Genomic DNA, 141178 nt, shown 5'->3' with positions numbered 1-141178 from the left:
TTGGGACTGGAAAGAGGAGCCTTTGACTCCTGAGCTGTTCTCAGCAGTTAGCACCAAGCAGCCACTGAGTGCAATCCAGAAGTCAAGATTGCCTGGTGTCAGGTAAGTCTCTCACCAGTGCGTGATGGAGTTGCGCTCCTTTGATGTTTCACTTTGGTCCCTTGAACATTTAAATGGAGAAGCTTCAGCAGAGTATACTGAGAGTTACTGTGCTCCAGGAAGACTCCACAGGCTAGGGCAGTGTGGATGCTGGGGTTCAGATCCTTCTGGGCAACCCCAGGACTTCCACTCAAGGCTGTCCTGTCTTGTAGCTGTAGCCATGCAACTGCTGGAGGAAAGGTGCTGCCCGCTTGATTTTATAGGGTGCTTCATCTCTTAGGTAATAGATAAGCTCGTCAGGAAACGTAGGCAGAAGCTTCTGCGTTCTGGGTTATGGGAAGGATTAGGTATGAGGCAGTTCTGCCGATATGGTTAATGCTGTCACCATTTCTGTGAGCAAGTGGGTGCCCAGGGAATTTTAATGCAAAAAATGTCAGATCCTCTAGGATTAGGTGTCAACTGACTGATGATTTTGAGGACTTCAGTTTTGAATTTGGCACCTAAAAATAGCAATTGCGTAGGACTTTGTCACTGATCTCCTTTGAATATCAACTCTTTTCTGCGAACTTTAACTTTGGGATTCTGTTGGCATTCAATTCTAGTATGTAAATACTCATTCACCAAATCTCAGTCTTTTGCACTCTAACCCCTGTGCCTCCCTGTAGCGTGTACTGAGTAGCTTCAGCTAATGGGGATGACAACAGGTTACATGATGCATAGCATGGTGAGGAGTGTAAGGCCTAAACTGCACACGGCTAGCAACGTGTTTGTACTGTGATAATCACAAGGTAGCAGCTGTCTTGCTCTCTCTTTTTATTTTTCTTTTTGAAGCCCACTCCACTTGTTTTATAATTGCTTGGGCTCATCAAGAAGGCAAAAATAACTTCTCTATTTAAAGAAAACAGATGGTTTTTCTAATGGTTTTTCCTTAACGTTGAATGAATTGTGGTTGAGTCAGAAACTGCCAGCCCAGAAACGTATGTTTTCGATAGAGAAATACTTGATTAGGTTAATTGAGTGTGATTCAATGTCATGTACGTTTGGCCAACTTAAAAGCTTTCCAACTTTGTCTTGGATGGAGACAACAGTATCTCAGCATTTACAGTTTGATCAATAGTTTCCAAAAACTTTGCCTAAGGAGTAACAAAACATTGAGGGGACTCTAGTGAATTAGTGGAGGGAATGTAGGTTTTTTTTGGGAAAAAAAAATATCCCCAAACCAAAACCACAAAGCAACACCCACCACCCCCCAATTTTTTTTTTAGAATGATGAGAGTGATACAATCAGGGAATGTATACTTAAGTCATATCCCGGCGTAAAACTTGCACTGGTTTAATTATGTTAATGTTGCATAACACAACATGTTATGCAAGGTGTGTGGCTTCCCAAAGAGCACACACCTGTATGTCATTGTGATGGGTCTGAGAACAGAGGTGAGATTTAGTGGGAGATTAAAGCAACGTGAAGGTGTGTGGTAGGCATCTGAGCTCCCATTGCATTACTGGACATCTAGTCGGGAGAGTGCATGAAGCCTGGAAAGTGATTCAGCTCACTTTGAAGTAGACTCATAATGAGTGCCCAGCTGAGTAGTGTCTGAAGCTCCCTGGGCTGTCCTGAGTAGTGATCCACTGGTGGAAGCTGGGATGCCTGGTGCACGCCTGCCTACAGGAGACTAGGTTTTGGTGTCTTCATTTTGAACTGAGGCTCACCCTTGCTGTAACATCTGTGTGGCAGCTGTGTGTCTGTAGCTCCAAGGAGCTGCTGCTGGAAAGACAAAATTAGGCATGTCCAGATATCTGTGAGGACAGAGGGCCAGGAAAGAGGGTGCAGGTGAAGATGGATAAGCCAAAAGAACATAACAATTTCAGAAGGATTGGGAAGCATTTAACACACCAGGATATGTTTGTCCACTCACACCTTGTTCCTGACAGCGAGGTTTTTGCTATCATTACTGAACAGCAACCCCCTTCCCATTTCCATCTAAAAGGTTCTGAAGAACAAGTCGAGTTCAAACCCAAACCAAGAGACAGGTAAAGTCAGTCATGGGGACCCAGCCTGGAGGAGAGAGGAAGAGAGAATAAATTGTAGAGTAAGTTTGCCTTTGGGAAGTCCCTGTGTCATGTGATAGAGCAGGAATTTGGTTACACTAAGCCTTGCTAAGCTAAAGACTTCAAGGTTGCATCTGTGATATCCAGGATATCTGCCTTGTACCAGACGAGTCATCTTTTCTGACTTTAATAGAAAAGGTGATAGAATATACCCTGGACAGCCCCAGGTGTCATGCAAGGTGCTTTAGTTAGGCCATGGAATGAATTTAATGTGCTGTAGTTGCTATGCGAGCTCAAGTCTTGCAGAACAGGGTGCAGCAGAGATGATGGTGGAGCTTGGGAAAACAGGCAAACTTCAGGGAACAACCCTAAAGCCCTAGCTTCTTGACTCTTTTATGATGTTTGCTGGAGCCTAAGGAATCATGATGTCTCCTGGAGATCTCTTTACTCTTCCAGATGCTAGAATGTAGCCAAAAGGAATTCCAAAAACTGTGTTCTGTGCCCCTGTTCTCTGTGCCTAGAAGTGGCACACACAAAATGCAGTCCTTGATGTTCCTACCTGTCATCCAGCAGTTGGTCTGGGCAGTGTCCAGGACCATCTTCTAGTGATGCTTCATTTCCCGTGGCTGCGTAAAACTTAATATATAACTTCAAGCTCTTTGACAGAGGTCCTGACAGTCCTGGCTTTGTAATTTGCAGCATGTCTTTTACCAACTGGGCAGTCTTTTTTTTCTTTTCCTCCAGAGCTCCTTACTCCTGCTTCCTTTCTCCCATCTGGTTCAGGAGGCTGAGGCCACCTTCTCCAGACCTGAACTCACTATTACTGCTGTGATGCAGAGGTGACATGCCAGCTGATAATGGACAGCAGGAGGCTGGCTCAGCCATGTATCTGTGTTCTTTCAAGGGTACTTTGTGTGTACCTTCAGGCATGTATCTATTACATATTTGAAATGAATCATCTCCCACTGTTGGGGTCTGCAGCAGGTGTGCAGACCCCAGTATCCCACAGCATTTGTGCAATTTGATGTGGACAGTGACAAATCCAACAAAATGGGTTCTGTTCTTAGTTCATATCCTTTTTGTTCCTTCTTTAGGCTCCAAGTGATTTTGAGGGTGTAAATCATCTCTTACTGGGAGCCTATCAGGGAATCCTGAAATCAGCTACAGCCTTTGAGCACTGTTCAAGTACGAAGAATATATTTTTGTATTTCAAAACAGAAAGGCAGATGTCACCTGTTGGGACAGTATATGGGCTGCTCAGATGCATAACTAGTAGGGGTGAAGCAAGAAGTCTGAAATGATGTGAGAAGATGCTTTACCAATCCCAGTGCAGAAGGACAAAATTTATGTAGACCACCTCCTGCTACAAGGGCAATGCAAACGTGTGCATGTGGTTGTTAGGACGTCGTATCAGTGGAAGATACTTGATGTAGTGATATGCTAGTGTTAAGGTGTGTTTTGTCCTCTCCTTGCCTGCTTATGAATGGAAAAAATTGATGGTGGTTAACTGCATGCAGGTGGATATAAATGTATAGCAGCAAGATGTGTTGGGAAATCTTCCATTATGAATTTGAGAGAAAGAAACTGAAACTAGTTTAAAATCAAAACAAAGCACTCACAGGAGCAAGATCCATCTTTCTGTAGCACTGCACAGAATTTGAACACAGCAGGTCTGAGCGCAGCAATTTTCCATCTTGAAAGGAGCCAGGTAGAGTCTTTGACCTGTAATCTGAGTTACAGGAATAGTTGTGGCTTCTGGGAAGGGAGCAAGTGAAGAAAAAAAAAACCCAGTATTTTTTTAAGTCTTTGTTAAAATCTTTATTTCTGTAGGATGTAGAGATAGTGATATCAAAAATTCTTCCTAAAATGCAATGCCTTGGTTTATAGATATGCCTTTCTAAATAGAGGTGGGTGAGTGGGGAAGATATTGTCCAAAATAACACTGAGAGCTACTCGAGGAGTCTGAATCTGACCTCTTGTCTTAGTTATTGGCAGTGCTTCATATCTGGTAGACAGCACTCCCCTCTGTGATGTCTTTGGAGCCAGTTTTGTAAGAATTTGCGTCTGGATGCTGGAAAGAGAAAGTGACAGAGACTCTAGAGGGCAGTGCCGCAGCATCCCTGTGACAGGAGCACTGCCAGGGCTTTTTCATAGTAATCTTACTCTGCAGGGTAAGTGCTTAAAATGGTTAAAAATAATATAGAATTAAGGAAAAGGGTTTTTTCATTATTATTATTTCACAGAAAGTTTTGATTAATGAAAATTTTTGTACCAGGAAGACTTGACCTCCTTTTTTGGGGGAACCTTGAACTGGCTGTACTCATGTTGAAAAGGTTTTATTCTCTTGAAAAAAACCTTGTAGGATATTTGTGTATGATTTAAAGAAACAAACAAACCAAAACTCATCCTTCCTGTGCATCTAGCAGAGTCCACAAAATAACTATTTGTTTTCACATTGCTTTCCCCCTCCTTCAGGACAGTCTCATAATCTAACATATCCCTTTTGACTGGAGGTGCTCTCTGTTTTCGTTGTGGAGAGATAAATCAATAAATCATCGTGTCAGCAGAGCACAGCTTGAAGCAAAATTTCCCTGTGCTGGAAGGTTTTGAATTAATTTTAGGTGGGAGCTCAGATGTGCCATACACACATGTCTACAGATAATATTACAAGGCTGCATTCAAAATGACAGGGTGTTGATTCAGTATGTCAAGCTGCTCTTAAGGATGTTGAGCCACAACCTCTAGGCTGCTTATGCTGTCAGAAGGGGTCGGTAGCTCCTTGCTACCCAATAAACAGTTTGTGTGCAGCTGGCTGATTATCTAATGAGCATTTGGCAGGAATTTTTGCTTTATGAGAGAGTTCACATCTCCAGCCTGTGACCTTATATGTCTCTGCAAAGTGAACTGAAATCCAGATCTTGCAGCACATGAGACCTGCGGGGCCTGTCATCCTCTGAGCGCTTGCTTGCTGTGAGTTTAATTGGGGAATCACACTCAGATGCCTCCACTTCTCTTTGGAAAGGTGCACGTGCATGTGTGCCCATGTGCACACACTTATCTTGAAGGATGTTTTGGAGCGTGTGCTTGGCTTATATGGCCCTTGTCCCTGATAGCTCTGAAGCAAATGAAAGGCACATACAGTAACAACTGCTGTTTTATAACCATCAGCAAGAGTTGTTGCTTTGCCTTCACTGTCCTTCCAGAGGTGCCACAGGCTGTCTTTCACGGCAGGTGTGTGCAGCACCTGCACGCTGCTCGCGCAGGTGCACGTACTGGGGATGTGCATGGAGTCAGGGCACAGTTCACATTGCAGGTACCTTCCGTGATGGGCATTGAGGACTCAGTGCTGAAATCCAGCAGACAGGTGCTTCAACAAGGATTGTGCCACCAGCATCGCTCCCTAAGTCAGTGGATGATAGATTTCTGTTAACTTTCACAGTAGCAATGCTTCTGCCAAATTGAAGTTGACTGCATTTCACAGCAGGAAAGAGAAGGTTATCCCAAGTAGTTGCTCTGAGTGCATACAAAAATCTGTGTGTGGGCTCAGCACTAAGACTCTCCTTTGCATCTCGACATCATTTCTGTTTAGGGACTCTTTCTTCCAATAATGTAATGAAATACAGCTGATACCTTATATATGGTGTGGAAATCACATAGCGCACATCCCTGTGCAGAGTGTTTTTTACTCCTTGATAATTTCAAAATACATATTTGTTTGTTGGTTTTCTAGGTAGAATGCACCTTGTTCATCTGTGGAAATTAGAGATGATGATAGGAAAAGGAGAGCTGTGGATAACAGAAACAGGACTTTACACGACTGAACTGAACAGGAAGCAGCAACGTGCTCTGATTTCAACCTGAGGGAGGAAAATTGCTTATACATGCTTCCAGAATAATAATTAAAGGAAGAGTAGTATTTTCCCTCTCAATTCTATCTGCTTTCTTTTTCTTCAGTTCTGCCTTTAAAGAGAAGGTGTATGAGACCTATAAATGCCACACTTCTGGCTATGTCTTGCTTCTCTTGTTGCAGCAATACCTATCTGCCCTCTCTCCAGCCTTTGGAAGCTAATAGTGGCCTAAGGCTGGAGACAACATCTTGTCGCAAAAGGGGGCTGTTATAGTGAAGGGATCACAGGCTATTCAAGGGGACTGTCCTGCTCCTCTGCTCTCCACAAGGCCATGCATTGTCAACAGAGAGTGGCCAGAGCAGAAGACTTGGCTCCAGCCACTGTATGATGTGGCTCAGGCCCTCAGCTCTTGGCTGTGAAGTGCAGGAGTGTCCTGGCCAGCCTCCTGTAGGGAAGACGGTGTAGTTGGGAAGGATGACTGCAGACTGGTGATGGAACAGCACGATGATACCAAGGATATGTTGTGCTGCAGAAAGTACCTGTGCTTTGTCAGTGTATATGCAATATGGTTACATTTTTGTTTGATATGGTGTAGAGGAATGAAGACAGAGGGTTGATCAGCATTGATAACATGCAGCTGTGGCCTTGCCTCAGCGGCAGTGGGTTGATTGCCATGGATGATGTGCAGCTGTAGCTCGTTCCAGCTAAGTGGTTAAATAGCCCTGAGGAGGGTGGAAGGGGGGGATTGGATGGGTGAGGAGCAGTGTGGTCTGGTCTCTGAAGGAAGGAGAAACAGCATGGATGGTAGAATCTGACTGATGGTAAAGCCTTGTTGCAGCCTGGTAGCTTGCTTGTGCAGTGACAATGTGGTCTCTTCCATACTGCTACAAGTGCACTGCCTTCTTTCATTTTCTTCCCCTCAGATGTTGTCCTTGGTCTTCTCTGAGCCCAGTGGACTTTCCCCACTATATTTCCTTCCCTCACCTTCCAGGTCTGCCTAAGTCTGAAGTCAGGGACAGGTATTGCAACAGGGCAGGTATGCATCAGTCCGATTCCCCCTCAAGGAAGCGCAGGGTGCTTTTCAGGGCTGGTGGTGGTGTTGGTTGGTTCAGCTGGCCAGGTGAATCGAACAAACAGCCTGTCCCACCACCCTCTTTTTCCAACACTGAAACGTGCTGTTGTCAAGTAGGAGACCTATTGGTAAGAATCTTCTTGAATCTGATTGACTACTGCTTGATGAGTGTTGCATAGATATTGCGTAGAGATTACTGTTAATTTATGTTTGAACCAATTAATTTCTTTATGTGTTTTCTAATTAACTAAGGTGTGACTGTAAAGTGGATTAACAGAATAATGCCAAATCCCTGTCTACACAGTCTCCTTCTGAATGAAAGTTGTTATTTCCTTTATGGTTTAAAACAGAGCCATGTGTGCTGTCTTGATTGAGATTAAAGAGTATAAAATCAGCTTAATTTTATACTGTTATTATTTAAGACTGCTTTGATTTTTTGCAGAAGAGAGATAGCCAAAGGGCTTAATACCATTGAACTGATACGCAGCAAGTTCTTGTCTTTAGCATTTCTTTTGTGTGCATGTCTCTGCCAACGCCTTCAGAATAAGGAACCTTTTCTCTGCTCCTGCTTCTACCTTCAGTTATCTGTTTGCCGTTCTCACACCGTTCCTTTGACAGCCTGATGGTCCAGGTGTTCAAAGTGAATGAAAGGGAAGGTGTCCCTGCCTATGGCAGGGGGCTTGGAGCCAGATGATCTATAAGGTCCCTTCCAACCCAAACCTTTCTGTGATTCTATGAATAGTGGGGGTGGGGGTAAATAATTTTTTCCCTAAAATATGAGAGTCAAAGTGTGGTTGTCAGTTTTTAAACACAGTGGGGCTTTCTATTGCCTTTTTACCCCAAGTGATTTGGTCTTTTGTTAATGGGGGCAATCTGCAGTGAACTTGGCTGAGTTCTGCCTGTTTTGACAACAAAGGATAAAACCTCCAACTTCCTCAGAGGAAAAATTCAAAAACTTAAAAATGATTCAATATAAGCAGTTTGGTTATGAATAAATAAATCTCTCATGCAGTGCTTGGAACTGGTATCTACCGGACACACAAAGTTAATTGTTCTACTAATGAGAGAGAGTTCTGCCTCACTCAGCTGGGTCAGTTGGGATCTTAGAGAATTAAGCATGATGACTCTGGGCCCTAAAGCTTGTGATGGTCTCACTGCCTGTATAATTCTTGCTTTTGCAACCAGCAGAGAGAGTGATGACCACTGGGTGTTTAATATTCCTTCTTTATATACTGTTATTAAAAATGTGCTCATGGCTTACAGGCAGGATCTGATGTAATCATCACAGCTGCCTGACTTCACTGGCATTAGCCTTCTACACCACAAGATCTTACCAAACGTTTAAAATGAAATGCATTTCTCTTGAGCTAGTTGTGAAGGCTGTTCCTCACCTGCTGGGGCTACACGCGTGTGTCAACTTCAGATAAAATCTGAACAAACACCTGAAATGGAAAGGCTAAGCTGACAGTAGTGTTAGGGAAGGTACAGCACTCTCCTGCACGATCTTGTTCAACATACTTGTTTCTCAAATACTGCTGCTTGTTTTAGTGCTGAGGGAAACACTTTCCTGTCTAATGTATGAGGAAGCAAGCATCAGGTCATGTGGTGGTGGGGCCCATCCATGTGTTGGTCATAGGGTGGCAGGAAACCTTCTCATTGCTGAGCTAGTGACATGGGAGAGAGAGAGTGTGATGCTGAGGCCGGGGAGACTGCACCTCCTGGGAGATGTTTTGATGGTGGGTCCTTTCCAGGGAGCACAGACTCATCGGTGCTTTGCTAGGAGGGTGTGAATTGCTGCTGCTAGAAGAAGAAAGTGCAAGACAGGGACTGGTGGGCGACGCGAGCATAAACTACTCGGAGACTTGACAAGTCTGTTGCAGTTTTGCTAAGATAAAAGGGCTGGTTCCTGGCTCATCCCATGAACCTGTCTTGCCAGTAGCGCGGAATGGGGGAGCCATCCAGGCATGCTCTGTACTTTTGTGCCCAATGTCCCAATTGCATCCAGGAAGGATTGCAGCATTATTCAAGAGAAGGAAGTGGCCAGGTGAAAAGAGCATGGTATGCTCTAGACAGTTACTGTAACAGGAGCTTGCAGGTACTTCAGTGTGTGTCTGCCCTGGGCTTTAAATATAGTTGTTGCCAGCCCAGTGTGTAGGAGCAGGAAGAGACAGAAGGATCAGCCTGGCACACTGGCAGAGGGAGGGTGCAGGGCCCATCCTTGAAGCATTGGGAAACGTGGAGAGAGAATGAAATTTTCCAGTCTGCCCCTGGGCTGTGGAGGGAAGCATGGCTGCAGCAGTTAGAAGAAAGGTCTGTTTAGCCGGCTTCTTGTCTCTGACAGCAAGCGATGTCTGGCAGGAGCACAGGAGTGGGCTGACATGAGATCTACTCCTTTTGTGATTTCTCCCGGCTTTCACAGTTTACAGTTCAGGTGCTCCCTGGGCTAGGGATGGCTATCTCTGCTGCAAGCTCCCACCGCGTTGCTTCACCGGGTTGGAGAGATACAAACTTCAGGCAGGCAAGGTCACACTGCTTTCCTGTAAATGGCCGGCATGTGCAAAGTGTAATGGATAATTCCATGATGTCAACGACCAAAAGCAAACATCTTGTAGGGTGTAATTGGTTTTTCTATAGTGTCAAGAGCTTTTATGTGTTCAGCATAAATATCTTTGCATTGATTGGGAGAAGGAGATAAAAATCGATGATTTACAGTGCAGAAGTGCTTAGAACATGACATTAAAATGACTCTGGAAGACTTAGCTCATAGGGGACATAGTAAATACTCAAGAGGTACAGGAAATGAAGAGACTCTTCCCAAGTCCTGAAACCAAGCAATAAATTTAAGGGTCTGTGTTTCTCTGCTAATGGATTTCAATACTGACTTTCCTTTTGTAGAATTGCTTTCTTTTTTGTTGTTTAGTTGTGGTTATATTTTACTCTTTTTTTTTTTTTTTTTTCCCTCTTCCTTTGGATGTTTAGGACCCAAGGCTAAATGGAGACATTACTGTTTTGTGAGGAAACTCTCTAGCTTGAACAAAATGGGAACCAAATGGTATTTTGGCTGGCTTTGTACACTAATCAGCAGGGGGGTATCTTGACCCATGAGTGCTGACGAGCACAGATAATCATAGAAAACAAAGCTGGAAAGGACCACAGGTCCATTCCCTTGTCCCACATCCAGATAACCTGTCAGGAGTAAGTTAGATTCAGTTTATCTTGCTGCAATTTAAGCACTATATCTAATAGATACAGAGATCAGATAACCCCCCTTTGATCCATGGTGATTTTTTTATCCCCATCCCCCCCTTCAGCCTAAATGGTCCCTCTTTCTTTGTCTCCTTGTGTGCCACGTTTTCCACAACCTTTCTTTTTTGTATTTTTTTTAAGAGGCATTTAAATTGTCCTTTACTGTCCTCAGTATGCTACCAGACCTAGATGCAATATGCAACAGTGCTGAGAAACGAGGAAGAGCTGCTTCTCGTGCCTTATGCAGGGATGGTGACAGCTCCATGCTGCCAAAGGCAGCCAGCCACATGGGGTGACCCCATGCCAAATTTCACCCCAGTGGAAGAGCAAGAATGTGTAGCCCAGTGGAGTCAGCGGGATGTAGTGCTGGTGTCTCTTGGCTGTAAGTGCACTGTAGTTGCAGGGGACTTTCTATACGTGAAAGAGCTATATCCTGGAGAAGCTTACCAGCTTTTCTGTGTCTGTCCTGCAAACTAATCCTTGGCAGGATCAATTAGCTGTGCATTTCTGCCAGGGCTAGACTGTCTCCACTACTTGTGCAAACTAGCTTGAAGCTGGCTGAAATCTCTGCTGCATTGTCTAATGCAATGCCACGTATGAAGCAGACAGCAAACCAATCTCTTGATCCTCTTTTGCAGAGACTGTTCCATGTCAGGCCAGAGGTGCCTTGCCAGGGCTCTGCGGTGGCAGAAGTTTTTTGCCGAGAAGAGTGTTTGATTGCCAGTACTGCCCCAAGACTAACGTGTTCCCTTTGCGTAAGAGTTTCCCAAACTTTTTGCAAGTATGATCATCTTGGGGCTCATCTGGATGTTTTTGGTGACCCTTTCACTTCCATCTTTTTATCGTATGAGAGTGTTTGATTCCTCTAGGACTGGAGAATGAGACACAATTGTAATGGTTTTTGCTGGAGGTATTTATATACATTTTTATATTAATAAGGAAAATCCCAACTGCCTTTCTTTGCTGGCAGCAACTTCTGTGATGAGCTGTTCCCTGGAGAGGAGAAATGCTTTGAGCTTCCTGAGGACTTTCAACCCTTTGTCTGAGAATCTCATCTTGAGTTTGGGCTTTAAAGTAGAAGGAAAAATTGCAACTTAGGGACGAAGGATCCCAGATATGACTGGTGCAGGAGGCCACTTGCTGAAGTATGCAAGTGGATTGCTTTGTTTAGCTGGAAGTCAGATGTTGGGTGCTTGCATTTATAGTGAGGGGTACAAAGCAGATGTCCCTGAAGTACTCTGCTGGCATTGTGCATCAATATTAGCAGAAGACAGCATAAAGCTTTACTCTTTTCTTGAAATATCTGTAAGTAACAAGGGCACCAAATAATCTGAAGGGAATTGTCAATGATATTTTTGAGAATTTGCACAATAATTGCATGTGGCTACCTGCAGACACAAGGTAAAATGTCACCTAGATCTAGTGTTTCTTTCTGTCTTCCTCAAACCTACACTGAGGAAGGGAAAACTGCTCAGGACTTTCTGCCTCTTCAGCGCACAGGTCTAGTTTGATTTTGGCTGCCTGGTTTAATTGCTGTTTAATGTGAAAGCTGTAAAAAAGCCTGTGGAACAACCAATAAATCAGTAATATATATATATATAAAAATATAAATGAAAAAAGCATGTGAGTTCCTGAAGTGATACAAGAACAACAGGGGATATGATATTCTGAGATCTTCTGACCTTTTTTCCCCAAAAAGCTCTGAGGGACCGCCTGTTTTTTTCACCTGGCTGTTGTCAGAATTGATGATTTGTGCCTCACCATCTCCCCAGCCGTGAGCTGCCTTTGAATCCCGTCCAGCCCAGCTCCTCTGCCAGGCAGACTGGTGTGGGTGGTGCTGACTGTACACTTTATCTAGCACTGCCAGTAAACTGCTGCCCTAGGGTGAGACTAGGAATACTTTTATTGTTGAGTCTTTAAGGAACAAGTCAAGGCTACTGCTGAACTGAGGATAGAAACAAGCTGTGAGCTGAAATAATTAACACTGCTTTGATCACAGAAATATGGATTGCTTTGTCTATGGCTATAGAAGTATTGCAGAATTACAGGAAAGAGTGAAAGGTGTTAATGATACCTCTTCATTAACCTAATCCTTCATACTGGCATTTTGGGTGTTGGGTCTGGGTTTCTGTCCCTGCCATCAGTGTTGGTGGTGGTCTGTGTTGTACCCCTTCCCCATTGTGCCCGTAAGCTCTCCAGTGCACAGGCAGAGCAAGGTGCTATATGGACGCTCCGTACAGCACCCTGAACTGTGGCGTCTCAGTCCTAGTTGACACCTTGAAAGTGCTAATGCAATGCAAGTTATCACTATCAAAACTGGGTTTATTAAAGTATTGGCATTCATTTGTCACAGAACTCCAGATAAATTAAGCAAGTCTGTCTGTGGGAAGGCAGGCTGTCACCACTGTGCCTGCAAGGGACCTTGGCTTTTTGGCTACCTGTTTCTCACCGAGGGATGCCTGTACTGTTGTGGGAGCTCTGGTTTCTGGATTACTTCTGCAGGCAGGATGACTGGATTAGCTGTGTTGACTTGTTTATATCTGCAAAACCATGAAAGATGCAAGGTTGCCTTCTGTTTGGTTCTTTGGCAAACAGCAATTCTGAACAAAGAGTTGGTGATGCCTTTTTTTAAGTGATTTTTTTTTTTTCCCCTCCTTAGTGCTGCTCCTCTTTCTGTGCCTTTCCCGTTGCTTCTCCTTACCTTTGTGGTCTGATAAAGAGCGATGCTGGATCACTGGGTGGAATAAATTTATGGCAGTTTGAAGCACATTTTAGGTGGTCTGGCCATGGGGTTGTCACTGCTGAAGTAAAATCAGGCAAGAGTGACCTTGTGCTGGATGAGCATCTGGCGTGCCATGTGTTATCCCAGCCTGCTCTGTCTAGCCATTGCTTGTTTTACATTTGGATTGCCAAATGCCAGCCCAGCTCATGAATATCTGTGCTGAGTCCACATGTTAATTATCATGCCAAGGGATGATCACAGAAGACCATGGAGGAGATGGGTTGCAAGTGTCATCTGAAAGCAGCTGAATCCCATGTTCTCTCTACTCCCACCCCAGCCAAGACTGGGAAGGTGGTAGCTGCGTACACAGCTGGAAGGTCATGTTGACTACTAGGAAAGCTGTAGACATGTGATGCTGGCAAGGGACGTGCAGAGACTTTCTGCCCACTGTCCAGGCACAGATCCTTGGCAGGAGGAGCGGTGTGGGCTCTACAGTGTTCTGCTCTGGAAAGGTGCAGACCTGCTGACCCTCGCACAGGACCTGCTGATGTTAGCAGAGTTGCTGTATGTGCCACCATTTCCCCTTGGCAAGCCTACCTGTGCTGTGCTGCCCTGGCCTGGGAGACAATTCATGCCTTATGTGACTGGTAATCTGGTGTGCAGCTGCTGCAGCAGCTCCTGGGTGCCAGTGAGAAGCTTTTGGCTTTCTGGAGGGGAGCAAGAGGGGACATACTGGTTCCCCTTCTCTGTTCCCCAAGGGAGCTGGAAGACCCATGCCTGTGGATGCTTTTGCCATTTTATGGAGCAGTGTGTGTATTTGATTTGGTCTGAAAAGAAAGAAGAAATCCTTCTTTATTCTGTACTCCGTTTTTATTCTTGCCTGCCTGTCATCACCTGCAGCTTGCTCCTCCCATCTTTTGCAAGCTGTGGGTGGCCAGGCTGGGACAAACTACAAGTTCCATAGTGTTTTCCCTTCTTTGTCTCCTTCATGTCCTTGTCAGAGCCCTAGAGAGGGAGAACCACTGTGTCAACACACAGCAGTGACTGGGAACATCTGTTCAAGCCAAAGAATAAGCAGAAGTAGGACTTGTTGCAAAGCTGCTGAAGGTTTAGGATGAGCAGGAGTGACAGATGAGGACCTTGCTGTCCAAGACTTAGTGGTGGGCTGTGTGCGGTGGCATGCCTTGGGGTGTCCTGCTGCCAGTTGTTGCTGCCCAGGCAGAGCAGCCCCAGCAGCAGGGAAGGCAGGCAGCGTTCCCTGGGTGTCGGGGCAGCTCTCCTGGCTGTCTTTGCAGACCTGTCGCTGGAAAGGGGAGGAGGCAAGCAGAACCAGTGTCTGCCCTGGTTGCCTGCCAGCACCTGCAGAGGCAGCACAGATGCAGCTGGTTGAGGGCATCTGCCTTGGAAGGGCATAGTGATCCTGTGCAGGAGTCAGCATCCACTGAGCCTGTCTGGAAGGCTTTGGCTGGAGGAAGCGAGGTTAGCAGAAGCAGAAGTTTTAACAGCATGCCTACCAAGTGGTGGCTCAAGTTGGCCCAGGATGCTGGAAACCACTTTTTAGCCTGGGCACTTCTCCATCTACATCCAATCTGTGCAGCAACCAGACATGCTAAAGAGCAGGGCTGTGACTCTCCCTAGGCCTGTCTTGTAGAAGATAAAGCACCGTATGGCTGCTGATGGCTCAACTTGACTGCTAAAGATATCTGAAGACAGAGAGGAAACACAGGGCCCACACCTTTACAGATAAAGAAGTGGGCATGGTGCATTTCCTCAGCAAATGAAGCTGTTGCAGTGTCTGATCTACCCGTGGTTTCAGTCTTCAGTAACATTTCTGCTAAGGGGACCATTGGGAAGAACTTTTGCTCCATAGTAAACTTTCAGGGGAGATCAGATTTGAGACCAGAATGTGATTTTTTTTTTCCTGTTTAGTTTGTATTTTCCCATTAAATGCTGATTTTTTTCAGGTTTGATATTTTTGATTTTGTCCATGAGAGTTCTGCTTTGAACTCTGATGGCAGTACATTCCTGATATGTCCTTGGGATTTTATTTTTTAATTTTCATCACTTTGTCGTCTTTCCTGCCTATTTTTTTTATTGTAATCCCCCCTCCTATTTTAGGTCCCCTCCTTTTTTCAGAATTTAAGCACTGGAATTTTTCACTGCTGGACCCAAGCATTATTTGTGCTACAGGGCCTTTTTTTTAATACCCTGGTAGGTGCTTAGTCCCAGATTTCTAGACATCTGTCTTATTTGCAGTACCTAAATTTGGTGCTTTTTCAACTCTGCTTCCTAATGTAGAAAGTTTTCTGCAGGCAGAAACCCATGGAAAGTATGGGCACATAGCACTTAGGAAAATTGAATACCTTGGTTCTTGAGGTGGATAGACAGTAATTAAAGTGCTTTTAAGTCTGGAGAAATTTTGAAAAATGTTTCCTGCCTCCGTAGCTATCTTCTTAAGATCTGCAAGACTGGGGTAATTGTGCTGTGGAAGGTAGTTGTGAACGTAGTGAATAGGTGGTCAGTTTTTGTACTCTTGCAATTCAGAATGACAATCCACATCATTAAAACTCAGTGCATGTGTACTTGATATTAAACAAATTGGATAGCTCTGAGATTGCTTATTTCTTCCAGAGATACAAGGATGAATTCAGCCAAAGCAGTTTGCAGCCTGGCGTGTTTCAGCTCAAGGCTGCTAATGACGCATCCTAGAAACACAGAGCATCAGCAAGTCCTTTGTACTTCGCTAATATTTTTCCTGCAGTAACATGAGAGCAATTAGAGCTTGGAAGGATGGGAGCTGGACGGCTGGAGGAGATGGAAAAATTCAGAGGAAAACAGGATTTCAAGAAGTGAAGGCAGGGGGTGTATATGGGTGGGTGAGGGAGCAAGCATCTGTAAATAGTTGGCACTGACAGCTGCTTTTGAAATACATAGGCATTTGGAAAGACAGAGGTAGAACAGCTGCAAGTGCGTGTATGTTTTATGGAAAGAGAAGGAGAGTGATGTGCAGTTTGTAAGGGAAGGAGTGAAAGTTCAGAGCTAGGCAGGAATCCGTGGAAGGGGGTGAGAGGAAGTGGCGCAAAATGGGTATAAACTGTAGTGCAGCTGATGTAAAAGTCACTGTCTTGCTAGTGACCACTAGGAAGGGGAAAACTGCTGTTGCCACCTGCCTGCTGTTCCAGCCTGTCCTCCCTCCCCCTGCTTTGTCTTTTGATTTATAGTAATAAGAAATCGACCTTCCTAAGAGCAGGTCATGCGACTCGGCTGAGGGATTAAAGCTGAGAGTCTCTGACCTCCGAGCATATTGTAATGCTTGTGAGTCATTGGCTCATCCTCTGTATTGGCAGGTTGATGGATTCCTAACGAGGTTGTTAGTGGCATCTCAGTGTTGCTGCCTGAGATGTACCTTCTGTGTTTAAACTCTGACTTGGAGAAACAAGTTCATTTCAGGCTCTTTGTGTTTCTCTCCTCCTCCTTTTCTCAGCTTTTACTTCTTTAAATGTAGACGTCTTTTGACAGATCATCTCCATGGTAACTAACAGGACCGGGCTGCCTACAGAAATTGTAGTAATAAAGTGGTTGGCTTTTACACATGATGAAAAGATGATGAAGCACAATGATAGGTGATAAAGACACAGGTAATTGCTCTAGAATAATATTGCTGCCAAGAAGATGACTGAACTCCCACACAGAAGATGAACAGATGGTGTATTTATTGAAATTCATAGGCTGAGAGAAGAAAAATGTAATTGATGGCTGTGTAGGTTTTGTTTCAGTTTACTATGTGCTGAGCAGAGCCAGGAGAGCGGTGTGCCGGAAGATGGAGCCCGTATGCAGAGCCACCACGTTTTCTCACTGGAGAACTGGCTTATGCCTGAGACCAGAATTCCAATCAGAGCCATAAAAGCAACAGAGCCACTAATTGCTCTGATGCATTTCACTGCTTTAGATCTGTCACATAGCCCTGTTTTATTTTAGAAAGGGTGTAACACTTTTTTGTAAGAACAGTGGTGGTAAATTATACTAGCATACTGGGAACAGTGAAGTAGAAAGTGGAAAAGTGAATACTTTCAAAACTTGTGCTTGGTACAGGTTTTCCAAGACCAGGTGTGTGTGTTAGTAAATGGCACCTGTAGCTTGTTTGCTAACCTGGTTGTTGGAGACTGTCTTCTAGTATGGCAGCTCTGCTGTGCAGAGTCCATGGGAAAGCAAAAGCAGGGGGGTTTCTTCTGGTTGCTCTCTCTGCGCTTTAAAGTATAAGAAAACTGGTCAATTTGCTGTTGAGGCTCTTGTGAAAATGTTGTCTCTCTGTGTGCGGCAGTGCTATGGATCTGGTTTGAACGGCTATGTTGCTGCTTTGTGGTGTGGTGCAGTGGCCTTAAGTGTGGAGTGCTGTGGCATCCCCTGCCACAGGGCTCGGTGCCTTCAAGTTTTCAAAAAGAGTACTTCAGTGCTGCCAGAAGAACATAAAGGTCCCAGGAATCACGGTCTGAAAGGTCTTTCTCTGAGGGTACAAATAACCCTGCTTACAACAAGGAGTGCTGGCTCTGGAGTGTAAAGATTTTTCTCCCTGTGTAACAAATGCTAGCTGTTGAGGGAAATAACTGCTGGGAGGATCTTGCTGAGCTGAAGTGCTGGTGGCAGACTGCTGCCTTCCCTGCAGCTCCTCTGTTCTCAGCAGCTTTAGCACCCCTGTTGTGCCTCTAACTCCCATGGTCCCATGATTTACTGGTGATAACGTCTGGGTGCTGTTTAGTACATCATGTGATTCTCTCTTTCCCTACAGCTACTTTATTGATTATATAACTCATTTTCTTATGAAGTTCAGTAAGGAAACCACTTCCCACTTGGGTTTATATCCAGCTGCACCTACTCACATATTGACTGCATTTATAGGACTTGCACGCAAGGGGCTTTGAGAAGGTGGATAAATAGAAGAAGAAACATGTTCTTTGTCTTGCAATGGTAGTATTAATGAGAATGAAAATAAATATGCAGGTAGTACAGTAGAGACTCTCTCTCCAGGGCACTGCCTTAGGGAAGAAACTAAAAGTTGCAGGTTCATCACTTGACAGTGTTTGTGTCAAACTCACCCTTCTTTTTATTTCTTCTCCCCAGATTGGCAGGGCCCTCACATCTTCTGTGGCACCTGAAAAAATCTAATTTGCATGCAAATCGCTCCTGTTTAGTTTAAAACATTCCTGTCATTCTTTTTTCAAACTTCTTTCCTTTTTCCTGCAGAAAAGGAGGGGTAGAAAAAGTTACTTAAGTGATACACCTCCATCTCCACAAGATTAAACAGAATTGTGCTGGAAGTGGAAAGATTTGCTTTTTTGAGACCTGTCAGCCAGCCAACTAGCAGAGCGTTAAGTTAGAGATGCCAGAGAGATGTACTATATTAATGTGAGAGAGAATAGGAAAGGAACGGCAGAGCATGAATCTGAGCACTGAAAGGAGACTGGCCTACCAGCTATATCCGAGTGGTTACTCGAGTGCATGAAGCATGGTTGGAGTCACATTAACCCAGCTTGGTGACTGTCATTGTGGTGACTGGTTCATAAAGAGCCTCCTGATTTATTTTCAGTGCCAGCCATCCCTGTTGCTAGATCCAGGCACCTGAGAGGCCCTGTGGACCTCACCATAGGAGCTGGCAGGGTCCAGGGGACCTAGACAGCCTGGTGGGGTTCTCTGGAGAAGATGGTACAGGGCATCCTTCGAAGGATAACCTTTTCTGGAGATAAGGGGCTTGGATGTGTTAGCTTGAACACAGATTTGTCAGGTGCTTGGTGGCCTGGGTACTGCCAGCTTCTTTCTGTCAGGGTGGCTTTATTTACTGCCAGCTGCTGGCCTCTTTCCAAATGCCACCCCACCCCTCAGCCCTTCACCTCTAAGTGAGTGTTTCAGGCAAAGCTGATCAAAACAGTTTTATTCAAAACTTATTTTTCTGGCAGAAGCTAAGCTTGGTGTCATCAAAGAAAAAGGTAAATAAAAAAGGTACTGTCATTTTTCTGGAAGAAATTATCATTTTCAAATTCAGAAGCTGAACTGTTGTCACCCAGTTGGGGGGAGGGACCTTTCCAATTGCTTTTTCCTTTTCTACTTTACCTTCTCTCCCTTCTTTCCATCTCTGTTCCCCATCTCTTTTTTTCCTTGCTTGGAGGTGTAAAATCTGCCAGAAAGGTCAAGGGAATCTAGGCTAATGTAAAGACTTCCTCTCCAACTGGGTATTTTTCATTCAAAAAATTGGATGTTTTTCAGTCTTACCACACCCCCCCCCCCCCCCCAAAGTAATGGTTATTCTTGGACTAGTTTCTGCCTCAGGTTGGCTAAGGCTTCTCTAGTTTCCTTGCGCATCAGGGCAAGTAACAGCCAGTGGGCAGAGCTGGGCTGGCACTCTGTGCACTGATTCCCAGAGCTCTCCAGTAGGCAGCAAAACCTGTCCATGAAACTATCTGTGGCTCTCGAGTATCCCACTGGTCGCATGCACGTGGCTGAGGCTGAATGAATGGCTGTTTGGCCATTGCTGGAATGATGTTACCTGGCCAAGAGAAATACCGCTTGTAAGTGTTTATCCTTGGGGCAGAGGAGACTCCAGGCTGGAGGAGATCATGGGTTCCTTACCAGAGTGGTGACTTTTCCCTGTGCAGCTTGTAATAAATAGAGAGTACCTTAGTAAAATGAGCATGGATAAAGATAAGGGTCCAGATTAATGCCTCAGCCTAGTTTAAGGGAAAGCTGTGGTCACAGTATCTGTGATAATTTTGTACAATGGAGTTGCAGAACCAGGGAACTGGTATTGACTGGTGTGTATATAGCACACCGGTTGGGCTGGGGTGCTGTGCTGTTAGTTGCTGGGTGATTAGCAGTGTGAATTAGCTTTAAGTACCATTTCTGCTGGCACTGCTGCCCCTGAGCTTAAACCAAATGATCAGAAAAGTTTATTTGACTGAGAAAGCTACTGGGGTAAGGTTTCTGATGTCCCAAGTGAAAGTGGCAAACCACGCAGTTAATTTTTCATCTTTTGTTAATAGTTTGCAATCTTATGAGTTCAGATTATTTTTAAATTTTAAAATGATTTAAAAAGTTGAATAAAAAAAGCAATCTGTGGTGCACTGCCAGAAGAATGGTTGCGCTGTGTCAAAACAAAGATCCCTGATGCTGGCTGGTGGCAAGTACCTGGGGAGGATGTGGAAGAACAGAGTTTGGCTATGTGTTCCCAGCTTCTGACAGTCACCGGTTCGGGGTCTTTCTAACCCAGAGGCTTCAGTATGGCTTTTAAGTTTGATAGCCCATGAAGAACCCATACTCTATTTATCTGTTTGCTTTTTGAACCCGTTTATGCTTCCAGCCCCGCAGCAGTGAGTTCCATAGTCTTGTGTTGCATTAAACATTGTTTCTGGGCCTTGTGTTTTTTGCCTGATACCTTCTCATTTTGTTGTGTGCTCTCTAGCTGCTTTCTAAGAAAGGAGTAGTTAAATTTCATTCCTTATTTGCTGCCTCCATACAACTTACCATTTTATTACCCCTCCATCCCTGCTTTGATCCCATAATTACCTCTTTCTCTATCTGAAAAAGCCAAGTTTTTTACTTGAGTAGAAGCTATCTCAGACCCCTCATTATCCAAGTTGCCTTTCTCTGTGTGATTCTATTATAAATCTTTTCAAGGCTTCTGCACTGTAGTGAAGAATGGGAGTGCAGTATGGATTTGTAGTGGCAATACTGTTTTTGTAGTCTTATTCACTAGTTTTCATAATATTTCTTTATTTGCCTTGTTACTGAACACTGAGCTATTTTCAAAGAACTATTTGGACAATCACAGAGATCCCTTTTCTGAGTGAAAATAGCTGAATTATCTCCTTCAGCTTCTCTGCAGGTAACACTGGTACAAAATTTGGCTTTTCTACTCTAGGCCTATCATCATGAACATTCCTTGTACACCTTCATAATTTCTGACCCCACTAGCTCTCAGGAAAGGCATCCTATTTCTGCAACACTCGAAAAAAGAGTTGTAATTAAATTTTTATGCTGTTAGGAAGTTGCTTACCATAGTTGTTCTTTGGTCTGCCCTCCTATGATTCCACATTTAACTTAGCAGAAGTTCACCATCTTTTTTTTTTCTTCTTCTGAATATGATAATCACATTCTGAAAGATATTCTTTTTTCCCCCCTTTTTGTCTTTACTGTCAGTAATTGCCTTAATGTGCAAAAGTTCAATCTCAAACAAAATTGATTTTTTGGGTCCCTTTAAAGTGTTTCAAATTAATGATATAAGTATCCTGATGCTTTCCTATAGTACCTGTATGTGGTCTCCTGGAAGTATTTCCACCTTTCCAGCTACTTCTTTTGACTGCCACGCTGATTTTCATTAGTTCTCCTTTTTCAAATCCAAGTCTATTGCTTAGATTTCTGTGAGGTTTTTTTCCTTGTTGAAGGATAGCCATTCTCATGTGTTGCTGGGAACTAGCTGCTTTTCTATTACAGGTTTTTAACTAGTTATTTATAATGTCTAAAAATACAGTGTTTTCATCACCCTGTCAAGATAGTTTCCCAGTCTGTGTGGAGTAACTGTAGTTTCAAATCGTTCCTGTTTTCTGTCTACATACTCAGCCTCCTGTAGCCCTGTGGACAATGTCACAATCTGGTTGGTTTAAAACTAATCTTACTCTGTGCTTTTTTTTTTTTAACACGTCGCACCATTTCCCCGTTGTCCTCGCTCGCTCTGATGTTCTCCTGCTTCTCCTATTTGGGGAGTTACAGCTTCCCCCTGGGTTTTGTCTCCCTTTGGGCCCAATCTTTCTGTGTTCCCCATAGACGAGTCCCTCCTGTCCTTCAGCAGCACAGGGCTTGCCCGTTGGGAGGTGGGACCATGGGGGATGCAGCCCATGTCTCTGCACTCTTTGGCACAGGGCTTTGTGTCTCTGAAGATGGGGAATGGCCTGGTCTTGTAAGCAAGCTGTCCTTTACCGTAGGAAATGCCGCTGTGCTGTTGTGTAAACCTAGAGTTTACCTTGAGTACTGTGTGTGGTTTTGGCCCCCTTGTTTCCAAAGGGATATAGCAGAACTGGAAGAGGTCCTGCATAGTGGCTGGGTTAGCAGTGTGGATGTTTCTAGTACTGGGCGTAACTGGTTGACAAAGACTCATAAACTGGGAAAAAGAGATTAACTTTGGGGGATCATCAGCGGCATAGGCTTCTGTGAGTAGTAACAGAGGTGGGCAGGGGGTGCTTGCTCACTGCCTCACGAGGCCTGAGGGGTATCAAAGGGAGCTGGACCTTCATGCAGCAGGTGGTAGATCCGCAGAGATCACTGTTGAAAGGTGTATAGGGTGCAAAAAGTTTACTTGGGCTCAGTGTGTGGCTGGTGAAGTACTTGGAAGAAAACAAGCCATGTCAGGCTCAAAAAATCCTTGAGATGAACGTGGTTGGAAGGTTACTCAGGAGAAGGCACTTGTGTGTGTCCCACTTTTGCTCTTTCCTCAGCTTCCACTTACAGCTGCGGTTGGAGAGCAGGCTGCCTGGGGGAGAGGGGTTCTTGCAGGGAAGAACTGCTGCTGGTACGTTCCCACCTTGTGCTGAAGCTTGTGCTGTAGGTTTTGATTTATGTCTCTGATCTCCATCAGACCTTCACCTAATTGAGTAGATTGACCCTGGCTCTTACACAGCAGGCAATTAATCACGGACTGACTAATCAGCTCTCTCAATGGCTGGCACCTTGCAGAAAGGCTGGGAATCACTCACGTGCTACCTCCACAAACCAGTTTTATGCTCTGAGATTTATAGCCAGTTAATTCTATTGAATTCTGTGGATTTACTGTAAACTTCAATTATTATAAACTCTGGAACATAATATAAGTTACTTTACTTAGCTACCTTAAGTGGGAATTTAAAAACTAAGCTCTGTAGATGCTTTAACTAATTACACTCAGTAGTTTTACTGCACTATTGAAATTTAGCTGAAATCTGTCATCTCTCCCTGAAATTAAATACCTTGAAAACTAGCTGGCTGAGCAATAGGGTCTAAACTTATTCTTTAGGGTTTAAAAGTAGTTTTATTCAACGGTCTTAATTTTCATCTGGATAACTCCCAAAATTAACATTTGACACTGCTGAAATCTAGGATTTGACTTCTGAGCTAAGCTTCTCATTTACCAAGCTGCAGTAGTTAATGACCATTCAGTGATGTTAACTGCCATCTATTAGGAGTTTTAAATTGAAGATGCGCTGTGAAATAAGATAAAATTAAACAAAGCAGAATAAATGTGTACAAACACTTAGTCTTCCTGCACCGCCAAACTCATTTATGCTAGTGTGGTCTGTGCCAGGGCTGAGGCAAAGTGCAGCAAAGGGATCCCATTGGGGGCTGGGGGACTGTCCTGAGGGGAGGAAGCTGCTGCTGATATCCTTGTCAAGGATGACATGAGGGTTATTTTTTTTTATTTTTATTTTTTTTTCCCCCAGCCAGGCCTACGTACAAGCTCCTGGATGGTGTTCTGAGCCCCCTGCTGACTCCGTTTTTCTGCAGGAAGGGGGTAACTGTATATACTTTGCTTGTTTTGTGGATCCTGAGTTTTGCTATAGCACTCCATAAAATCACATCTATACCCTTACTGGTAACAAATGTTCAAATCTCTGATTTACCAGCATTAATACACTTAATTAAATAAACTAACTTGCCATGGGCAATTGTGTAGGCTGTTTCTTAATATACCACAACTGTCTTTTTGTTTATCTTCTCACCTGAACCCTAGAGAGCCTCCACTGACTTTTTCCATTGCTTCCTGCAACTGATTGACAAGTGGACCCCAGACACACTCATCTCTGCTATGTTGTTTGTGGTCCTTGGTGCCTGTATTGTAGAAGCTGCTTGCTTCACTTGGCTTTCTCTTAATGACTTTTGTGTCCTTTTTGTCACTTCTATGACCTAAAGCATGTTGCTGTCACTGAAAGCACTCTCTGGTTTTGGCCTCCAGCCAAATCCCAGGCTGGACTACCCTTGCAACTATGTCTTCACTGATGGTGAATCCCTTCTGTACATTTTACTTGCACTGTTAGTCTGGTGTCTGTCTCTTCACTGTTTGATTTTATTTTTGTTACTGGTAGATAACTATGTTGCATTCAAGTGGAGTTGCACAGAGTCTGGAAGCATAGTTGATCTGCTTGCAGTGTGGATTCCTTGCATGTTCTGGGGCATGGACATTCCCCAGTGCATTTGAGTTTCTCTTCAGAGTTACTGAAAGTTTTTGAGGATCATTGGTTTGATATCTGTTGTTGAAGTATTCATTTCCCCCCCCTTCCTATCTACATGCAGACAAATCTTTGTTTTGGAGCATCGCTGGAGCTGGGCTGGGTTGGCAGCATGGCCCTGGCATCCTCCTTTCCCCTGCTTGTGGTGGTGTGTTCCAGGCAGATCCCTGGCTGTCACTCACATATGCTGAGCATGGACAGATGACAGTGCTTGTGCATATCAAGTGCTGTGAAGGTTTTGTGATAACATTCCTGGTGTTTGGGGCTCCTTATTGGCCACCTGCATTTGCTCATGCATCTCCAAATGGTTTTATTGTGTACCAAGAGCAGCCGGTCCTTTTCCTTCAGTCTGGTGCTTATCAGTGTCACTGGGGTTAGATTGTAGTGTTTGTATGTGGCAAGTGTTTGAATTAGCTAAAGCCACTCTGGAGGCATCTTCCTCTTATTTGGCAGTGCTCTCAATCAGTGCATGTGTTGCTATTTGTGGATTTTATTTTTTTCTTTTTTTTTTTTCTTCTTCTTCCTGGAGTATTTGATTCTGTCTTGCTCATCTCTGTCAAGATAGCTGTTAGGGTGTGTATTCTACTCTTTGCTTCTCATACCACTTTCCATGGTAGAGTGGTTGCTACTGCCTGTATTTCAGATCTGTTTGTCTCATCTGTCCAGCTACATTGGTTTAATCTATGTGCTGACTTGGTATTTATGTTCTTGGTTTGGCTCCTTCCCTGGACAGAGTTGTTGCCTGTGGCACTCTGCTTGCATTTTTGGAGGTTTAGATCTGCGCTTCTTCATACTTCTGCTTGCAGGCTAGACTCATGTAACCCACAAGCTCTCTGTTTAGTTTGATGTTTCCAAAGTGGTGTGTGGACTTAGTTACAAGGTGAAGAACACCAATCACCTGTTTCTTGATTTCTGATCAAAACATGCAGTTTTTCCAGGGAATTCCTGTCTCCCTTCATCTCATCTGCAATTGTGATAGTTTTGGTTGTATTTCTGGCGACAATTTGGTTGTATTTCAATGCTGGAATATTATTTAAAAAACAAAACAAAACGCCCACCCACCTTTAATTAGAAAAATAAAATCCTTGCCATTGATTTTAAGGTCTCCAAATAGACTTGAACCACCCTTGCATACATAGATTTTTCTTTGGAAATCCATCTCTTGTGGCGTTTGAGTTGGCCTGTCTGCTTGCTTTGTTTCTAGGGTTTTTTGCCTGCCAGTTTGTCTTTGCTGGGAATCCCACTGGACTGACACGGCTCCAGGCTTTCCTTCCTCCCACATTGACTGTCACGGTAGAAGAAATCTGGGTTGCAACAGACACCAGAGACCGTGGGTTCCTCTGAAACTTCTGCAGATTTCTGTGAACTGGACCACTCATACCCACTTCAGATACTATTAAATCAGTGGGAAACTTTTTCACTGGAATAAGAGAGCCCCAGAGGCCAAGCTTGGGATAGAAGTCATGGCTGGATCTGAAAACCCATCTGTAAAGTGTGCAGGTACACAGGATTGTAGCAAGCCCAGCCGTCAGGCAGCACATTCTGGAATAGCTACAGGTAAACTGATCAAATTACTGCTTGCTTAATAATCTAAATAGGCACAATTTCTCTCTTCGCATACTTTGGCAAACCAGGTCAGATTTCTCTGCTACAGGTTTAGTGGGCAGAAGGATTTTCTTCATATTTTGGACTACAGATGAAGCTAACATTTTTGTTTGCTTACAGTCTCATTTCAGTTAGTATTCAAGTGTGGTTTCAGGTAAACAAGGCTGTGCATTTGGTCTGTGCCACTTCATAGAAAATTTTGTGAGGAAATGCCGCGGACTCCAGGCATGTGTTTAATGGAAACACTACTTCTGCTAAGACAGCTTCCTCCTCTTGAGTTCGGCACCTTGTCACCTCTACCTGTTAGTCATATTCACCTGCTGTATGCTTAGGCAGGAATGTGTTGTGTAAATATTTCTGACTTCATGCTTACCTAGCACAGACATCCTCCTGCCAGCGTAGTCTGCTGCTGTACTGTGTTAGCCCAGAGGAGTGGAGTACTGGGCAGACGCTGAATGAGGTCAATGAGATGTGCCAGAGATGTTTTACTCATATATTCATGCTTTGGTAAGAGGAGTGAGAAGTGCACTGACCTGAAGTTCTTTATATACTGTTTTCCAGTTTTGGGTCTCTTGACTCAGAGGCCTGACATTGTTGTATGCAGTTCTCTCTTTTGTCTTCTGTTTATTTTTAATAAGACTTGGGGCAGAGGGGGAAGAGCAAGTTTACTTTGGGCCCAAGAAGTGGAAGTTGTATTTGGTTTTACTACCAGACCTAGGGAATGTTGAGGAAGGCTTAATGTAGTGCTGCTTCTGTGCAGTTTTATTGTTATCCTGCTCTTTCTGCACATGGATGTATTTGTTCAGCCAAGTTTACCTCTAGTAAATGCTGTGTGTAGTGATAATTATTTTGCAAAGGAACTAAAATGAGTGGTGCATGTTAAATACTGGTGGAGTGTTGTGGCAGGTATCCCATGGTCCCATGGCTACTGCCCTCTGAAGGAATGAAATCAGCCATGCCAGTGTAAAGCCTCTTCTTCCTGGCATAACTGGGCTGTGCTGGGGTTGATCTCTCTCTCACCTGGGCTCTGGGTGTTGATGCTGTCAGGGTCCCCATGAATCCTTTGCTCTCCAGTGAGGTGTGCAGGGATGTGGGGCCTGGAGATGGATGAGGGGCTGTCAGGGCCACCAGCGGTAGGAGTGCAGCTCTCGGGAGCCTTGGGATACCCCCTGGCCTCCCCCCTCCTCCTCCCAGGAGTTGCAAAGCCTCCTCTATCCCCTTCCCTCACCACTTGATAATGGGTCTGGGTCAGTGCAGGTGTCACCCTGTGGGGTGGCTTTGCCCATCGTGAGCCTCGTTAATTAATTACAGGGAGAGATGACATTTCCTGGTTGGGAGGTGACTATTGGGCACATGCTGGCCTAGTTTTTACTCCAGGTTTGTTACAGCGTGACGTGCTTTATTATCCACATCAGGGTGGTGGGGCGGGGGTTGAAAGATACTCTGCTCAGTTTGGCTCAGCGCAGTGAGCGGCTGCCTGCCTCAGGAGGAAGAGCGTGGCGTGTGAAGGCAGTGAGGACTTTATGTGACTTTAAATTTAAAAAGGCAAATTCAGATCAATGAAAAAGCGGGGATGAAATACCCTCTCCCCCTCCCTGAGAGCTGTGAGCCTGGTGCACCTTGAAAAAGAAGAATTAGAAATCAATTTATGAGGGGTTCTGTCAGAGGCGCCTTGGCAAAAGGCTTTCAGTGGAGCTTTGAAGAAGAGCGTGGCCAGCTGGGCGCCGCTTCAGCAGCGGATGCCTGAAAGGGATCTTGCTGCTTGGCCGAGCTGGAAGCACATCGCGTTGCTGGGGGAACCAGCCATGCTGTGGCTCCCAGGTGAAAGGATGTTTGATCTTTAAAATAATGGTGTAAAGGTTTATGTGAAATACATTGTCCGGGTTTTAAAAATATCATCTTGACATTTAGCGGGACATAAAGGGAATATTTCCGCAGTTTAGCTGATGGCTGGAAAATAATAATAAAAACTGACTACATCTGAAAATTGTATCTCAATTTCTGCCAATTGTGCTCTAGCTCTTTTAGCACAATGGTTCTGGGGAAGAAAAAAAAAAAGTCATAAAACCCACAGAAAAAAGGCAGTGTCAAGTTGACAAGGGCAAGAGTTTATTCTCCTAATGTTATTGTGACATTATTTCAGGATTACTTTTCCCATTGAAACTTTGTAAATGATGGAATCAAGAGTAAAGTTTAGAGTAAGAACTTAACATGGGAGAGCAAGGAAAGCAGCTGAGGGTGAGGAAGTCAGAGTGGAAGTCTTAAATAGTCTCCTGTTTTCTTTCATAAATATGATAGTCCTGATGAATTCCAGAGAAATTTGAATAAAGGTGAGTAAACATCATATTACCACAGAAAATATGTTAGGGGTAATAAGTAAGGGAATAACAGAATAATCAATGGTGAGAAGTTTGGAGTAAGCAATTTCTTTGGTGCAGGGGTAACCTGGGGCAGTGGCATGGATGGAGGATGGTGCTAGGTAAGCTGTGTTGAACCTGAGACCTTCATCTTTGGCAAATCATTTCACTGCCTCCTTTCTGGAGCTGCTACTCAGACATTTATTTTCAATCATGCAGCTTTGGGGCTAAATGTACTTACAGGGAATGGGGCACCTACAGATCTGCATGCTAAACTGCCCTGGCCCCTTCCTGGTAGCCCATCTCCTTAAATCTTCAAGGGATTGGTGCTTGCTTCTAAATTAGCAGGCTTAGCAGATGAGGGAAGTCTCCTGAGCAATGGATTAAACTTGCTCAATCAGTTGGCTTCAGTGACTACTCTGACCTAACTAGACTTTGTCTGTCCCTTGTTGCTCTGCTGCACCCTTGCATATTTTTAGCACTGTGCCATGGCCGCAGCATCCTGCTCTGGGACCTCGTATGGCTGATCAGCGCGATTGCTCAGCCATGCCTGATGTTGGCATCACGGAGACAGGGGAGAGGCTGCAAGTCTGGAAAGAGCCCTGCTGAAGGGCACATATTCCCAGCATGTCCCTGTGCCCACCCTGCGCCTTTTGCCTGCAGCCATCTCGCAGCCCAGGGACCCAGACACCCTCTGCAGTTGCCTGATCTACCCGGGAATCTGGTGCAGCAAGACTCACAAGTCAAGGGGCTTGATGTCTGCTTTAATAAGGACTTCTTTCCTGCTCTTGAGCTCTTTCTGAGTAGCTTTTATTTTGAAGATGCCAGTCTGGACTACTCTTCTGGGATCTGCCAGGCAGCAGCTTTTATAAACAAGATCATCAGAATGCCTTTTTTTTTTTTGAGGGGGGGGGGGGGAGAGTTGCATTAGGAACACCTGCAGAAAATTGCCTCAGGGAGTAGTTTACCTTAGAGAGGCAAGGTACTGCTGATGGCTGATTAGAGCCAACTTACAAATTGCTGCAGGCAATGGGGCCAGAAGCCCTTTAGTTATGAGTATGCAAGCCCCTGCTGAGTGGTGAGTGTAGTCCCTCCTGTTTTTCTGTCCACCTTCCCCCACTCCCTGTTTTGAGCATTGTGAGTAGCTGGGTTCAGATGTGTGATCTTATTTTACAGCCTTTCCATGCTGCTTTTGAGGAGCACCAAATATTCTAGAAGCTGGAAACAAAATCTTACACCAATTAATACGTTGCTGGGAAGAGCTCCAGTTTCACTGTAGAGACACCTTTTGAAGGCAGAAGCAGTGGGGATGGATTTGCCCTGAATGCCAGGGAAAAAACAATCCTTCTACTGGGAGTGAAATCTACATCCAAAATGCACGTTCAAAGCAGCAGTTGTGTGGATAGGGAAAACAGGATGTGATCTCACAGTAAGTATCACAAAACCTTCCTTAAAATATACATTAAGGTTAAAAAAAGGAAAATAAAAAAAAACCACCCAGGAGTTGAAGTCCATTCTATACCTTACCCCCCCCCTTTTTTTTTTTTTTTTTTTTTGCTATGAAGTGTGACTTTACAAGAGACAGTCCCCAGGATGAAGCCTCTAACTGTTTTGGGGTGTGTAGCAGGTATATGACCTGGTATGCGTTAGGGTGGGTGCTGGTGCTCTGAGAGCACCTCTGTGCATAGTGGCCCCATCAGCAAGCACAGAGCTGGTGCAGCTTTGCGTTTCCAGCCTGGGAGCCCACGGTGATGGAGCAGGGCCCGGGCAGAGCCCTTCAGGGAAGCAATGGCTGGCTGAGGCCTGGCAAGTGCCAGGCATGGGCTGCTCCCTGGAGAGGAAACACTTTGTTTTAGACTAAATGCTTACTGTGATCCTTCCTTAACTTTTTCACCGCAAATCTGCGGGAATCCAGGATTGAAAAGGTACGTTTCTAAAATAGATCCCAAGTATTTATGATCAGAGTGTCAGTTTAAGCTGAGTAATAAATTGCATCTCTACACAGGGGAGAAATATCACTTAAAATTTCATGATAAATGAATGGCAAATTTTTTTAGGTAAATTTGTCAGCAGGATAATTGTTTGAGTAAAGACCTAGCACTCATAAGATGAGAGTAGTAGGAAAGCTACAGCTGAGGCAGTAGTTTTTAAACAAACCCCTTTGGAGGTGGTACAAGCTGCTTTATCTTGTTTCTCTGGCTAGCATTCCTTTGGTGGCTGTCACATGTTTACCAACCAGTAGGCTTCCTTCTTCCTTGGGACATTAAATCCACAAGCACGTGCAGAGAAAAGAGCTTGAGCACTGCTGCTGTTTCTGAAACTCAGGATTGTGCCTCTCTTCAGCTTTGCCCAGCTGATATGAACACCACAGATCCTGAGGATTTAGCAACCTGTCCCAAGAAGAAAGCTTTGAAATGTTTTATTTGTGAGAAAAGTGTTCTTGGGAAATTTCATTGCTGGTTTGACTTGTTTTGCTGCTTTATGTAAGTGTGATTAGGTAAGTCTCATGTTTTGAATGATTTGTGGCTATTTCTTGGTGAGCGGACAACTTTCCTAGTTTGTTACTTTGGCGGCAATTACAGTTTGAAAAACAACTGTGTTACCAACACTTGTTACTTACATGTGTCTTTGGTTTTCTTGATGTACAAAGGTCTTGGAAATTGCATGTAATGAAACAGGATTTAGCCTTTTCTTCTGCCTTCTGCTTTGACAGCGTGCCGTTTCCTGCTGTCACTTCAGATTTTACTGTAAAGCAGTACTAAGGCCATAATTCTAGATGACTAACACAAGTGCAGAGTATTCGCATTCCTGTTAAGCAAAAGGCACAGCTGATCACTGTGCAAAGGAAGCCATGGATAATTGCAGGTATTTGTGACTGAGGTATGTTAAAAAAGGGGCCTAAATGTAGCGTGATGGCTGTGGAAGAAAACAGTTGAAGGAATCCAAATAAAGTAGTAAGTAGACTCCATAGCTTGGCTTAGGGTATTTGAAAACATCCAAGGAACATGCTGCACTTCTTATTCTTTGTCCTTTATGTCAAATGTTTTGCAGAATGTGTGTGTGGATATTTGCTCCTCTGGGATGGACTGGAGCATCAGAACTGCAGAAGCCCTTGAAATACATGGAATCTATTTTAGTCTGTCTCCATTGTGTCTGTTTTGGCTAACAGTAGCCTCTATCTGCCTCCCCCCTTCTCACTCTTCTGACTCTGAAGTGGCATGGCTCTCCATTTATCCCTGAGAATGGTCTGACGTCACAGCTTTTGCTTGAAAGAAACTCCACGCAGATGCTTTGAAACTTGTTAACACAAATGAATCCTCAGGGACAGCATTGTGGTTGTTTTCATCAGGAGGGGGCCCTTCTCAGGTTTTGTAGTGCTGGGATCCTGCCTGCACGTTGCTTTTACAAAGAAATTATGGAGAGTGTCTTGCATCATTGACATTTGTTTTCTCTGAGATCATTCCTGCTCCCCATTAGATCAGTGAGAGCTCTGTTTTTGATTCTCCATGCCCTGTAGAGACAGATGTTTTGGGCATAAATCCAGAATCCATCTTTGGTTCAGTTTGTCTGAACTGAGACTAAGCAAGGCTGAGTGCCTGGAGTAGGAAGAAGGTATGATATAGGAAAGAATAAGGTGGGGAACAACATATAGGGAGCCAGCTGTTCTGGCCGTTACAACCAGCTGTGGTTCCCTCTTCCTTATGCCTGTGGGATTTCATTGCCTTTCCCTTATCACAGAACACTTGGTTAGCTGAGTGACGACTTCAGTTCATGCCCTTTTCCATGCAGCCCTAGTAACAAGTTAACTGGTTAGTTAATACTAACATGGATAGAGTAATGTTCATGGTGACATGCTAGAAGGTGGCAGTACTTGCTAAGCTCTTAACTCCATTAAATACATGACTCTAGAAACCACTGGCATTTTTTTCCCCCAAGCATTTGTTTTAGTGGCTTTTGTTATTGTTAGAACATATTTTCCCAGGGCATAGGTCACTTGGTCGATACCAGAGGCCTAGAAATCTTCCACACAATGTGCTCTTTCCTTGAAACCACACCCTGCTTTGTAAGCAGCCTTCTTCCGCTTCAGGGCTCCCTTTTAAATGCCAACAATTCCTCCACCCGTTCCTCAAGAGCTGGAGCCTGAGCTCCATAGCTAGCCCAGGTGCTGGGGAGCTGTGTGGTGGGGCACCCTCTCCTGCGCAGATGTTCTCCAAGCCAGGACAAAAAACATCTCAGGGTCCCCTGCACCACTTGTGGCAATACCGTGAGTTAATCTGGCAGCAAACTGCATGTGTGGAATCAAATTCAGCGTAGGGCCTGTGGCTTTTGGGTTCAGAGAGTGGTGGGTTAGTGTCCTCTGAGATGCAGTAAAGAATGACCCAGGAGGGAAAGGAGAGCCTGAATGCCAGGGTTGAGTCAGCTCTTCAAATGCCCCTATTCCCTTTGGCAGTTGCATGGAAAGGCCCTAGTCAGGGCTGTCTTAGGTGATGTAGTGCTGAGGGTTGTTAGGTGGTAGTTGGTGGCTTTTGACGGACATGAATTTCATCACCACCAAACAGAATTTCTTGTCTCAGCAGAAGCGTGACTGTGGAAAATTCCTCTCCCACCTGCTGTTCATGCCTCTCTTTGTGGCCCCCTGGTTGTGCTAAATGGCAGAGTGATCGTCTGTCTCTGTGGCTGGGCTTAAATTCAGGGGCTGGAAACCTTTAGTGGAGCTGTAGGAAGGTTGGTCTTATTTCTACTTTGGAAAAAAAAATATTACTGATTGTGCTTTCAAGGCAAAATTAGCCACCAAAGCTGCCCTTTTAGCATTGCCAATTAGAAGCTTTGGAATAAAGCAGGTGTTCTGCAGTGCAGCTTGACAGCAGGCCCCCATCTAGGAAGGCTGAGAGATACAGGGTTGTCCCACTTCTTCTTTTTGGTCAGCAGTTTGCTGCTGCTGTTACCTGGATGTGTTTAATGGGAGCTGAAAAAGGGACAGCGTGGATTGCAAAGGCTCAAAACATACAGCACGGGGCCTGTAGGGAGTGTATATTATGAATATTGGAAAATGTATTTTTCTTTTGAAGGCCAGGGGCTGCGGCGTGGGCGCTGTGAGGGTCCTGCCCCTGAGGGCAGCCCTTGGTGGGCAGCCGGTCTCCTCTGCCAGGCTGGTGCTGAGCACAGGCACGGAGCTGCCGTGCAGAGCGAGCACGCTGTGGCCTCCTGCCGCTGCCTCATCTCCTCCGGTAGCTGTCAGAAGGTGTCCGTGGCCTAAGGAGCCAACAAATAACAGGTCAAGGAGGAGCCAGGGCTGTGTTCGGAGGGTGCCGGGCTTTCTGCAGGCATGTGGCCTGCTCTCTGCAGATGGGAAATTGTCTAAGTATTAAGAGGTTTGGTTTGATTAGCTGAAATCTCCTGTTGGCAGCACATTTCCAGTCCCTGGAGCAATGGAGATCAGACAGGTTGCCAAGGCAACGCACAGCCTTCAGCGAGAGGTTTACTGCTGCATCGTCCTTGGTCAGTTGATGGAGTAGGGTTTATTTAGGTCTTTGGGAAAGAAAAAAACCTTGCTGTCTGGCCTTTTGCTGTGGTGAGTCATTCTGCCTTGGGTCAAATGGGTGGAACCAAGAACAAGGTTTTGTGGATGAGAAAAATAAGTACATGACAGCATAAAGATCCCAATTAGATTCCTCTTTGAAGAGGTGAGAGCACTTCAGTTCTGAGTGGAGACAACTTATTATTTGTTATCCCCCGGCACCTAAGAGAAGCAGCAACAGAGATCCTACTTTCTCCTCCCTCTCCTCCCCTTTTCCCTCTCTCCCAAATGTAAAATGGTTGGGTTTGTTTGCTAGAGGACTCTGTGCTCACTGTTGAATGCTTGACCCGTACCAGAGAACCTTCCAGTTTGACCTTCTGTCACCACTTTACTTGCTCTCTGCTCTTTCCTTTGTTGCAGAAGCCTCGATAAATTCAGCTTATGTAAGTTTTCATTTCATTACATTGTTCCTCCTTTTGCACCCCCTGGGAGATGAAATGCTTATCATGTCACCACTGTGAACATCACTGCAGCAGTGGTGGTGTGTTGGAAGTCATAGTGCTGTTGTTACCTGTTTGTTGATCTGGACTTAAAGTCAGGAAGCGTGTGGGGACATGGGCATGTGTCACCGTGACTGTTTCCTGGTCTTCCTGAGGTAACAGGGTTGCACCAGCACTGTGCAGATCTGTCTCTGAAATTCTGGAAGGGACCTGATGCAGTGTTCTCATACGCACGGTCAAGGAGGGAAATGCTATTGTGCTGAGTGCAAGGCCTTGCTTTGCTAAGTTGATAAAGGTTTCTTTAAAGTAATTCTGGCAGTGATAGGGAAGACATGCTACAAGGCTAACCCCACCACACCTAGTGAGTTGAAGTTGCTATATGGGAGATACCTTGAAAGTGCCTTTTTTGTTTCCCTTACTGTTGAGATAAATGTGGGTTGTGCTCAGCAGTAGATACCTTGTGTCCTGGTTTCGGCTGGGATAGAGTTAATTTTCTTCCTAGTAGCTGGTAAAATGCTGTGGTTTGAATTTAGTATGAGAATAATGTTCATAACACACTGATGTTTTAGTTGTTGCTAAGTAATGCTTACTCTAAATCAAGGACTTTTCAAGTTTCCCATCCTCTGCTAGTGAGGAGGTGCACGAGAAGCTGGGAGGGAGCAGAGCCAGGACAGCTGGCCCGAACTGGCCAAAGGGATATTCCATACCACAGAACCATCACGCTCGGAATATAAACTGGGGGGAGTTGGCTGGGGCCTGCAGATGGCTGTGCGGGGACTGGCTGGGCATCGGTCAGAAGGGGGTGAGCAACTGTATTGTGCATCACTTCTTTGTTTTGGTTTTTTTCCCCTTTGGGTTTTATTCCTCTCTCCTCCTCTCTCCTTTTCATTACAGTTGTTGTTGTTGTTATTATTATTATTCTATTTTATTTTATTTCAATTATTAAATTGTTCTCATCTCAACCTGTGAGTTTTACCTTTTTCCTGATTCTTCTTCCCATCCTGCTAGGGCTGGCGTGGGAGCTGCCTGGTACTTAGTTGCCAGCTGGGGTTAAACCACAACACCTTGTACAATGGTTTCTTCCTGAACTAACAAGCAAGAATTATGAAGCAGGCACCGCATGGTTTAACATGGGGAGCCAGGCTGGTATTTTCTGAACATGCAGGTGCTTCTGTTCTCTTGTGAGTTGGAGTGTGTGTCTCAGCTGGTGTTATGTAGCATGGGGAGAAGAGAAGGAATTAAAAAATAAACCTAGACACTGCTTGCTGAGAGACAAATTGTGGCCTTCCCTGTCAAAAAAACAAGGCATGACCTTTGTAGACATGTGTATATGAGAGGGGAAAAATTAACAAGGATGGAGGAGCCTTTAAGGTCTATATTGGCATCCTTACTTATTTACGCTTTTTGAGAGGATGGCAGTTGATAGATGTGTCACTGTGATGATGCACAGTTATCTTCTTTCTCTGTCTCAAAATACTGCATTAGTGATACCATAGCAACAAAGAAGTTGTCTTCAAGAAAAAGCAGAAAAAAAAAGCGTGACTTCAGTGTTCAAGAAAAGTGGCAGACTGACAGCCCTAGTCTTCTCTTTCTACCAGTAAGGCAGTGGTGGTGTCAGCTATGACAAAATGTATCCGATTATGAACTCTGTGTTGTACTATGACTGAAAACAAGCCTGGGACATGATCAAAGACAAACCTACTACAGTAAGAGTGGGCTGAGAATCTTCTGAGAAAATGTGCTTTTGTCGGACAATGAAATTCTGTTTAAATTGTAACTTTTTCTAAGGAATGCCTCATCTTGAAAAAGACTTTTGTAGTTCCAAGTTGTGTCCTTATTCAGGATGGAATTCCTCTCTGAGCAGAGCATGGTGATGGTGAGAGAAACCAGCTGTCCCTTGCCACTGCAGTAGGTTTTCTGGAGGTCAGACAGTCAAAGGACATGTGGAAGGAGCAAATTCAAGTCTGTCCTGCTTGATTCAGACTTGCATTTGAGTACAGGTCTTGCGTCTAATGTGAGAGCCCTAAGCAGCAGGAGACTGGCTTTTAGGGGCTAGCTTCTTTCTCCCATTTTATCTAAGCCAGGTAGTGTAGTTACTTATCACTACAGCCTTTTTCTTGCTTTCCTACAATTTAGGTGAAAGCTTTGCTCGCTAAGTTAGTCCCCCACTGCTTTGTGTGATGGCTGTTTTTACAATGCCAAATAGTTCCAGCATGCAAAACAGAATCTGAGCATAACTTGGAGATTAGGGTGAATATTGAGGCAGAGAATAAATCACAGAGCAAAGGCTTGAGTGTACTTTCCTAGTCCACAATCTGTGATTCCATTAATTTTATACCCAGTTTTTTCTTCACTGGGATGGAGAAAGACTGAGGCAAACAGCTGTGAAGGTTTGCAGTTTTTTCACTTTATCTCAACTGCTGACCAAACTCTGAGAACAATCCTGGCAGAGACTGGTGGTGGTAGAGGAGAACCAAGGTGTGGATGGGTCCCACAAGGTTCCTTGTGCTGTCCCTGTCAAACCTCTTCAGCCCTGACATGGAGGGGACCAGCTTTTAGTTCGTGGCTGGCAGTTCAAATGCTGCACTGCTCACATTCTCAGTCACCCTGGTCCTGTTAACTTCGGTGAATTTTAAATACCGTGATGAATTGGAGCCTTTTCTAAGATTATTACTAAGATTGACAATTAGTCTCTGAATCACCCTTCAGAGGCCTAGGTTGTTACTTGAGTCACCTCTGTTAGTGTGCATGGCCTCCTGTCTGTTAGGACACACTTCTGTTCCCATGTTCCATCCGTATTTGTGTGTGTGCTTACAGACAGAGGGATGGTGTGAGGGCCAGGACTCTTCTGGATGCAGAACGTCAGGCACCATCATTTGAAAACACTGTGTACTTGCTGTGGACTTGAACTAGTGCTTCACAGCTGTTTGAAACACATTCAGCAAAACAAATACTTCATCTTTTGTAACTGGAAAATGCCTTTTGTTGAAGGCAGAATATTTCACAGAACCGTATACCTGTTTGGTTGCAAACATAGTCAGGAGTGCTGCTCAAGGCAAGGGTAGGATTGCTGCTGCTGGGAAGACAGTGCTGCCACCGGGTTGTATGTAGCAAGATATACAGTAGCCTTTGTAAGGTGGAAGATCTGGCCTCAGGGAGAGCCTTCTGGAACTTGGGCCACCTTGTTGCTGGCTTTACGGCTCTCACAGGAGAGCTGCTGGATGCTCTCAGGTTTGCCCTCCCAGTGTTTGTGCCTTGGTCATTTATCTATAGCAGGTTCTCAGTGAAGTCCAGACTCAGTCTTGAGAACCCAAGTCTGGGGCTGCCCTTTCTGAACCTCGGTGAGCAGGTTATAAAAAAGAGGTGTGCCAGTGCTGGCCCTACTGCTGGCCCCCGAACAGGCTGCACAGTGAGCCCAGCTGGAAGGATAGAGGGTGCCCTCCTCTAGTCATGTACCTGGGACACATGGTGCTGGGAAAAGAAGTTGGGGGTTTAAGGGAGACTTTATCTCAGGCTTTCCATTTCTTTGGTGAGTGCCCTTGCTTAATGCCACCTCTTCCATGTCTCCTGTTGTGCCGGATGAACTCGGCGTTCCTTGAACTCAGCATTGCCAGGAGGTGTCAGGCACCTCTCCTGCATTGTGTCCATAAAAAGAATCAGGCTTTGGTGGAAGAAATGCCAGTCCTGTGGCTTTCAGGTGACTCAGGGTGATGGAGGAGATGCCTGGAGGCCCACGGCTGTTGCTGTGGTGTTAACTCTAGGAAGGTGCTATGGAAGTTCTGTTTGGGAGCCTCAGCCTTGGGGCGAAACGTGAGGTATTTCTAGACACTGAACTGCCTGCATAGGTGGATGGGACTTTTCTTGATTGTTCTTTTGGGTCTAACTTCCGCCGTTTGGGGTTGTGTTTGTGGCTTGGCTCCCCTTCTGTGGAGCAGTTTTGTTAGCATTTCCCTGCTTTGCAGGGTTGCTGCGGGGATAAACGCATTGAAGCCTGCAAGGTATTTGGGTACTGTGGTTATGTGGGTTGTATAAGAAAGGAGATGAAGTTGCTTTACTGTCTCTGAGACCTTTGAAATTGCATGCCTATGTCATAGGCCATAAGGGCAGCTTAAATCTTTAAAGGTGACCTGCAAATACCTCAGCAGCAGCTATGAATGGGACCATTCTTCCACTCTTTGATAGTCAAATTTCGCAGTCAAAGTTAATAGAAGTATAGTCAGATCAAAAGTGCTTTTTAGTCCTTCATATTCCTCGTATAAAAGGACTGGAGAACTTCCTCATTCTTGCTATCTGTAGATCAACACATAAAAATGAAGTGTGTGAACTGAGCCTTGATGCAGGGCAAGTCCTGCCTTGGGTGGGAATTTCACCCTTCTGCTACAGTGCTGAATGTGGTCTGATTGCCTTTCTGATAATGTATTTGTGGATCACCTTGAGGAGAAGAGGAGGAGTTATACAACTGTTCGCTCACAGTGCTGTTAGGAAGGGTCGGGCTTTGTCTCCTTTGAAATAGACATCAGGAGAGAGCTGCAGTCCTGTGAAAGCACACATTTATTTCTGAAGTGTTTGTGTATTGTGTGTGTGGTGCACATGAATAGAATTGCCACCTGTCCGAGGCTGATAACGATGATCTGGGGAGCAGTGGTCACGCGCTCCTGTTTCTAGCAGTTTGCTCTAGGAAGAATTGGTGCCTACGGCTTCCCTTGGTCTGAATTCGTGAGATGCTGCATGCAGTGAGTGGCTTTACCCTTTGTGGCACTTCCTAAGCTTGCATAGATACAGATTTGTTAGAGGTTTTGCTGTAATGGAAACTGTCTTAGCTGTGGCTCATGAAAACTCTTTACCTTTTTTCTGTCTTGCTTTCTCAGAAAGGTCCCATTGGTTATAGTGTTCCTTTAGGAATCCACATATGGCGCTATTTTCCTTCATAATCTTGGCCTTGGCTTGTGAGTGGGCCAAGTGACAAGATCCTGATACCCACGTGCTTTGGGCACCAAGTGGTGACTGAGAAACCTTCTTGGTGTTTCCATTGCATGCAGCAGGGAACTTGTCCTTGCAGTGGGGCTACTGTTACTGTTTTACCCCACACAACTCTCCTTTGGTAGTTTGTGAGCCTTGCTAGGCATGGGGCTTCTTATAGATGGACTCCTGTGCCTTGTTGCACTGTGAAACTGCTGATAGGGATGAGGATATGTAGGTATGCAAGTAGGTGGAAACTTTCTAATGCATCATAATAGTAATAATAATAACGTGCACTTCTACTGCCTTGCAGCTTTCGCTAGATCTTCTGCCCACGCATCAGCCTACTTGGTTCACAATGCAGTGTGCACGCTAGACAATTAGTGGTTGATAATGAAAAATGTCATGGGAACCAGCAGGAAAATCATAGCCTACTCCAAATATATAATGAAATGTAATTAGCACAGACAGTAAAACAGACAATTTATGGGTTTTTTTGTAATTAAAAAGTACCAGTAAACATTCCTTTTGCAGGAAGCTTGGTATCAAATGGAATTAAAGAGCTATTGTCTGGAATAGGATTTTTTGCAAAGTTTAACCCTTGCAAAACTGAATGGATTAAGGTTTTCATAGTTGCAGACTCTCCAAGTGACTCTATTGTGGCACTTCTTGCATTCATTCTCCTGGTCCTGGTCTGTCTGGAGGGGCCAAGTCTGCAAACTCAGAATTGCTGTAAAATGTGCTACAAGCCAAATACCCAGCTGGATTCAATGTGTGTAGTGGAGTGGCCAATACTTCTCTCCTGTTCTTCCAGGCAGATTCTCCTCTGAAATCATCTTGTAATGTGGAGGTAGCTTTGAGTGAGAGATTGGAGCAGGAACAGCATTGTAATGTCTTGTGCTCTTGTGTCTTCTGTCAGAAGTCCTCTGTTGATCTCACTTCCATCTTTGATCTCCTCTTTCCTAGAATGGGGCCCTTCACACTGCACCTCTTTGTTTGTTCTTAAGCAGTGTATGCAAAGGAGGGTGTGCAGTTATGCATGCCCTCAACTTGCCAGGAGTGCCAGCACAGTTTCTTGGCTTGTGGTCTCACCTGGGGCAACAGAATTTGTGGACCCACTGGGTTGATACACAAAGGCATCTATGGCATTAATTTCTTATCTTAAAAATGTGTGAGTGGGAGAGAGACCTGACTGAATGGACTGTTTGTGTCCTAGAGCACGTGGTGGCTAGCTTCTTCCCTCGACCTGGGTACCCAGGGCTTGAAGCAACAGTTGAATGCCTGCCTATGTCTCCTTGCCCTCAGGTACAATTTGTCATCTACTGCTGTAGGGCTGGATGTTTTACCTGTGTGAGAAGCTCTGACACAGTTCAGCAATGCTGTAACACAAGTGACATGTATGCATTTTTGCTGCCCTTCCTCAATACCCTCCCAGGCCCAGACACTGCACAACAAGCCAGAACAGAGCTCTACTCCAAATCAGTTTTACAATAATTTCTGAGAGGTAGTCTTAGCCTAGAGTTTCAAGTCTGAAGAAGCCCTTCAGCTGAGAGTTGAGAGGAGAGCTGGGCCACTTGGTCAGGACCAGGTGCAGCATGTTTTCCTTGTGATGATGGAGGAACAGAGAGCTAGCATGTCTCCCATCGCAGAGGGATATTGAGCTTCTAGGTGGAGCCAGGTGCACAGACTGTAACATTTCTGCCCAGGTATGTGAGACAGTGATCAGGTGCAAAATCACAGCCTTCCCTCAGAGAGACTGGCACAGACCTCTGTCTGGCATGGATAATGTGGAGGGGAGAAGAGGAGATGTCTGCTTAAAGCTGTGGGACAGGATGCACAAGCTTGTGCTGCAGAAGTCTCATCCACCTTGTTGCAGTTGGGCAGACCATCTTTAGGAGAGGGACTCTGTGGTTTGCTGCAGGAACCATCTGTGCAGGAGGTATCTGTTCCTGCCAGTGCTGTGGTCGTCCTTCTGGGGGCCCTTTCCTCTTTGCTTGGTGCCTGCAGTGAAGGGAGGTGTGGTGCAAGGATCTCAGTCCTTGTTGGTGGCTGGCTGATAGTCTTTGCTGTTCAGGATGTATGGGGAGGGGTCTCTGCAGTCCCTTCTTACCGATGCCTCTGTGTGGACACAGTTATTAGTGTTCAGTTAGTTGAAAGCTTCCTCCTAGATGTTGCTGCTGGACTTCTTGTGAGCTCTGACAGGAGGAGCCTTTTACATCTCTGCCCCAAGGAGTAGGGGAAGCCTGAAGAGTTGTCCCCAGTATTACACCACTGCACTACTACTTTCTTGTTCCTCTGCATCTGACCAGGAAACAAGACTAGACGAGCAACAATGCTGTTGTGCCAGTCTGAGATCGTTTAGAGCAAGTGGATAGCAGCTGATAATTTGTCTCCAAACTTTTTGTGATGCCTGGTCTAGTTAAGGGTCTACTTTTTGCTCTGGGATTTTGCAAGGTACCGTGCAGGTCTGTTGGAGAAAGGAGCACTTTGAGCATTTCTGCAGCTGGGGTTTGTGTAGCATAGCAGAGCATGTGTTGGACAATTTACATTTAAAAATACCGGTGGCTTGCTTATGCCCTCTCTGAGAAGGGGAAACCCTGGAATTTCCTTGGGCTCAGAGCTGAGATTTTATAGAAGGGCTTCGTAACTTCATAAATAGTAACAGTGGTGTCTTTGCCACCCATCTACATCACACTCTCTGCTATGAAATCACTCACATAGAGCATTCAAAATAGGATTGTCAGTTTGCTACCTACTTGCTCCAACTTTGCACACACACACATGTGCATGAGCTTGTGGACACACATGTGCATGCATGTGTGCACACACTCTTGTGTGCTGTGATGTGGTGATCCCAAGTGTTTTATATGTAAGGTATAAATCCTTCCTGCCTATGCCATGCTCAAGAAAAGCAGTTGTCAGTGATGGAACCCAGCCATGTATATTCTGGGGTTATGGCTACTTTGATTTAAATTCAGCTCCTTTGGTTTATACTTGGCTCCAGCCGCCACTTCATGGTGACTTCAGCAGCTGAAAATAGCCAGAATAGACGTATCATTCAGCCACATTAATGTCCCAGCCTTGTTCAGTGGGTGGAGGTGTGAGGGGAAGATGGGTCTGGTGTGTGCCTGCCAAATTATCCAGGGAAGCTTTGGCACCAAATTTCAGCGCTGGCAGGGAGACCTTCATCTTCATGGCCCCTACTCGGTGCTGGGGTGGCACAAGGGGGACACAGAATTGCCAGAGAAATGATTGTGCCCATGCAGAAAAGAGCAATGGAAATGTAGACTTGGTCTTGTCGTTTAAGCTGCTGTAATGCAGTGCCTATTTCTGTTCCTTCCTTAGGCTGGAGTGAGCAGGGTCAGAGCCACCTCCGTAGTTTGTGTAACCCATATTCCTCTGGGTTCGTTTCTGTCTGTTTTGCACAGGTCTCCTGCTGTGCATTGGTGATTTTTGTTTCCATTTGAGGCACATTGGCTTGTATTAATTTAAGTTATTTTAATCCCCTAGATCGTAGTCCTAACTGTGCACTATTAAAATTGTAACTGGAGATATTGTAGCTCTTCTAGTCTAAGTCTTTTGCTGAGTCAAGTCTTATAAACTCCCAGTAGGATGTTTCACAGGCAGGGCTGGCTCTGTTTACATCCTTGCCTCCTACTCATCTCATCTGTGAGCTGCAGCTTTGCAATCACAGTCATCCCTGGTGTGCCACTGATGCTGCTGATGTTTCATTTTTATGGGGTCTTTGACTTGAATTGAACAACTGAACTTCACCCCTTCCTGGTGAAGTAATTACCAGAATAACAAGACAATTTTTTTTTTTTTTTTTTTTTTTTTGCAGATAGCACTTACAGTTTTTGACGTGTGTGCCCTTGCTGTCCACATCAGATGATGTATGTAGTGTTTGTCCCTTGTTTTGGCATTTTGATATGTGTGAGAGAGGTGAAATGGCTTTAAAAGCTTTTTGCTGGCGCCTGTGGTTTGTTGCAGACCCAGTGGTACAGGCAGAATGAGATAAATTGAAATAAGGCAGTTTCTCTGCAGTTTGACATCTGGATGCTGACGTATAGTACTAGTCATCAGCTGGTACAAAACCACTGTGCTCATTACATGTGGCCAAACCTGACAGCAAGGAAGCTGGACTGAATTACCTGAGCTGGAGGCTGGTCTTTTGCAGCAAAGAAGGGTAATTCTGTAGTACAGTAATACGCTTCTTACTTCAGGGTAAAGTAACAGTTGAATGAGGATCATAGGCTGTACATTAACCTGGTTCTTAGTAAGCGTAATGGAGTTGGTACCATTATGGTGTAATCTGATGCTGTAGAGAGAATACACACATTGCAAAGGAGGTGTTGGGGCCATCTGTGTCCTCACCTAATCCTCTCCGCAGCCTCCCCTGAGAATTTACCGCAAGCTGTGCGGAAATGGTTTATAACCAACTGCCCTTTCTTGGCTGGATCCTTGTTGCAGTATGGATTGAGAGTGTCTCTCTTCAAGCTGGTAGAATGCTGCATTGATACGAGAGTTTATTAAAATCAGATTCTTTCCTGTGTTGGAGTTCAACATGTGGCAGAAACAAAGACCTTAATTGGAAATGAGCTTGGTGTGTAATACACCTTGTTGTCAATGTCCTCAGTAGACTGGCCCAACATGGATGTTGTACCCATTTAACACAAGTCCAGGTTCTGCTGAATTTCATTGCTATTTCTTCTGGGGAGAGGATGGGGAAACAGAGCCATGGATACAGATGTGGTTAAACCACATCTTCCTCTAGGCAGTTTTTCCTACTTGGGCTGATATTTTCTTTCTGACTTTCTGTTCCTAGTTATTCCTGAGGCTGCTGGGTATTTTGTCTGCAGCTGGAGTCTTCACTATTCTTCCTGCAGTCCTCTTCCGCTTCATCAACAAGAAGGTCTGCTTTGAAAAGAGAGGTGGACTTCCATACCTGGAACGACAAGGAAGAAGAAAACACTACAAAGAAAAGTCCAGAGTTCATGAGGACCTTGGTAAGTATCACAATATTATACCACCCTTAATGTAGAGATTCTTCTTGAAGGCTTTGACTGCTGGGAGGACAGAGATAGACCCATTTGCTGAGTCTGGGGTTATTTGTGTGGAAACAGCAGGGTTCTGGATAGACTATAGTAACCTCCAAAACCTGACCAAACGGATACGCAGTTGCTACCATGCTCCCATTATCTTTGTTGTCTGTAGTAATCTGTTGAAAAAGGGAAGGCAACACTGGAGAAAAAACATGCTCCCCACTCTGTCTGTTGTGGGAGTGTTTTGTTAATCCAGTGAAGAGCAAATTGTGAACAATTCTGAATAATGACACTGCCTTTCTACTCACAAAGGATATGCCTGTCCTGGTTTTCTTGTAGCAGCTATTACACGCTCTTTCATGCATTTGTCCTTGTCTGGAAACATGTCTTGGGTAAACCCATGGGTCCTGGAGTCTAAATAACTGGGAATTTTACTGTGGTATAAAAATAAGATTTTAATGTTTCTCGGCCATCAAAAAAACATCCATTCTGGTAATGGTGGTAACTGAGAAGTTGCTAATTTCATCATACATTTGTTTGAAAATTTGCTTTTCGTAAGTGTATAATCATTGAAATAATCAGCCAAGAAGAGGTCTCGGAAGCCTCCCAATTAAAAGGTCTGCTTCTCAGTGGTTCAGTTTTAAAGCTAATTATAGAAGGGCACAATTGCAAAGCATGGAGCCCCTGGCGGTCTTTTTGTTGTACATTTTGCCTTGTACGCAGAATTCAGCATGTCTGTTGCAAAAGGCATGATCTAGTCATACCTTAAGAGTCCAGGATTTATGGACAGTTGAAGGCTTAGATGCCACATGTGATAGGAAGTCATTGGGACTGACTGCTTCTAACTAAATGCATTAACGAGCCAGGGACAGGCACCAAAAAGTTTAAAGTACAAATACTTGAAATTATTCCCATCCATTGAAAGTCCTAACTTTAATGTTTTCAAACAAAGGCTATGTTGTTTTTTTTAATAAGTTTCCTTGGTTGACATTATTTTTAAGTCTTTCTTCCCTTCTCTTTGCCTCCCATCAAGTGGTGTAAAAATGTGGCTTTTATTTTGGTTTTTAAGTTGACACATCTCCCAGGAGTGTGTGGGCGTTGACATTCTATGGAGCTGTCACAGGCCATCATGTAAACATGTATTTGCAATGGTTTTTAAAATGTGAATTATTAATAATAAGGGTGGCTTGCTTTTTTGTAATTTTTTCCTTCCAAATTTTGAAGGACAAAAAATTGCTTCCCAGCTGACACACTCGATGGCAATTTTCATTTCAGACTAAATCTTATGTGTCTGAGTAATAAACCTTTGAAAACATGGGTTTATAATGGAAACACTAATTCAACTTTAACTACAGCTGTGCCATACAAGCAAAATACCACACACATTAATGAGGTGCTAAATCTGATACGGCAGAGGAATATGTTGTAATCATTAATTACAATGGAAACTTAAAGTTGGAACCTGCTTTTTCCATTCAAACAAAATCAGCTTGGTGAGCTGGAGCGAAGAGCTATTTAAAAATATCATCTCTATATTTAGTTTAAATTTCACCACAGCATTTTGATACTTGTAAGGCCAATATGGAATATGTGTGTAGGAAATGCTAATGCTTTTAAAGGACAGCAGTGTGAGAGAATAGATTAAACCCTGGTATAACACAGTGTGTCATATGGCGAATGTAAAAACCAGGACCCTGAGCCTGGGCTGGGAAGCCAGGAAAGGCTGTTCCTAGCATGGCAGTTGCCTGGTGAGGGAGTTCTCCCAAGAGGAGTGTTGACAAGCAAGAGTTTGCTTCAGATTTGGAATCTGACTTTACTGGGTAGAAAGGAGTGGGACGGGAGTGTTTCTGACGTGTAACTTACTGGTTAACATTCACTCTTCCTCTTCTCAACTTCTGGTGAGCTGTGTTTGTGACAAGGAGATCCTGACTCTAAAGACTCTGCTGTTCTTTAACATGTAGGCCACTAATGATTGTTCTTCCCAGTTCTAAGCTTTCAAACTGTGGGAATCATTTTGCATCTCCACATCTGGAATTAGAAGTGGTTAGAACATACCTGTCTGCTATGACTATCAGCTTTTTTAACTGTCTAAATAGGAGAGAAGGCATTTTGCATTTTGATCCCTCTGGTATGACTATAACATCTGCAATAGGATAAACCCCAGTTTGCAACAACATAGGTAAATGAAGGCTGTAGCTGAGGAGGTGTGTATGGGTTCTGTGTATGAGATGCTTCTCTCATCTAGTTGAGTTTTGAGTTCTCTACTGATAAAAAGGAGAGAGTTAGTATAGAAACATAACATAAGCAAATCTGTCAACTTTGCACTTTGCAGGTGCACAGGCTGACATTCAGAAAATGTGCTGTAAAGTGTCAAAGTCTTTTTTGTTGTTGTTTTTGCTTTTCTGTATAAAGCCTGACCTTGGAACAAGGCAAGTGACAGAATGAAATAGATGTTTCCACCATCATGGCTGTAGGATACATCTGGCTGATTTGTTCCTAATTTGATTTTAATTGCACAGTTTGTGTCCTTATGAAAGCAACAAGATAAGGGAAAGATCTTTGTGAAAATGAAGAATTAATTGAAAACCTTTCAGGAGACACCAGGACAAAGCCTCTTAATTACTAGGATACAATGAATAACGTTTCTGATACTTGAGGCTTTTGTGGATCCTATTCTTGACTGATTCATTGACCTTAGTGATGAGCCCATCTCTTGAGCAAGGATGTGCTGCCCTGATTGCCTCTTGCTCAGCTGCCAGAGCCCATTCACTGCAGGGGCTGGAGCTCATTTGGACGCAGCCAGCCTGTATTTAGGATGGACTTGGCACTGCAAAGGAGAGCCCAGAGTAGGCTGCGAAGCTTGACAGAGAAGCCAGTAAACATGTAACTGATAGGAGGGTAGCACAGAGTTAACTTCAGGCATATCAAGCTTGCTTGGCTATGCCCAGGCATGTGCGGAAGGAAGTGGTGGTGGCATGAAGCAGTTGTGAGTTGACCAGAGTGATGTATGCTTTTGATGTAGGTCATGTGCAGAATACCTTAGTGAGGGAAAAATTAAACACTACACCTTTGGCCTTAATGGAGCCAGCTGGAATGGTTCCTCACAGCATTGGTGGTCTTTCAGGTGGTAGGGGAGTATGTGTGGGGATGAAATTTCCCCTTGGAGCATCCCCGCACACAGGGAAGGAGGATCTTCCCTTGAACAGAGGCCTGACAGATGTCTGTGGGGTCTTGTGTGAGATCTTTTGATGCTGTGATGGTTTGATGTCCCTTCCTGTAGTGTGAATTTCAGGACCAAGAGGTGGTAATGTGTTCTTATGTATTCTGATGGTGTTTATAGTATTGCTGAGCCCTTTGCTTCAGAAATTCATGGGTGAAATACAAATACCTACAAAAACCTGAAGGGCTGGTGCCAAGAGGACGGGGCTGGGCTCTTTTCAGTGGTGCCCAGAGGCAGGACAAGGGGCAATGGGCACAAACTGCAACAAGAACAAACAGCAAGAAGTTCCACCTGAGTATGAGGAAGAACTTCTTTACCTTGAGGGTGACTGAGCACTGGCACAGGCTGCCCAGAGAGGCTGTGGGGTCTCCTCTGGAGACATTCAAAACCCAACTGGAGATGGCTCTGTGCAGCCTGCTGTAGGTGACCCTGCTTTAGCAGGGGGTTGGGCTGGGTGACCTCCAGAGGTCCCTTCCAACCCCGACCATGCTGGGATTCAGTGAAATGAACTTCACAGAAACATGTGACAGTGCTGGGTAAACCCTTGTGTGAAGAGCTGTATCTAACAGTGTACTTCAGTGCTGTGACTTGATGAAGAAAAGGGCCCTCTTTGTTCTATACTGTAATCTTTTAATAATGATGTGTCCTGAGACCAGGAAAGAAATTGTAGTTTCCTGACTGTGCTTTATACAAAAGTATTCCAGATATGTCTTGCCTTGAACACTTGTTGTGATGTTAAGGATGTACTCCTGATATGTGAAATCAACTTAAACATCATGAGGTTTGAACAAACTTTTCCCCCCCACACTTTTCCCTTCTGTCTTAGCCTTGAGAGCACTTTCAGTTCATGTTCTCAAGCTGTTCTGCACAGCCACTGCTCTAGCCTCTGGGGCTAGCAGCACACTTAAATAAATGGAGACGCAGTTCTTATATAAACCACTCCTCTCCTGTAGCTGAGGCTTTAAGGAAAGTATCAACACCTATAACACCCAACAAAGGCAGGAATGTTAGCAGCACTATCTAGATGTCGACCTTACTTTGTGGTTGGTCTTTGTAACCCTGATGCTGAGTATCCAGTAGCTCCCTTGTCCTTGGCAAGGTGCAGATTGAAAATGAGTCTGGCGTCATTTGTGTCACCTAGTTGAGGTACGTAGCTCAGCCAGATGTTAGGTTCCTTGTCCAGCCAGCAGCAGGAGGGAGAGGAGCTCTTGAAAGGCAAGCATCTCCGTGTTCAAATGAAGCTGCTCTTCTGTATTGCTTTTTCTCTCAGTTGCTTCTATAGGGGCTCATGGGAAGAGTGGCTGGACAGGGGAGAGTGTGCCTGTTGCCACTGATGCCTGCCCTAGACATGAGAGCCTGGTTTGTAACAAGGCTGGATTAAATGAAGGGTAGAAGTAGCCATGGGAGCAGTTCCTAAGTTGGTAGGGACAACTCTCTGCTCAGATCCGTGGCTCTGAATTCTTTTAAAAAATTTGAAACTAGGTCTGGTTTGCCCAGTGACCCCCCTCAGCCTCCCAGCGTGTCTGGCTGGACTGGTGGTTGACTTAGCAGGAGTGGATGGAGATGGGAGCTACGGACTTAGCCATGTGCACACACAAGGATGGATAACCAGGAATCATCCACTGCATTTGCCACTCAGGGCTGTGGTTCCCAAGCAGCACTGTCTGCATAGCTCTATGGTGGTCCATAGGGAGCAGCTTCCATAGGCTCTGTAAGGATGGAGTGTGGGTGGGGGAAGAAAGAGTAACAGTAACTGGGTGACTCCTCAAAATGTTTCTAAAATATCTTCATTGTGTTAAACAGCTAGACACGCTCTCCCACTTCTCCTTTCCATGCAAGTAATTGCTCTGATTGACCCTGGCGTGTTACAGTCGCTGCAGACTGGGTAGCGTGATTACAGGCAGGATTGAGACTCTGTGTATAGGGTCTGCTCTGGGCAACAGCTTGCCAGCACAGGTAGGTGGGTTCAAGTGGTGGTGTAAATTGGTGTTTCTCCAGCTTTTTGAACTTGCAATTTCCTTTTGGCTCCTCTGTCTTCATGCAAACCAAAGAATGACGGCAGCTCAATAACAGAATGCACTGTAATTTCTGACTGCAGGTTTCTTCTTTCATTCCTCTAATCCAGTAATTACAGATGTTTCTCATTCCTGTGCCTTGAAAGAGCACAATTTGCACTACTAACACCACTTTTCTAATACTCCAGTGATCTGTGACTTTCTTTTATGCCCTTTTTGTAACCCTCGGTTTGAGTATAAACAATTAAAGTTATTCATTGTTGCTTTTTGTACTACTGCTTGGCACAGAACTTAGTTTTTGTGCATACGGTGACAAGTGGCTCTTCAAAGGCGCTTTTTTTGATTTGGAGGATGTGACTGGCTCCAGTGGAGTGACTCTGGACTTTACTAGTGCTGAGGCAGAATCTGGCTCTGCTGGATGTCTGGGCCAAATATGGTCAAGGACGGTGTTTCCATTTTCTCCCTCCTGAAAATTCCTTCAAGTTTTGTGGTAATATTTTGGTGGCAATAGAGCTATCTGTGCAGTTACAGGTTCCCTGTTTTGTAAGTGCAGTGGACTTAGGTGAAATGAACACACTTCTGAGTTCAGGAGGTCTGAAGGGTCTAAGCAAAACCAAAGGTGTGAAGTGGTCAGCACAGGAAATTGCCATCATCTCCTCTGCCCTGATGCTGATGGAGCTTCTGAGCATAATATTTGGATGCTGGTCTTCCAGCAGCACTTTTTTGCCTGGATTTATCACCATATACTCTATTTAGTGGAGAGACCTGGGTTTTTAGAAAAAGGCCCCACAGTTTTGAACAGTTAATGTCACATTTGCATAATTCCTTTTTTCTTATATTCCTTTACTCTTCTCCCCATCCCACTGAGACTGTGAAGATCAGTAATTGTTCCTGTTGTTTTTGACAAAAGGAGAACATGCATCGGAGGGGTGGGAAGAAAGGAGACACCATGGGGTGAAATATCCTGATCAAAACCACTTCTCTCCTTTGGGTATCAATTTTTACAACTAATTTGGCACAGCATCGCTAGTAGCGAGCTGCCTGGAAAGACATGAGATGATTTGGGAGTGAGGAATAAGTCTGCAGGCTCCCTGTGCAGAGGCAAAACTCCGTGCAGCAGGGTGCATTGCTGTCTGTCTGATCTCGTCTTTGCTTTCCCTTCACCCTTTTGCGGCTTGCAGGACTGATGTGTTGCACCAGCGGATTTATTGCCATGTTGATTTGTAACCCATGAATGTTTCCAATGAGAGGTGTGTAACTTATTGACATAAACTATTAGATCTTCCTTGAATGCCCTGGAGTTTCTGAATCACCAGCTGAAAAGTATTATTACAGAGCACATAATCACTTGGAAAGCGCCTGGCTTCTCTTTTCTTTGCATTAAATTCAGCTACATAAATAGCATTTTTATAGCATGTGGGCCAAAGAGGTACCAAAATGTTCTGTATTTCTGTTTTATTTTACCTTGGGGAAACTTGATCAGCAGTGACGCTCACAGTTGATGTGAACCTTGGGCACTGCCTGTGTACTTTCCTCGTAACACTTCTGCAAGAGGCTCCAATCAACTGTACAGCTTCAAATGGCCAGGCTGGTTTTGGCACATTTTGGTGACAGTTTTAACTGGAAATACAGTTTCGTTGTAGCAGTGTTTGGTTATCCTTCACTGTGAGGATGGAAGGGCTTTGAGCATCTTGTTAAATTTGATTTGGGCCACTACACGAGCAAAAAGTCCAGATTGTTCCCAGAACTAGGGTAGAGGATTTCTTGGCCCAGGGCTGCTGCTGCCTGCCTTCAGCAGGGTACGTTTCTAATCTCCCCTCGGCTATGGTATGTGTGTGCTAATTGGGCTCCAGTCTGAAAGGAGTGTCTGGCTCATTATGGTTTTCAATAGCTGAAAAAGGATTATTACACCATCTTACGCCTCCAAGCCTTCCTTACCTCCTCCTTTTATGAACAGCAAAACGGCCTTGTGTTTTCCACAGGTCCGTGATGTTCTGGGCGTTGGCTTAAGTCACACCTTGGTTTAGGTCTGTTCTCCTAAGCTTGAAGAAGGGCTTCACGGTGGGTCTGTAACACTGCTTTTCCTAGATGTCCACACAACTGTCCATGGATATGATCCATGGCATGCCAGGTGGGCGTGAGGTGAGCGTGCTGTCTGTATGAGATCAGGAAATAAAAGTCAGTGATTATCAGTGTCTTAATTAAAATTTCTGGGAAATGGGGAAGGCAGGAATTGTTCCCCTGGGTACCTGTAGTGTGGCTGTCTAAATCCGTGACCCGGCACGGTGCTCAGTTCCAGTCATGGACAGATGGATTCAGCAACTTGCCCAAAATGCTGAAAGAGCTTCTTGGTACAATTTTCTTGGCAGTGGCAAAAAGTGCATCTTTCTAGAACGGTGACGTGACAAAGATGTCTTCTGATCTTTGGAAGCTGGGAGCTGATTTCTTCTTGTGTCTCTATATGGGATGGTACCTTCCCAGGCAGAGAGGTGAGGCTGTGGATTTCCTCCTGATCTAGCGTTCCAGGAAAAAAACGTTCACTTGAAAATTGTTCAGTTACTATATGCTGAAACACATGTTGGGAGGCTTGTAGACAACGGGTTGAAAACAAGGGAGGAGTTTGGTAGAAAACTTGCAAGGGCCAACAAAAGGTGACTGAAGAAAAGGAGGATTGTGCCTATGCGCTGCAACAGCTCGAATAAGGGAAATAGTTGTAAGAAACACACATCTGATGGCAATTTTTTTTGGAGCCTGCATATCAAGAAGATTGAAAGACATTTTGCTAATATTACAAACCTTTATATTGCGGTAGTGTTTTAAATTCTGCTAATAGTCTTTTTTTAGCCATACAGTAATTGCAGCTCTCAATGGGAACTCTACTCAGGAATAATGATCCTATCAAGACAAGGGAATATAGATTGTAGTAAAGGTTATGATGGCTTCTGTGAAATGCTTAACATTGATCATTTTAGCTATCTGATTTTTTCCAAGAGGAAAAAAACCAAAACCCAACTTTGAGTTAAGCAGGCGATTCAGTGTGAAAATTCTTGTGGCTAGTTTTAGAAGACGGAACCTGAAGTGAATTTGCTAAACTGTTTTTTTTTTTCTTGCTTTCTTTTTTGATGAATGCTTTTAAAAAGAAATGGATTTTTGTCCCACACATTTTAAATGCTCAGTTGTTTTTTTTAATGCAAGTCAAAATTGTTAGAGAATTCAAAAGTAAAAATCCATTATGTTGAAAAGGCCGTGTTGTGAAACACATCATAAACACCCCGTTAGAGCAGTGCCTGCTAATTAAGGGAGAGAGCTCCTGGGAAACAGTAAGCCTGTGACAGAGCTCAGCCCCCTTTGATCCTCTGAGTTTGTAAAAACGTTGCCCACCTAAACTTGTCTGCAGCTTGTTACATGTTTTATCCATCTGCTGCAAGACCAAAAATAAGTGATTTATAATTCAGTTGAACTCCAGTTGTTCAGCATATCATTGACTGTGGGGTTTTCAGTAAGAGGGAGAGAACGAGAGGAAGAGCCAAACAAAGGCTAAACAGTCTCAGGCACCCTGGAAATTGCATTGCTTTTGCCTGTAGGGATGATGTAGGCACTGGTTTGGAGGTTGTACAAGCGTGTTGCAGGTTTTAATGCAATGCAGTTCAGATTTTTTGGGTGAAATATACTTCAGTGTCTATCCGTTGTCTGTAAATGGAAATAAAACCATTTGTTGGGGTTCTCTGCCTTTAATCCAGACAAATTTCCTGGTCTTGGGTAGAATCGTGGGTGTGTATATGTGTGTGTACACATCATGTTTGCCCTCAGCCTACTTATAGGAAGGTGATCAGGGCAACTACTTGAGATATGAAAGATGTGTCTTCAAGTCTTACCTGCCTCTTCAGGTGACTGGGTGACCATATTCAAGCTCTGCAGCTGACTGTAGATCACTACTTTAATTCCCTGACAAAAGTCAAATCTTGCTTTGAAAAGTTCCTTCTGTCTTTATGGTTGTGATACTAACCTCCCTAATGCGGAGTCTCTTGTGCAGTGCTGCAATGTTTGCCCGAGCCACGGTGCCATCAGCCACAGCATCTGGGAGAAGTGGGATCCTGTGTTGGGTCATTTGGGTGTTAGCTCTGAAATCTAATAACAAGAGGAGCTAATTAATCCCTGCGCAAATATTGCAAGTCTATGTTCTGTTGACTTTTGGAACAGATCAGTGCTTCATTTTAGCACCCATATGTTTTATCTGCATTGGTTAGCTATCACTCCTGGATGCCTGCATCCATCCAAGGGCTACTGTTGTCATGCTGAGGTGGAGGCAGAGCGTTAGGAAGTTCTCCTTTCATCAGAAATCAGATTCAATTGCCCTTGCCTGTAAGTAAATGACAGGTTAAAAACATATCCACCATCTAGTACTTGCCACCCAAATTTATCTCCTTCCATGCCTGAGAGAATCTCACTGTTACAAGTAAGCTGTCCTCCCAGTGGCTTCTCTGGTGCTGGGACTTACCAGTAACAAATCTGCGTTATGCTGAAATTGTGTTCTGTGGAGTTTGTCATCAATTTAGGTCTATGAGAAAATAAGTTGCACAAAGCAGAGAGGCTTCACCAAGGGCAGGGTTGGAAAGAGGAGAGTCAATGAAGGGAACAGCTCACCTGGGAGGTTATACCATGACATTATCTGTTCTTTGCCAAAGATTTAATCTGTGGCAGGGAACCTTACCAGGGTCCCAGTGGCTGAGCCAGAGGCCAACGGGTGACGGGTGGATACTGGAACAGCATGTGCCCTGAGCCTGGAAAGTTTGTAGCAGCCATCAGCTTTTAAAATGGCTTTAGTAACCTACATTCACTTGCTGCCCTTGTTAGGACTGTAATTCTTAGTACCTACTGAAGCTGATGGTAAACTTGTTCAAAGTGTCTGCAGTGTAATTCAACATCACTGAACAGTTATTTGGCACAGGTGTTTCAAAAGGTAAAGGCCTCTTAAGTCACTAATCTCATCTGTGGAAAAAAAAAAAAAGCTGCTCACCAAGCAAGATGGGCTCTCCTTGGTCAATGCTCCATTTAAAAATCAAAACACTGGGATTCCCACTACATTTCTCTGAAGACTGTTTCACAGGGTAATCCACATTGCTGCTGAGCTTATTTTCTTGCTGCTTATACTGTATTGACCCTTTCGTAATCTGATTGTCCCTACACCCCTAAATTCAGCAAGACACCGGAAATAATTTTTGAAGCTTCTTTTTAGTTGTCTTTTAGCCTAAAATCTGCAACTGTTTAATCCTTTCTTCCTAAACCCATCATCTTATTTGTAGGTTTCTCCTTCTCAGAGTTCCTAAAAGAATATCTGTCTTGTGATAATGTGGGAAGATGTATATTGGGTAAAAAGGCACCTTAACTTTCTGCAAGTTATGCTTTTGTTAACTTGCTTCTGTTCCCAGTGATTTCATTCCTATAATATTCCACCTCCTGTGTTGGGGTGGTTTTGTGTTTTTTTGGTGTGTGGTTGGTTGTGGGTTTTTTTGGTGTGTTGTTGGGTTTTTTTTCCTCATTTCTCTGAAGGGAAAAATGACTCTGGGTTGTGTTACTCTGTGGGCAGAGAGGGTTTCTTCAGAGCCTTTCTGGAGCAAAGCATTTGAGACAGTTGTCTGCCATGGGCTGATCCTGCACACTTTAGGCCTGTCACTTTAATAAATCAAAACATAATTCTCCCCAGATTCTCCACCCTTCAGTTTTTCCATCTGGACATGCTAAGGCTAAGGATGTGGTTGAAGTCGGGGCCAGGAGATTATCTGAGATTTTTGACTGCAGATTGTTTTGTACTTTTTTTTACCGGGTCTGTGGACAGCTGTAACCAGAATGTGTGCACTTCAGAAAAGGTACTTCTGTTCCAGTGTTCCAGGTTTAAATTTTTATGTAAGGTTTAGCAATTGAATTAAGGCTTTCCAGATCTCTGCAGGAAAATCTGTTATTTTTCCGTAACTTCTGGATTTCTAGTGGTATTCTCAGTGAGTAGAAGTGCTTTTTCCATTTCTCCTTTCAGTTCTAGACCTCTTACGTAGATGATGTGTCAACAGGTGTTGTCGGAAATAAATTTACAGTAATCTCTTACGGTGCTTATTCTGCAGCTCCCTGAACTGTAAGTGACATGCTGGCAAAACTGAACAACTGATCACCAGATACTGGCATAGTGTCAAACATGGCTTCTGAGGCTGCTCAGAATTTCCTTCAGCCACTGTCGTCTTGGATGTCTCAAATATATGAAGCTATCCAACAAGCAGGAGACTCTATATCGGCTTCACTGCTGAATTTGAGTGGAGCAAGTCGTAAGACAGAAGAAGAGAGGAACCGGGACTTGGAGAATAATGGAGGGGTTTATGAGGATTATTCTGAGGAATCGGATGATGAACAACACCTGGACCTCTGGGATGAGGAATACTTATATCCTAGAGAAGATGGTCATGTTGGTGGTCCTGATCTTGCTTCACAAGACCTCCCATGTGGCTCTGACGATGGCCCGCAGAGGCAAAAACGGGTTAAAAATACTAGCAGTGTACCAGAGCAGTGCGTTGAAAGCGTCGTGTCTTTGACAGCCAATGGATCCTACTGGATGCGTGAAGATCTCCAGCTGCCTGATCGCCTTCCTACCATCACTGAAGAAGAAGGTGAGCTCTCTGTGAGGATGGGACATCACAAGCACAACCTCAGCTTGGGTGGCTCCTTAACAAGTAATAATGGCAAGGCAGGTTTTGCAGGTAAGCAGCTAGCATGCACCCTGACAGTATTACCCAGACCTCTCTTTTCTGGTCTTGATTTGATTTAGTTGCTAATCTGCTCATTATGTTCTGTGTTGTCTCTGTTTCCCACAGCTAAAATAGAACTTCCCAAATCCCAAAGAAAAAAATCTAACCTTTCCTCGTTTGTTTCCAATTCTTCTCCTGTTCGTGAGACTAATCTCATTGAAACAAGTGGAAAACTCCAGGGTGAGATGCTGTGTATTAGAAGGCAGTCAGGCCCTGTTGCTGTAGCAAAAAGTATTTTGCTCCCTCCATGTTTTGTTTCTGGTAGCAGGACCCTTCAAAGGGAGTGTTTAGCCTTAAGCCTTCGCTTTGAGAACCATCTGCCTTTGCATCGTTGCTATTAAAGATATATATAATCTCAAACCTTGTTTCTTTGTGCCAGGAATCTCAAGATGTTACTGTGCCATGTGTTGTGAAATGCTGTACTAAAAAGCCAGCCATATCTCATGATTTTATGGATGAAAGGCTCCCAAATCACTTTCCACCCCTCCCACCACCCCCACAGGCTTTTCAAATAAGACTGAAGAAGATAACAGGCAGGAGATTTTGTGAAGAACTGGATTTGATATTTTCATTTTTAAATTGGCCTAACTATGACTTCTGATCATTAAGTGACATGAACAGCTTTTCAGGTGATTGTATTTGGGACTGAATTTCAGCCATGTGACTCGTACTCACTCAATGCTGCCGCAGACGTGGCTGGACGTTACCTGGGTCACAGAGGACTGACAGATATGTACATCCCAACCAGAAGCAGGAAAGCTGCGGTCCTGCTGGCACCATCCTTGGGTCTTGCTGGGTTAAAGCCACCCTTTACCAACATCCTAGGAAGAAGGATAAGAGAGGAAAGGGGGGAGTGGGGAGTGGGTTTACAATATGGAGCTGATGATGTACTTGAGACTCACTGAGGGTCCTCAGTATTTGTCTTCCAATGTCTAAATTCTCTTTTTTTTTTTTTTTGAAGCAGGCAGTAAATGCTTTTGAAAATGTTTGTTTTATAATGACCAAGAGCTTTGCATCACTCTTGGCTTCTAAGGAAGTCTTACATATTTAGCCTTTTCTGTGCAGACTGTGGAAGATCAGCCCGTTTGTTTTCTATTTAATAGGAATATCAGACCGACAGGGTATAAACCTTAACGGTGTTCTTTAATGAATGTAAAATTAGCTCTTTTCTTTATTACTATTCCTCACACTGTTATGGCCAGGGAGTAAATAATTAAAAAGAGCTTTTGGTCTAGCTGTTCTGTCTCCCAAACTGGGCCCGCTTGTTTCATATTCCAATGGACAGTTGCCAGTTCTCAGGTTCAGCACCCCAGAGCCTCTAACCTGTGTAGATCCCCTACCTTCTGGTACCCCTATATGTTGCCTGTGTGATATCCTGCCCACAGGGTTTGTTCATAGGCAAGTCAATGCTTTAGGGCTGGAATTACTCTGTGTGCTTGGATTGTGTCTGGTGTGAGCATAGACAGAACAGGGCACGTAGTGTCCTTCCAGGGAGTTCTGCAGCCACGGATCCTCCTGGACAAGTGCTATTCAGGGCACAACCTTGTCTCCTGCAGATGGGCTGCTAGAGCGATTCACGGCAAATCCTGGGGTTTCTCAGAATAGGCTGGGGAGCAGCCATGTGCCAAATGCATTGTTTCAGTGGTGGCCTCCACATCTTTGTCCTGTCTCTGGTCTGCATCCTTGCTTACAGTGGATGGGAGAAATGGTGGTGAGGTCTCAGGGAAATGGAGGCCAGGAATGGGCTGCTGTCGCTGTCAGAGCAGTTTCTCTGCATTGTCTGCAGAGACGTCTGAGAGAGAGGGTCCTTTAGGAACGTGCGATGGAGCAGATGGATTTTCCTAGATGAATTTTCTGTGAGTTTTCGTAGAGTGACAGACAGATGCCAGAGTAACCCATCACGGCAGCTAAGGGGGAGGGTCGCTCTGAACCTCTCTCCCAGCTGAGAGCCGGTGCTGATCAAGTTGCTGTTGGACTGTCTCTTAGTATTTAGTGGCTTTCCTCCTCAGCAAACTGTCTGCAGCCATTGTGGATGGGAAGGCTGGCCTTACAGAGCTCCCCAGCACCTACATAGCTGCTGCCTAGAGCGCTCTGTTCCCACACGAAGCACTTTAGGGGGGCATTGCATAGCTTTTTGCACCAGAGGGAATGTCACTCCAAATGCTCTCAAATAGTCTTTCATCTTTTTATCTCCGCAATGCATGGCACAAAGGGCCACCCAATGGTCTCAAGACTTCATAGTCATAAAGCTGGCCATTTGAGGGTTGGAGGGCTGGGAGCTGATGCCTTTTTTCTCAGAACTAAGTTGTATAATGGGAGAGAAAGTGCTGAACTGTGATTTGAAAATGTCTTCCACAAGGTCTTTGATGTGGAAGAACTCGTTTTGCTCTAAGTGACCCTTCGCTTCCAAAACACACACATACTCTTTGTATTTTATTTTTTCAACTCTTTATTTCCTCTTTTTCCTTTAGATTCATTCTCTAACATCAAGAGTGTGAACTCTTCTGATGGTAACCTAGACATGCAGAGAGACTGTAATACTCTGGCAACTTAAAATTTCAGTCATGGATTAAAATGATCAAGAGAAGATGTTTGAGGTATCCTTATTTCTGTTAGCTTTGTTACCTAACCCTAAGTGACAATGTAAGCGAGCATATGGACTTGCTGACATTCAGCAAAGGCATTCAGTAGCATCAATATTAGCTTTGAACATTTTTCCTTCCATTTGGCATTTTTTCCCCATTTCTGCAAAATACATGTTTCCTGTTTATCCTTATATTCTTTTCAGAACATTGCATCTTGACTTTATTTCATTTAATGTACCATATTTCTCTTCACAATGGAATATTTTAAAGCTAAATTGGCACAAAACAGTAGCAATGCTGAATGCTTTTTTGTTGCCATGGAAATATTTCTGGGCACTTACTGAAGACCTGGTTGCCAATAGTAATGTAACAGAGAAAATAGATACGCTTCATTTAGCAGCCACTGGTGATTAAAGAGCCTCAGAAACTCATTACAAGGTCATTCCAATATATAGTTCATTGGGTTTAGGGGGGAAAAAAACCCACTCCTAGATGAAAATGATTTTGTTTTAAAAAAGATGTAAAACAAAATCCCATATTTGTTCCCCTTCCTTAAACTTACAGCATGCTTCTGAGATGGAATAAAATAACATTGCAGTTAAAACCCATCATTACCCCTTCTCACTTCTCCTTTTTATCAAATATGCTTTTGATCACATTTTTGCCTCCTAGTAAATGTTTCCTAGCTCCCAGAGTAGCTTTTCTCAGGCCCCAAAGCAGCACACACATTAGTGAAAACCATTCTTAGGCTTAGGGATCTAATAAAGTGTTTGAGTAATGAAATTCTTGAATTTTTAAGTCAAATGTCTGTTAGACACTGTGAGGCATGCTAATCGGCAGGGTGCATGTTTGGCTGCTGCTGAGTCCTGGTCTGTACTTAAATGATGCTAGTAATGTTGTGCCAAGTTTTCAAGCAAATGCAGGGAAAAGTTTTTCACTTTGGATGCTTTTGATTTACACTTTAAAAAGAAGGAGGTATTTTAGCAGGAAATACTGCAATGCTAGGTTTTGGTTTAAGAGGTTAGTGATGAGAAGGCAGACCCTTCCGTGCATGCAGATCCCAGCCACCATTTGCAAGTCATGTAGTTGTAAATTTTGCAAATACATACGAACTTGCTCTCGCATCTTCCTTGAGACCCTCCTTCACTGAGTCTAACCTCAATGGTTCTGACAAAGAAACAGTGTCCCATCACAGAATGGGGAGAGAGGAGCCTTTGCATCCCCTTGCAGCTAAGATGCTGCTGCTCAGCTGACTGGGGGTGGCTGGCAAGAGCGTGGCTGCCAAATCCGTCATTGCACATTTGGCTTAAGAACTGAGAAAAAGCAGTGGAGCAATAAGCCACTTATAGCAGTAGTGTGCTGCAAGCAGCGGGGCAGAGCTGGCCAGTCTGTCTGCTTCCCAGGCTGAATCTATAGAGGGGAAAAAAAGTAATAATGAAAAAGGTGAAAAGCAGCAATAATTGTGCCATGAATGCAATGGCTTTAGCCCACTTCTTCCTCAGGGCCCATGTGCTTTACAAACAAAAAGTCAAAGTGGCCATTAAGTTAGCAGTTTCAGCAGACACCGCTCTGAAAAGGCATGGGGCCAGACACACCAGCAGAGCTGAACTATTTTTGCACAGTGAGCTCTGTGATTGAAGAGTCTCCCGAGCTGTCTGACACTGTTCATAACACCAGTGTAATATATAGGTGAGCACTACACTTAAGCTACATGTAGTCCTTGGAGATTTTTTTCCCATCAATTAGACAATCTCAATGCTAGCTAAAGATTGCATTTCAGTTGGACTAAAATACATTTTTTTTGACCTTGGAATGCTAGGAAGTTTGAGGTCCTAATAGGAATCTTGTCTAGAGGGCTAGATAGTTATCCTCAATACATGTGTAAGGGGAGGAACGCCTCTGAGGCTCTGGGAGTTTTTAAAACTGGAAAGCGCTATTGCATTTACTTACCTTGGCCTCCAGCTCAACAGTGGTCATTGATTTTTGCCAGTAATTGCTGTAGCAGAGGAAATTATTCTTTCTGCTCTATAGGAGCACTCCTGACCTCTGTTTAAGACCCTTCATACGGCCAGGAATTCCTAGCAAGAAGTGAGTTTTCATTAGGTCCTATAAACCTATATAGCAGACTATATCCATAACAAGAAGATGCTGCTTGTGTGATAAATAAAACTTCTGCTTGAACCAGAGACTAAAATAGATAGATGGCCAGTCTCCATGTAAGGATCCTAAGTATTCGTGGATTTTATCACCTGTCTGGCTATGGAGCCAGCTAGTGTTCTAGCCATAACATAGCCCTATAAAAATTAGTGCCTGTACTGAAAGCAGGACGTTTAATGAGGCTACACTGAATCAATAGCACCGCTAGGACTGAGTAAAGAAAAGCAAAGACAGACAGTGGACAAAAGCACTTCACAGAAAATGTACCTGGCTGCTCGAGTGGGAGAAAGCTCTAACGTGACTGAGGATATGCATCTGGTCTCTGAAGAATGCAGTATGAGCCCACAGCTTTCTGAAATGAAGCGCAGATGTGAGTTTGCATTGAATGCTTTGTCTCTGGGAATTAGAGAACCACTCAGAAAATGTTTGTGCACAGACTTCTGTCCTTGTGAAAGTGGTACCATGTTCCTTTTTATATTTAAAGTACTCCTTTGCAGTTCTGTCTCTCTAAAGTTTCAGATTACAAGGGATCTTCATCTATGATGCCAAAAGTAAGTGCTGATCAGAGTACACAACAGTCCCAAAAGGAGGATAGATTGTGGTATGTCGGCTTTACAGCTGGGGGAAGGAAGCCAAGGAGTGGTTCTGAATTTTCAAAGGTGCTACCATTGTGGACTCTGTCTTGGGCCTGTCAACATTGCTGTTCATTTTCAGTTGGTGATTTTAGACACAGTGTCTTTCTAAGCCCACAGCAGATCAGTAATTTGGGATGTCACCCAGTTCCATGTCTGGTGGGCAGAGCTTCCTTGTGTTTAGCTCCCTGTGGGGCATGAGGAAGGATGTTCTGTTCAGGAGCACTTGTCATCTGCTCTAGCCATCTAGAAGGTTGTATAAGCTGTATGAAGAAGGATGTATTTGAGACGAAGAAATGCTGTTCAGTGCAGTTACAGAACAAACAGTGTGTGTGAGTGTGCGTGTTGTGCATGTATTTTCTGATCCACTTTAGCTTAGTGGCATCCTCTTCCCACTCCCCATATGGCAGTTGCGACTCTATCTTCCTCTGGGAAGGTTGTTTAGGACTCAAGAGGCTTCATTTACCAATAAACAGCATCTTGGCAGCATCTGGGAAGTGCTGCCTTTCTCCTAGAAACTCTGCCTCCTCACCTTCCATCTCCTACTACAGGCAAGGCAGGTGTGAATGATCTCATTGTGTTGTGGTGGAGGTTACGTGCAGGCGTACTAGCAGCACTCTGTGCAGAGCTGGAACATAGTATTTCTGTGTGCTGATACAAACGGTAGTACTTTTTTTTCTTTTTTCTTCTATTTTTTTTTTTCCCCTCCCTATTGCTGCTAGCTTGGCTGGCTTTGTAGAAGGCTACTTATGCAAACCCATGATGGCAGGCAAATGCAGAAGGGAATGACCATAAGGACTTAGGGAAGTGTGGATAATCCACCTGTTTCCTCCTAGCCTCTTTCATGGTTTAACAGCACAAAAACCAGTAATGTAAGCTTATAGGAGGTGGGATTGCTCTGCCAAAAGGTGAACTGGTGTTGGTCCTCACCTCTTGCTAGATAGGTGTGTGGATATGACTTACTTGCGCTTAGTTCTTTTTTGGCTGTTGTAATGACCTTTTGGCAGCAGCCATCATTTGGAGTGGCTGAAACAGTTATAGTAACCAAGGGAAAAGACTGGAATGAAAGAAAAGAGGGAAATTACAGTCATGGAGGAAAAAATGTGCACTTTTATAGACAGTGAATGATATTGTTGGGCTGTGTGGGTCTTCCAGGTAATGAGGAAGGTGTGGCTGGGCTGTACCTCTGCACATGCTGTTTGCATAATTCTCATGCGGTTTCCTCAGATTGAGTTAGGGAGGCTTCATCAGTATCTATTTGTAGACCAACACGAATGACTTAGTTTGAATCTTAAACCAATCCATAGCAAAATCTGTAGAAAATTTCTCTAGTGACTGTGAAAATAGCTGATGCTCTCATGGCTTCATCACCCTACCAAAAAGTTCCCTGATGTTCAGGCAGGTGATTAGAGAGCTCCGTATCCGTGTGAGGCGAAGCATTCCAGGAGGGACTCATTGCACTGGCTGTGAGGGCTTACCCGCACAAGCTGGACACTTGGAAGCATTTCCCTCCTCAGGCTGAGAGATCCAAGCCCATATGGTCTATACATAGCAGCGTAATCTGTGTGGGTGTATTTTCCAGCAAATAGTGTGAGAGTTGTGGTGCTGAAGAGAAAGCCCTGAATTCGGATTAATGAGAGCACTGAGGTTTGCTGAAGCTCTGTGTCACAGGGTCAATTTTGGGGTCTAGACTTACTGTCATAAATAATGTAGCTATAAAACCTTTGGGCCTGAGGGTGCAGTTTTGCAGTTGTCAGTAGCCGATGTAAAACTGCAGCTGGGATGTATCATCCTTCCCCGACCACGTAGTTGTGCAACTTTCCATACCTGGCCTCATGAGCATGCCACTGTGGGTTACCTGGGCCAGCCTGTTGCTTCAGCTGAGAGTTACCGGCTGCTTCCCTGTTCCTTTTGAATCAGGTAAGTAGGTCACATGATGGCTAAAACTGAATCAAGGGGAAGAGAACTGGGACAGGATTGTCCCTTTTGGGTGACAGCTTTGGTCCTGAACACATATGAGTCTTGTTGTACCACATCCTCACCCACTGCTGTTGCTGGAGTCTGTGATTTTTCCCAGGAGTGCCATGGAAACGGTGGTGTTACAGCGGAGGTAAGGGGGGGGGGGCTGTGGTGAATCAGCCCTCTGGTAGCAAACAGAAAGTTTCAATTAGAAAAATCAGTGGGAAAATAAATATCTGCCTTGTTGCAATGCAGTTGTTATGCGTAGCCACCTCAAACACACATCTTTCCGAGGGAGTTGATTTCCACCCTGTTAATCAGCAAACAAAGACTTGTGGGTGTGAAGTGAATGGTTACAGCCTTGGGTGCTGTGAATGGTACGTAATTGGTGTGCGTATGCTGGGTCTTGCAGGTTGTGAGCGTGGTGTGGTGAAACCAGTTTCAAGAGAAACAAGAGTCAGTGTTCTGGCTTTCCTGAGCATTTCCTTGGCCAGTTTGATTTCTGCTGGGTGCCATTTTCGTGCCAATTCAGATGAATTTCCTTAAATGTAGTGGAGAGAGTTTACAACGTGACCTCCTTGCATTGGAAGGAGAAGTGCATATCCAAGCCAAGCAAACAAGTAGGAGAGGTGACTGATGGGGAACCTGGAGAAAACCAACCCATTGTGGTACAAAAGCTACCAGGAAAACTGTCACAAAAATAACGCTTATAAAGTGAAAGTTATTTTTTTTGTTAGAAGGACAGGACGGTGTTTTCTAACTTGTCGACTGTTGGGATCCAGCAGTTTATTTAGTTTCCGAGTCCATGAGCATTTACAGCCCGACAGCCCAGAGCGTACACAGCTACACCTGCGCCCTGCAGTGTCCCCAGCGTAGGTGCAGCATCTGCTGACAGAAGCTGCTTTTCTGCCTCTGCAGCTGCGTGTTTTCTTCAAACAACCTAACTGGGGCTGGCAGAGGGGTGTAGGCTGACTCATGGATGTAACTGCATCCACACCAGGGGCTTTCCTGGCTTAGCAGTGTCTCCTACAGTGTGTAATCTCTCTTTTTTTTTTTTTTTTTTTTCTTCTTCTTCTCTGCAAATCCTGGGCCTGTGCTAATAAAACCCAGTAGCATAAATGAAGCCTGACTCATGCTTACTCCACACGTAAAATGTAAAGTAGGTGATTGGGAAAATCAGGGATGATTGTGCTTCTGCTTCTTGGCTGCCATTTCCTTTAGCTGTGGAAGAACCTTAGGCAGCAACGTGAGAGTCAGTCTGAAGCTGAATCTCATGTTCCTATTTTTAAAATCCAAATTTGGGAGTAGGAAAAAAGCAACAGGAAAATATGTTGATTTTCATGCTGTTTTCTGTGGGCAGTTCTCTATTTCTTTGCACAGCAGTGTGCAGGATTGGAGTTTATTGCTCTGACTGCTGTATTGTGCAGCTATAGAGGTGCTTGATGGTCAGAGCCAAATAATGTTTTGTTTCTGATTACTCTGGTTGTGGGTTTTTTTGTTTGCTTTTTTTTTTTTCTTTTTGTTGGAAATGTCGCCTGGTATGAAAGCTGCCGAGTTGTGATTCTTTCTGCCTGCATTACAAACAGCCAAATGTGTTCACCTCCGAGAGCTTCTGTGTGGGTTTGGTCATGGGGTGAGGACAGATGTAGAGGTAGAGATCGATGTGTTGTGAAAGCAGGACACTGTCACTTGACACTCAGAAAAGACGTGGGGACCTTACCTTTAACTGGGCACCCAATGGCTCCTGGGTCAGTATACCTACCAGAAGGGGACAAAACGACATAGGTCTGGGTGTGAGGAGAAAGCCCAGCTGAAGGCTGCCTTCTGTTCGTTAACAAATGAGCAGTCAGTGTTAGTCAGTGGTGCACTGTCACCGTGCACAACCTCTTCATCCATAATGGCATGTGTAGAAGCATGGATTTACTGTATCACAGCACATTCTCCATCAGTTTTAAATTCATTTGAGGTCTAGGTGGATGTTGTGGATTATGTTTCTGTTTTATAACAGAAGACTCTTTTGTGATCAGGTTGTATCCCCAGATCGTTTTGCACATAAATGAAGCTATGAGATGCTCTCCTCCTTAGTCAAGCCCATAAATCAGGTAGTTGTGTTACTCTGTACTTCTTTTTGAACTCCCAGGTCAAATGGTTGACAGCAAGAGCAAGACGAAGACAGTGCAAATCAGAGCTGTAGTTGCACAGGAATTGGTAGTAGCGACTCCTCGTGTGTTGCTGCATGTTCCCTTTACAAAATGTTCCTTCTCTTTTCCAAGAAGGTTTAACAAATCCCTTGTTTGCAGCAACCTTTCCTTTCTGTGTGCAATTCAGGGTTTTGCTGAGTTAGGAGCTGTTGCAGATCACTCTTTCTCTATGTCATCGTGATCATGAAAATTTTAATGCCAGGCCTGTGTGACTGCTTCTGTAATAGCAAGGAACGTGGCACAGAGCGCTCCTGGGGTCCTGCGAGTGTATGCATTATGCATAGATGCACTGATATTGTCTTTGGTTGTATGATCAAATAAATTTTTTTTTATGTAGTACTTCTGCTTCCTTCAGGGCTTGGGGATGCTCCCACTGAAACTCTCACTGACTTCTGTAAAGCAGAATCAAAATCTTTAAGAAGAAAGTGGACAGACAAGGGCAGCATTAAATATATAGGAAAGCAGACATTTTACATTCTCAAACTTTTCATTGTTTGGCCAGAATGATTGTTGTTTGTTGTTGGGTTTTTTAACATGCAGGCAGACAGGATGCATACAGTACATCTATATTTTACACCTACACTACCTATTTTATTCTGTTGTTGCTTTTTTTTTTCTTGGATAGGCTTTGAGCAAGTGATAAGTTATTCTTATACTCAGTAACACTGCAGAGAATTCTTGAATTATTTATTTCATGCATTTTAGCTTAGTGTATTTGGATGCCTGTAAGCTAACTTTGTAACTGATTGGGTGTTTGAAATTTCTGAATAAATAGTGGTAGTTTGAAATACCTTGCCAGAAAAAGAGGTTACCCTCCTTCCTCCCCCACTGTCTCCTCTGGGGAAAAAAATTTAAAAAAATTAAAAAAAAAAAATCCTGCATCATGCCTCTTTATGAGTGGTGGGAAGCTGATTTGTAAAACAGATGCTGCATAGAAGTAATTGAGTTGAAGCTGCTAGAAATATGTATATGCTATGCAACATCTGCAGATCTCAAGATGTATTCATTATCATTCCAGAATTTAGATTGTAATTATGGGTCCTTTATTTAAGTTTCCATGGTGATACAGAAAATGTTTCCCCCTTGTCCTTTCCTAATCAGGACACTTGTATATTTGAATGGTGAACATTTTTCTCTCCCCTGAGTAAAGTTAGTTTTATTAATACAGAGATATTAAGTTGACACGGAGCTGTCTGCTGCTCAGGCAGAGAAGCAGCAGCAGACATATCAAGCGTTTGCTACAGATTCCCCAGTGCCACTGTTTAATTAGTCTGTATGCTTCCAAATGCTAGTAAGAAATAGCATCCAGTGTCATAATAAGTGATGCAGTCATGCTTTGGGGATTGGTAGAGTTTGAAGTCAAAGTCACGTGGCCAATAATATATCAAACTGGGCCAAAGTCCTCCCCTCCACCCCTTCACCGTTTCCCTTCTGCCTTAGAAAAAGGGCTCTGCTCTGTTTTGCAGGGAGTTGCATGCAGGTCACCCAGGGAGTGCCCTTACACTCCCTGGTGTAAGTGGTCCAGGAGTGCTGCATCCACATATCCTTTACAAAATGTCTCGTGACACCCAGAATTGTACACTGCATTAATGCACATTTATTTAAGTATACAGCTTTGTGCCCATGGGTTAATGTTACAGTGGTTTAGAAGATGTGGCTTTATTACTGAAGATGATATTTTACTCAGGATTTTTGGCAAGCTGTTCGAGTGAAAAGTGGACTACTGTTTAAACCAGAGTAATTTTTATTTATCCTAAAAATCCAAAAGATTTACACGTATAAATAGAACTTATCCACATTTGCCGAACATTTAAATTAAATTTGTACAGGTTGCAGGAGCTGCAGGCTCATGCAGCAGTTGACTGAAAAGGAATGTTTAGTTTTACGTATTTTGATTATTTGAATAGAACAAGGCACATTTAGGCCATAGGATTGTTACAGCTTGAAATAGTTTTTATTTTAAAAAATTTCAAAGAAACTTGGGTTTAATGGCTTACATAAAAATATTTTTAGTGAGACATGGCCAGTGACAATTTACAAGCTAATATCTACAACTATTTTCATTTTTATCAGAATAGGAACACCTAACTTTTTCCTCCCAATTGAGAGCAGTTTTCTAGAAGGAACAGCAGGCTTTTTGTCAAACTGTGGCAAATCAGACCAGAGGGTCAACTCTAGCGGCATGTCAGTGTGGAAGAAGCCAGCTTCTGCTGGGCTGCTGGTGGGAGCAGTTTGCTTTGGCCCTGCTAGCTTCCTTGCTCTGCCCTCTCTGCCTGAGGATTTGAGTGCTGTCTTCTGTGCAGCAGCAGGTAAATTTATGGAGCAGTGACAGCAGTTGTCGTTACGTTTATACTGCAGATTTTTAATAGACCTAACACAGTGTATAAAAGCAGGATCCAGTTTCCCTACTTGCAGCTGTGTGGTTGGCATGAGATTTGAGGTGGAAAAAGGTGCTTTCCCTCCCAAACCAGGCAGTGTCACTGAGCAAGCTGCCCTCCACCCGTTTGCCTGCGATACCCATTTGTTCAGCTGCTCGGGTTTGCCGTGGTGATTATCAAAGTGAGTCTTGGCAACCATATCGTATACTTCATGCTCAAGAACAAGCAGCAGACCGACCACACTTGACAGCCGGCTTGTTCACACGTGTGTACACAAACGTGCACGTACGCACTGCCTGCCTGTCCTGCCCACTGCTCCCTTCTCTGTGCACGCAGGTGGGTCAAAACATCCTGCTGTTGTGCTTCGTTGGTGCTGATGGCAGGGAGATCAGCAAAATGCCTCTGCGTTTTCATCCTGACAAAGCAAGGCCAAGTATATATAGTATGTATTGAACCCTCCTTTCCCCATCTGGCGGATATTTTCACACTAATGAGGGTGCAGTCATCTCATATTCGAAGCATGTGTTGGTAGCAGGAGGGGAAGGGCACTCACAGGAACGTGCTCAAATGCCTATCTTCACTTTTAAAGGTTACAATTTGCATTGGTCTCCCGAGTTTCTCTGCTACTGGCAGATGGAGTCAGCAGTGCCTGTTAGCCACGTGCCACATTTATGTGTTCATGGTATTACCCAGAGCAGGTTACATCTGAGTTGCTTTTTCTGCACAAAAGAAGTTCCCTCTCCACCTTAGCAGGAGCTGCAGGGGAATGGAAGCATGAAAAACTTTTCAGTCCCTTTGCTTACTACTTTGGTTTTGCACATGCTAATGATTTTACAAGTGGTTCTCTATGTGTTTTGTGTCTTCCTTTGTGTTCTGCTCTGTTAAATATCTTCATTTTCTTTAAAAAAAGGGTAATGTGCAGAGCTGGGCGAAGTCTAGTGGTATGTAAGTGTTGCTGATAGAATATGACATTCACAAGCTTCCCAGAGGTTTGAAGAAGCAGATAATTCTTGAGTTTGTTCCCCAGTCCTCCCTAGACTCTTGGTCCCCTTTTTCTCGCCAGAAGGTCCATCAGATTGCTAGAAGCATGCTGTGTCATGTGGCTTCTTGGCCAAGGGCAGCAGGCTGTCTAAAGCCCAAGTTGTGTTTTTCTCCTAGTAAACAGTTTCTGGGAGGATGAAGGACAGACAGTCTCTTCAGGCAGCGACAGTGAGGTGATTAAGCAGTTTGAGATCTCTGTTGTGGTCACAAAGTTTTCAATCGGAAGTATCTGAAAAAGCAACACCAGCATGTGTGGAACATAGACCCAGATACAGCCCTTTGCTCTCCAGCCATGAGGGGGACAGTACAGAGGTACCCGGATGACACGATACTGTTTGCGTGGAGTAAGATGAAAGAAGTTGGAGTCTAAGATCTGTAGCTTCAACAGGGAAAGGTTCTTTTGTTGTGGAGAGCAAGTCCTGAATCTTGCTTTCTGTCTTACTAAACTTGGTTTCTGTATTGGTTACCTGCAGCTCATTAACTATATATGGCTCTTGAATTCTGGCTCATAATCCACAGGGATTTTCGTGGGTTTAATTGCCAGTTTTGCCAGAGTAAAGACTGCAGGACTTTTTTCTAATTATTTTTGATCTGTGCCATGTAAGTAATTTCTTTAGCAAGCCTTTTAGCAGAAGTTGAATGTCTTCTTTTGTAACAGCTTTGCAAACACAAGGTGAACAGCAAATGAATTATGCTATATCGTTTGCCAGCACATACGCCAAATGTCAGGCAATGACAGAAACTAAACATTTATGGCACAGAAGGGAAGAATTCTGTGATCTTCTGTGGACTAATGTAATGACTCTTTTATACAAACAGAGATGCAATGCATTTGAAAATGTAGCTACTTAGAAAATTGGCCCGAACACATTCTAAAATCTGAAAAAGTTCATTAGAGCCATGAAAGTGCCCCTTATTTTTAGTTCCATAGAATGTTTTAATTTTGAAATACAATTGCTTGATTTTAACGTGCCCTCTGATTAGAGTGATCATTTCAAGATATGGCTCTCCATTGAACTCTTCTGGCACAACACGGTGCAGAGTTGCTCTTACTTTTCAGAGGTATTGCTTAAATAGCTGTTCAGAAACTAGATGAAACCACATGTCAAAACCTGCTTTCTCTAAGACGTTTGGTTCTCAGCCCTGTTCCTCACTAAGCTCAAGATTAGACCTTTCGTTATGAGTAAATGCCTATAAACTAATTTTTGGGTATGTCAGGCCTCCTTCAAACCCAGAGGGGGGTTCTGAGGCATGTAGAGCTGCTTTTACTGGGTGTACGGCAATAGTTGCACACACACATGGCTCCTGATAAAAGGTGTTTATTTGGGAGAAGAGCTGAGCAGTTGGGGTAAATCCTACATAACCCCACACCCTGCTGGTCAGAGAACTCCATGTGCATGAGAGTCCATTTTGGCCCCTAGGTGCTGCAGTGATCACGGAAAGGTTTGGGGGTGTAAAGCCATCACTGTGCCCCGAGGGTGTATCAAACCCTGTTTCAGCTGGGTGGGAGGGATGAAGGATCTTTGGAAGTGCTGAGCCCAGATCGGGATCATGGCACTCTCAGACCTTCTTTAGTCTCTGCCCGAGACTTCTCTTCTCCTTGTGTTCTCTTAGCGGACCTTTTACTCATACGGCTGGTAGTTTTCTTACAGAATCAGAAGTCTGTAGCAAACTTAGCCACACAGAGAAACTGAGCATCCCAGAGAGCCCTGAATAGCTTCTCTCCCACTCAGCCTTGACATACGGCAAAGTCTTCTCACATCATTTTCTTACGTGAGATTTTCCTTGACCCTCTGTTTCTGTTGTCACTGCTATGACAATCTGCACTTTGGACTCATTTAGCTTTAACTTTTCACCTGTTAAAAATCTTCATAGTAACCTGAATAGGGCTTGGAAAGAGGAGCCACACCGCAGGAAGGAAGTGTTTGGAGGATGCTCTGGGGAGCTGCATGGCTTGAATGCCAGCTCTGCCCACAGCCTCTCTGCAAATCACCCTGTTAATAAAGAGCCTATTTTAGTTCTGGAAACATGGAGTCTTCTCAGGCTATTACCCAGCATGTGGTAAATTAAACAATCTTGGCCTGATTGCATAATGTCACTTGAAATTTAAGATCCTCTTTCTTTTTAACCCCTAAAATTTACAAACCATTTTTGTTTAGATTTATTGCAATTAGATAATGATTCTGCTCCTTTGAGGATCTTCTAGGAAGTTTTGTAGCAGTTTTTGATGGCTAATCTCAAAATAACTGGTGGCAGGAGCAGTGCTTAGTGTCCCTGCATCTGGTTTGGTTCAGTACGAGGGAGCACGTGGTGCCAGGCTACTGCAGGGTGATTTGAAACTGGGACTATAGCAAGGGCCAGGCAAGAGGATTACTGCTGTATGAGGAGAAATATGCCTCAGTCCCACTAACTTGTATTTCTGCTGCTGTTACTGTATTTCAGGAAGAGGAGTTTGAAAATCACTGCTAGTAGCTAGGAGGATTTCAAGTCCAAAAGGTACCTAGATCCATACCAAAATCCTTTCCTTCTCCGGACCATGTTTAAAGAGGTTCTTAACTTTCAGCATGTGTTAGTGTACAGTCTAGAAGAAGGGATCAAATTTCTTTCATTTTGGAAAAATCACCAAAAGACATGCTTTTTCTTGTAAAAGCCTGGTGACCCGTTGCAGTCCACAGAGCATCCATTGCCATGGTCACCACAGGTAACAGGTACACATTAAACTCTTCATCTCAGTGTTTCTTGCTGGTCAGTGAATGATGTGATGTTAATTTAGCAAGATCTACTAGGCCTCATCTTTGAACTCTGACAGTGTGTTTTAGGAAGTGATGAGGCTTCTCAGGTCATCTCTTTGGCACATTGTAATACTTCGTAGAACTGATTGTGTATCATTGAAAAAGAAGATAGATACTTAACCAAGGTCGTTTACCTGCCAGTGTAAGGGGAGTCTTCACAGTCCTTTCCAGCCTGATTTTCAGTGTTGGATGTGCTATGTGTTGAGCTTTCCCTGTATCCTTGGAGAGATGATTCCGTAGCCGAGTGCCTGTTAGAGTTCTGTTTGGAGGTGATGCTCATCCTTCTGTCTGACAAAACTCACGGTTTCTTCATAGTCAGTTCTCCAACTTTGAATATAGATTATCCAGATCTATTGGTGATTTCTGTTCCTCAGTATTTCCCTTGCCTCCTTCCTGGCTTGTGGATACATGTGACACAACAGTGAAAGGTTGGGGGACAGAACTGAAAAAAAAACCCAAAAACCAAAACCAAAACCCTCACGCTCTTTTAGTGTACAATACTATCTGCCCTTAATTTTAGAACTGCTATTTCTCTGCAGGGATTCCTGGCTAATTAAAGTTCAGATAGTTGGATAATGCTGTCTCAGTGTGTATCCCTGATGCTGTGCTGTTTATTCATGTCAGGTATTCATAAGACAGTTGACATTTTCTTCCTTAAAGATCTCTCAGGTAAATTACAGGCGTTTTACTGTTCTGACCTTTCCCTTTACATGAACAACTTCTGTTTTCACCATTTTTTTGGTGACTATAATGTTACAATAGATGTAGTTGGAGAGGTGTAGTTGTTCTAGTCTGTATAGCTGGGCTATTACCTGTAATGATCTTCTAATACTGGTATTTATAAATGATTATCTCTTACCAAACTACTTTAAAGAAAAAGCCAGACTGTTTCACTGAATGGTTTTAGTGAATCACCTTTTCCTTTCCCTTCCTTTCCCTGAATACTACACTTGCTCTCCTAACACATTCATTTTGTGCCTGAGTCTTAGGGAGATGGCTTGCTCTATTAATACATTTCTGGAGTTCTCCTGTTATGAATAGCCTTTTATGGCTTTAATGTAGTTTTTGAAAATTCCTCTATTATTGATCTAGATATTATCCCAGCAGGAGTCAAAACCACAAGACAATTGTGTGAGGATAATTTCTTACTACAGTAGCATTTTATTCTGAAAGCCTGCTGTGTGGTGTGTGCTTTGATGGATGACCCACTGTTTAAAATGTGTATTAGACATTGGCTTGCTAATTAAATGCCTTAAGGAGCGACTGTATCCATCCTGTTCTCACTAAATTTGTGGAATTTCTGTTATTTTATTTCTTATGTTCTTATGTTTATTTCTTTCTGGTTTTTGACTTTGTAGAGAAGACTGGGAGTAATGGTAAAAAATCAAATTACTTTCTACCCTTACTCAAGAGTTTTCAGCTCAGGGCGAAGGTGAGACAATGAGGGCTCTTCGTTTCAGGACCTAGGTCTGCCAGATGGGAGGATGAGGAGGAGGAGAGGTGGGATTTGCATTTCCAGAAGTGAGTCAGAAGAGCTCTCACCTGGAATTTGAGAGATCTGAGTTTGGATTCCTCTTTCCTCCTGAAGGGCCATCTCCCATACCTCAGAATAGGACCATAATTACAGAGCTGTGAGGTGCTCTTAGACTTCTCTGTTGAAGTGCTGGTGCTTGAAGTATTTTACGGGGGGGAGGGGGGGTGTGAATGTGAGACCATTCATAGTTGAAGAAAGGGGGTAAAGTTATTCTCCTAATCTCTGAGCTGTTAAATTGAAAGAGCAGCCAAGGAGAGAGACAGGGACTTCTGCACCCCTCCAGGAACTGTTTCCTGAGTATAATCCCTGTTACCCTTGCTGGATTTTGGTTTCTTTTGTTGGTTGAGTGGCTGTGAATCAGAAACAGCATGTTTGCTGCTAAGATCAAACACAGAATTTCTTCTACTTGGAAAGATTTGAGCTTTTTGTTCTAGACAGAGGGATATATAGAGAACCATAGAATGGCTTGGGTTGGAAAGGACTTTTAAAAATCTAGTCCAAACCCTCCACTGTGATTAGGTTGCTCAAAGCCCCACCCAGCCTGACTTTGAACAGTTCCAATGATGGGGCATCTTCAGTTTCTCTGGACAACCTGTTCCAGTGTCTCATGACCCTCACAGTAAAGAATTTCTTCTTTATATCCAATCTAAATCTGCCCTCTTTAAAGATTGCCCCTTGTCCTATCACTGTAGGCCCTGGTAAAAAGTCTCTCTCCATCTTATATGCCCCCTTTTAAGCATTGAAAAGCGGCAATAAGATCTCGCCCACACATCTTCACCAGGCTGAACAACCCAAATTCTCTCAGTCTCTCTTCATAGAAAAGGGGTTTCAGCCCTCTGACAGTTTTTGTGGCCCTCCTTTGAACATGCTCTAACATGTCCATGTCTTTCTTGTGCTGGGGTCCCCCAGAGCTGGCTGCAGTACTCCAGGTGGGGTCTCGTCAGAGCAGAGTAGAAGGGCAGAATCACCTCCCTTGACCTGCTGGCCATGCTTCTTTTTACACGGCCCAGGATACGGTTGGCCTTCTGGGCTGTGAGCACATAATTACTGGCTCCTGTCCAATTTTTCATCCACCAGCATCCCCAAGTCCTTTTCTGCAGGGCTGCTCTCAAACAGTTTATCCCCCAGTTTGTACTGATAGATTAGGGATTGCCCTCACCTAGTGCAGGGCCTTGCACTTGCCCTTGTTGAACTTCATGAGGTACACGTTAGCCCGCTTCTCGAGCCTGTTAGAGTCCCTCTGGATGGCATCCCTTCCCTCAAGTGTGTCAACTCCACCACTCAGCTTGATGTCATCTGCAGGCTTGCTGAGGGTACACTCACTCCCAGTGTCTATGTCGTTAATAAGGATATTGAACAGTACCAGTCTCAGTACGGACCCCTGAGGGACACTGCTTGTTACTGATCTCCATTCGGACATTCAGCCATTGAGTGCAACCCTTTGTATGAGGCCTTGCAGCCAAGTCATCCATCAGATATAGTCCATCCATCAAATTCATATCACTCCAATTTAGAGACAAGAATGTTGTGTGGGGCCATGTCAGAGGCTTACAGAAGTCAAGTGAGATGACATCTGTTGCTCTTCCCTTATCCACCAATGCGGTTCCTGCCTCGCAGGCAGCCACCAGATTAGTCAGACAGGGTTTGCCCTTTGTGAAGCCATATTGACTGTGTCTAATCACCTTCCTGTCATCCATACGCCTTGGTGTATCCTCCAGAAAGATCTGTTCCATGATCTTACTGGGCACAGAGGTGAGTCTGACTGATTGGTAGTACCCAGGGTCCTCATTTTTGCCCTTTTAAAGAGTGGGTGTGAAGTTCCTCTTTTTCCAGTCACTGGGAGCTTTGCCTGGCTGCCGTGACTTTTCAGGTGTGATGGAGAATGGCTTAGCAACTACATCAGCCAGTTCCCTCAGGACCTTGGGATGCATCTCATCAGGCCCTACGGACTTGTGTGTGTTCGGGTCCCTTGGAGGGTCTCAAACCTGATCTTCTCCTGCAGTGTGTGGGACTTTGTTCCTCCAGTATCTGCCTTGAGATTCAGGGACTCAAGAGATGTGGGACGAGCAATTGCCACTGGAAACTGAATCAAAAAACATTGTTGGGTACCTCTGCCTTCTTCATGTCAATTGGTTCCTTCTCTCATGTATCAGGTGGGGAATGAAAACATTGGTTCATTTAAACCAAAGCAAACAAATTGTTTTCCATTAAACAGAGTAATTAACATTTTTTAAAGGTTTGAGTTGGAGAACAAAATTGAAAAAAATGATGGTTCTATAGTAATCACCTACTTGGGACCAAACAAGCAGGGGGCCTTGCTTGGGCAGTGTGTGTGGGCAGGATGACCTTCAGAGGTCCCTTCCAACCTCAGCCATTCTGTGAAACCTTTAAGTGCCAAATAGCTGTGTTTGCAAAGGAGGTAATTCTGTTTTCATTACTGTCATCAGCTGTCTGGAAGCACAACTTGTTTTCTTTCACTGTAACTGCTTCTTGCTTTTTTGAAAGAGATGGAAGCAGAATCTAGCACTCTGTGTTTCTAAAGCAAGGCCTGGCATCCAGGTGCATTAGGAGGAGAAAGGCCCCTCATTTTCTTCTGAAAGTTCTTGCAGAGCACATTCAAGGCTGAGTCATGATGTTATTTTCATCTGTGTCCCTGCACATGTAATTGTCTGTGTTGTTCCATCCAGGGAGCTCTCACTGATGCCTTCAAGTAAAGTGCCATGTGTTCAAAGTAGAGACCTCAGTGGTGCAGAGAAAGAATCTGTGGTCTGAGCCAGAGAAGATAATTTTATTCTCATTAATGAACCTTACTTTAGCCCATGAAGTAAGTGTGTAGGATCAGATGAATTAAAACTAATAAAAGCAGGCAGGAAATTAGGGAACACATCTCCCCTCGGTTGCCCTTGGGATAATTTAGCCCAGACATGGGATTTGGAGATTCCTAGTTGGCTTGTGGGTCTGGTTATGCACACCCAGGCTCTCAGGGATGGGTGATAGGGCTGTGGTGGTAACTCTGTTATCTCTGTGAAACTCCTTTCCTCACCAGCACCATCCTCTTGAGGATAACGCTAACTCCTGTCCTCCTCTTCCTCCTCCCCCTGCACAGAAGGAAATTGCTGATACCTGTTCATCAGACCTACGCTGTGCTTTTCTGTAATTTGTCTGACCTGTGCTTTCATGGAAGCAATTGCTTTGGGGTTGCAAAACAGCCCCAAGGCACTTGAATATCCCAAACACTCCGTTGGTAATTGTGTTTGGTACTTAACTTCTTCAAGTAAAGGCAGCCAGTTTCTCAGGTCAGAGTGGGGTAAGAAACAGCCGTGTCCGCTCTATCAAATGCTGATTTATACGGGACTTGTAAGTTCAGTGCTTCGGTACTCAGAGGTAGAAACTGTCTCTTGCATATATACTGGAGATGGGGGGTGGGGGGAAAAGAAAGAAGAGAAGAGAAAGGCACATTTGTGGAGACAGAGGATCAGGAAGTTATTCTAATCCCTCTGAAATTATTTTCTTGCTGAAAATTGTTAGATCTGGATGGACTAAGCCAACTGAGCTACCAAGACAACCTATCCTATCGTGAAGATGACCACGTATCTGTTGATTCAAGAACAACTGAGAGCGGGGGCACTAGGCTGGAGTCCAGCATTGGTGATGGTGTTAGCCAGCAAGGCGTGGAAGGACGTTTGGAAATGGAGGCAGCATTCACCAACCAGGGATTTGAAGTCAATGATGCTACTGACAGCTCATCGCCTTGGAGCCCTGAGGTATGGCGAATTGTCATCCATTACACACAGTGTAAGCTTTCGAAGGACGTTGGGGGCCAAAAAATGTTAGAGGAGAAATGAAGTGAAAAATTGATCAGCACAGCACAAGATAATGGTACTCCTGTGTGTGTGTGTGCGCGAACATACACCCCTCTCTATGTGTTTCCCCTTTTTCTGGTATTTTACCTCTTGCTACTAACATTCAGAGAAGCTGTTTTATTGGGTGATTTCTGACTGCAATCTCTGAACTGAAATTGGAGCCATTAGCTGCCTGAAAGCATTTAAGTGCCCTCTGTGGTGGCCCAGAGCTTTGTTGCTGGCTGTATGTGCAGGGCGTCTGGGGACATGGTGTGTGGTCACTGAGTCCAAACTGTGCCTCTTTTTCCATGTGGTTTCTATGGCTTAGACAATGGGAAGCATCTGGAAAGCTGGAGGCAGCTGGTGGGGGTGGCCCGTGACTTGGCCAAGTGACCATCAGTCTAGTCCGCACTGGTACCAGGCACCCTTCCAGGGAAGGAGACTGCCTGGGGTTGGAGCTCCTCTGCTTTCCCTTGGCTCTGCACCTTTATTTTGAAACCTCAAGAAAACTTTACAGATTTTAAGGTATTGTAAACACCTGATGACTTAGCATCCCCCTTTTCTCTCGTAATCTCTGTCCGTAATGTGTTGGTTTTCGTTACTATTTTACCACAAGATTAAATTTCTGAAAAAATATCAGCCTGCATCAGATGTATTGAAAGAACAGCACATCTTCTGCCTGAATTAAGAGACTGTTCTTCAGCTGTGGAAATTAATACCTCCATCACACTGAGCAACAAGGCTTTGAGGGAAAAGTTCTTTTCCTCAGAGCACGCTGCCTGCAGCCAGTTAAAGAGATGGAAAGCATCTCCTCAGGGCATCTGCTCCAGCCCTAAGGGGTGTTTTGAACAGCATTTTGGTTTGCTGCACAATCCAGCCCCACAAAATATTACACAAGACATGGGAACTCCACGCAGCGGCAGTCCTGCCCTCTCTTTGCTGTGTGCCTCTGACACAGGCTGCTTGTCTGCCCACGAGGCTCATTTCTCCTTTCCACATCTGCGGTACATTGCTGTGCTTCACATGTGCCACAATGTCTCCAGTGTCCTCGTGTATTTCTTTGGAATACATCTCTTGTTCTGCTCCTGATACGTACATTTTTAAAAATGCAAAGAATGGTTATAGCATTAGGGGGTAGATATGCCCAAGTCCCCGTTTATCTGCTACAAGCAGCTTCTCATCCAAAGGTATTATGTGGATTAATGAAAGACTTTTTATTGCAGGAACTAAATGTTCTGACATGCCAGAAATGTCCAAGCGCTATTATGCTTTACTCAGAGGACCTCTCTTTAGAGACAAAAATGGTAATTTTATGCCCCTGCAGTGGAACCACAAGTACCGTTTCAAGCCATGTCCATAATTAGCTGCTCTTTCAGGTTTCTCTGGCAGAAATGGACTTATTTTACCTAGTAAAGAGGATATTGGCTGTCCTGAATGACCGGGTTAGACATACAGAATCAATTGCTGTGGTTGGCTTGACCTCTCAACAACTGTGCTGGAAAGAGGGAAAGAAAGAAATTCAGAAGAAATACCCAAAACCTGCACTTTCCTTGGATTCTGGTTTAAGTGGCTGTATAACCAGTATATTCACAATAGACTCATAGCCCAAGCTGAGGGGAGTTCTGTCAACGACTTCAACAGAAAGAAAACTGAGCGTCCGTAAGCTTTGTGTGCTGAAAACCTGTTCAAGGGTGAGTCCCAGATAGCACAGTGCTCTCTGAAAGGGCCAGCCCATGACGTCTCGAAAGTTTGGTTGCCCACAGAAAGGTCATTGCCATGGAGTTTGGCATTTCTCTTTCCCTCTCTGCCTCTGGTTCATGCAGTTTTCTCTGCAGTGGATGTGGCCACAGCTATAATGGCACAATTTGAGATCTCCTGAAATCCAGATCGTCTCTAGCTCTTCGGTCAAAAACCAGATAGCTGACCTTCAGTTGCCCCTACACGCTGCCAGAAGATGAGATATTCAGCCCCGTTGGGGCAGGAAAGTGCCTCTTGGATCTTCATACTTGTGGGTTTGTGATGATGCACAGGAGTTTTTCTCCAGCTCAGGCATGTAAATGAAAGCAAAGTTAAGCCACAAGCACAGTTGTCTCCACACTGTAGCAGTAGTTCTTAAATGTGCCTTGATTTCTTCTCAACAGCAAATTCACAGATGAAAGTGGGGAGGGATGAACATGTGGAGGGAAACATGAATCAAGCCCAATCCCATTCCTTCTTAAATATTATTTCATCAGCCAGACAAGAATAACTTGACAGCTACACCGCAGCACTTTGCATTTGCATAACATCATGTTCTCTCCAGGCAACCTGGCCTGCCTTGCTTTTTTGTCTTTGCAGCCTGCTGTTCATACAGAAAGGCATTTTTATGGCCAACCAAGTCATTTTGCGTGCTGTCCAAGCAGTGATTTTTCTCCCTTTGACATTCCTTCTGCAAGATGTATGACAGTGGGTCTCCATCACTCATGTGCACGCATGGACTTCTGTATTCACGTGCACGAATTTCAAACACTTATGAAAATATGAAAAGCTGGAGCTCTGCTCATCATGGCAGCTGAATATGAGCGCTTGAAAAGTAGATTGACAGAAAGTAGATATATATTCTGAGATTTGTCTGAAGTCTTGTTTGAGACACGTACCACCCTAGACACTTGTGTAGGGAGTTGCATTAGAAGTCCCATGGCCCATCATCCATACTCTAAACAATAAGATTCCTGTTGAAAAGAAGTGTTACTTGAAATGCGAAAGAAGATAAATGTTTGAGGAGGAGGGTGACTCAGACTGCTAGTGACAGGCCTTAATTCACCTTCTGGCTATTAACTGAAAATCTTTCCCTAGTACAGTGTATACTCATGTTTAAATACAAATCATTGATCACTATAGCAACCCCTTTATCACACGAAGCATATTCTAGCTTAAAGATAAAAAAGCACTTTTGAACAGAAATGCACACGCCCACTCATCAAAAGGTAAGGTGAGCTTCCATGTTGTTTTATCTTGTTTTATCAAGATGATTTTTGTTTTAAAAGTGCATAAAAGATTGTGTGTGAATGGGTCTGCCCCTGTTTTGGTTGTTTATTTTGAATTTTTATTCTGAATGTATTAGTATCCAAACTGAACAGAAGGAACCGATGCCGCTCTTGGGAGATTTAAAAAGAGAATAAAGAATCGATATGCATTTAATCAGACTGTTTTTCTTGATTATCATTGCTTTAGCTGTAGGAAAAGTATTGAATTATAGAGTAGTATTTGGAAATGCAATTTTCATTCTGCAAGAAATTCTGACATGATTTCCCCTCCCATCAAACTGAACGTAGTGCTTAATGTTTTTTTAACTTCCAGCAGAACAAAATATCCAAAAAGTTAGCAGGTTTTGACTGAATTGTTTGATTTCAGTAAAGTAAAAAAGTCCATTTTGAAAAAAATTTGGTGTATATTCAAAGTAATAGGTTAAATTGTTCTTTTTAACCAAATGAAACCAAAATGTTTTATTAATACCTCAAAACTGACATGAATGAAATTTTAAAAAAGCCTTTGTTTAGTTTTTCCTACATGAAATTTTTGCCAAATTACCAGTCTCCTGCAAAACATTTAAATATTGATGATACTTTTTGTTGGAAATGTTTCAGCAAGTGCTGTTGTTTAGTAGATTATATGGGGAATTTTACACAAAATGAGGCAATTAACTATCATTGGCCTTTCAAGAAACACTGGGATCCTTATTTTGCAGAGCAACTGCCTACACTTGCAAGCACAAGTGAGGAGAACAATTTTTTTTTTTTAAATAGAGGTGAGATCATAGAGGCAATTTTGTACTCCAATGCAGGTTTTCCTCCTTCCTTCTCTTTACAGGAACATAATGAAGTGAACAGTGCACCAGCTCATCACGGTGCTCATGAGCCCATCTGTAAATGTGGTGACCTAGATGTCATCTTCAACTATAAAGCCTCAAGTCAAAAGCTACTAGTTACTGTCCTGGAGGCCAAGGATATCCCGGACAAAGACCGAAGTGGTGTGAACACCTGGCAAGTGCACACAGTCCTGATGCCTAGCAAGAAACAGAGGGGTAAGACAAGTGTTCAGAGAGGACCCATCCCCGTGTTCAAGGATAAAATTACCTTCAGTAAGCTGGAGCCAGAGGAGTTAAGCAGCCATGCCGTTCGTTTCCGCCTCTACGCAGTACACAAGATGTTTGGAGAGAAGATGATGGGAGAGCAGTTGTTTTACCTGAGCAACATCGGCCGGGAAGGGGAAGTGAAGGTGACATTGGTCTTGGAGCCAAGGAGTAACTTGAGTGTAAGTTTGGTGAAATAACTATGGAGTTCATAAAATTGTTCATCTGGTGAATGGGGACCAGCTGTACCTCATATCTTTCATGCAGAGCTGTTAGGATGCAACTGGTGGTCACTTAAAAAGTTACCAGTTAGGGGAAGCCTGGGGCATGTCTTCCTGACACAAAGCCATGCCTTATAAACAGTGGCTCAGCTAGCAAACTTACATAAAGTCATGTAGATGTACTACGTCTACACAAGTCATGAAATGCTGTGCCATGCAGAAACAGTAAGTTGGGCCTGGGACCACCAAGGCTAATTACGCCTTCATTTCAACAGGGACAGTAGTTCTCGTGCACCATTATGTTGGTGGACCTGTACTACTGCCAGTGTAAGAGCTACCTCGTTTGGCACTAGCTACGAGCTTGTGGATCTCTGTGTAGTGCAGTTTCCATGTTACCAGAAATGCTTGGTAATGTTCCTTTTCATGACAGATGGAAGTGGAGAGGTGGGTGATGTGAGGAGGAACTGGCTGTGCTGCTTTCATAATCTTCCATGCGCATCACAGTTGTATACAGCTCTGGCTATGCCAATCAATTTGTGTAGATGAGCTCTGTCAAGATTCATTGTCTACAAAAAGCTCAGTGAGAGCTTGTGCACACAAAATGAATAAAACATCATACTCTGGGTGAGGAGGGGGTAGAGAGAGCATCATGGTAGCAAGGAAAGAAAGTAAGAAAATGCAGAGTACATGACACACACACACACACACACACACCCCAACTGCAAAATATCTTCCATCCAAATCATTGTCAAGGAGATGTACTGTGCATTTGATGTAGTAGTATCTGTACTTATCTCAGAGTCTTTGATTTACACTGGTGGTAACACATTACGCAGAGTTCCTCATCTTTATAGAGAAAGTTCAGAGATGTGTTCTTGTAAAAGTGATGCTCTGATTCTTCTGGTGCCCCATTGTAATTCATTCTTAGTCATTGTCATTTGTTAAGAGAGATCTTACTAAACAAGGCTACGAGATCTGAATTAAGGGAGGGTGGTGGTGAATGTCCTGATGAGACTTTCAGTGCTCTTTCCCTGCAGAGTGCAGACTCTCAGCTTAGTCTGTCAGCAATCTCTCACAGTGATAGCGCTTCTTCAACACAGTCCCTGTCGCATGGAGGGTTGCCAGAGCTGCTTGTGGGATTGTCATACAATGCCACTACGGGGCGGCTGTCAGTGGAGATGATCAAAGGCAGTCATTTCCGAAACCTCGCAATTAATAGGCCACCTGGTAAGTACTTCACTGCTGTTAAATAACACTATTGAGTCAAAATTTGCTTTTTATTTTCTTCCTCAAGATATTCAATTATGTCATTTTTGAGCTGGGTTTCCTTGCAGAGTATCTGATTGAAAATTAAAAGCATCATTTCAAATACGTGTGCTGGTAAATTTTACAGTGTAATTGGAGGCAATCGTATGAAGACACAGCCGATGGGACAGTAACACCTGCATGTCTCTTTTATTGCATATACCTTTACAACATTTGATTATGGAAAAAGTGCTATTGTACCCAAAGCACAGAGTAATTCTTAGCAGATCCGTAAAATGAAAGAAGTGCTTTTCAAGTGATTATATGTTACCACGTGATCTAGAGAGGTCCTGCGTAGCACCATTAAGTGTTTCCCAGGGCTATACTTTGTTTAGTCCCCTTGCTGTGCTGTTGAGCACTAGGTGACCTGGTGCTTTGGGCCCTTTTAGGGGATCCTGCTGCTGTGAATTCTCCACTGCTGCACAAGAAAATCTGCTGCAGAAAGAAGATTTGAAAGTTATTCTTCTGGGTCACAGCAGTTGAGCTCCCTTTTCCCAGTACCTAAAGGAAAAAAATTGAAATTGCCTTACAGTGGGTTTTGTTGGTGTCTGAGCTGTAGTTAGCCCTTGAGAAGGATAGTGGTGCTAATGTCCATGGTATAGATGGGGTCGTGCAGCCACAGTGTGTGGTGTATCTGCTTTGCTGCCAGCGTGCCTCGGTCAGGGGTTGAGTGGCAGTGCAGTATTCAGCTCATGTTGTCCTTTCGCCTCCTGTCTGAAACCAGCAGCTAATGGCAACGTGAAATAACATTTTTTTGGTTGTTTGTGTTTGCTTTTTGTGATGTGGTTCTCTGCCTGTCAGAGGTAATAACCTTTGACAGTTCCTTGCCTTCACTGGGTTTGACATAGTATCTGTGGCTTGCAAAATGCTAAGATTGCTTTTGCAAAATGCTGTGCTCTTTGGCCCAGAGCTAGCAAAATATTTATGTAATATTTCAGCATATGGAGGTGAAAACTTAAGTTTCCCCTAAACTATACTTGAACAAATTACAGAAATAATCCATGTCATCAGTCAGTCCCTCGAGAATTAAGGGCAGGTCTATGCAACAGTAAAACACATGGCCCCAGTCTGTGTAGCCCTAGCTAGTCTTGTATTAGCTGTGGCAACATAGGTCTCCATGTGAGTTATATGTTCCTGTTTGCATGTATATGTTTTATTAAAAGGTTTCAAGCTGGGACCTTTTTAGTAATTTAAAGCAAAGGTAGACTAAGACAAGAGTCTTACCACAGGCACTAGCAAGCAAGCTCACCTGTGTTTATACTGCGATATAGGTACATCCTGAAGTTTTATTCTCAGAAATGAAATTGAAGTAGTGCCAATATAGGTCCAAGTTAATTGCTGCAGTTTTTTCTGGCCTGTTTTCATGTATCTGCTTGTATTGGAGTTTTTTCTCTTACCTGCCTGAAGATGTGGATTATGCAACACTTCTGTTCTTAAATCAGGCCCTGCACAAGTTGTCTTGCACCTGGCTGGGTCAGGCATGTGTAATGCCCGCTTTTTTCCTATAAATGAAATGTTTTCACTGCACAGAACTCAAATAATTGCCTTCCTGCTTACTACCTGCAATATCATGACCAAATTACTGATGGTTTTGGTATCCTTCTAACAAATGTCCTTCTGGGTGCATGTTGTATAGCTCTGTGGGTTGCAGTAAGCTGAGCAACCCTCTAACTCTGTCTGTGAGTGCTGGGGAGCTGTGTCTGTCCTGGGCCTCTGGTGGGATGGGGTTTGGCAGGTTAGCCATGTGTGCACGGGTGAACTTTCAGCGTGAGATATTTTAGCTGCAATGATTGAATGTCCCATTCAGCTTTTTAGCTGGTGAGCGCACAGGAGTGCAGTAGCTTGGTTGGAAGCATCTTTAAACCTGAGAAGTATTTTGTGTGTGTTTGATAAGAACAGGAGCAGGATATGGGACAAAGAAGCATTCCTTGAGGGACCTTTCATTTTAAATTCTGCCTGATTTTTTCCATTTCTGTGTTTGCAGGGCTTCAGATAGACCTAGTTTAGTCAGTCTGATGAAGTGGCCAAAGTCTTCTGTCAGCTACCCAAGCTAATAGTCCTGAAATTGTTGCACAGCAGTTCTTCCATCTTTGCTATTCAGGTGATCTTGAGCTGTTTCTTCACATCCTTTTTGTATCTGGATCAATTTTAGCACTGTCAGACCAGTATCTCTCAATGTTAGATCAGTTTTTAGTTGAAACATGGGAATTCATAAACGATTACAGGCAAATTCTGAACCTGTCACAATCTGCTCCTTTTATTCCCAGTCACATTGTTGCTTCTGCATTCTGCATTGTTGTTCTGCACCTACAGTTCCCAGTAGTGTGGTGAGAAAAGGAAAACCCAGTGAAGCAGAAACTGAAAGAAGTTGAAAAGAAGGAAGAAAACCAGCACTTGTCTCAGGTGCTGGAGTAGCATTTCACTGATAGCTCCTGCAGACACTGCAGAAGAGTGCTGTGAGGTCCGATCGTTACTGTCTGAAACATGCTGGTGGCTGAATGAGATGCTCGATAAGTCTTTCACTAGGTGAAAACTAAAACTGCTAGCTCCCTTTCTGGAGTGTGAGCAAATAGCCCTTGTGTTTTCTCAAATATGTCCTATCTGCAGTTCTGTTGTTTGAAGCTCAGAGGGAGTGATTTATTTCTTTAAAGTATCATGGGGATTTCAGATATAATAGCACTTCAGGGCACTTAAATACCAAGCCCAATCTGCTATTCAGGACAGCCATTTGTGGTGAGACGGAGAGAAGTCAATGGGCAGAATCCATCTGCATTCCTGGCCCTGCATGCACAGAACCTATACAGTACCCATATGTGGTCCTGTTGCAGCCCAGTGGCTTTAGCATCACCTGCTGCTGACAGCTGCGGTTATGGGGAATGACAGGAGAGTCTTACACAACAGCAAGGTCTCCAGCTGTGCTTTTTGCCCACCTTGACCCTCTTCTCTGCTACCTGCAGTCCTGCCCAGGTGAGCTCAGCATCTCCTACAGCGTGCGTGCTCCCTCCTTGGCATCCTTGCACAGAGATTTCACTGTGTGCAGAATAAGGAACTGGACTGGGACATTGGTGATTTTAGGCATTAAAGGCCGCAGACGCTAAACCAGATGGTTTTCTGGAGAGGGAAAGGAAGAATGCGCATGTCTCGGTTTTTCCTGGGCACATCATCTGCTTCGCGTAAACCTTTAAACTGAGTGAGGTAAATATTAAAGTCGTGGGTTCTTACATGGGTAATAACTGGGTTAGAAAACATCTGGACAGCTTACAGAGACTTAAATCTCACAGGCAGCGTCTTCTCTTGAGGTCACATTTGTGGGATTTAAGAACAGTTTGGTCAAGGATAAGTGTTCAGGTATTGTCCTGGGGAGCATGCCGAGTTACAGGCCTGTGTCTGCAATCCCTGATCACGCAAATAGGTCCATTATCACTCGGAGCACTTAAGAGCACTCAAAAGTATGGCTGCAGCATTGGGCTGTAATTTATCAGTGTGTGCCAAAAAGCCTCAGGCAGAAAAGCATCTACAGTTTTGTCAGATGTAGACACCCTCAGTATTAGAGTGCTAATGGCTTGTGTGCAGTGCACCTCAGTCTTTTTGCTTCTTGTAAAAATCATTAACCTGTGTTAGTGTTTTGTGGGTGTTCGTATTTTGGTCTGTGGTATTGTATTTTCTTAGAACAAAACACAGTGTGTTTGTTTAAAGGATGTTTATTATAGAAAAAGTAACAAGAGAAGCCTACACCACTGGCAGACACCTCTTTAAGAATTTATAACCAGTTACATACCATGTGCATGGTAGTAGTACCTTGGGATTGTAGTGATGGCAGGAATCATTTGTGCCAGTTGGCGTATAAACATGCAACAGAGACATGGTCTCTGCCCACATGATGCTTAACCTTCACCAGCTACTCTGCTGGGTGCAGTTCTCTTTTCAATAATCCAGCCCTTGTTTTTTTCCCCTTCTGCCTTTTTTGGGGGGGGTTGTACGTCTGTGTAATGCAATTTGAGAAGGACTATTGTAAAGATATTCCCTCGCCTAAGAAAAGTCCTCCAAGCTTTTCAGCAGCTGCAGAATTAATCACACATAATAATTACATCCGTACGTGATTGTTATTATACAAGCAGCATATTAACCCCATTAAACAAATACAATAGCATTAATGTTGGAAAAGACAGGGGGGAGAGAACAAGCTATCAGGATTTCTGTTGGGAACAGGAGAAATTCTTGGAGTGAAGACTTGTCTGAAAACAAACATATGAGCCACAGATAACAATGCCAGTAAGTGCAGAAGATGCTCCCATAGAGGAATTAGGATCCTTGCACGGTATTTGTTGCTCTGGTATCAGAGTGCTTGAAAGCCATTAGTGGCTTTTATTTTATCAGCTTGTGAGGGAAGGAAAGTTGTTATCCCTGTTTCATTCCTGGAAGACTAAGGCACAGGTGAATTTCTCCCAATCAACCAGGGAGCTGAATAAGGAACTTAACTTCTAACCTGCGCATCTTGCTCTGAACAGGGAATTTGCTTGAGTTCCTAAAGCTTTGTAATTCATGCTTTCATCTCATCCGTAGCAGAAGGGTGATCTGTACTAGGGTGAGCTGGGGTGGATTCAGACGTCCAGAGAGCTTGGTTATTAACAGAGCAGTAGAGGTGCTGGGCAGCTACTTGCTGCTTGCTACTTGCCAATTGGTCACAGTAGGCTTGTACAGGACCACCACTCCCACAGATTTTCGTTGCCCATCCTTGAATATAGCTTGAATAAACTTACAGTAAAGGTCAGTTTTGTTTGAGAAAGTTTTGTTCAGGGTGGTAAAAATGACGCCAGATGCAAGGAGCCCAGAAGGATGTCTTAGTAATGAGCAGCTGGGCAGTGAGGTGGAAGATGAAGGGTGGATGAATGCAAGGTACTACATGGGGGCAGGGATGGAATTCAAGCTTAGTATCTGGATGGGCTCAGAGCCACTCGTGAGTGAAATATTAGGCTTATAGTAAATAGCTCCAGGAAAACGTCCACTCAAGGATCACAGTAGTAGTGGGAAAAAACAAGTTAAAGGTTAGAAATATACGGAGGACAAAATGAAAAATTGGTGTTTGACTGTAACTATGTCACTGGTGTAATGAATACCATGTACAGTTCTGGCTCCTGCTATTCATATAGAATACGGCAGAACTGGAAGGATGTGATGAGGAGTGTCAGAGACCATCAGGGGCATGGGAACAGCTTCCAGTGAGCTGCAGCTGAATAGACTGCACCTCCTACGATGCTACCACAAAGGGAGATGGGAGATTTCACGGACGCCTCTGAAATCATAAGTATCATTGAGAAAGTGAATTGGCAGCAGTTATTTGTTTTCTCTCCTGATACAAAGCCACAAAACGAAGGTAGGAGGTAGTGGGTCTTGAAGAGGAGACAGCTCTTCGCTTATGCTCTCAAATTCCTCACTACAGAATGTCATGGATGCTAGAAGTCCACTTGAGTTTGGTACAGCACAGGACAAGTTCACAAAGAAAGATCCACTGAGGACCGTTAACTATGAAGAGGTTAACTCTGACAGAGGAAGTTCTTAAGTCACAAATAGCTGAAGACTGGGAAAGTATTTGGGGGAGAATCAGCATATGCCATATTCACCATATTTTTATTGACTTACTAAGGCACGTGGTATTGGGTACTATCGGGTGGATGGACTGGCTTGGTGCAGCTATTTCCACCATGTTGAGACCCGGGATTAATTAAGCTCGGAAAAGCAGGTCACAGAATAGTGGACTTTCAAAGAGAAATTGTGAGATTTTGGTGGGGGATGTTCCATGATAATTAGACATCCAGTGATAGCATGCCGTTATTCAGTAATGTTTTCAATAGTTCTGTATTTCTAAAAGGTCTTTAAAAGCTATAATCTATGTTATACTTGCTGGGTGTAAAAATGAAGGTATTTCTGAATCAAAGGAGTACATCTGAAGTGGAATGTATGGTGATGGCTCTTCCATTCCCATAGCTGTGAACAAGAAAAAAAAAATCCTCTCCCAAAACAAACAAAAGGCAAAGCTTACTTCCAGAGTAGAACTCTCCTAATTCAAGCTTCAGTTGCAGCTGAATGTTTAGTGCAAATCTGCAGCAATTCTACAGAGCGGTTTGCAGGAGATCCGATGACAGGCTGTATCATAAAGCCATGCCCCTGGGCACCACTGCTGGAGGTGAGAAAAGCCAGGCTTAAGCAGCCTTACATCATGCTGCTGCTGTTACTGAGAAAGTGTACGTTCATGCTTTCTGCTATGCTCTTGGTTAAAGATCCCACCCCCTCTCTGAGGCAGCAGCAATGATGCCCAATGTTGAAACGCCCTGATTAGAGGAGAGTCACCTCGTGCATCTGGAGAGGTGTCTGCGTGCTGCTTTGGCTGGGTAAGCCCTGAGTAAAGCTGCACCTCTGTGGGCTAGAGAACGCAGGGGGGGTGGTAAGCTGGCTCTGCAGCCCACCATGCATCCCAGGTGAGGGCTAGCACTGTCAAATAGAGTGTGCATGGGGTCTTGTGGCAGCAGAGGAGGGATCACCAAGGACCTGAGCTCAGGGGGTCTCAGGAAGCAGCTTTCCTTCCTGAGAGACCCGGGCGCTGCTGCTCGGGAGCCCTTGTTTCCTACCCCTCCCCAGCCCACCTCCTTGCATGAAACGGGTCACTGATGCTGGCAGTTCCCTTCTCTCAGGCCAAACTCTGCTTCCTGGGAGCAGTGCGCTCCTTTCTGCTGCGTTTTAAATTAAAGGCGCTGCTGGTCTGTTCTCAACGCACGTGTTGTCAAGGTTTGCCATATCCCAGCCTCTCCCTTGCGTGGTGGCTGCCAGCCGTGGGAGAGGGGACCTGAGTAGCCAAGGTTTGGTGGAACAAGCCTTTGAATGGAACAAGGGGAGGAAAAGCTGGCATCTCGGCAACGTAGCAGGCAGCTCTCAGCCCTTGTAGGATTTCTAGAGTAGTCCACAAGCTGCCTCTGGTCTACACCAGACTTCCACAGTGTGGGGCTGGGAACAAAAGCCTGGGTCTAATTCTACTCCCTGCTCTTTTCCCGATCCGGCTGCAGTGAGCCAGGTTCACAGTATTCCTGCCTCGCTGCTGGTCCGGTGGGGAGGTGAAGCCGTGACTAACGGAGCCCTGGCCGCCTGGGTCTCCCACCGAGACCTGGCGTTGAGCCGTGCTGTACGGAGCAGCGCAGAGCTGAGCTCTGGGGCTGCATTGCCAAGCGATGCTGCATTTATTATGTAGGCTAGGAGCGTGGGCATGCCAGCTGGGTGAAATTAAGCTCTACGCCCAAGGCTTTATTGTACTGCAGCTGTTATTAGTCTGGATTGCAGCATGCTGACATGGTTATACTGCTTTTGGAAATGAGCTAGCTTGCCTGGAGCGAGGGTGGGAAGGTCCGTACGGTGCGCTGCTGTACCCTGCAGTCCGCAGACCTGAGGGGTCAGGAGTCTTTGGTTGTTTCCTTTCTAAACATAAATTTAAGCAGGGGGTTAGACGCTTTTGTATTTGCAGTGGTTTTGTCCATGGGTCAGCTTTATTAGTAATGGTGGAGCTTAGGGTAAATGAAAGTAGAATGCACGCTATGGTCCCTGCTCCAAAAATGGGAACGTATAAATTATAGCTGATTATTCCCCTGAGTTGTCATTATCAGTTAGTTCCCTTAGAAGGATGATGACAGAAATGGGTCATTAGAAGAATTGCAGATAAACTGATTGCCTTTGCAGATGAGCTCTCGAGAGGTGTTTTATGGTTGGGGCAGTGCTGATGGGGGCAGATCAGTCCGTGCGAGGAGAGGTTTAGCCAAACCTCTGGAGTAAGATTATGCAGCGCCAGCCCAAAATGTGTCTGGCTTCTTGCAGCATTCCTTGATTTAGTGCTTTTCACTCTGGTATTAAATGCAGAGGTGTTGATATTTTATGTATACGAGAACATTGTTCAATCCACTCGTACCAGAGATGAAAGATGAGTTTAGAGTAAAAATGATCTGTAGCAAGAACTTCTGTTCCAAAGCCCATATGGAAAGGAGAGCCTGGTGGATGCATGCTAAAATTGGTCTCGGCAAAATTAGACAGTTCTTGCTTCTTCACAGACTTTTGTGTAATCGTGGGCAAGCTGCAGTCTCAGACCCTCCCAGATCTTAAGAGGGCTCGCTCTTCTTTATGTCAGTGAGATAGGTGCCTAAATAGAAGGTGAGCACTTAGGCATTTTAAGGAGTGTAAGCCTTAATCTCTCTTCTCCCTTTGTGCTTGACAGAGGTGGCATGAAAGTAAATACACTGAAGAGCATGAAGTGCTGAGATACCACAGTAATGAGGCCATTACTGGATCTGAGCGTGTAATTAGATGGAAAATGTTGCCTTCAGAATAAATAGATGCTCTCACACATATATTCTTCAGTAAATTTTCAAGTTCATCCTTGCTGTAGTTCTACTAATTTCACTGTGTTTCTGGGGATGGATTTTCTTTGGCAAAGCCAGCTGGAGGGGAGAGCTTTCCATCTCAGAGGACCAGAGTGGACCACAAGGAGAACTAGGGAGTGTTACCTGATGAAACACCTAAAAAGATGCTGCAAGGAGCACAATGCAATAAGGGCAAACCACGATCTTAAAATGTAGTTAGTGAAGCAGAATAACAGCTCAGCCTCATACGTACCAGCTCTGCAAAGCAAATTTTGAATCCACACCTACTCTTTTATTTCTGTTCAGGCAAGCTCGATTCTTTTGGCTGGTAAAATACACCCAGTGGAATAAATTTGAGAAGGATTAGCAGCCTGATTTAGTTGCCACTTGCACTGGTTTTGTGCCTGTGTTTACAAGGGGGTGAATAGGGCTCCTGGTATTAGTTCTGCCCTGAGCATAGTCTTCTTCCAGCCTTGCATGTTCTTGCCTGATGCAGATGATACGTGCAAAATCCCCACTGACATAGGTACTGTATAGACAGGGCCTTGCAGCAGAATTATGTTGCAGACCTGTTGTATATTAAAGAAAAAGCCTAATTTTCTGACTTTGGTCTCTGTTGGATTTGAGTCATTGGTCGTGCGACGCTCGGTTTTCTTTAAAGCCAGCTGCCTTACTCCTCACTTGCAAAAACTGAGGCCTCAGGGATGTGACATCCTAGAGTTTATGACTGCAAGAAACTCATCCATTCATTGCCTGGAAAATTAACTGGGACATCCTGAAACAGCATCCTGTGAGGTGTTTCAGCTGTGGCACTTGGTTTAGTGTTAAAACCTTTATCATCTGTAATGGTAGCACCATCTACTAGGTCGCTGCTGAATTATGCCTTATGCTCCTTCGGTGGTATTGATTATAAATTGGTTGACTCCTTTGGGGACTGCTCAGATGAATGTGCCTGCAGTTAGGTGTGATGAATCTCTTCTGAGCTGGTGGCACTCAGAAGGAGGGTGATAGGGAAGTTTAATGAGAGGAAAATCTAGACCTCAGTCCTCTCCCTGTCTTCTCTGAAAAAGACGTACTACAGCCTGAGTGGGTGACCTTTCCCTCAAGTAGCATGGGAAGATAAGCTAAAAAAGTACTTCATCTGCTGTTAGTTATGTTGCACATTGCCATGCTCAGGTGGGATAGCAGTGAGGGTGTTGGTAGCAGTCCTTGGCTGCATACCGTTTCTCCGCTCTGCCCAGCCCCTGCTCCAGCACAGCCAGGGAAACCCTCCCGAGAGCTGCCAAGGGTTCCAGGGGCAGGACCTTTCCAGTGCTGCTCCGTGCCCCAGCTCTGCCCTTGCCGACTCTTCCCAGCCCCGACTCTGATCCCAATCAAATGCCCTCACCCTCAGCAAAGCAGTTCTCAGAGGGTAGTGGGGAAAGCGATATGGCAGCGAGGACATATGTGGAGAGAAATGGAGGTGTTGGGCCAGGAGCAAATAGAGGGTCCCATCTCCCTGAATTCGTAGGTCTCAGCACTCACCTCTCTTGTGTGTCAGCAGAAGCAAGCCACTTCAGCTTTCTGCCTGTCAATGGGATTGGTTTGGGAAATGCACTGAAATTCTGTAGAAAATATAAGATTTCAATTTGAAAGTAAGAAAAATTTTAAAGTTCAAACAGGGAATCATACTAATTGGCTGCTTGTTTGTATTTAAGAATCACCCTGGTGGAGGTTTTTCACTATTTTGAAATCCCCTTCTCCAAAAAAAGGGTGAATACATTAAGAAAATCCATAAACCCCCTACCCACCCCCCACTTATCTTTATTTCCAGGGAGTTCCCTGCAGGCTCAGACCAGCATCCAGGACTTCCACGTGAGGAATGCGTCAGTGCAGGTTATGCTTTGTCAGTGGAAGCAAAGTGACGCCTCTGCAAGTACTGCAAGAGATTGTGTCTGGTGGTTATCTTGCATGGTTTCACATTGAGTTGAGCTGGAAGAGAGAGTCCTCTCTTGCGCTTTGTGTTTGCGAGGGGTCTGAAGTTGTTACAGGTTTCGGTCCCTCAGCACCACCAATATTGAATGCTACCGTGGGAATTAGGCCACCTCTTGATATAGCAGTTCTTTGCTTCCCAGATACAATCAGGAAGCTATTCCATGCCTCAAGTCTGCTTTTCTGTCTAGCAAGGAGGTCTTTGTTGGCAAGATCTACTTCATCTCCAGTGTTAGGCGGGGAGGCAAGCTGGCACCCCCAGTTAATGATTAGACTGAACTTTCCCGGCAGAAGCTCGATAGCTGTACAGCTGTGTGGGCTTACAATTTGCTCCTCAATTGTCAGTCTCCTGACAGCTTTTTCAGAGGAACAGTTTGAGAGGAGCGGAAAGCCTTGCTTTGGAGACACAGAAGTGTTTTCACACCTGAAGTGTAATTTCACACCTTGTGTTGCTCAGTAGATAAGTGCGTAAAATAGCACATCAAATGGGAACAGAAGAGGATAGAAATGCTGTAGACAAGAGACGGAGGCTTGTTATTTATTTTCTATCTTCAGCACGCTCTAAAATAATACTCACTTGCAGAAACCCAGGCACAGACTACGAAGGGGCTAGAAGGGGACTCTTCTAGCCAAGTGCTCTGTTACCATCACGTGCAGAGTGAAGTGAAAACTTACACGGAGCTGGGTCTGTGGAGCTTTGGGACCACAGAGCTCTGCTTGAGACCGTGGTATTAGTGACCGCGTAACAGAGGTGAACTAATCAATACAGGAGGCAACAAAAGTTTTAAGGGTGAATTTATGGGAACACTGACTTGGACCATCCCTTCCCTGTATCTATTAAGCGTTTTTACTCCTTGTGTTGACTGAAATAGTGAATAAAATTGACCTTGAGTCCACCAAAAATGTAAGTGAGAATTTGGAAGAAGCCTTGAAACTATGATGTGAGATCAAATAATTTCACTGTGTATGCAAGTTTCCTTTCCCTCTTTTTTCAGGACCCTTTTTGCTTGCTATTTCAAGTAATAGGTCATAGAAGTGGGAAGGCAAGTGCAGCCAAGGGAAGCCCCGGCAAGACAGCCCCAACGGCACTTGATTGTAAGGGAGAAGAGAAGGTGGAGATGCACCATTTGATGTAGAGATGTTAATAGTTTTGGTTAATCTTAGACAAGTCTGCTAGGCTTGGGGACCAGATTTTCTGCTCTTTCCAAGAGACCAGGGCTGAAACACACATCAGTTATTTGTTTTTCTCCCCAGCTGAATATAAGGTGCTTTCACCTGCTGCTTCTCATTCCATGGATTTTGCTAAGGAGAGCAGTCCAGCTCTCATTTGTTATTCACTGCAGACAGGCTGCTCTACTTGCAGGGTTTTTTGGGTGTTCTTTGACTGCTTGGGGCTTTCATATAGTCTGTCACCTGTTCCAAACATATTGGTTTCCTCTTTCTTGTCCTAGACACCTACGGAAAGCTCTGCCTGCGCAACTCTGTGGGTCAGGAGATGTCTCGCTGCAAGACTTCCATCCGTCGAGGGCAGCCCAACCCTGTCTACAAGGAAACTTTCATCTTCCAGGTCGCCCTCTTCCAGCTCTCTGATGTCACCCTAATGATCTCCGTGTACAACAGGCGCAGCATGAAGCGCAAAGAGATGATCGGTTGGATTTCTATGGGTCAGAACAGCAGCGGGGAGGAAGAGCAAAGTCATTGGCAGGAAATGAAGGAATCGAAGGGGACACAGGTCTGCAGGTGGCACACACTACTGGAGTCCTAGTGGTTACCAGGGCAGCCTGCGGGTCCTGGGACTATGGGCTGTCTTCCCTTGCTCTCAGTCAGCAGAGAAGAGCTATCCCATGGCAATCACTGTGCTCCGACAGGTCACATACACTTTAACCTGAATTTTCCATGTCAGCAGTCATGAGTATTAAAGGGGTGGCAACGCCTAGGAAGCAAGTTTAGTTCTTGTCTTTCCAGGTTGTCCTGCATTTTCTACATCCAAATAATTAACCCTGGGAAGAAGCAATGGGAATACCTACAAAATTCTTTCCTTGGTCATTGTCTTAATATTTTTGTCATAGGCTTAATCGTCACAGACTGACTTCGATGTTGTTTTCTTCTGGGCTAAACTCTCTCTTCTGTTTCTGCCCTTATTTATATTAATGAAGTTTGCAAATACTCTTGACACGCAGATAGCTCACAGAAAGGCTGACCTGCAGGCAGATCACATTCTCTCCCTTTTTTTGTTACCATGTTTCTAAGTCCTAGAAATAAGCATTTTATACCACTGTAGACTGGATGATATATTTTTCAGGCAGCATGGGAAAGCACTCTTGAATTCTCTGTCAACTTTTAAGTGCCTAGACGTTACTACTGTTCTCCTGTACTAGCAACTGATATTAGGACTAAACACTACCAGTATTTTTAATTAGGCATCTTGTGCACTTGTTAGCCTGCATTGCCATAGGTTTGCACGAGAGAGAACTAGCGTCAGTTTTATATTGCAATTATACAATGCATGTTTAGATGCTTACTTGAAGTTCATGGCTTCTGTCATCACAAATACCAAAAAAGACCAGAACAAGCTGCACATCCACCTTTGTGCCTGAATCACTCTTTTCTGCATCACTGTTTTGCCCATGTGTTACGTGGTACGTTGTTTTTTAAAAGTGAGGTTTATTCAGAAAAGCATTTCTGTGAGCATCACACGGGAAGGCTTTAGACCATGCTTTCTCTGTGATGCAGTTAAGCACAATTCAGTTTGCTGAGGGCTCTTCTTCAAGTGTGCTATCTTGTAATATCTCCTCGGGATCTGCAAGGGGACTGTTCTTGGCACGCTGAGCAGTAGAGGATGTCAGGCCATGTCACCTCATCATTGAGGTGAGCTCTCCTGCAGGCAAGGAACAGGATCCAGAGGACCCCCTGGAGGGTCTGCTGGCTCTGCTGAACTAACACCAGAGAAAAGTATTATGCTTCCTGACTCTAACTGAAAACAGTGCAAGGAGCAGGCTTGCTGGATGAGGTGATGACACTTTTATGTAGGTACTTTTCAGACTGTGTTGTCATCTTCCACTTTAATCTTTTTTCCTGTCTCTGTGAGTTAAAGTCATGGAGATGATGGATAAGGGGCCATGTCTTAGTCTGCTACTTGGCTATTGAAAGTTTAGCAGTTGTTAGCTGTTGAGGTGCTCCGTGTGACAGCAGAGGATGTTTGTCCTCCAATGTAATGATGGTATGTAGGCAGTAAGGTGCTGAGATCTTCAAATACTGTCAGCTGCCCAATCTCCCATTCTCTGCACTCTCTAGGAGAGGACTGGCATTTCTCTGCTCCTGCTGATGATAGCAAGGAACAGGAAATATTTTGCTGAAAAGGTTTGTCTGTACTGAATCACTTCATGTTTTGTTTTTGTCATTTACTGAGCCCTGGCACCAAATTCTGCCTCCTACTGCACCACAGCTGTCTCCTTCCCTTCAACGGTGCTCTGCAAATCTAACTAGTGCAGATTGTGGCACTGGCTGTTTGACCAAATTTGAGCCTTGGTGCTGGTTTGCATCACAGCCAGGCTAACCAGACCCTGTGGGCAGTGGTGTGATACAGGTTATCAGTTGGTGTCATACACACAGGCTTTGTCTGTCCTCCTGAGGCAGACAGAATAATCTGCATGTAGAAGGACTTCTGATACAGGCGATACGAGTTATTCCACAGCCGATGTTTTTATATATTCTTATCACTTACCTGTCTGAGCGTCATTTTTCTGGTGAGACTGGTGGGTATCCTATGCAGGAGGGTTGTCCTCCACTGCCTAGATTAAAATCTGCTTTGCACTGCTGGGGCTTCGTACCATAAAGCAGGATCTAACCCAAATACAGCTCAGCAAACAAGTATGTTTTTGACGGCACTGTTCATGCTGCTGTATTACCAATGCAAGAGAAAATGAGCATGAGTGATAAACAGCAGAATAGGAGTGGGTTTTTATCACGTACTTTTCTTCTGGGGGAAAAAAAGCAGGGGAAGCAGCCCAACTCAAAAGGTGCATTTGCTGATTTCAGTTGGTTTCCAGTCTCTGCATCTTTTTTCCTGAACTGCGTAAGATGTATATACAAGTGTTTATAAGTAATTTTATTATCTGGGATGTGTACGTGTAATAAACTTACCGTGATTCTCTTTGTAACTTCTTGAACCTGCCAAGTGTTTCTTGTGCTTCACCATTAGCTAAGGGAAAAATGTAGATTAATAATATGTTTCAGCAGTGAACTGGAGATAAACCAGTTTTGTAACAGTGTGATTAAAAAAAAATATCTTGGAAAAGATAATTTGAGAAAACAATAAAGCAATCTAGTTTTGGACTTCTTGCCATTTTCACATCAAGATCTTTTCTGAAGATACTGCATTAAGGGAATTGAATTTTAATATATAATTTCAGTGTAGAGTGTTGGGAGTCAGAGGAAAGCAAGAGAAGATAGCTCAGAGTAAGTTAATATCTGAGCACATGTTAGAACTTTGCTCTCCGATGGAAGCAGGTTGCTGCATCCTTGCAACAGTGTTTTGGCCTTATATTTTACCAGAAAAAAATTGGAGGGAAGGGGAAAGGGATGAGCCAAGGGGAGCACTGGGGTTTTGGAGCTGCTGCTAAACCTGCTGGTGCATCTATGCCTTGATCAATGTGTTTGTGGGGTTCATTAAGTTCCTACTGAAGCAATGGAGAGATTTAGGAATCTTGGGACAAACACCGTGCTGGGGGTGCTCATGCTTGCTAGCTGTATTTTGGGATTTTTGTTGCTTTTGTGGTTTATTTTACTTTTAAGTATTGGCTGCCTATGAAATGAAGGCTTTGTGGCAGCTTCCCCATGTTCCAGAGCTCCCGTAGTTTTTCCCATTGACAGATTGAATTAGTCATTGCTAATATTGATACAGGCTGCGCTTGTGCTTATGGTCTTTCTCTTGTAAATACCGCTGCCCTTTCAGTCACTGCTTTAACCCCTTGTTTCCTTTGATTGTGGCTGACAAGGCTGAATTTCCAGCAAGATTTCCATTCCTTGAGAATCCTGACTTGCACATGGCTTGCAGTTGGCGATGGTCAGTAGTCTCAAGTCCCTGTGTTCCCTTGGCCTCCATCCACGTGGGTGCCAATGCTGATGCCTGATCTCTGCTTCTGTGGGGCTCCAAGTGGGGAAAAGAGCTGTGGGAGGCCCATGGGGAGTTCAGCAAGCAGGAAAGGAACGGCTGACCTGCTCCTGGAAATGCTGGAGTGCTTGCAAGTCCAGATTATGGAGTTTCCCAGTGAGCTCATTTTCTAAAATAATTCATCCCCTTTTGACACCACTATCTGGAATACCCTTATAGCTTATTTGCATTTTCTTCTCTTGGGGGGTGGGGGGGGTGGGAAGCCTGAAAACCCACAAAACCATTGTGTGGGAAGCAACTAACTGCACTGGCATAAGCCCAGAATACTGTGGGCAACTGCTCTGGATACATATCTCGAAAAGCATCGTTCAGCTCATTGCAGTCTGTTCCTTCCTTGGTCTGTCTCCAGCCAGCACGCCCCTGTCCTGCGAGGCTTTCTGCTGTTAATTTATTTTTTGGGGTTTTAGTGTGTATCGACAACAGAACAGAATGATCTCACCCTGTTTATATTCCCTGTAATAATGGTGACTTTCGACCGTTGCCCACAGCAATGAGTACCTCTTCTAGCCCACTGAGCTACAGCTATAGGTTACTGAAGTGTCCGTTTGTAAAGGCTTTATCTGGATGGTCTGCTATGTCATTTGATGTGTTTGGGTTTCCATTTTACCAGCGTCTTTAATTACCTGGATCCTGCTGTGGCCCGCTTGCTCCTGGCACTCTGGCTTGTCTGCGTTTCCCTTGCGGAGTGACATGGGTTGTGCAGCTCCTGGGGCGCATGGACAATACTTAGATATATTTTTAGCAGCTGCAGATCCTGAGAAGTTATTTGGTGCTTTACATAGTCGACTGATCTTCAGTCATGAATGTCTTTAGATGTTTTTGGACGCACAGAACCAAAGGCCGCCAGCTGCTATTGATCATTTCTCCAGCATAAAGCCTAAGGTGGCAGCTTGGCAGAGGACAGGCGTTTCCTCTGCTGGCAGTTAATTTTCTCCTTCAGCTGAAGCTGGCGATGACCTTGGAGCTAGCGTGCCTGCAGAGCTTTTTTTGCACTCCCATATTTATCATCATCTTTAATCTGTATGATCAAAGCACTTCATCTCTCTGCCTCTCAGCTGCCTTCTGCCCTTCAGCACGAAAGGTGGACGGAAAGGCTGAGCAAAGAGTATGGCCTCCCTATTGCATTATCCCGGGGCTCAAGGGGAGCTGACTCCTGGGGGGGTTATCTTAAAGTTATGATGCTCATGATCAAGACCTTGCCTCCCTGCTCTCTTACTTACGGAGTTTGAAGCTTGTTGGTTGGGCTGTGATACTTTTATAGTTACAAAGTAGTGACACCCATTCCCCTCAATGTGGACCGAGTTAATGGCAGAGGAAACAACCTCTTCCGTGTGTGCTTTCTTCTTTTTTTTTTTTTTTTTTTTTTTGTAGGTATCATTCTGTAAAAGGACAACAGAGTCTGAAGGAATTAGTATGCAGGAGCATCGACTTTCCATTTAAAATGTACTAAGTGTGATGTTTGCAACTATGGTTTGAGGGGGGGAAAAAAGGCAGCCAGGGTTTGCAGAAGAGCTCATGCTTTGAATGAGGCAGGTTTTTCCCTTCAGCGTGCACTACCCCAGCAGATACATTCTCATACCTCAGGCAGTGATGCTGGCTCCCAGCTGATCTGCTTTTGTGATAAAAGCAGACAGAAACTGACAGATCCTAAAGCTTGGAAAGACATACAGGATAAATCAGCATAGCTGGTTTGGGTGTTTATTTGGAATCTGGTGCAGATTTAACGAGTTGTCATGCAAGAAATGAGAAGCCCAAGCAGTGGGCAGGAAGGTGGTGGGGAGGGAAGGCTCTTGCTGCGCTTGTGCTGCCATAGAGCTGGGAGTTTGCTCACTCTGTGCTCCAGAAAGCAGCGCAGTCAGGCTGCAGTGGCATCAAGCCTGAGCTGAAACCCAGTTTCTCTGCATGATTCCTTAGCTCCAGATCTGCTGAAGGCATACAGCTTCCACACACCACACCATCCCCCCCTTTTTTTTTTATCCCCAGTGCAGAGTGAGCTTGTGTCTTCCTGCAGCCTACGCTGTAGGCCTTAAGAAATGAATGTGTAAATATTTTGTCTCTCACAGCAGCCCAAGGTCATCTTTCTGGAACAGCAAACAGGCACAGAATCCAAAGAAGATCAGTCTGTCATATGAGTAAGGTTAGCATCTGCACTTACAAATGACAAAGGCTATTAATCCTCATGCTGTAATCCCCAAGCTGTTTGCCAGCTGGCAGCAGGAAGATGTTCCCGCTCAACCCACACAGCTATCCATGTTTTTTCACCTTTATGAAGCAGATATAGGTCAATACTGTAGCCTGGATAAAGAACTTGGTAGATACCATTCATCTCTTCTAGCGTTACAATCCGTCTCTTCTCCACACAAGCCATCTGTACAAACGAAGGTGTAAGAGGGGAGCTGCAGGCTGGGCTCTCCCTGTGCTGCTCCCCCAAAATAGAAGACTGAAGGTGAGACTTTTTTCCCCCCCTCTGCTCCTGAATTTGTCATGGGAGGATGAATTTTGCGATCTTACTGCAGAGCTGAACAGCCTGAGCAAAGCTCTGTCACTCGACAGGTCTTCATACGAGAGCAGGAAAAAAGCAGCGCTTGTCAAAGGCAGATGGAAGTCCAACACTGAGACTTTTTTGATCCTGATTTGGGAACCTGCATGAGATTTGGGTACTGCCCATCACAGGGACATAAGAACCTGAATCCCATGAGGTACCACTGATGAAGCAGAAGGAAATCTGCTGCATGGCAGCAGTGCAGGTAGGGTGTGGTAGTTTGTAGGATCTTGCACAACAGAAAACTGTACCATCCCCATGTTGCATCCAGTGAGCATTAGGCAGCTGAGGTTGGAAAAAGTTGGAGACCCAAAAGGCAGGTGGGAGCTGTGAAGCTCCACTCAGACCTATTAGTGGCTCATCTTTCTAGAAAATCAGAGAGAAAATTATTGAATTTTACTTAACAGAAGTGGTTTAACAGAAATCACAGCTCCTTGACCAGCTGCAGGCACAAGGAAGTGAGGGCATTATCCCTGGCGCCTGCGTTTCCTCCCAGCTGTAGCGGGTGACCATGGAATAGATACCACTCTGGAGGTGTCTGGCCCCTGTAACGTCATACCCAGCATGGGCCGATCTCGTTGAGTAACGAGACAAAAAGCTGATCTTGGTCATGGGTGAAGAATGGGAAGGATTCAGGATACAGACAAAAGCTAAATTCTTTCCTGAGTCCCACAACCGTTAATTAGCCTTGACCTCCAGGGAAGGCATTTTATTGTGCCAAATACTTCACTCTCTCTTCATCTCTCTGACTTAAGAGAGCATTGCAAATGTCTGTCTTCATTAGCAGCTGAGAAAAATCATAGAATTTTGCCAGCTTTCCTCATCCCGGTTGTGTCTTGTTAACACTTTCCAGGTGCTTTTCCTTCACGCTGTCTCCACCATCACATCTTCCATCCTCTCATTAATATCTGTAGAGGTCTGCTGCAAGGCAGGTCTGTGCCTGGTAGCAATATCTTATGTTCATGGTGCTCAGGATAAAACCTATCCTCCACTTTCTTGCTGTCACTACGTGGCACCTCAAGCACAATTTTTCCAATTAAATTGGTACCACATCTCTCCCGTAGTCCTCTGCTGGTATTGCTGTGGGTTTTGCCTCGCTGGGCTGTATCCTCCACTGTAACTTCAGTGACTTTTTCCTAGTAGCATTTTGTTTGTCAAGAAGAGTAAATGAAGTAATCATTTGGTAGACTTAGCATTTAAATACTGTGTGGCATTTATATGTGTATATATAAAAATGTTTTTTATGGTAGAGTGCCCCAAGGCATTTGCATGAAGCACATCTCAATGTATATTTGGCTGTTGATTTAAATATACCATATATAATGTTATTTTTCGTACGTATTGGCTTCTTTCAATATTGGAACAATATACCATTTCTGGCAGGTACAGGTTTTTGTTGTCTCACTGTTGCAGCCACAGCTGGACACTGGCGATGCAGTGGCTGAGGTGTGTGTCCATCTCCTCTCTCCTTTGCGCATGCCGTGACCTGGTAGGCTTTCCCCTCCCCCAGCTTTGCAGGTGGACAGGCATTGCTGCCAGGGCACATTGCAGTGGGACAGCATTGTAAGACCACGTACTGCATCTCCCTCCTGGCATTTAGCAGAATAATTTGCCTCTAAGGTTTCCCCCTTCATTGCTGCCGTATTCTCAGCCAGGACTGTGGGCAGGTAGTGAGCCGGTTGGTGTTCCGAGTAACTCAGCCCTGTGGCTGAGGGGGCGTCAAAAGTGTTAGAGATCTCCACTCTCCCAGCCTGAGGTGTACAAGCACAACATTTATCTAACAGTTGATCACTTTAATAACAATGCAGAAAAATTAATAAGAATGCCAGGTCCCTAACTTCTGTCGGTGCAAAAGCAGGGCTTCTAGAGCTTGAATTTATTGCTGAATTATTTTTATGATAAATACATCTATACAAGAAGAATTGTTCATACTGTGGAGGTTATAGGAAACAAATTCATATCTCCTTTTCACTTTTGTAAAGTTCAAAGATTTGCACTGAAAATTATACCTTCAATCTAGTTAATAAATGGCTGGTATTGACTGGTGAGGCCACTGGAATGGTATGAGCATCATTTCACTTGCTCTGTGTGTGACTGAAAGAGATGTCTGAAGTGCAAAACTGTGATGAAAAAGATGAAAAATACGATGAAAAGATGTTTGGATATTCAACAGGAAGAGTGGTACGGGTTTATTCTTAGCTTTTCATGTACTTGACAATGAAACATTTTTATTCTACTTAAGTGCTAACGTGCATGATCATACAATATATTGCCTCTCACTAATTATATGCTGCGTTAGGAATACTAATGTCTAGATGATATCTGACTGGAAAAAAAGCATTAAACCCAGCTTCTACAGAATTCTGGGCTGAAATTGCCCACACACACATACAACCATCCAAACCTTAGAAACAGTCTTGTTTTGTTATGCTGAACGTTGTTGTTACAGGTTTTTATCAATAAAATAGAAGCAGATGGCTCATGAAGACATGCAAAACCGGTGTATCTTCCTTTTTGTTTGTATTGTGGCAGAACCGAGTGAATATGCAACTAGGAGAGGTGGACGTGTTTTGTTCAGAACAAAGATGCAGGTGTCCGGTGCATAATGCATAACTGGGAGGAATGGGAAATATTGCCACCCTCACCCCCACCCCTGTCTTGGTCCCTCTGTCCCTCTGCGCAAACAAAGGGGCCCTGAGGCAGCAGGTGGAGGCTTCTGTGGGGGCTTTGGGAGACTGAAGAGGTTCCCATGCCCTGCCATGTCTCTGCCTCCCTCTGTATACCACCCTTCAGCCAGCTCTGCGTGGGCGAGGAGAAGTGCTGGTGATGTGTTAGACATCTGCTGTTCCCCCGTCTCTCATCCAGCCCCTGGCAGGAGCATGGGGAGCATCCCCTTGTGCCTGCCCTGTGGTGGTCCCCCAGCCACTGTTTGTCCTGTACGCCAATGGATGTGTTGGCACCTGCCCCAGGGCACGTGGCAGTCAATGCCACCAGCGTGTCTCCTTTGTTGATATCCTGGCCACGTGTATGGGATGCTGAAGGATGCCTCTGTAGCGGTTGGGGTGGCCGCAGGGTGGCTGTGTCTTGCTTTGGAAACAGGGGTAGGAGCTTGTGTGGGGCTGAAGAGCTGAAATTGGGTGGCCAGGCACGTCACGTCACCGCAGTGGTGAGGGCTATGTCTTTATCTGGTGGCTACTTTTGCTCACATGTGCCTTTGGTCGTGATGTATTTGTGTGTGTGGTGTACTCCTGCCAGGTCGCAGCTGTAATCCATGCCTACATTAAGATGGAGAAAGACAAGCTAAAAAAATTCCAAATTGGTAATTTTGAACCGGGGGTAGTTTGTTCCTCTCAGAATAGCAGTACCGTCTTTGAGGGAGACGTGAGAAATGATGATTTCTGAATCCCTGCTGGCATCCACAGGGCTGGCTTTCCAGGACCAGCCCAGAAATAGAGTTTCTTTTTCTGGAGACAGTTGGTAGCTTCAGTCCCTGGAAGCCTCAGCAACAGCAACTGGTACTTGCCGCGTCTGGGTACATGGAAAACCCAGCCCAGAGTCCTTCCTCGGAAAGACGGTGGGGAAATGGGATAAGCTGGGAGGCTCAGAGAGACACCAGGGAGTTTGGCAAAACTCAACCTCCTTGGTGCAGACTGGTGATGAAATAGGTGTTCTGCTGAGGACTAACGCTGGTGGGATGGCCAGGCTCAGCTGAGAGGGGTGTGTGTGGGAAGGTGCTGCAATGTTCTATATGTTTTGAGACTCAGCGGCAGGTCTGGCTGCAGAGTAGGGCGGGGGGTTGCTCGGGGCTGCAGAAGACCCCTGGCAGCTCCTGTAGGCACAGGGGGCATCTGCAGAGCCAGCCACCATCTGCAAGTTGCGCTGGGGTCTGGGAGCTCAGGTGGACACTGCTGCCAAGGTGGTGGCAAGGCCTAAGGAGGTACCAGGGCAGCGCTTGCCTGGCGCTGTTTCATGTTTCATCCTGTGCAATCTTCTGGAAAATACTTAAAGTTCACCTTGCCCATCAACTGGCTTCAATTCCCCCACCAACTCCACCCTATTTCTCCCATAAAACCAGCGCTGAGGGGTGCTGGCAACTACTCAAAAGGACGTGGGCGCTGCTGGGGACACCACACCTGCTTCGCTGCTCCTGCAGCTTCACGATGTCCTTGTGGGAATGTCCTCAGCCGCTGTGTGGTGACGAGAGCAGGCGGTATTGTCGCAGTGGGTGGGCGTTCTCAGGCCGATCGCCAGCACAGGGCTAACCTGAGTGGCTTTTGTTCCTCCGGGCAGATCTGCCTGTGTCCCCGTGCGAGCTTCGTACACGCTACAGTAAAACTGCTGGCCTTAAACATGGGGAGAGTGGGGAATGGGCTGTATGTCTTGGTGCCAAGGTATGGGCAGCCTGTCCTGAATGAGGCCACCCATAAAACTGGTGGTAGAACACTCAGGCTTTCTATGTGCTTGGTGTACAACACCGCTGTGCAAATACAGCAGCGGGCTTAGCAATCCATTTGCTGCTCTTGCTGGGATGCCCGCTGTTCGGCATGAGCATGTGTAGGTCTCGTCAGGATCCTGGCTGTGTTTTGTTTTATTGTTCTGATTATCCTGTTCTTCCTCCAGCTGCATTTTAATTCCTTGCTTGGGTTGGCTTAATTCCTTGGCTAAGCACCAAGTGTTGTTTTGCCAAGACATCCCTGATTTCATCCTTATTTTGACCGGTTGGAAAAGTCACATTTTTAATGTCGGGAAACTAAGTTTTGAATTTCAACGAAAGAGTGATATCGTTTTTCAAGAGAGGGTGAAAGCATTCATTCCCACTTCTCAGTCAGCTCAGTTGAGGCCAAAGAAGCTGAGCTGTCTGCCATCTGTCTCCTCGCCAGGCTCTCTTCTACCATAAACATTTTTGAACAGGTTGGCCAATTTCAATCACACTTGAAAGAAGGGTAACTGTCTCATAGACAATTATACTTTGACAAATTTTATCACCTGCCAGAGGATCATTTACAGAGAAGCAGAAAGAAGTCGATGTGATGGCCAAGGGTCAGATAGCTGGTCCATCACGATGGCGTGCAGCTCCGGACCAGCTGGAGTGTGTGCTGCTTCTTCTGCTGTCTCTGGTTGAGCTGGAGGTGTCCAAGGGGATGTGGTGGAATTTGGTTAATGGTGGTGGGGAGGATGTAGGAGATAAAAAGCACAAATGTGTATATAGGTATATATATATAAAGTATAGGAAAATGGGCTTTATTCGTTCTGCTCTTCCCCAACTTGCTTCTGAAGTTTTTTTAAGGTTTCTAAAATATAAAATGTAAAAATGTAAAAATTCATTTTAAAATACCAACAATATTTTTTTTTGTACAGTGAATTGGAAGATAAAGCAGAAACATAAATTTCTAGTGCATGAAAAATGGAAAGAGAAAGACCTGATCTTTTAGGATGAAGTGCAAAGGCTACATTTTAGATGCAGGCAGGATTCACCTCCCAAGTCAGCCGGTCCCCCTGAGGCTGGCCAGCCGCTGGGAGGCATGAACAGCGTCCAGAAACTCGAGCTGCTCAGCTCCATGTGCTGTGACAAGCCAATGGCTGCGACAGCCCATGAGGGTCTTTATCTGTTGAAGGCAGCTGAATGGGCCAGGCCAGGGATAAAAAATGGTCCAGGATGTAACGCCTCACAACTGAAACTGCTCGGTGTTCCAGGTACAAATGCCAAACTTTTCAGGTACATTTCATTTTTGGAAAGTACCTTCTTCCTGCTGTATTTCGAAATATAGCACGTGTGTAGGTATATGCTGCCCGAGAGGACTGGTGCTTTTCTATACACATCTTTTGAATGTTTGGTGCTTAAATTCAAAAGGGCACATTAATTTAATTAATTTTTCTTTAACAGCTGGCTTGAGGAGGTGTAACTGCTTTGAAATGAAGAAACTTTTTTTCTAATTCTGTGAGGCAGTTAAAGTAAATGCTAATGTTCTGGGGGGTTATATTCCCAATTGCTCTAAACCATTCAAAATCATATATTTATTCTAGTACTGACTATGCTAAGCAATCTTGCTTTCAAAAGCCTAAAAAAAAAGAATAAAAAAAAGCTACTCATCTATTGTCTGCCTGTCCAGGTTTTCTCTTGTGCAGTACACATTTATAGTCTTATCTTTTCCAATAATATCACTGTCAATAGAGACTTTGGTCCCAGGTCACGGTTCTGTTTAATTTCCATTGCATTAAAACACGGTGCACCTCAGCTGGGCAGCGATTCCCGACCAGGCATCACTGGCAGAGGGGGAAAGCTGCTCTTCAGACGAGGAGGGGAGGTGATCTCTTGTGCTCCCATGGCAAGAGGAAGGGGATGGGCTGGGGTGGGAGGGGATCGAGCATCTGCTGCTCATCTTGATGGAGATCCCTTGCAGCCAGCATAGCAATGCTGGTTTATACTGGCAGGGGACCTATTTCCCTGTGCTCTCATCCCCCTCAGAAAGGGCACAAAGAAAAGCAGCTAAACTTGTATTGCAGAAGAATTTGCTCCAGGCTGATCCATGGAATGGAAATGTTTTTTGGAGCCATCTGGGGCAAGATTAGCTGACCTTTTGGCTGCAAATTATTACCAGCTAGTAAGTCCTGCTTGTGTGGTCACAGGAGAGGATAAGATTTGTCTTTGCAGCAGAAGTTGTATTGAATGTTAAAAAAAAAAAAAATACAATCAATTTCAGGAAGACTGGAGTAAGTAAACCTGCCGTTCATTCAGCTCTTAGACGCAGAGTAGGTGCCTCTGTGTCTTCCTTTTCTATCTCTGCTTACAGAAGTGATATTACTGAATTAATTATGACATCTTCATGAAAAGCTGAAGAATCACTCAAGTCCTCTATTCAGTGGTAAAGAAACGTCAGATTCATCTCACAGTAAATTTAAAATTACACCAACCTGAACTATCACTACTGGCAGCATAATAATAAGGCAGGTAATCAAAATCAATTAAATTCCAGTGCCTTTCTATTGTCCTAGAAAATTCAAATTTGAAATTAGTTTGAGTTCATTTGACTTCTCAATAAAAGAAGCAGAGCTTCAGAGATAACTTGAAATACCTATAGGGCCATGACTGATCTTTTCTCAAACTGCAAAGACCAGAGGAGCTGTGTGTGCACGTGCATGTCAGTGCATACTGAGCACCAAATACAACCAGATACTCAAAGTCAATGGAGTAACTGGTTTGAAGCTGCTGTTTTGACGTGTGTTAGCTGGGACTCAGGCCTGCCAGAACTCAATTTGTTAAAAATTTGGATGAGATATTGATCAGGTGAATGCCAAATGAAGTGTGCCTCCATTTCCACCACGTAAGAAGGAGGAGGACTAAGTCTGGTGCATGCTCCTCTGCAGAACCTTCACAGAGACCCTGGAGCAACCAGAGGAAGGGGAGCTCCATGTGTCCTACCAGCAGTGACATGTACAGATATGTCTATGTATGGGACACCCACTTTTCAAATCACAGAAGAGGGGATTGCCCAGGAGCTTCAGATGCTGCCAAGATGAGTGTGTTCCCATAGCACCTTGCCTTGGTTTTGGCACTGGCTGAGCCTTTGAGTTACCTCCAGTAGTAGGACGGAGCATAGGCTGGAGCGAATGATGCTCACATGGGGGTGGCTATGGGATGAGCATAAGACTCTCAGGAGCAGCGGTGTCATCCAGGGTAGTTCTGTGGACATAGACATAGCTGGGAGGCACAGAAGAAAATTTACTGTCTAAGGAGATTTTCTCCTGGAGAAAGGTGCTGAGCAAAGCCCGGGCTGGGTGTTGGGGCTAAGCCAGCATTGTGCCAGTAACTTCAGCACAGCCATTGGCACCAGTCTGGCTTTCCAGAAAAGCTCATCTTGTACAACCCCTTTTCCCAAGCCTGTGAGTGGCACACCTTCCAGTGAAGACCCCTACACATAGCTGGAGAGATATATATATGTATATATATATATATATATATATATAAATACTCTTCTATCTGCCGGTATCTGCCTAGAAAGTTAGGATCTTTGGGACAAGGATTTCCCCTCTTTGTGCACGCTGCCTCACACAGGTAAGATTTTTACTCCTTTTACACTTTTCCTGAGCCTTGCTGGCTGGACCCATGGCTATGAGGGTAGGCTGGGTATGATACCCCACCTACTGCCATAAGGGGGGTGCTCAGCAGCAAAATCCTCTCTGTCTGTCTGGGATGCAGGAGCTGCCCCACCCCACAGTGACCTGCTGTTTTGTTTGGGAAAAGAGGAGGTTTGGGTTGTTTTGCTGTGTGGCTTCTATTCCTGTAGCAATCCCAATTCCTGCCCATGGGATTTGGGAATGCTGTGGTGCATCTTTGGGGTCATGGAAGTATGTGCCACGGTGGGGCCCAGGGCATGTGAGGGAGTATCCCAAAGGCTCAGGGAGAAAACAGTGTGCCCAGATGTGGTGGTGGGCATGGAGGGAGGAGGGAGCAACACAAGTTGGGAAGGAAGAAGACTGTGACCTGGAGGGAGGGCAGAAGAGCTTGGCTCTCAGCTGTCACTGCCAGCAGTCCCAAACTGGACTCACCACTCCCTCCAGCCTTTCCAGGCACTGGGTTATGTTTCTCCCAGTCCAGCCCTGAAGCGGGCAGAGCTCTCGCCCTCTCCCCGTGCTGCAGCGGGCAGCCGGCACTCCTGCGGCTTGCCCCGATGGGAGGTGTGATCCCACCCCCACCTGCCACGGCGCCGCCGCCCCGAGGCTCGGAGCAGGGCTCCCCCCCGCCCCAGTCCTGGTGTTTCCCATCCCCATCCCCTGCTACGGCGCCCCAGGCAGCCCCTCACCGCCTCCCAGCCCTGACCGCGGCACCTGCTCCATCTTCCGCGCACCCCGGCCCGCCGCGGAGCATCCCGGCGGCGGGACCTCCCCCGCCCTCCCTCCCTTCCTCCCTCCCTTCCCGCGTCCTCGAGTCGCGCCAGTGATGGAGAGAGCGTCACCGTCTCCCAGCAACGCTCCTAGCAACGCTCCTAGCAACCGGGCAACATCTGCTCCCGCTGGACCAATCCGCGCCGGGAACATCTGGGCACCCACCTCCGCGGGCTGCGGCCGGGAGGTGATGCGCTCCTCAGTGGCTGCAGGGACCCGCAGGAGCTGCCACCACCGCCGCCACCACCGCCTCCACCGCCACCACCTCCTCCAGGAGCAGCCGGCGGCTCCGGCAGCGAGGACAGGACGGGGAGCAGCCCTCCCTCCGGAGCGGGGGCTGGCGGGGTGAGTGCCCTGAGCTGCTGGTGGCAGGGGACAGCGAGCCGGGGGGTCGTCGGTGGCAGCGAGCTGGCGTGGGGCTTGGCTGGTGGGATCTGCCCCAACGGCTTTGGCAGTTGGCTGTTGGCGTAGAGTAAGTTTTGCTTGTGTTTGTGAGCTGTTGGCTTTGCTGCATCGCGGGAGAGGGCAAAGAGCTGAGCGGGAGGCTCACCGCTCGTCCTGCGGCGCTGGGGGCTGTGGGCAGGGGTGCCTGCTGCTCTGCCGGGCTCCAGCATGCTCTACAAAAGGTCGTTTTAATCAGAGACATCTTTTTACGGTCAAAGCTGAACTCTGAAAAGTAACCGAAGCTACTCTTTCGTTGCCTGTCAATGAAGTATCATCCTCTGGGATGAGACAACTATCTAAATATAGTTGTCTTATAGCTGCGAGACAGGAATACGCACACATACATGCTCTCTTTCTTTCTCTCTTGCAGGATTTAGACCTGTTTATTTTCATTCTTGTACAAAAAAAAAAAAATAGTGTGTCTCTGCACACACGTGTAGAAGTGTAGACTGGGTATACGCATGCATATCTGTGATTGTTTTTCTCCCCCGAGTGGGAAATATTCTTACTACGGTGTGCCAGATACTCCCTCCAGAAAGCAAGGCATCAGCTGGCTGCTGCTGCATCTACTTGCAGCCTAGAAACTGTACCCTATGGAAGGCAAACACCGAAATATGCATGCTGCAATAATGCTGTTTAATATAAATGGTAATCTGCCTTTCCCCAGACCTGTATTACTCTGCAGGCAGTGTGTGTGGGGGTGTGTGTGTGGATGATAGGAAATTAATGCTACTACTCAAAATAATGGTGTGGTTTTAATAGCTTTCCTCTGAGGCTGACAAGAATTAATGGAGAAAATAATGTGTCTTTTTAAGAGGTGCTGTTCAGGGCAGTTATGTTCTAGCTTAGGAAACTTCCAGATATTTAGAGGAGCAAGCTACATTTTTGCAGCATTTTCTCCAACAGGATTAGAGCTATGCCACTGAGAGACTGAAATGGTTTTTCTTAATGTTTTCTTTTACTTTCCTGATGCTTGAAAGGGAGTCCAGGAAGCAAGGTCAAAGTTAGAGAATTGGATGTGACATCAGAACTCTTTATTTTTCCTGTTATTAAGCCCCGTGGGGCTGCTGAAATAGCACTTTCTTCTCTTGCGGTCCAGCTACTTGCCGTGTATGTCCTGACTTTGCCACCTGAACTATGTGTGTTTCTCCTTGGTCCACCACGGCAGGTAACTGTTCAACAGTGCTGTGCTGCCAGAAATGCTCGCTGAGCCCGTGCAAGGAGGAAATCTTACCCGAACCGCTGAGATTATCCCAGACAGACCCTTTGCAGATTGACTCCGCATCCTCAGGTAACTAAGAAGTTTGCAGGCTTCAGCTGGTCGGGTTTGCCTTCAGAGTGAGGGAAATCACTTGGATTAGTGTTGAAAGGGGGTGAAGCTGCGAACGTGATTTTATTCTACTGATAAGAGCAGTGGGACTACAAGGAGCCAGACAGGAATAGTCAGTCAGTCATTAAGTCTCGTGTCTTCATGCACTCATGAGAGCTATTCAGATGCTCGTGCCTTGCACACACGTGTGCTCGGGGAGAATCTGCAGTTAGGGAGGTCTACAAAGCAGTTAGAAAACTAAAAGAAAAGCAGTTTTAAAGTGAAAAGCCAGCAGCTCCAGCCAGCAGACAACAGCACGTCTGTGGGTCCCCACCTTTTTGCAGGTCAATTAAAGGGGGCTTTCTCTGCCTGAGCAAGGAACAAGACTTGATATTCTGGAAGGACTGCAATCAATTGGCAGCCTGTGTGAAATCCTGGGGCTGGCATGTGTTTTCGATCCACATGTTCATGTGCCTGTGGTCTGGTAGCTTTACATTATCAACTGGGAATCTCACAGTGGGACCAGCTGCTTTTTCTGCTGCGGAAGAAGGGAAATGCAGCTGTATAGCATATGTAATCAGAGGAAGGTTTCAGCTGAGCACCCCCTAATTGCAAGTGCTGCTAAGGTTAGAGGGGGTGGTGGAATTTATCACTGCAGTTTGACAGCAGTCACAAGAACATGATGATACGTCCTGCCATGCCAAAGTCATGTCTCCTGCTGATAATAAATGTCAATTTCTGTGTGCTCAGAAGCCTCAGGTTTTCTATTTGTGCATGCAAGAGATGCTCAGAGATGGTTTCTGTCTCAGCCAGCTTTCGCTTGCATATTGATTATCCTCCCTTACTCTGTGATAGGGAACTGCAGGGCACGGGCACATTTGAGTCACCACCTTCGGCGCGCAGCATCGTCGGCAGGTCTGCTCGGCCAGCGAGTCTCTTTGCTTACCCCCTGCAGACGTCTGCATCAACAAGCCAATAGTACTGGCTCGTACAACCCCTTTCACTGCAGCACCGAGCAGGCAGGGATGAATTTTCTTCCCAAGGAAAGGTAGGAGAGGTGGAGGCACAGGCAGGTGTGGGAACACTCCCAAGGTCTCAAGTGCAAGCTCTGGGGCAGAGCTGCTGTTCAGATGCAGGGCTTGCAGATCCCTCTCTGTTGCCTGAGATTGAAAAGCACAAGGTCTGTGTCTGTTTTTCCTGGCTGTTCAATCACTTGTTAAACCCCATCTTGCCTCCTGCCTGGGCTAGCTTGCAGCCCTGTGGAAATCACCCAGCACTAATTCATGCCAAAGAGGGGCTCCTGTCGCTGGGGTGATGTGTGAGTACAGGAGCCAGATGAAGATAATTTCTTGTAATTTGCATTTCAACTGTGAAGTTGCCATGTTATAAATCTATTTCCAATCCAATCTAGATAAGATAACCCTCTGTCCAAACATGCCTAATAACTCTGTAGGTACGACGCCATAGAGCACTGTAATTATTCCTGGAGAAATAAATAGGAACAGGCACATTTTGCTCCTTTGAAAGTACAATTAAAGCCCTTGCAAAGCTGTGTTTGAGAGATCCAGGCTTGAGACAGAGGCATCTATTCCCTCATGGCTGCGTGTGAGATTTATGTTTCAAACTTCCATTAGCGTTAATGGCAGCTACAGCCGCGGTGCTCCGATGTGCCGTGCATTCAGAGCAGGCATGTACCGGTGGGGTGTAAACACTGGCCAGCGTGAGCAGGCAGCGCCTGCCCTGTGGCTCCTGAGCTCTGGCAGTGCTACTTGCTGTTGCAAATTTTACCGAGTCTTTGGTGACTCACAGAGGGCTTGCAGCTGAACGCTGGTGGGATGCTGAATGCGCTTTTCTGAGGTTCATCCAGGCTGGAAGGACAAACCTCACGCTCAGGACTCAGCACTACGCTGGTTAGTCCCTATGGGGAAATTTGGCCCTGTGCCTTGACTTGTGGTGTAGCGCTGAAAAAAAAATGTAATGTGATTAAGATGTATCTGTCTCTGAGCTTGACTGAGGCAGAGGCAGTGACTCATACCACCTTGCTGTAACTGTCAAAACACTTGGCTCGCGAGAATAGCCTTCCACACAAAAAGCACTGATTCAATATGTTTATATTTAAACAAAACACTAAGGGTCTGATTCACTGCGGCATTACTACAGCCTTGGATGCCTGCAGCCTCAGCCAAGCAGCTCGTAGGCACGCACAGAGCCAGTCTGCTCTGACTTTCAAGAGAAGTGTTGGGGAAAGGCTTGGTCCTTGCAGGCTTCCTGCAGGGAGAGGTACCCTTTGTAGGCTTTAGCTGCTGTCAGGGGTGCAGTGCGAGGGCACAGGTCATGCTTTCTTTCCTCTGCACCTGCAGACCGGTGTGTGGACAGCAGCAGCAGCAGCCACAAAAAGATGACGGTGTCAATGAGAGGGGTGGTGGTGGGATGGCAGCTACACCGAGCATGAGAGCAGACCTTGAGCTTCTATGGAGCAGCACTGTGATGGGGTTTGCCTTTAATTCGCTTTCTCACCCTGTTGCTGCAGGTGTGCAGGCAGCACCCCTTCCCTCCCAGAGAGAGAAGGTAGAAGTTGAACCACCCATGACAACCCGTGGGAGCTGCTGGGTGCCCCGAGCCCTGCAGATTCGGAATTGCTGGAATTTGCTAACAGCTGGCATGGTGTCGCACAGCTTGTGGCTACTTTGCTCTTAGAGTGTAGCCTTTCACTTACAAGTGGGAACATGTTTAAAACCAACCTTACACCCCAGAGGTGCTTTTGGTGTTCATCTGCTCGTTGTTTCCCTTTCTTGCAATTAAATCAGGTTGGCGGGGGGTTGTTACAAGTTTGCTGCTTTGTCTGGTGTAAGGACTTTAGGCATTTAAATACAGCCAACAACTTTACACCCAAGGGGTATATCCCAGGCTGGTGTTGAACATAACCCCAGAAAGGGGGGTGACAGTTGGATGCTCGATGAATCCACTGCCAGGATGGTCATGTGTGTCCCTCTGCAAAACACAATTCTTTCTGCTTGATTCTGCCAGCCAGCATCAGCCCCCAGCCCACGGCATGTGCTAAACCACAGCCCTCCCTCCTCCTCAGGGTCGGGGGGCCAGTGCTGCAGTGGCTCTTTGCCTTGTCCTGGCTCCCTGCTCTTTGCTGGTGCCTCCAGGACCACCCGTGCTCAGAGGACAATGAATGTCCCACAGTCACCTTCCATTGCTGGAGTAGGGTGAGGAATTCCTGTGGCCAGGAGCAGCAAAGAGAGAGGTTTGCATGGAGCCGGCAGAGCTGAAGGACTGAGCTGGCACGCTCTGCACGCTGTGGTTGTCTGTCTTGCCCCTGCACTCGGGCTGATTTTCTGCTTGTGCTGCACATGGGCAGTGCTAGGTCTGTGCTTCCAGCCTGGAAACCACTAGGGAGCAAGTTTTAGCATTTAGAGGCTTCGTTTGAAGGGGAAGGATGGGCCCATGGTTAGCTCATCAACCTGTACGCTGGGTTTGTCTCCTTTCCCAGCCCTGACAGCCTGGGTGGCCGCAGGAATGTCTCTTCATCTTTCTGTACCTTTGCCTTCCTCAGAGTAGTGCGAGGAAAACTGTAACGTTTTCCCATCCCACGGTGCTGGGAGTATAAATACACTTGTGATTGTGCTCAGATAACACAGCAGTGGGCTTTTCACCTAGAATAACCTAATATCAGAGCAATTAAATGTCCAGGTTGTCCGGGCTCCGGTGTAATTAGACCACTAGAGTAAAACCTGCAAGTGGCAAAGGTTGCTGCCTATGAATTTAAACCAGTGGTTGCAGCAGCTCTGTGCTAGCAAAGCAGCGAAGCTGCTGCTGTACTCTTGCCCTTGAGAGCTGAGGTAAGTGCAGGGAGCATCTCTGGTGTGTGCAGTGGTCCAGGTTGACTAAAATGTAGCGTTGTTCCACAGCAAAAGGGATGGTCCCTCTCCTGGGGAGATGCTGCTGTTCTGTGCAGACCGTGTCGCACTGGATCCCAGAGCAAGGCTGGGGGTCTTGGTTCCAAGTGAGGTGTTAATCCACCAGTCAAGAGTTTTCTGCCCAGATTTGTAACATCCTTTATGGGAAATCTCTGTACCCACAGATTTGAAATTCAGGGAGAAAACACAAGTGAAGGGATTTCTTCTTCAGCCCCTTCTTGTGGGTTTTTGATGTAGAGGAAGGAAGGGAGAGCTCATTACTCCTTCATGACAGTGAAGGAGAGATGCCACCAGTCCCTGAAATAGCTGTGTGGGTATCTTTTCACTCCCACCTGCACCTACGGCTCAAAGAGCCCCCCGTGCCGCACAGCAGGATCCTTCCAGTGACGTGACACCTGTGTTTGCGCTGTGCAATACCTTGGGGCTTTTCTACTGTGGCAAAGCAGCAGTCCAGAACCAAGCCCCTTTTTTCCTCAGAAAACCTAAGTTTTCAATACCCCCATAAGGAGGTCTTGATTTGGGGAAGAGAACCTATCCCATAGGACCTCACTTTGGGTTATTCTGAAAAATGGCTCTGTACACTTTCTTCCCCTGAGCTGCCTTTAAATGCCAGCATAGTAAGATAGTAAGTTGGTGTTTGGGGTTTTTTTTGGGTTTTTTTTTGGTTTTTTTTTTTTTTTTTTTTTTTTTGATATAGTGCATTTAAAAGCAAAACCCAGACATTTCTTACAAAAGAGAGGGTTTGGGAGGTGATGATGCTACTCGCAAATGATGCAGACGCCTCCTGGTGTTGTCTGGTGTATAGAAAAGCAAATCCCAGTGCTGGCTTTCACAGGGACCCAGTGTTCACCAGACTGAACACCACTGAAGTTGTGGATCTCATTAAGATGCTGAATTAGCACCACGTCACCTTTCCATGGAGATGAGCCAGCCTGGAGCAGCCAGCCAGGTCCGGCTGGGGCTGTGGGGGAGCTCTGCTCGGGGGGGCAGCCCTCCGCCGGGCTCCTGTCACAGGACGTGGTCCCTCCTCTCAGTCCAAAGGCTGATCCTCCATCCTCTGTGCCCTAAAAAAATGAAGCAACCCAGAGAACGAGCCAGCTGCATCCCCCTCCCACCGAGCCGGGGTTCTCCTGCTTCTCTGGGACGACACTACCACCTAGTGAATACGCTCCGCATTGGCTTGCCAGGGAGGCCACAGAGCCCTGTGTGGAAATTAAACCCCATCCCTTGTCCCACCCCCACCAAGTGTGGGGCAGGGACCCCTGTTCTGAGGCCTGGTGGCCCCATCCCTGTCCCTCCCGCGGTGCATGGGTACCTCCCCGGCTGGGGCTGCTCGCCCCGCTCTGCTGGCTGTGCTGCCGGGGTACCCCGCGGGGCTGGCACTGGGGGTCCTGCTGGCAGCGCCAGTGTGCCCCGTGTTGTGGCTGGCACTCCGCAGCGGGGCTTGGTGGGCTGGCAAGCCTCACGGTGGCAGCTCAAGAATGCCTTTGTATCTGCCAGCCTCTTTGTAAATTTGCCAGTGGGATGAGGGCTGCAGGTCGAGGCTGGGTGTCACCCCAGCTGCATCCCACCGCTGCACCCCTCCTTCCCCCCGCACCCTGGACCGTGACGTTACAGCCACTGCGGCACCACAAGCCACTGAGCCATTTTTTCTTCTTCTTTTGTGCAGAGCTGATCTGATCGGGGCCTACCAAAGACATTAACGACGTCGAAAGTAGCCTACTTTAAGAGAAAATATGCAGAAGAAGAACATTTACATCAAGATTACCATGAGTATTGTCCAAAAGTGAGTAGCTCTCTCATTCCAGACCCCATCCTCCCCTGGTTTCATTCCACCGTGCTAAAGACCCATTTACTTGCTCTTTACTCCCCAGCACCTGATACTACCCGAGGACCGGACTTGTATTCTAAAACTTTCTCTCCAGAAACTCCGATTCCTGGATGACCCTGAAGCCTATCTCCGTAGGTCTGTATTAATTAACAATCTGTTGAGGAAGATTCACCTAGAGACAGAGAGGGAGAGCTATGAATACTTTAAGGAGGCTCCGTGTTATAGGACTGCTTACTCTGACGCACGAAAACGGCTGAAGTTTATGGTGCAGGAGTGCTGTTCCCAGTCGCTCTATTATGAAGAGCTGCATTCGTATCGCATCGTGCCTTACTCTGCAGAGAACGCCGTTTACGGAATGGGCTACACGAGCAGCCACTTGGAGCAAAATTCTCAATTGCTTATTTATAAAATGAATTAAAGTAGCTGTTAGACCCACTGATGTTTGTTTCTGAATGCTTGAACTGCTTATTGAGATGTTAAGATGAGGCACTAATTGCAGATGTACCTGTGATCAAAGGCGGATGTGTTCAGAGCTAAGTGGAAGGTACTTTGACTGATGTTCTGCAGTCCCCGCTGTTAACCCCCCGGTTATGAAGTACCTTGACGTACACACAGAGCTGGTGCAATACGGAGGTCCTTATCTGCAGAGACTGTGTGCAATGCGTTTGATAGAAACAAAGCTGCATTTAAATTATCTGTGTGTAGATAGACATTCAAAATCACTTTGCAGTTCAATTAGGCCATCCCCGGTGGAAGGGGAGCCCCCAAAGCGGTGGAGTAGTCTGAAAGTGAGTAGTAAAATGCAAGTTATTTACTGTAGAGGTATAGGTAGAAAGTTTCTTTGAGAAATGCTTTGACCATGGAGGAGCCAGTGCCAAAGGAAACAGCCTTTTGCTTAGGATTTTCAGAGACTTAACTTGCTTGCTACTTACAAGACACTCTATACTGAGATTTGCAAGGGTTTGTTTTTTTTTTTTTAAATAATTGCATTCACCTTTTACTTATATTATCTCTTAGCTGGTATCTACTTTGCTATTTTAATACAATCCAGAATGAGTCACAAGAAAGATTGTTTCTTCAGCCTGTCATCAGTGTTTCCTTAACTTCATTTGATTCTTTCCCTAGCTGTTTCCCTGATACTTCTTTGCATGCTAATTTGCTGTTTGGCCAGAGGTTCACGTTGGTGCTAGGGAATAGACAGTAATTTCTTTTTATGTGGAATATAAAAGACAGAAAAACAATGATAGCTCTCATAGATAGAGAATGAATGTATCTGACAGATGCTAGTAAAACCTCAGAGGTTCTCCTGATGAAACTGCTCAGCATTAGTAATAGTGTTTCAGGTTAAGTGAAATACCTAATTTCAATCTGGGAATTAACCTTAGAATATGTAAATATATATTTCACAAGCTATGACATGAGAGATGTTCAGCAAATCGATGACTACAGGTGGAAAGTTTTATAGCTGCCAAAGCTATGTCATGAAAATACCAAAGAGTAATATAAGGGAAAAGATGATGCTCCAGCAATGGGGTCAAAAGCAAAGATTGCACTATAACCTGGGGAAATGTGACTAACGAGCCTGTAAACTAGCTGTTACCGATACACCTGCAGTTCACCTGCAGGTGACTTGCATCCCAGAACTGCTGAACAAATATACAAGATGATCCAAAGCCTGTTGAAGTCCTACAGGTCTGTTGGCTTAACAGTGAAGAAATTGGCTTTGCCTTGCTGGCTATCACCACTTTAAAGCTTTAAAGCAAAATAAATAATAGCGCATACTCAGCTGTAGGCAGATATATATCCAAAGGCCTAATTTTTTATTTTGAAAGGCTTTGCTCATGCACATGTGGCTGATGCTATTTCTGAAGCATTATACGAACAAATACCATTGCTTGCCAGGACATGCTTCACGTAGGATCCCTCCTGTAACCCTGCTTAGAGCATCCTAGTTGTGTGTGTCGTACATATCATTGCAGCTCTCAGGCACGTTGTTAGTGCAGGAGAAAAGACAGAAAGGCAAAGGCAGGAGGTGTGAAGAGCAAAGTTGACTCTGGAGTCAGTAGTTAGAAGCCAGTACAGGATTAGGAGACAGAAGGAAACAAAGAAATCCAGATATTTTTTTAAATGGGGGAAAAAAAAAAAAAAGCAACAGTCTAATTCAAAACAAAGATAACCTGCAAACTGGAGAACATAAACAGCACAGATATTGTGGGAAGGCTGGAAAAACAGGGCAGTGCTGTTTGGGAGGTGCTGTTAGTCAAGATGCATGTGTTCAGGTTTTTGTTTTTATTTTGAGACAAGGCGTATTTACTTGTCTCTTACAAAAGGGTGTCTTTAAACCCTTGGTCAGTGTAATGTGGTGTCAGAGCTGCCTGGCTATGTGCGGTTGTGCTCCTGCTGCCCCAGCTTGCCCCAGCCCCAAACGCCGTGAACAATTAAGCCCACACTGGGGATAGTTTGCGAGATCTCCAGTAAAAGTGGCGCTGCCCATCTCAACAGGGGCCAGCTGAGAAAGGCCAGGCTAGTTATCAGTGTGTGGAACAGCCCTAATATCACCAGCAAAAGCCAGCAGCGAAACCCATCGCCCGTGTGGGCTGCTGCTGTGACGGCTCCTGTGAGCCGTGCCGTTGTCCCCCAAAGAGCTCTCCGGCCTCTGCCGGCACTTTGTGCGCCCCGTGCAGACTTAGGGGCTGGGGTAGGGACATTAGAAGGCTGCTAAGTGGTAAAGGAAAAGTATTCCTGTCTTCTGATTTTTCAAATGATCTAATTTTCCACTCTGATCTGATTTACGCATATTTTTAATTTGTGTCCATTTTTGCCTGAATCATATCGTTTAGCAGCTACACAAAATGCTAAAATGCTTTTTTTTTCCTTTCACTGATCTACTTTATATATTCATAGGGTGGTTCTTGCCTGGATAAACAAAACTTTTTACATAAAATTAATAATGTTTCAATAGAGTAAAAAATCTCAGTAGGATTAAAGCCTTTAACATCACCTGAAAAAACCCCGTTGTCCCTGTCAGATTCAACTTTGAAGAATAACTTCTCTGCCTGCTAGAAAAGGCAGATACTTTCTTACCCATTGAAAGCTTCTCTGATAAGGTGTTGCGATAACTGAGTGGGTATAACAGACAAAAATCTGAATCAGATAACAAAACTCCTGAAAGAGGAAGATATTTTACTCATGTTTTTCTCATGTGTTGTTTTCTTGAGCAACATTGGCTGATTTTTTTACTTTTACTTACTCTAGGGCTGTTAAAATGGACAATTTCTTTCTAGAAAACACATTGCTTTTTTATGGCTGACTTTTTGATATGAAATTGAATCAAAGGTCCGCATTCTAAATATTTAAAGTCTACTCAAGTTTTTACTGCCTTCCGCTTTGCACAGCGATTTGTGCTGTTGAAATGTGGGTCTGAAATATTCTACTTTAGTGCTTAGAAACCACAATTTATGGGGTGATTGAGAAGTACAAAGGTGCAATAACATTGCAAGTTACTCCTGAAATATTTAATTTGACACTTTTTGAATTATATACTGATTTTAACATTTGGTTACCAAGTTACTGGGTACCAGCCTTTTAACGCAGCTACATACACTGATTTTTCTTCTTTGGGTTTGTAGCTACAATTCAGCTCTTCTGGCTTCTGATGTGTGAATCTGTCTGTAGGTGGTCAACTTTTTCAGTGAGATATATATATATATTCTATTACGACTGCATTAGGAACTCCCACGTATGGGCTATGTTTGCACTGGATGTAAAGCAAGTCCTTCCTTCCCTTTGACTCAGTTGCCTTGGAGATAGTAGATTCATCAGAGGAGAATATAGACGAGCTAGGTGACAAAGGACAGACTTGGTAACGATAGCTGATCATTTTGAAAATGGCTGGCTTAGGACAATTCATTTTCGTCTGGGAATAGCAGCACACTTGACTGTAATTAGTGTTTCAGTGAGTTACATTTTCTCTGTGCCGCTTTTCCCTCGCTGGCTGTAAATGCTGGGCCTGATCCCAGCTGCAGGAGGGGCGGCGGTGGCTCCGTGGGAGGCATGGCAGGGGGCAGGGGTGTGGGGTCTCCTGGAGCTGGTGGAGCTGTGGCAGGGGGGTGCACACGCTGGGAGGCAGCCCGGCTCCACAGGGCAGCATTGCTGCCCGTGTGACCTGGTGCAGGCACCCCGACGCTGTAGGGCCCTGATCCTGCAAACGCTTCGGTTCTCTGCTGAGTTTCTTTGCACAGACCCTCTCACTGAAGCCAGAGAGGCTCCTTGTGTACTTGATGCTCAGCATGTGTACGAGTGCGTGCAGGGCTGGGGCTGCTGCGCACCACAGATGTACGTACTCCTCCGTTGCCTAATTATCGGTGAAAGTGATTATTGAGCTGCCGCTTGAGTTCTTGAATACATTTATATTGCACTGTAAATGGAACTTTTGTTTTCAATGAATGTGTTGAGTATATGGACTATCGTGCCTTAAAGTCCCATCCTCATACGAGCCTTTGTATATGTTCTGTAAATCCGCAAACTGTCTATAGCTGGTAACTCTGTGCACTCTATACAGATCTGGTTCAGTACTCGGCAGGACCTTGGGAAACACCATCCTGACCTCAGTTTCCCATGAACACAGAGGGGATACGGCAATTCCCCTTTCTCTTCTTTTTTAGATTGCTTTCCTCTTCGCCGTTCATGAAATTTGGTTTTTCTGGTTTCTGTCGTAGCTGGGTTCTGGGTTACCTGCAATGCCAGGCACCCCTCACGGGAACTCAGAAAGTTGTAAAAAAGTTGTCTCCAGCTTTTAAATGCCATCTGTACAGCGCGCTCTCAGCAGGGAATCACAATTGCATATGACAACTGTGGCAGGTGTTGTCAAGTATATCATCATATATTTGACATGATTAATAAAGCAGAAAAGGGAACACCTATTTCTGTTGAAATGCATGAGCCTGCATTATGTTAAATACATGGTGATTATACACCACTTAATTGGAGTAATACCTACTGGTTCTATAATAAAAAAACGTCTTTTTAATGTTTAAAATTACTTGGGACCTGATTAAAGGTTTTTATGAAATTGTTTTCTAAAGTGAATAGTAAAAAAATGTATATGTATTTTAAATATATGTATGATGTGCATGTTATTAATAAAGATCTATTTCTATTGAACCAGGTGGACCATCATTGAATACATGCAGTTTGGTTTGCAAGCTAACACATAATGTTACTGAAGAAAGGTTTCTAATACCATCAATCCCCTGAAAAATGTATAAAACACAAATTATTTGAGGGACCTGGATCCTGGGGTTGAACCTGGACCCATCTCACATAGCTGATGTGTACAGCTGGGGCAACTCCCCTGATGCCGTGCAAACCCTGGCATTCACGTGTCCTGCCCTGATCCCATCGTTTGCATCCCAACTTGTCTACGGGCTTGCAAGACCCTTCTCCTTTTCCTTGTTCATTTAATTTATTTAAAAATCTGCGAGGAACCATTTTTCTAATTATGGTCTGCAGGACTCCTTCCAGATACTGCAGAAGTGTCACAGGTAAAAAAAGGTAGCTATTGGAGCAATTCAGGAAAATAGGAATTTTTACTAAAAATCCTAATTATAACGGAGAGATCACCCTCTCCCTCATCCTCAGGGCTTTTCCTTAGGATTCTTTTCCCTGAAGAAGCTGAAATGAAACCCTGAAAATGTTTATGGGCTATTGAAAGGGGAATTATCTGCAAAAGGATGAACTCCCGCCTGCAGGCAGGAGCCTTTTGAAGCAGCCACAGGGGAACATCTTCCAGGGCCAGGTGCCTCAGCACCCTCCTCCAGCCAGGGCTGGGGTACCATGGGGGTGCTGCGGGCCCAGGGTTTTTAAAGACCGAGCATTGCACCCAGCTGCTGTAGGCACAGCAGTAAATCAGTCACCTCCTTGAATGGTGTTGCATTGGGAGAGAAGAGCTGCATGTTGTCAACCTGCGGCCAGCTCTGAAACTGCCTATCCCCAGTCCCTTCCATACCTCATCTGAATGTGGTGTTGCCAGGATTAAACAGCCACCACCCAAATCTTGAGATGTTCTTTATCAGACACAGCCCTTTACTTGTCTCTGGACCACCCCTGTTTTAACCAAAAAGCAATACCTTGACCTTGGTATGGGTACGTGCGTGACCTGAAGAATGAGCTTCTTAAAAGAGGTAGGCTGCATGTTTGCAGGTCTGGCCTGTTTTCTCCCTACATTATGTGTGAATGACCAAGGGTCTCTGGGGTGCCATATCCCTGGCACAGAAAGATGTATTCAGATGGCCAAAATTCCTCCTGGATCCTGTGTGGGAGCTGCTACCTCTGAGGATACGTCACACTGGTAGGAGATGCTGAGCCTTGGCCTTGGTCCAATTGTAGAGACAACTGCTTTAGTGTGGAAATAAAAGGCAGTGTAGCAGCTTCCCACGTCCCAGCACAGCCGCACTATGTTGTCCAACCCATGTAAATACTTTCCCACTATGGATATTTTCAAAGCCATGGGAATCATCCTGCCACAATGCAAATTCTGCTGCAGACTGGAGGTGGGGTCCCCTGTGCCAATCCCTCTGCTGAGGAAGGAGGGGGTAAAAGCACTGTGGCCAGACCACCCTGGGCTTGCTTTGCTCTCAGCTGAATTTCCTTTTTTGCTGTTTATGGCCATTTGCAGTCAGCTTGAATCAAAGCAGCTGCTGGGCTGCCCTACCTCGGCACTGCCAGCCCAGACTCGTGGAGCAGCTGGTGCAGGAAGGACCCAGGGAATCCAGCTGAAAGCTGTAATTCACCATTGCATCCCACACTCCGTGCATTTCAGGGCTTAATTAATTCAGGCCCTAAGCTAAGCAGAGCTGTTTGCCAAACTAGGTGATGCTTTGAGCTCCTGGCTGAACTGCAGAGTGTTGCAACCTCCCAGCTTTCCTAGCACAGCAGGACAGTCTACGCTGCCTTGCTGCCTGCAAGCTGATGTGCCACTGCTGGTAAATTATCCCCAGCTGGGCTGAATGGTGCCAAATTGTAGCTTTTACCAGTGGAAGGTGGCTTTTCCTGAAACAAACTGCTTAGTGGAAATTGTTGTCAATTTGCAGCAAGAAGGGTTGTGTGTAACATCTGCTGTCGGAGAAGAGGAAGGATGGTTGGGAAGGTAAAGGTCTTTCTCCCTGTAAGGTACCAGAATCTCCTGTTCGTAGTGGAGCGCAAATATTGCTCTCCCACATTATCCTCTGAGGCTCAGGACCACGCAGGCACTTCAGCTGTGCTGGGGCCATCCCTCTACGCCATCCCCTATGGTGCCTTCCAAGAGGAATGCCCAGGGCTTGCAGCACAGTCCAGGCATCCAGTGAGCCCACAGCCCTTGCTGGGATGCTGGGAGGAGCCACAGGAATTTTCCAGCATGTCCCCATACACAGCTGGTGTCTGGTTCCACACCCAGGGAGCAGTCCCAAAGGCTGGTTGTGCTGTGCCCCAGGCAGACAGCGTCTCTCCCAAAGCTCTGCAGTGCAGACAGGGTTTGCACCTTGAGGTGGTGTCACCCAGGGAAACCTCGGAATTTGGTAAGTAAGGGTGGGACTGTACAAATGTGCCCACTGTGACAGTGGCATAAAGACTTAAATGTCCTGTATTGTGGCAGCACGTATCAATCCAAGCCCCGCATGGCCAGGTCAGGTCTAGAGGGTGATGGCCCTGCCCATCTGCAGCCTTTACATCACGGAATCATGCTGGTGAACCCAATGAGATGGGCCCCTTCCTTACAGCATCAGTGTAAAGAGTGATTTTTCTGCAAAATGTTGTGTTTAAGGCCAGTGGGCATCTCTGTACCCTTTGGGGGCAAAGGTCCATATGCAGATAGCTGAAGTGAAGACCTGCCTGTGATGGATGAGAGCTGGAGCCCATCTCTGGTTGCTGCTTAGACATGTGGGCTGCAGAATGGGAAGGCTTTTTTGTGGGAGTACCTGAATCAGGAGAAAATCTGGGCTGGAAGATGTGGAAGGTTTCAGCTCCCTGGAGCCTTACACTTGCTATCAAGCAGGTACTCTTCACATGTAATTGTTTTACCAGGTAATTTGTGTCTTGGGACACGGGACTGAATGAAGTAGTGACTGGTGCCAATGGACCAGTATCTAGGAGGTGCTGATGGGCTGGTGCCTGCTCTGGTTGCACTTTGGATGACAAATCAATGCTGTGAGAGCTGGGAGGGAGCCTTGTCACAAGGCTGAAAAAGCTCGGATGGATCTGGCAGTTGCAATTCTTAGGGCTGGGGATCACCTGGGAAGTGGGGGCAAGCTGGAGCTAACACGGGGCAGCAGTAAGCCGAATGCTGATACCCCTGGGGACTATTCTGCCCTGCAGCACGCCTGGTCCTCGCTCCCTGGCAGTTCCCTATGCCCAGCAGAGGCAGGGCAGGCTTTTTACCTGAAGATGGCACTGCTATATTGAAGAATCGCTGGAAAATTGCCGTAATAAAGCTATGTGTAAAACTAGTCTGGGAGAGCTGTGGACGTGAGCTCAGGTGTGGGTGCAGTGATGGGTGCTGGCTGCGTTGGGGCTGAAGGACCCCGTTTCCCACGACCAGGCAGCCCCAAGCCAAGACTCCCTCTGTACCTATTTTTGAGTTTTTCCTTAACATTTGGACCCAGACAGTGTCCAAAACACGTATATGTGGTACTTAGGGACGTGGTTTAGTGATGGACTTAGCAGTCCTGGGTTAGTGGTTGGACTTGATCATCTCAGAGATCTTTTCCAACCTAAATGATTCTGTGATTCTATGAAATCTTGCTAGTTTGGTGTAAACTTTCTTCTCTGCTCTCTTAAGGAGCAGTATGGTATGTGCTTGTTGCTGAGCTCTGCAGAGGTCTGATGTGAGTAGAACAAAATGCAAGGAGCTGCTCTGACTTGCTCACAAGAGAACCGCTTCTTGTCCTGGTGGCAAGAGGGTGGATGGGAGTGTGACCCAGGCTCTGCCCAGGTGCTCACGTCAAGTGAAACAGCAGGGCCAGAGCCACAAGGTATGAAGTTGTCTTTCCTGGGCTTGTGTCCTGCCCCCACACCCCCCTTTCCCTTCTTGAAGGACCTGAAGTAGCAGCAGGTAAGAGTTAGTACACACAGTGAGGGAAATGCCCCTGGATGACCAAGATCTCCTGGGTCTGTTGTCTGAACGTTGATATTGGCTCGTTTCAATGCAGAGGTGATGGGAGGCTGACTGCGATTGTGGTGAAATGGCAGTGAAAAAACTAGAAAAGTTGTCTAGGGGTCTGGACTGAGCATGAAGTAGCCCAAAGGCAGTGTCTGACCTGTGCCTGGTGGTTTGGGCATTGCCTGTATGGCAGGCAGGACTGGGCCAGAATTAGGATGGGAGTGTGCCCTGATTGCCAGGCTACGGCACATCCCACATGTGGTTTGAAGAGAAGGACACTGTGCCAGGGCAGATGTGGCTGCAGACAGAGAAGCCTTGCTCCTCTGAAAGCTTCACGTGGCTCAGCTTTTTGCTTACTCGTGCCTGTCCTCAGCCCCTGAGCCACAGTCCTCGTGAGACGGAGCCCATGGACCCACTTGGAGCTGGGGATGGGTTTAATGTCTTCTGTGCATTGGCACCGCCAAATGCCATCAAGAGAGAGAAGCAGCAGCAATCATTGCCCATTTCAATAATTTTGTCAACTATGCACACACAGGAAAAAATGCATAGCTGTGTGTCTTTATTTTTACCACTGGAGGGCTACATCTACCTGCAGACTTTAGTTGGGTTATGTTAAACCCAGAGCACCTGTCACCTTGAGGAATGTGTTGTACCAGCGTAATTGAGGAAGGCTGAAAAGCAGAAACTGTTTCCTTTGGGGACAAACCTGGCTGTAAACTTCATCAGTTTGCAGTGGAAGTGCTTTTTTCCCTGTTGGAGGCTTTGTGGTTAGTTTCAATAAAGGCGGTGGGCTGGGAGGGAAGAGAGGAAATTGCTTCAGGATAGTGGGGCTGTGAAAATAGGAGTTTGTTTTGAGCTGTGTTCACTCTTTCATAAATGAAGTACTGGGGCCAGGTGCCATCAGAGGCGAAGAGGCCCATGGTCTCCTGAAGACGCTGTGCCTGAGCTGGACGGTGGTACCCTGTGGCTCAGCCCCTCTGGGCTCCAAACCTCAGCCCTCCCTGGCCCCCGTGGGCTCAGCAGGTTTCTGCAGAGCCAGCTGATGGGCTTGATCTCCCCTTTTCTGGTTAACTCACCGGAGAGAAACACAGCTGCTGAGCAGCTCCACCTTGACGAAGGAAATGTCTTATCTGCTGATGCGATAAAGTATGTTAAAGACTTGTGCCTCTCGGGGGGGGGGTGGGGTGGGGGGGGTGGGGGTGGGGGGCGGAGGGAGGGATGTGTGTGTGCATGTCTCCGCTCAGGCTGCTGTGCTGGGGTTTTTTCAGCTTCACACAGACTTTGCAGATTTATTCTGAACCCCTGTAGATTACAGGCACGACAAAGCTGCTAGAAACATGAGCAGCAAGCCAGGTATTGCCCCAAGCCCCGTTTGTCCCCTTCGTAACTGCAGGGTGGTCCCTGTGAAGGTTCATGGCTGGCTCGTGGAGAGAGCTTCCTCGGCAGTGGGAGCTCCTTGGGATGGCTTCCCCAGCGATGACACGCACTCGGCAGGGTGGCTTTGTTGCTTGCCCAGTTGGACCTGTCATCACTATGCTTTTCTTGTGCCGTCTTGGGCCCACACTTCTAAGGGTCAGTGGAAGGATTCAGTTAAAAGCAGTAATGTTCCTGCCATGGATTGAATAAAGCTCTGCTTGCTCTACAGAGGGCAGCAAATTGTTCAGAACACAGTAGACTATCCCGTGCTAATTTTAGCCACTGCAGCTATGCTGGACAGGTTCACTGCAGCTGGGAAGAGGAATGGGTCTCCAGTGTAAGGACCAAGCGCCAGCCAGCATGGGCAGAGCAGGCAGGTCCGCCCTACTCGCTGCTTCTGGTGGCTGGTGTAGCCCAGCCAGCATGGGCAGAGCAGGCAGGTCCGCCCTACTCGCTGCTTCTGGTGGCTGGTGTAGCGTGTTGATCTCCTCCACAAACTTCTGTGGAAATGTGTTTGCCAGCTCATGTAGCAGTTAGAAACTACCTGGGATGGAAAATGGTGCTTTTGCCTTTTCCAGGCTACAGTATGGTATTTAAAGTGTTGCACATCCCTCCCCCCCCCTCCCCAACCTTAATATGTGCTTTCTCCTGAAAAGACAGAGAAGCAAGCGAGGAAGGGCTGCCAGGTTAAAACCACAAGCAAGTGTGCCACGGATAAAGTCTTCTGCATTGCTCGCGGCGGGTTGCATGTGCCTACAAAGCCCTCTGCACCTGTGTGTGTGGTGCTCCTTGCTAGGGGTTGGGTAGGGAGTGTGCAACTGTTTCAACAGAAGCTTTTGGGACTTCTTAAAGAAAGCTTTCATGGAATTACTAATTTTTGAAAAAGCCATTCTAGATGAGAGCTTTTTGTGCTGCACCTCTCTGTGTCTCTCTCCTTCCCCTCCCAAATGACCATGCTTACTTTAAACTCCTTTGAAAATGCAGCTTTGATAAATAAATCAAAGAGCATTATGCTTCAGAATCACTGATGCTGGTCAGTGAGCAAACTGTTTCCTTTGAAACCCTTGCTGAAAAGGAACCAGCTGTATTATATATCTCGTGACCTCTTGGCATTTGTATTTTTGGAGTGAGACACTTCATTTTTCTGGGAACTCGTGGTACTATTTTCTTTTCAGTACGCGGAAGCTGCGTACAAACGTGCCAGCAGAAACAGCTACATGGCCCTGTCAGTTCCTGCTGAGCCACTTCTGGATCTTCTAGAGCTTTTCTGCGCTGGTGGTAGCATCTCCCTGTCATACTGAGTAATGATGGACGCTGGTATGGGGAAGGCCAGCAGTGCTCTCTGTTTAACACAGCGGGAAGGAACGTGCATAGATGGAGCAAAATATAAGTCTATCCATTGTGCATGCTTCCAGTCAACTTCCTTTTGCTTTTCCTGCCTATGGAATGGTGGGTGCAGGACGGTATTATGGAAGGCCATACTATAGATGTCTGTAAACGCATTGCTTTTCTATGCTGGGCAGCTTCTGTTGCAGTTCAAGTGTACGTGTAAAAGGATGACAGCAGGCAGGACCCAGCTGGGATAAGGTATTAACACAGTGAAACAGGCACTGGACTGGCTGTTTTGGGTGGCCTCTTCATTTCAAGGACAGTTTTAATAGGGTGGTTCAAGGCACAAGTTCTGCTAAAGCCCAGGAAATTGCCCTGCACTGTCATCGCTGGGAAGGGCTATTTCATCTTTTTTATGGATCTGTTTTGGGGGCTTAGCTAAGCTCAGAAGGAGCTGGTAGGTGAGCTTTTGGTAGATTCCAGCTGGGTTTCCCTCTTGGGCTCTAGACTTTTCCAACCTAAACAATTCTATGACTGCAGGACACCTCCCAGAAATCATCCAGTCTTGGTGTGGAGACTCTATCCTTTCCAAGTAGACTGTCCCAGTGACCAGAACCACTTAAATAAGTGGTTTTTTTTAAAAAAAATATTCATTTTTTTAAGTGTCTCGTTTCTAATTGGAACTGGTCTGGACTCAGCTTCTATCCGTGAGCGTTTTGTTAAGCCTGTCTCCTAGATTAGGAATCCCTTTTAAGTGCCCGTTATCTTCCCCATGTGAAGACAGTGTAATCAAGTTGCCTCCCACTCTCCCTTTTGAGACTAAGCAGATTGATCTCCCTGTCTGTGGCTAAAAGGCCTTTTCTAAACCTTCCATCAGAGCTTCGCTTGGGTATCTGGAGCTGAAATGGGACTGTAATCACTAAGTGATTCTTAGGCTAAAGCGATTTTCTAAAGCATGACATGAAGCATTAAGGATTTCTTGGCCAATACAGAGTGAAGTCTTTTTCATCCAGTTTCTCGACTCTTGCCTTTTTATATTTGTTTCAGTGCTTTGGACACTAAGATGTAAAATTGATTCTGGATGTATCACCCTACAATATCGGGAGACAGATGTGTTGGCTGCGGTGCGGATCCCTTTGTCAAGACCAGAATATTAACTGTCCTCATTAATTTCAGGTCACACTGGAGAAAGCAGATGAAGACAGACGCGCCTGCTGGCAGGGGCCAGGGAGTCGGCAAATTCAGCTTTGAACTCGGGAAAGCCTAACGCTTGGTCTGTCTGCTGCAAGTGCCAGTGTGATAGCTGTAGGGCAGAAGGTATTAAACAAAGGTTATATTGCTTCCCGACTGGGGATAATAACAATTTCTCATTGTTTTTCCCATGCTGGGAAAACAGTATCTTGAACTCCACCATGAAGTTCTCCACTGGTAAGATAATCTTGTTTCCCCCCTACCCCAAGGCTATAAAAAAATACTGCATATATTAAAAGAAAAAGGAAAAATAATTTAAAAATGTCAACAACTCGGGAAAGAAAACAGGCAACAGAAATGGCCTGCATTGTCCCTCTGAGTGTTGCTCAAGCTGTTGTCTGTAATCCACCCCCTTGTGTCCTGAGAGCACTGGAGCTCAGCGCATCGTGCAAGTCCCGAGTGCCTCGGCTGCTGCAGCCAGAGCAGGGCTCTCTGAGACAGCCAAGGTGTTAGGGAGCAGTGTTAATCGGGAAATCCTGAGCCTGGGAAATCCTGCTCTGTCCCTGTAATAAGAACTTCAGAAACTGAACGCTTCTGTTGTCAATGATAGAAGCTGCTACTGCAGAACAAGAACAGGAGAAATGGCTGTTAAATCAACGTTAGATTAATATTTATAGTGCTATGACTGATGAGGAGACAATCTGCCTTCACACATACACTTAAAATCTTTCCTGATCCCTGCTGCAGGAGTTGAATCCACTCCCCCTGGAATGCCCTGCATTACACTAATGCTGTCCAGAACACGCCTGCATTAGAAAATCCCCACATTGAAAACCTCTGTGTGTAAAACTCTGATGACTTCAAGCAGCCATTGAGGTATGTTGGCTCCTTTTTTTGAAGCAAACTTCCACTGATGCAGTGCAGGCTTGAAGTGTGTGTGGTGGGATGAGGGCTGGGGCTGCTGGTGCGGAATGCAAGAACAAGTAAAGACCAGAAACCAGTTTAATGGTGACTTGTCCCATGGGTGAGTTTGTGCAGACAGCTTTGCTACTGGCTGATTCATTCCTGGGGATGAAGGAGAAATGCAAGGAGGAAGCAAAACCAAACTATTACCCAGTGCAGAAAGAATTATGGTGGCATAGAAACCACATACGCGTATGGTGTATGTCTAGTTATGCTCTTGACAGCATCTAAGAATGCAAGGAAGCATATCACGTACCCTCTCATTACCAGTAGTTTCTTTTTCATGCCCATTAGTTACTGGTTTATATTCCTGTTTATCTTTTATCAAACATAGTAAGAATAAAGCTCCAAGATTTATAATAACTATATCAAGAACATAACAGACAACATTGCTTTTTTTCTTGTAGCTTCCCTGCCTTCCACTAGAAAAAAAATAATAAAGAAGATAAACTCTGAAACTTTCCTTGTGTGGGAGAGAAAAGCCATCAAACCATCTGTGGCTTCCAACTTGTTTTTCAAGGTCCAAATTAAGGAGCGGTCAAGGACTGAATAACAAAACCCAGAAATATGAAGACTACAAACGAAGCCAAGGGTAGAGCTGTGGGTCTGGCCACTGGGGTTGCTTTTTGAGGGGAAAAGAATTGTGCATGGTTGCAGATTTAGTAGTAGGAAGTCAGGCATGCTTCACCTCTCGGAAAGGATCCGTACAACAGAGTTTTCTTTTTGGAGACCATAGAAATCATAGAAATTGTGAGATGAAAGAGACCACTTCAGAAAGAAATGGATAAATATCACTGTACACTACGAACTCCTTGTCTCTTTGGGGGAGTTATGTTAATTAGCAAACTTTGATTCCTAGCGACAGTCCTTCTAATGAGAGTACCTTGCATCTTCCTGGTGCGCAACTGAAATCAAACATTTATAACAAGCAAATGTGTTGGCTGTGACATGTCACACTTAGCACGTGGTCATGAATGGTTTTTTTTGCAAAACAGAAAGTCTCTTACAACTTCTTAAATATTATCTTTCTTTCTTTCTCATGCATTCTCATTGATTTGCCAGCTCAATGTTTTCATTTTCTTTTAATTTTATATTATTGCTGTCTCTGAGAATCTTTTAACTACCTGTCCAATCTCAGTCTGTAGAAAAAACCCAACTTTGTCAGAAAGTTGGGCCATGAAATCTTCCTGTAGCAGTGAAAGGATGACCAGATAACCTGGTTACTCATATCCCAGCTGAAACCGTCACTGGGTAAATTTCCAGGTGTGAAAGTTTGTTTCGTCCTAATGATGCCAAATGCTCCAGGCACTTTCTGCTTTGATCTCACACAGACATGACTGGCAGTGCTGCGGAGCTGCTGAATGGAACTGTCCAGGAGCCAACAATATCCAGGACACAAAGTAAAAACTACTCATCTGAAAAGCTAAACCTTCATCCTCTTTGGAGCAGACAGGAGAAAACATAGATGGACTACATCTGGGAAAGATTGGCTCCTTTCATTCATGGGAGAAAATTCTTCTTCAAAGTGACTGGTGTGTGACAGTGAGCAGAGTGAACCTCCTCTTAATATGCAATATTACACGTTTGATTTATTTTTGAATTGATTTAATACTTGCCTATTTTTCAAACATGTTATGGCTCTACACTTCTGTTTCTCAGTGCTGCTGTCAGACCAGAGGAACCACTGAGGTAATAAATTCCACAGATAACTTAGGCTCGGAGCCAAGTGAACTTTTTGGGGAAAAAATGAAACAAAACAGAGAATCAAGTGGTAGAAACCTACAGGGTCTGTTTATTATATTTTTGGTGAAGGAATTAAGTGCATAAAAGTGCTCCCTGCTTTGGGATGTGTGTCTAGTGCTGTGTTATACACAGGAGCCCTAGAACTGCAATTTGTCACTTGCTCGTAGTTTGTGCATGGTCCAGTTTTAATCCTTCTTGTCCTACAGCCTTTAACGAATTCCAGTTGGCTCCAGTTCCAGACACGAACAACCCTATGGTCTCCCAGTAAGCTGGGTATGCAAACAGCCTAGATGCACAAACTGCATTTGGGTAGAAGTCACCTCTGTGCGCTAAATTGAGGGTTATTGATAAGGTTTCATTGTGGCATAGAGAGGCTATATAGCCATCTTTGTGCTTAAATGAGAGAGTCAGAAGCAAAATTTGTTGCTTTTCCGCTTTATTCATCCTTTTGTTCCCTCTCTCCCCGCAGGCAGCAGTGTGCAGGCTGGTTTGTATTCTCCAGCCATGCCCGGTTCACCTGGTTGAGGCGGCTCAGGGCACTGCTGCCCCTCGGCCCTGCACCAGCCCGGGCCAGCCCCATCTCTCTGGTGGGCTGTTGGCCCTCCTGCGTGACGGGGACTGAGCCATCCCCTGCCCAGCGGCAGAGTGGGGACCGTGGAAGGGACATTTCTGTGAGTGGCAGGAGTACGGGCCATCCATCTGAAACAACAACCCACTGATGTGCATGCAACACGCGATGCTTTCTGCCACGGGAGAGAGACGGGTTCTGCAAAGTGACTGTGGAACAGCATTAAACTCCAGTAAAGAGCTGAATTAATCACAGGCTCCAGCAGCGTGCTGGGGAGGGTGGCAGATGAAGGAAAATGAGCCACTGCTGAGAGCTGAGCCAGCACCCGGCTGATGAGGTGCTCTCCTCTCTTCTGAGAGACTTGCAGAAGGATATTTCTCCCCCCTGGAAGTAAGATGGCTTTTTCAGTGTGGGGAGGAAGATGACAGTAAACATATGTTCTGCTTCCCCTTCGCTGCTGTCTGAGATTTTGCTCCTCCTGCGTACGACTGATTCTTGATTTGTTTCCACACTTCTCTTGCTGTGCCCAAAAGCAAGAACAAAAGGGCAGGGGAAGAGCAGAAATGTGAAGACCCAGAACAGCATTCACCACCCACAGGCCTTACTTCTGGGTTTTGGGTAATATTTTTATGCAGGGCAGGGCTGCTTGTGATGAGAGGATTTATTGATCTAATTCCTTGTTCCTTAGTCACCGTATCCTTTTGTCTCCTGCTTCTCCAGAATATGCCTCACAAGCTTCTTTCAACCATCAGCTGGAACTTTTCGGTTTCTGTCTCTGAAGTGTTTCTGCCCGTGCTCCCTGATGACTCCCACATCTCTAGCAGCATTTATCCATAAAACAAGATGTTTCTGGACCAGGCACCACATCACTTTCAGAGCTTTGGTGCAACACAGGTTCCCAGGCTCCTTCCTTCCTCCGGGTGCAACTGGCCCACAAAGGAGGTCGGCCATGGTTTAGCCGAATTCTGTGCTGTCAGAGAGGTGTTTAAACTCCTCCTGCAATGCGTCTTCATGAAGAATTACTTCCTGAATGGCAAACAAGGTGCAGTGTAGTCCGCAGGTGGGCTAACGCACTACTGGTCTACTATAAGATGGTACCAACTATGCTGAAGTCTTAGAGGTTTGCAAAGCCTTAGGAGACATAGATACGTCATGGCCAGACCTGGGCTTAGAGCTCCGCTTTTAAATAGTGCCTGCGGAGGCACAAGGGAAAAGAAAGCAGAGATGTTGTTTTATAATCCTCTCTTTACAGGTCTTACAGTGTTCTTGAGGCTTTAGTACAACTTAGAGGTAGGAACGGTCCCAATAGGATGTAAAAGCACTTACGCAGGATAGTAAACACTGCTGAAATGTGGCTCTGGGCTCCAAGGTTCTGCAGCTGGAGCTATAAACAACCCCTTATCTCTATGCTGGACGCAGAGAGTGACCTATTTAACACATTTACACACTCTGCCAGTTCCTCCGTCACATGCATAGGCCCGGATACTGTCCTTGGTGGAAATGCACACCCAAACTATGTGCTACATAGCTCTTGTCTTCAGTTTTGTCCCAGCCTAGGCAGCACGGGATCAATAGCTTCTGGCATCTCTTGGGTGTCTTCCTCCTGCAGACCTCTCCTGTTGCTTTTGCTTTTTGATTCAAACAAACAGTGTCACCGTGTGTCACTTCTGCAAGCAGCTGCAGGACCCAAGCCCTCTTCAGCAGAAATGTCATCTACTTCCTCGCAGCTTATTCTTGCAAAACCATCCAGTTTGCCTCCTTGTCTAATGCTTTCACTTTTTTGGGCTGCTGCTCCAGCTCATCGTGTGCTCTGTGGTGTCTGTGTGCCAGAGCTCCAGGGCTGCCATATATAGAAGTATTGGTGCGCTGGAGCAAGGCTAAACACGAGAGCAGTCAGATTTATTTATTTTCTCTGACTGTAACACTTGCCTTCTGGGCAAGCACTGGGGACCTGCCATGTAAGCAGTTACCAGTTGAGCTCAAAAGCCAAAGTTCTGCAGTCAGAGTTATAAACAGCTTCTTATCTCTGTGCTGGACACAGGGAGTGACCTATTTAGCACATTTACCACTCTGTTTTAAAATAGTTTTAAAAACTGCAAGTGCATAATGAAATGATGTGCAGAAACAGTTCAAACATTCTACTTCTACAGCTCCTGCTAAAATCGGTCTCAGTCTTCTCCCCCCACGCCCAAAAAACCCCCTCAAACCGTTATCTTGGCTTGTTACTTGCCTGCAGGGTTAGTGCCAGATGGAGTTTAATAGCAGGTACATAATATCCTGCTGTTTAAGTGGTTTTTAATCTTTTTTAAACAAAAAAGCCCCTCTCCTTTCTGGATTTTTAGAAGGGTCATATCTATGCATAGGCAAAAGCCTGAGTTTTGCTATATTCTGCTAATTTGTAGTGTTTAAAAATGGCCTTACCTTTTCCTGGGATGCTGTATTTTTTTGCTTGAGTTTCATTTTTCTTTGAAATAACAGAAGTGAGAGACCCAAATCTCACTGAGAATTTTCCAGTTATTTTCCTGCCATTGCAGCCAAGTCAGCAGAGTTGTAAGTATAGATGATGACCAAAAATCACCCCAGTATTAACGGACAAGAGCTATAGTCACGCCGCTCAGCAGGAATACAACTGCAGTATACACTAGGAATTAATTTGAGAAAAAAATATGAGTCATTAAAACCCTGACATAAATCCTGTAATTCTAAATATCTTTTTAATATGTAATTTTATGTTAATTTGGCACTTACAGGGTGTGTATCTTTATTGAGGGGATCAGACAAGGAGGGATGGGAAAGGTTTTAGGATAAAGAGGAAGAATGGCCCGGTCTCCCATCCCTGATGAATTTAAAGGTTAGTCAGGGGCTGAGGCAGCCTACAGGTCTTTGCATCATTTTTGTCTTAACAAAGACTTTGGGAAAGCTTGTTTCTGCTACCTACAGGACCACCCTATGGAGAACCAGAGCGCGACTCTTCCTCTTAGGTAAGGAACTGCTCTTAGATGTGATAGCGTACACAAAAACTTAGCACCTTGCAGATAAAGCCTGTTTGTGCTCAGGCCCCCCCTGCTGCCACTCCAAATCAGATAATAACCGTGTTGAGGGCAGCTGAATCACTAACGGGCTTCATCTAAAATGCCTTTGCCTGTAAAGCTCTCTTTGCAGAGGCACACAGGCCAGTTTATTTCAGAGATGCAATGATCAAAGGCAGGATACAAAGAGTCAGTGTTGCTGTGTGCTGCAGAGGAAGGCTGGAAGTAATTTGGGTCAACTAAAGTTAGAAACTGTCCCCCACCTCACGAGACAGATGTGAGCTTTGAAGTCAGGGAGATTATCAGCAAGACAATCCAGTAAAGCCCGTTTCCCACCCCGTCCGATTTCTAATTTGCTGCCTTGATGCCTGAGCGGGACCCCGGTGCAGGGTGGGGACAGTCTGCCCAGTCCTGCGACCTGCCCTGGGCAAGGGGCAAAAGAGGAGGGCTGAAAATGTAAAACACATGAGCGATGCTGCAGTGGATTTCTGGAAAACATTCTTTCCTCACCAAAGGAGTTTGTGACCAATGTAGGCTGAATCAGAGGGATGTAGGGCCCTGATACTTGCCTGCTCTGTCCAACATGGGCTGCAGGAATAACCACAGCTCTAACATCTATTTGTTAATATCAGTACTTTGGCTTGTGGCTTCTGAGGCTGGTGACAGAATGTAAACTCAGTACAACCGGCCTGAATGTTGTACCAAGCTGAAGGAATCCTGTTCACAGCCCAAGTAGTCTTCTGTAGGAAGACCATTATCTCTGCCTTGCACTGTAGCTAGATGATGACCTGTTTGGGAATAAAATACTGGTCTGTCTCCTGGATGTCCTCCCCCCACCTCCCTTAGCTCTTCAGAGGTGGGAGCTGTGGTTAGAGTACAAGCGGAGGCCTCATGAAATCCAGATTTCCAGAACCTGGGAGGAGAGGCTGTGATGGATCCACAGTTTTGCACCTAGGCGTGCTCACTGCCTCTTTGTCACTTTTTCTTTCTTCCTGTCTGGGAGAAGATATTCACCTCAGCTCCTTTGTGCTGTTTTGATGAGTAACCCTATTATTGGGGAAATCCCTGACGCATATGTCTGGCTTTTCAGACTGCTCCCTACTGCAGACTCATAACTTCTACGTGATAGATGACTGCAACGCAGTCTGTAATCCACGTTATCAGTGAAACAGGCTCTGTTCTAGAGATGCTATCTTACCTTTCCAAATAGTCTCATGGCAACACCGGCTTACAAGTTTCAGCCTAATGGACCACTGTAACAGCTTGGCCTGTTCTCCCTCTGCAAGTATTTTGTAAGCACAGCCTGAAGCAGAAAGCCCTGGGCCATGGACCCATTCTGCCATGCCCACGTATCTGTTACAAACCAGCAGATGCTTTGATCCTGTTCCTGGTGTATTGACCTAATGAAGGCTAGTCAGGAGGTAAAACTCCCTCAGAGTCTCTAATGAAGGCTTTTGCAGTGGTTTATGCACCCAGAAGCCAACTTGTGTAGAGGAGGCTCACTACTCCAGGTCATCTTCCTACATTCATTCCTTCCAGGTCTGTGTGACACTGGGTGGCATTGACCTGATGGGTTACCTGGCCTTCCCAGGCAACTTTAACTCCTTTCCTGCCACACCATGCAGGCAGAAGGACAGTACTGATGTGGGTCAAGGATGCAAGCGTGAACCATCTGTTCATCTGTCTTCTGTTGAAGATCCTCACTATTCTTCTGCAGGTGGAAGAGGACAGCAGCTAACAAAATAAGACGACTTCTGAAGAGAGAGATCGGAACAAGGTACTACAAGGCAAATATTGAAGCTGTTTTACACATGCATGTGTAATACTAAACAGTAAAATGGTGGGAGATATTTGGATTTCTGGGTTCTTGCTCTAAAGATGACAAGTATAAGTTCCTTATATCGCCACTGGATCTCTAACCTCTCTCTCTAGTTCATTCCTCATCTCCTCTGCCTCTTGATTTGTCTTCCTATTTCCTAACTAGTTTATATCCCTGTCTGTAAACTGTCCTTTTTTTGCAAATTAATCCCTCGCTTTTTCCCACTCTTGCCACTTCTGCATTTGAAAGAGGACGAGGTGTTTCCTCTTCCTCCAGCACACCAAGGCCCAGGAGGACATGTTAGCAATGAAAGGGTCACTGCTCCCGTCCAGACCTGCAACTCCCCACAGGGATGCTGGGTTGAAATGGCAGGGAAAGGCTCACCTTCCATGGGAACCGAGAACAGAGTCCTTGGGTATTTTAGAAGTTGAAATACCAAAAATCATGAATATAAATCTTCATGTGGTGAAGGAAAGAACAGGCTGTTGGTGAATGCTAGCCCCTTTCTGCTTGCTGACATCCCACAGCATGCGTGTGCTAGAGTTTTTAAAACACAAGCTTAAAAATCCCTTCCTCTCTCCCAGCTCTGACACCAAAGACGAAGCCAATATCTTTCTCTTATTTTTTTTTTTTCTTTTTTTCTTTTTCTTCCCTTGGAAGCCACTAACCTCTTTGGCTTTAAATGTTCTCCAAAAATGCTCCCTGAAGCAACTATATGAACACTTCAGCACAAACACTTAAACTGAATAATAGAAAGAGTTGGACAAGCTTAATACCAAGCGGTGTTGTAAATCAGGCCTATAATCTCAGCAGATCTGGCACATAATTAATCTTTGGGGAGTCTCTGGGTAGCAACTTGCAGGTCATTTGTCAGTAAACTCCCACAGGTCTCGGCAGGTTTGGGATTAAGCTCTATGTTTGAACAAATAATCATCTAATTAATCACCTCAGGCAGGGATTTTAGAGACCTTCAGTCCCTACTCTTGGAGCAGGTGTAAGGTTTAAACAAGCTATGCCAAAGTTTCATTATATAGTTCACTGCCAGCTCCAGATGTGCCTGCTCAGACCACGTCTTACTGGCATTGGGAAATGCAAACGTGACCACCCTGAGTGAGCTGGGAACAAAGCATGTTCACCGTGCTTTGTGTTGCTGTCCTGTGCAGCGGGTGGCAGTGCCCGGAGGGATAAATCCTGGTTTCCCATTACCTGTGCACAGAGCTGCCACAGCAAGCTAACAGGAGTCAAGAGAAGCTCAGAAAGGAGTTTTCATCTCAGGTGGTGCAGGAGGGTTTGAAGTTCCCATTTATTACAGAGGTAAACTCTACTCAATCATGAAATGAACCCAGACACGTTTGCCTTGAGATGACTCCTGAAAATGATAAAAAATTAGAGCCCTTTTTGAGGCTCACTTACACAAAACTTCACGACAAAGGCTACAGCAGGCCACCTATGGTCTTACAGACATCTGTACCCCTTCCTGGTTCAAGTCATCTGTATCTGAGAACTCTTTTGCCAGAATTACTGCTGCCTTCTCAGGACCAAGCACATCTGCAAGCTGAACATGTGCTTCAGTCCCATTTTTGAGCACTTTTGCATCTTGCCAAGGAGAAGCAGCCTGCAGGTTAAGGATGGAAAGGCCATGAGTGATTTCTCTTCTGGGAAGTGTCACCCAGAGTTGCGGCTCTTTAACTTGAGCTACAGCTCATCTTCTCAGTCGGTGCTGCACCCCGTTGTGAGCAGGTTCTACTCCTGCCCATCACACCCTGATGAAGGCCAGTATCTCCTCCTTCATCACAGAAAGCTCTCCACCAGCAATGTCTGTCTGGAACATAGTTTAGCCTCCAGATGCGGCCGCGTGCTGCAGTGCTCAGGGAAGCCCCTGTTTTCTTGGTATCCAGCAAAGAGAGAGCTGGAGTTAAAGCTGTGGGGACCTATTCTGTCTTTTGTAATTTTGACACTTGCCTTAAGAAACTGGAAAAAATTTTGCGATGCAATTCCTTAAGTACAAGTTTTCCAGGCAAAGGATCTAAAATATGCTTTTGAGACTCTCCAGTAGACAAAACTTAGAAAAGTGTCATCTGAAATTGTTGCCTGGGAGGAAACTATTGCCCAGTTTCTGCTCTTTCACTCTGCTGCAGCTTGCTAAATATTTTTAATGCCCTTATAATGATTTAAGTAGAGAAGAAAACTAACATTAATATTCATAATAGAAGCAAATATCTGTTTTAAAGGTACTGTTCTCCACAACAAGGCCATGAATTTAATAGGCTTTTACTGTATTATCGGTAGCACAATGTTGTAGCATTGATCCACAGCTATAGGGAACAATCCAATTACTGTTCAATTGAGTCAAAGCAATTAGTCAGCTTAGGCCAGGGGGTAATGCAATCAGCTGAAAACATTCAGCAGTTAGATTTGCAGAGAGCTGAAACCCACATTTACTTTCTTTCTTAGCTGATTCAGAG

The 141178-nt window shown here is 45.1% G+C and overlaps 1 protein-coding gene and 1 long non-coding RNA gene across 4 annotated transcripts; both read left to right on the top strand.

Annotated features, from left to right (window-relative positions):
- The first annotated feature begins 25505 nt into the window (after window positions 1–25505).
- On the top strand, window positions 25506–103597 carry SYT16 (synaptotagmin 16). 3 transcript variants are annotated; one of them, XM_027802579.2, is made up of 8 exons: window positions 25506–25836; window positions 29418–29670; window positions 44044–44224; window positions 55612–56238; window positions 77094–77329; window positions 81257–81700; window positions 82777–82966; window positions 94863–103597. In XM_027802579.2, the coding sequence occupies exons 4-8, from the start codon at window positions 55683–55685 to the stop codon at window positions 95174–95176; spliced, it is 1740 nt and encodes a 579-aa protein (XP_027658380.2). In that variant the 5' UTR covers window positions 25506–25836; window positions 29418–29670; window positions 44044–44224; window positions 55612–55682; the 3' UTR covers window positions 95177–103597. The 3 variants fall into 3 exon arrangements, with proteins under 3 accessions (XP_027658380.2, XP_055573325.1, XP_055573326.1); XM_055717350.1 differs by lacking the exon at window positions 25506–25836 and having other exon boundaries at window positions 29268–29670; XM_055717351.1 differs by lacking the exons at window positions 25506–25836; window positions 29418–29670; window positions 44044–44224 and adding an exon at window positions 55319–55362.
- A 6646-nt stretch (window positions 103598–110243) lies between these two features.
- On the top strand, window positions 110244–122682 carry LOC102058421 (uncharacterized). The gene is made up of 4 exons (XR_265575.3): window positions 110244–110354; window positions 111622–111744; window positions 117358–117474; window positions 117563–122682. It is a non-coding gene; the product is annotated as an uncharacterized LOC102058421 (long non-coding RNA).
- The last annotated feature ends 18496 nt before the right edge of the window (window positions 122683–141178 follow it).

The sequence above is a fragment of the Falco cherrug genome, chromosome 7 (genome assembly GCF_023634085.1).
Source record: "Falco cherrug isolate bFalChe1 chromosome 7, bFalChe1.pri, whole genome shotgun sequence".
Lineage (NCBI taxonomy): Eukaryota > Metazoa > Chordata > Aves > Falconiformes > Falconidae > Falco > Falco cherrug.
The sequence above is the reverse complement of the archived record's forward strand: the minus strand, read 5'-3'. Positions and strand labels throughout refer to the sequence as shown.

Bases quoted from the DNA above. Each gene is read 5' to 3' on its own strand.
- SYT16 (XM_027802579.2), top strand. From the start codon at position 55,683: ATGGCTTCTGAGGCTGCTCAGAATTTCCTTCAGCCACTGTCGTCTTGG. The intron at 77,330-81,256 runs GTATGGCGAATT...TTCTCTTTACAG, and splicing joins CATCGCCTTGGAGCCCTGAG to GAACATAATGAAGTGAACAG. The intron at 81,701-82,776 runs GTAAGTTTGGTG...CTTTCCCTGCAG, and splicing joins AGCCAAGGAGTAACTTGAGT to AGTGCAGACTCTCAGCTTAG.